The sequence below is a fragment of the Bactrocera oleae genome, chromosome 5, assembly GCF_042242935.1.
Source record: "Bactrocera oleae isolate idBacOlea1 chromosome 5, idBacOlea1, whole genome shotgun sequence".
Lineage (NCBI taxonomy): Eukaryota > Metazoa > Arthropoda > Insecta > Diptera > Tephritidae > Bactrocera > Bactrocera oleae.
The window spans coordinates 27,812,551-27,932,336 of record NC_091539.1 but is presented as its reverse complement, the minus strand read 5'-3'; the positions used below and the strand labels follow the sequence as shown (position 1 = coordinate 27,932,336).

The window sequence follows — 119,786 nt, the reverse complement described above, 5'->3', positions numbered from 1 at the left end:
AACAAAAGGGTTGCAAAATTTCAAATAACCAGTGTTACCTTATCGACATCTTTTGTAATTGAACTGAAAGAAATTAAAACAGATAATACCCCAAATGCAGGAATCCAAAACCTAGAGAAATAAACTATAACAAAGCATTGATGTTAAGTATTATGTTATACCCTCTATGACAATAATCCTTTTTTCTTGTAGAATTTCTTTTTGCGTTGGCGGCCTTCGGCCGCGCTTCAAAAAAAATAACCCTGGTCGGTCCAACACCGGGGTGTATCAAAATATTTTTCGTGCAGAACTTCTTTTTGCGTTGGCGGCCTTCGGCCGCGCTTCAAAAAAATAACCCTGGTCGGTCCAACACCGGGGTGTATCAAGGTTTTTTTGCGCAGAACTCCTTTTTGCGTTGGCGGCCTTCTGCCGCGCTTCAAAAAAATAACCCTGGTCGATCCAACACCGGGGTGTACCAAAGTTTTTTTGCGCAGAACTCCTTTTTGCGTTGGCGGCCTTCGGCCGCGCTTCAAAAAAATAACCCTGGTCGATCCAACACCGGGGTGTACCAAAGTTTTTACGCGCAGAAATTCTTTTTGCGTTGTTTCCTGTATCTAGGGCACAATCTCTGAGTTTATTTTATTTTTCTTCGTTTACAAAATATATTAGTATGGCAACACTGATGTTTTGACATTCACAACCATTTTGTTATTGTCAAAATTAATAAAACTGAAGAATGATTTAAATATTGAAATAAAGCTATTTTTGCAGCATCTAATATAAAAAAAATTTGTAAAAACGAATGAGTCAAGTGTTAGTGGATATAAAAGTGAAAAATATAAGTGTATAATTCATTTTAAATCGCAAAAATAAGTACTTTAAATAGTTGAAATTTTCAACTTTAAACGTAAATATCTCGAAAACTATAACTTTCCCGCGGCTATATCTATATATATTCTTGATCTGGAGGATCTCCTCTATCCGCCCATACCCATTTTATCCACGAAAGCGTGGGACGTTATTCTAAAGCCGACCCCTAACATTTATTAAACAAGACATTGCGGTGTAATGAGGCATGTGTAATGCTGTATATTAAAATGATAGGGCTTGATCCTGTCAAAACCAATTTTTGAGTAAAATGTTCACATTTTTAAAATGACACGAATTAAATTATATCACAACCACAGTGTGTCTACTAGTAGCTTATGCTTAACATATCTAAGAAGATTTCTGATCCTTCAGTTGCAATTTCAAATAAAACTCAAATATTTAAAGCTGTTGTGGAATCCAAGAAAGATTTGCGTAGGGATAGGAAAGTCGACTCTGACTTTGGTCAAGAATCGATCTTTAACTTAAAATAATCGACTTTTTAGAATCGAGTTTGAATGCTTCAAGTCGAATAAAATCGATTCTCACTCGATGACTTCGACTTTTCTGTCAACAGTTATAACATTCGATGGTAGTACAGTTTGTATCGTTTTCATGTACCGACTCTTTTCTATTTTTTTAAACCTTATCGTTAAACTAACCTCTGCTGTTTACTATTGAGACAAAACTTGCAAATGAATAAATTAGGAAGCGTTTTATAAATTTGAAATGCTGAATGAAGTCTACGAAAGTTAACAATGAGTTCCGCTATTTTAGCCTTTATTTGATTTGAAGAAAAAAAGCAACGAAAAAAATAAAAGGAAAATATTAAAAGATCACAGTAATCCACTTGATGCACCAGGGGAGACGCATGTGAAATTTGGCTTGCATGTTATATATTGTTGTATATGTGTTGTACACATGCTTACTTTACAGATTTATATCACATTATCGACTAAATAAAGACGCAATTGGGTGTTAAATTACGTTTGTTATGTTTTGTAAATTCTCTTTAAATATTTTGATTTTTTCCATAAACTCGATAATTATGAAATTTTTTGTTTTATTCTTATGTTTTCCCCTATAGAAATAACGATAAATTAAATCGTAACAATAAAAATTATTTTCTTAACTTACATTTCAAATCTGTCAGCTCATCTCATGCTTTGTTTCTGATAACAAAACCGATACAAATTCCTGTTTCGAACGTCAAACTAATAAAAATATCTGAATTCATGAAACCTACATTTTCTTATCGGTTTCAATTCTGATTCCGACAACTATTAAATTCTGCAACACCCCTGATTCTTTAATAGTTATTAAAGCAATTAATTTTTAATAAGCAGCTTAAATATTTGAAAACAAATATAACGCATAGGTCTTTATGTACATAGTAAAAGAAAAAATAAATAATTAATATAAATATAAAATTTAATATGAAAAAACGTTCCTTCGAAGCAAAACATTTGAATGGTGTTTTTAATGCAATTGTTAACAAAAATCATATGTTTATTCACTTTGCGTTTCACTTTTCCCGAAGTAAAGAACAAAACGCATGTTTAGGTTGAAATTAATTATTTGCTTAAAAATTACGTCAATATTGGCATTCACATAATTAGTGTATTATAAAAATATTTATGCAAATTATACTTTATTTGCTAAAAGTTGTGCAGCGATTGATTCGGCGTCATTCAAAGTGAGTTTGGAGGTCAATTTTGCTTTTTTAATAGATGGCTCGTCCAAGTCATCATTTAAACTCCTTTCAGATGGTTCAGTTTCTTTTGCCTTACGATTCGAATCATATATTTTATCAGGATCCGGCAACCAGGATATATCGACGTCGTCATCGCTTTCACTGTCAGCGGTATGGCTTTGTGAATTCTCATCTGTAAGTTTTTTCAACTTATCTTTTTGCAATTTGTGGCGTTGCTTAACAAGTTGCCTAAATCGTTCTTTGTCATATTTATCTTCTTGTAATATAACTTTTTTCGCTACCTCAATGTTTATGCCACTATCTTTGTTTTCATATTCTTCGGGAAGCTCAGACCGCAATTGTTTTACCTTATCAATTATGACGTTTCCGTCGTCATCGAAAATAATTTTTGCATTTGGTGTTATTTTTTTTCTTATGGTTTTTTTTGCAGCCGCAGCTTTTGTTAAGACTTTGTTTTTATTTGTCACTTCCAAAGTTACTACGTTCATGTTAATACCCAAATCATGGTCGACTCGTTTGACTTTGAGGAAGTCCTCATCGTTGTCCGAATCTTCGTGAACAAAGTCATTTGATTCAGTTACTATTTCCGTATCCGATCCTTTTTTCTGTAGCAAACGTTCCAAAAACCGAACACGCGGTGTAACAATTAGTCCAAGGGATTTGGAATAGTTTTCAAGATTTAACTTGAATACATTAAAAATGTGTTTGTTTTTCATTAGGAATATGGATTTAATATAAGACACAAAAGCACGCTGTGCTGACGCCTTTAATTCCGTATTTTGAGCTAGTGCCGCTTCTATCTTCAATCTGGGCGAAAACAGCTTTTTCGGATCAATATGTATTTTTTTAATATGTATATTCTTGTCCTCCAATTCTTTTATCATACCTTGTTCTTCAGACGGTGTTAGGACCAGGAGACTTTCTCCACGTGCCTTATTTCTAGCAGTTCTTCCCGCTCTATGAATATATTGAACTGCGTCCTCTGGACAATCCATTTGAACAACCCAATTTACTGTAGGAAAATCTAGTCCTCGCGACGCGATATCAGTCGCAAATAGCACAACATTGCTTTTTCGTGTAAAATCGTTATATATTGCAATCCTTCGGTCCTGATGTAGTGTTCCGTAAAGTGCGAGTAAGCTTGTACCTGGTCGAAGTTTACAAAAAATTTCGAAAACATATTTCACCTGTTTACAACTGGTAAAAAATACGATAATTTTTTGTTTAAGATGATTTTTTATAAATGACCATAACATTGTAATTTTATCCTGCAATTCCATTACAACGTAGTTTTGTTGTAGCAATTCTGGTATAATGTCATCTGATTTTGACTTTTCTCCAATAAAAATTGGTTCCACCAAATTGAGTCTTGCAATGTCTTTTAAGGAATTTGTTTGTGTGGCAGAAAATAATAATGTTTGACGATCGGTCGGAAAATGTTCGACAATAGCATTTATAGTTTCTTCAAATCCCATATCCAGGCACCTATCAGCTTCGTCTAATACTAACATTTCAATGGTACTTGCATTAAATAAGGGATTTTCATCCATATGCTGCAGCAGTCTACCAGGTGTACATATCAATATATTGCATTGATCCATCCTACTTCGCTCAAACTTCAAGTTCTTTCCACCAATTATCAATCCAGCTGAGAAATCGTGGTATCTTCCTATTCGTTTCAAAGTCTCAAATATTTGATAAGCTAGTTCACGCGTGGGAGAAATAACAATCGCGCATACTCCATCAGTACGTGACCATTTGTTCAGGTACAAATGTTCGATAACCTGAAGACTTAAAATTGTAATTAATGGAACTAAATATATATATATTTACATACTGGTATCAAGAAGGCAAGAGTCTTCCCACTTCCCGTAATCGCAGTTCCCATTACATCTTTTCCATCTAATGCCGTCAATATACTTTTTCTTTGAATCTCTGTCGGAACAAAATATTTGGAGTCCAATAAACCTTTTAATGTTTTTTGAGATAGAGGCATATCCACAAATTGTTTTATTTCATTTTCAAGAGGCATCGACTCATACTTTTGTTTCAGTTCTTGTATTTCTCTCTCAGTGCGAGCCATGCTGGTAGCACCATCATGCTTTTTAACTTTGACTTTCATTTTGTTTGACCAAAGAATTGAAATTAGAGTTATATATGAAATAAACAAAACACCAGAATTCAGTAAGAATATGTTAACCACATGTGTTTAATGATAACTTAAAACTTGTATCGATTGTAATATAGTACAATACTATCGACTTTTCACGATTTCAATATGCCATTAAGGGCCGATTTCTCAATATATTGTAACGGATTTCTCAATAAATCGTCTACCTGTAACTCACTCTTGAGTTCGATCACTGGATTGTTAAATAAAAGTCCCAATTTAATGGCTACACACTTATCTTTATTTCTAATTCCAACAACTTAACACTTACTGCTCGTTATTCGAGCTTACAACTTCTTGCTTATAGCTTAATTGCTCTTATCACGATAACACTCTAACTAGAACTGTGCCTGCTTCACGATCCGGCAGCCCTTATATAGTAAATCTGTAACAAAACATTGCTTCTAGAACATTCTGGCAACTACGAATTCGCTAACTAGTTGCTTCTGGCAGTTTATCGTTCATTCGATTTTGTTCTATTATCTATGTTCGTCACAATATGGCCAAGCGCTTAACAAGAACTTTTTCGGTAACAGGTTCAAAATGGTTTTCTCACTATCTGGTAAGCAACCATCTGATAACTAAGTTCTGTTAAACTTTACCGAAAGAAGGAGGGACAAATTTTAGGATAGCATCCTCCGGATTCGGGTTAAAATGGGTATGTGTGGTTAGAGGAGGTTCTCCAGATTATATACATTTAGTTGCCGCTGACTTATGGTTTTAGATGTTTGCATTTAATGTTTACAAAAAGTTAACTATTCAAAGTGCGTATTTCTTCGATTTATATTGAATTTTAAAAATATATTTTCAACTTTATATAACCATTAATACTTCACTAATACGTTTCTACTCATTTATTTTATATTAAATAATGCAAAGAAACTTTTGTTCAATTTTTTTTATTCACACTGTAGTTATGTAGATAGATTGAGTAGAGGTATGCACCGCGACCTATGGTCTATGGTCCCAACGTCTCATCTAGCCCTAGCCTATTGATGGACTCTAATATACTGCTAGGTGCTAGTGAAGCGATGCGATCCCTGTTTAGAAAAATGGATCCCAGGGCCTTATTCCTCCGTCTGCAGACCGCTGTGCAGCCCACTAGCGATGTTCTGGGGTTTCCGGCTCCATGTCACAGAACCGACAGTTTGCAGAAGAGACAAAGCCCATGTAGAATAGATGCTTATTGAGCCTGCAATGGTCGGTGTAGAACGCGACAAGCAGCCGGAATTTGCTCGTATCCTCGGGAGATAGATTACGGTTTTAAACGGTCTGAGGTCGTAACCCCCATTAGCAACATTCACACAGTAAGAAAAGGGTTACTTCTAACAAATAATCACTGTCACCTTATCTTCATATTTTACAAAGGAACTCAAGGAATAAAGAAAACAAATAATACCACAATGACAGGATATAACTAACAAATTATTAGTTTTTCGCGAAGAATTCCTATCTGTATTGGTGCTCTTCAGTCGCTCTTCAAAAAAATAACCCTGGTCGGTCCAACACCGGAGTATATTCAGTTCATTTGCGTAGAACTCCTTTTGGCGTAGGTGGCATTCGGCCGAGCTTAAAAAAATATTAAACCTTGTCGATCCAACATCGAGTTTTACCATGAGAATGGAAATTCTGAAAGATTTGGTGTTACTCATCACACGATTATGCATTTTGTGTTGACGGTATAATCCTTTCTTTTTATTTATTTTTATTTGTTTGCAAAATATCGTAACACCTATTTTTTCGCATGCAGTTATTTTGTTATTGTATGAATAACTTAACGGGACTTAAACCAAAGTTAAATATTGAATTAAAGTTAGTTTTGCACTATTTAATACAAAACAAATGTGTAAAAAATAATCAGTGAAGTGTTAGTGGATATAAAAGTTAAAAATATAAGTATAAAGTCCATTATAAATCAAAAGGAACACGCACTTTAAATAGATGAATTTTTGAAGTTTAAATGCAAACTCCTCAAAAATCATAAGCCACCGGTACCCGTATGTATAATTTCTTAATCTACAGAACCTCCTCCATCCGTTCATACCCATTTTCTTAGCCAGAAGGAGGATTATAATCTATAAGAAAAATCAGCTACATAGACGGTGTGTAGACAGGGCTTCTTCCCACAACAGCCGGTCCTGCGGTACCGGAATTGACCCGGATTTTATCCGGCCAAGGGCTGTTATTTCGGTGATCTAACCCTGTTTGGATCGGTGAGTTTTAGATTAAGTTTGTCGTCATTGGAGTAACGCCTAGCAGCAGGGTTGCTCCGTATCCTCCTGACCAGTTCTGACATCGAGTCCAACCCGGGCCCCGAGGAATTTTACTGCTGTGTTTGCGCTAAAACGCTCCATCCAAACTCCACCTCGGTTAGGTGCAATACATGCAATGGATGGAGCCATCTTAAGACCTGTTTAGGCCTTAAGACACATAGGGAGTGGACCACAAGTTACGTGGCCCTATGCTGTTAACGCAATAATGCGACATCTGCCTCAACGGGTGTGCAACCTGTACCATGTTCGCGCACTGCGCTGCGACTCCAGTCGAGTGGCCAAGATAGGACCTTCGCTCACATAGACAGCATGACTCCCAGTCTGACCAACCTCCCACCCCCCAACCTTCATCCAGCTCCAATCCTCGTACGAGAACCACCCAGCAACTCCTGGTTCCTCGCACAGTCTGTTCCGTGTGTCAGACCACAATACGCCGGAATGTCACATCAGTCAAGTGCAATTCTTGCACTGGCTGGTGTCACTTTCTGTCGTGTTCTGGTCTGTGCACCACACGAGAGTGGAGTGCGTCGTACGTTGCCCCATGCTGTAGAAGTCTGCCCCCGCAATCACATACAGTGGCGTCGCCAATCAACACCACAGTGCGACAACCGCCCATGCGGATAGTACAGCTGCAACAACCACCACCTACACGCACCCCTAGGATCACGACTGGACACCCGCGACAAACGCGACTCTTACAATTCAACTGCAACGGACTCCAGAGTAAGATCGAGGAGATAGTTGCATTCATGAGCCGGGAGCGCGTAACGATAGCTGCGGTCCAAGAAACCAAGCTAAACAGCCGCTCAGATCTTCTGAGTTGTGCAGGTTTCAACGTTTTACGTAAGGATCGCGAGCGAGATAATGGTGGAGGCCTAGCCTTCATATTGCACAACATCTTGCAGTATCGTCTTATCGATGTTGACATCGACCGTAGGGACACTACCCTAGAATGTCAGGGTATAGCTGTCCGGTCAGGCGATGTTGAGCTCGAAATATTTAACACATACATCCCCCCAGTTACATGTTGCCCAACAGGATATCACCCGAACATAGACGCACTACTTCGTGGTGAAAACCGTTTGGTGCTAGGCGACTATAACGCGCATCACGATGGGGATGGAGCTGGTGGAACAGATAGACGATTCGACATTCTGCACAATGAATGACGAAGCCCCCACCAGAATTATGGGCACCTGTAATAGCTAGCCAGATATTACCATCGCTAGCGGTGGTCTGATAAATAGTATAACCAGGCGACCTATGCCAACTCTCGCATCAGACCATCTGCCCATAATTATCTCGATCGAGAAACCTCCTGACTTTATTTTTGTGGACAACCGCACTTATGTTAACTTTAACAAAGCTAACTGGGTCGGCTTCACAGAATTTACTGAGAGCACCTTCAACGCACTATCCATTCCTACGGACGTCATCGTTGGCGAGCGTTAATTCCGCAAGGTGATCGCTGCTGCTACTGCTCGCTTCATACCGGCTGAAAGAATCGCGGAACTCCGCCCTAATTTCCCAGCCGAAGCAGCTGTATTAGCAAACGAGCGCGCACCTTACGCCATGCCGATCCCTGTGATCCCCGAATAAGAAATCTCAATTTGGAGGTTCGGCAAATGGTAAATCATCATAAGCGGACAAAATGGATAGAGCACCTGAAGTCCTGCAACCTCTCCACCGGTGTAGTAAAGTAAGCTTTGGACTACTGTCAAAGCCCTGTCAAATCCGAGAAGACATGACGATCGGGTTGAAATTCAATTCGGACCCGAAGAAGTGCGGGAGTTATTTCAGCCGACAATTTACACTGCACCCTTCGACTGACAAGGCCAAACGACGTGTTACCCTACGGCTGCGCAAAATGCCAAAAGACTGCGCACCACTTACTTTCACCGATGGGGAGGTTCAGAGTGTCATCAAAAAGGCGAAATCGTCTAAATCCATTGGCCCTGACGGAATAAGCATGCTGATGCTAAAACACCTAGGCCCAACGAGAGTAAATTATCTCACCAAGGTCCTCAACCTGTCGATATCCACTCTTCAAATACCCGATGTGAAACCTTTACCTACTAACTTTAGGTAATCACAGGTTAAGGATTATATTAGCCGGGTATTAAAAAAACGGCCCTGAAAGGTCATTAATCGAAAATTAAAATTTGTTAAATAAGTTAAGTTTTATTTCTAGCATTCTGGAAAAGAAACTGATGTTGTGTTTTTTGCAATAGTGAGCTAATTGTGTAATGCAATAGAAACTGCGAGATACGTGGAGTCTTATGATAGTAGATTTTGTATAGCAGATAAATATGTTTACAACTTCCAAATGAACGAAAGATATGAATACGATTAAGTTAAAACACTTTTGTTGTCAATTTTGGTACTGATTTGCTTAGTGTATTACAATGAAATACGCAAAAATAACGAGACTTCAGGTTCCATAAGTTCAAGAGGGAAAAAGGATATCAAAATAAATATAAAAAATGAACAATTTTGTATTTTATTTATAATGGCATTATGTCTGATAGCAGAAGTTTAAAATTACTTACGTAAAATTATGTTGTAAATCTAATCAAAAATAAACTAAATTTTGAATTTTTTGATAATATGTTATTTTGCCTCTTAAGCGGCCTTTACACGGTCATTTTTGTATGCAAACATGGCATGATGCAAAAAAAAATGGTTTTCGTTTAAACGGTCGAACATGCAATCATACTTTATTTCTCTGTTATTTGTGAACGAAGCAACATCAAGGATGAAATAACAAGGATGACATGAAGCGAGACTCTCTCATTTTCGCTGATTTTTCTGTTATTCTCTTTCCCTGATTATTAAAATCAGGGATTTCGAACAGCTGATGTCAAAAAAGGCGGGATGCCAGAAATAAACCCGCTAAAAATAGCTAACAAAAGCAGTGCGAAACGAAATTTTATTGGCTAATTTAATTTAAAACGTTCATCATAAAACCATGATATTTTATTATGACTTGTATTGTTTCTTTGTTATAATTTTTTTTTATTTATATGATTTTTTTAAAAATTTATAATCCAGCCATCCAGAACGCTTCGATAAATTTCAAAGCAGTCCTTCCACAGTTCTTCGTTTATCCGTGACGTCATTACGCTTCAATGTTTGCTAAGTGCCGTTTCACAAAGGGACTCAAAAGAGTCTCATACCAGTTTATTGTGGACGAGGGGACGACGAGGAAAGACGAAGGGACCGTGCCACTCGTGTTCGGGTGGCACGCTTTGTGTTCTTGTTCGTAACAGCTCGTTGCTACCCTTTTCAGCATTCCTTTTCACTTTAAAATTCTTTGAATGGTTGCAAGAGCGCTCGGTTTCAAATGAATTCGATCGCAAATTTGAGTTCTGTTATCTATTTTTGTATGTAATATGCAAATACGTATGCATAGAATAATAGAAATATTATGACAAATTGTAAATAAGGAGAAAATTAAGATATAGATTATGGAGTAAAGAAATTATGAGTTTTTAATACTTAAAGATTAGGAAATTCCTATTATAAATTTGGCCTTGAAAATATTAGTAGCGGATATTCAATACATTCTTGTGGATTAGGGAATTCCCGTCTTTAGTATTTCTTTGAAACTATTTAGCGGGTAGGTACTTGTATTATGCATATTGTTCTACCATATTCATGGTAATTAATTGCAAGCAAAATGTGTGACCATCATCTCAACATACAAATGAAATACGCAGCACGCAGTGTTGCGCAGTCGAACCGCACAAATATTTACGAAAATTTTGTGAAAAGGAATGCAGAAAAACTAGACTCGAGTTGCTGGACTCTTTTTGACCGTGTGAATGCCCAGAGCGACACCAAAAGAAAATTTGAAAAACATTAGACTCTTTTGAATCCCAATGTGAAACGGCACTTACGACTGAAAAAATATACTGCGTGCATGATGCAAGCGTTTACACCATAAAACATGTTCATAACAACATCATGTTTTTAAAAAATTTTAAAAACCATCGCACATGTATGACGAACACGAATTTATTATGTTTACACGCTCATTCTTTTCATCACGCCGCACATGCTTGCAAACATGAATGACCGTGTAAAGGCCGCTTTAGGTGCGATATGTTCTTTTGTGTGAACTAAACATTGCAATTTGTTATCTGAATACATAAAATGTGTATTTTTAATAGGAGTTGGTAACTCTGAAAGAGAATATAATTTGACATCATTTTGCAAAAATGGAAAACTTTTTTATTGAGAGTTGAATATGTGATTTATTCAAATAAATGCTTCACTTAAAGTTTAATATTCTCATAATAAACAAATGTGTTTACACCACCAAAAACCAATAATTTAAAACAAAACAAATAAGCGTGAAAACAAATTGTATATATGTTCAAAATAAAGAAATCTTTGCAAACAAGGTATTTGACAAGTTAATAAGTTATTAACGAAACGCAAAATATGATTTTATGTAAATGTTTCGAAATAATATTTATACACAACTTACCTGTTTAAACGTTACGCCAACGTAAGATTGAACTAAGTGAATAATAAAAAGGGGGTATACTTATTACGGTAAATGTATTGTTTAGGTCTCCCAACTAGGGAGGCCTCAAAAATTAATTTTTTTTTAAATCGTCTTATTTTTACGCGAAGATTACAAATCCGTGAGCGGAGAGTGAATTTTTCCAATAATTTATGTATATATTTACAAATATATTTGACGCACTTTGCACATATTTTTCGGTAAATGTATGGTTTAGGTCTCCCAACTAACGAGGCCTCAAAAATGAAAGTTTTTTTAAATCGTCTTATTTTGACGCGAATATTACAAATCCGTGAGCGGAAAGTGAGTTTTTTTCAAAAATTCTATTTTTTTTAATTTAAAAAAAAATATGTCAAAACATTTTTTTATAAATATAATAAATACGATTTAAAAACAAACATTGTGATACATTTAAATTAATTGTTTTTTTCCCCTGCTGAAAGGAGTTCGGTGCAAAAGAACTATGGACACACCGGTGTTGGACCAACCAGGGTTATTTGTTTGAAAAGTGCAGAAAGGATTTTGACGCGATTGAATTATGAACACCCCGGTTTTGGAGTGCGGAAAGGAGTTCGACGATCTCCGATATTCGTTTATACCATCAGATCGCGGCGCAAAAGAAATTGTGACTTACATTTCTTCTGTTTAATTCGCTAAATTTGTAATTCCAGCTAAGTGGTCTGGATTTTGCAGAATTTTGCCGCCACAACAACAACAAAAACTGACTTGAAATATATTATATGTGCAAAGTGCGTTACATATTATATATATGTAAATATATACATAAATTATTGAAAAAATTCACTTTCCGCTCACGGATTTGTAATCTTCGCGTAAAAATAATACGATTTAAAAAAAAATTTTTTTGAAGCCTCCTTAGTTAAGCGACCTAAACCATACATTTACCAAGGAAGGTTCTGCAGATTAAAAATATAGTATACCATATTATTTGCTTTTAAATTTCAACAATTTAATATATGTAATATTTCGATTTATAATGAATTTTAAATTTATGTTGTTCAGTTTTATATCTACTAGAACCGGACTCAATTGATTCTAATCATTTATTCCAAATTAATTTGTGCTCAAATATTGTAGCTTTAAATCAAAATTAGGCGAACTTTTACTCTGTGCTGAAAAGGGTTAAAAATTTGTTATGGTATAAACAAATTTTAGATTTGGCTGGGGCAGATAGAAAGTAAAATTTTGACGGCTTTTGTTACCATCCCACGATTTCCGCGTTAAATGGGGTAAGGTTGGATAAAGGAGATTCTCCAAATTATGAACATATATATATATAGTCACCGGAAACCTATAGTTTTCGAGATATTTACATTTTAAGTAGAAAATTTTACAAGTTTTATCTTGAAATTTCTCGATTTATAGTTAATATTTCTTTTATATTGTGTACTTATTATTCACTAACACTTCACTACATTGTTTCTACATATTTAATTTATATCAATTAATTTAATATTTGCTTTAAATAAGCATTTTATTTACTAGCTTACTACTACGCTACTTGATATACATACGAGTACACATATATGTATATTTCATATATGAATTTTTCGACGATCTAGCATGTCTTCACCTGATAATATCATCTGATCAATAACGTTGTGCCTATTTTTAAGACTCAAAACTCTACACTACACAAATTTTGTAAATTTTATCCATTCTGCAAAAATAAAGTTCAAACCTCTGGAATATTATAGTTTATTTTAATCAAATACTTGCGTAGAGATTACATTCTGTTTATTGATTTGAAGTTGTTTTTAACGTTCTTTTGTATAATAAATTACATCTATGATATCGTAATAGCCCATTAGCTTGGTAAAAGATGTAAGTAAGTTTTTAAGTATTCCAATTGTAACCCGATATTTCTATAGCGGTTCAATCTTCTATGAAGACTTGAAGCATATCCAATAATTCAATGAAAATTATTCTGGCACATATCTACAAAAATATACATAATTAATAATATTTTATTTTCTGACTTTAAATTTACAATTATTTTTACTTCATGTTGTTGGCGGTTCATTTAAATTCGATTAATCGTGAATGCATATCTGTGTTTACATTTATAAGTTGCCAAAATTTTACATAGCTCTTGATTTGGGTAAAATTGTGACCATTGGATTCACAAGTCCAACGCTACTAGAATGCTCTTCCGACAGGGTTGTTTTTGATTGAGGACATGCGTTCACCTGTTGTTTATGACGCTAAGTGTTATAGTAGAATTTACGGAAACCATGTTGGTGAATAGCTAGGTTGAGATGGTGGGTGAAGAGGTCGGGAGTAGCATCCCCTAAAATGTCTTCAGTACTGGGGAAAGGAGAGCTTTCGGGCGATGAGACTCCCTTAGGTGGCGGGTTTCCCAGGTTTCAATAGCGGAACCACTCTTCAGATTTTTCACATATCGGGTATGTGAAAAGTGGTCAGGGACAAGTTGAGCCCCTTGGTGAAGAACTTTACTGCCTTTGAGCCTAGGTGCTTGAACATCAACATGCTTATGCCGTTATTGATGGCACCTTGAACTTTTTTGAAATTATTTGGCATACAGCCGATGGAAAGTTTATCCCGCCTTCTAGCCCAGAACTTGTGCCTTCTCACTATCATTTATTTCGGTCGATGCAGAACGCCCTCACTGCAATACTTTTCATACTAGAACATCGGAACAAAAATTGGCTTAATTTATTCTTGGCCACCAAGCCGGCGCTGGAGTCAACAAATGCAGATAGACGGGAAAATGTTATAGCTTCAGGTGGGCAATACTTTGAATAATACTATTGTAGACTAGTATTAATTAAACGTTTTAATTAAAAAAAATGCACTATTGCAGTGGTAAAGTCGTTCATCATCCATTTTTTTTTCATCTATTCCTTTGATGCCCTTAAGCACCATCTTTGTTGTGGAATCTTATGCTTTTCAAAATAGCCATTATATGGCGAGTGGGAGTGGTTATCATCCGATTTTAAACGTTATCATACTATTTGAGGATGTGCCATAAGGAGCTTTAGTGGTTTGTGAGATATGCATATACAAGTTTTAGAAGATAAATATTGACACGGTTCGCTGCTCAAAAGACTAGGAAAATTGAGATCCCTTCTTATTGAGAGTCTCTGAAAATATGAATGCATTGAAAGTCAAGATAATCCCGCTTGATTTTATTTAGTTAATTAATATAATTTTGTTTGTTTTTTCCTGGAGAGATTTAACAAAATCAATATTATCACTCGTATGTGATCCTGAAAGTGATCCCCTACGAATTTTTAACTAGCCGTGAATAATACGCTGGCAGATGTATTATTTTACCAAATCTTTTAGGTAGAGGTTTAATGGCTGATTCACATACAGAAAGTTCGATGTATGCTTTTGAATGAGTTCGTTCACTCTAGGCGAACAAAGCAAATTGAAGCAAAATGTTGAACACAATCATTCATCTTTCTACGCTATGTCAAGCAACAGTAGCTATTTTTTATTAAAAAAAAGAACGAAAAGCAAAAAATTCATTCTGACTACTAAAATACTGTCTGTTTTTTCGCTTCGATGTTAAAGCAATAATTGTCAAGTAAAAAAAATTGAAATTATTTAAGTTAATAATACCGTGGTATGGTATACTCGTACATCAAATACTATTATAATAAAATATTGAATGTAGGGAAATATTATTTACGAATACATTTACAATTTTTAATCCCGAGATTAAAAAATTAAAATCTAATTTTTAGTCCCAACATCTCGGATTTTTTAAATTTAATCCCAACATCCGAAAAAAATCTAAATTTGATTTTTAATTTGTAATTGAAGATGTTTGGGTTTAAAATTTGAAAACTGAACATTTTACATTTTAATTTGAATGTGTATGTTTGCCAACCAGTGCTCTAGAGTATTAAAGATGATAGCTCTGTGCGAGCTCTAGTTTAAAATAGTAGAACACGTAGTACATAAATGCGCAAAAATGTTAATTCTAAAACAATTTCTTTTATAGTTCTTAATTATATGCTTGTGTTAAATTTTTTTTGTTTTTCATTTTTAAGTTATTTATTTTTAATTTTTAATCCGGTTTGTGGGCTTAAATTTTTTCTCAATCCGGTATTTAAAATTAAAAATTTGTTTGTAGTTTTTAATCCCGTATTTGGGCTTACAAAAAAACAAAAAAAAAAATCATTCAAATGTGAATTCAAGTATTTTATTGACTGCACTACGGTAAATTTTCTCAGAAAATGCCTCACTTAACAGCTGAAAAACGATTCAAAACTGCTTTTTTTTATTTCATATACTTATTATTTCGTAGTAGCAGCTGAAAAAAGCAGATTTGTATCGTTTAGTGAGGTATTTTTTCTTAATTTTCTGAGCAACTTTACCATTTTAAACCATCAAAAATTCAGCCATCCTCCCCTTCATTTTCCCGAATTTATATCGCCCATAAATTGTTTTTCCCTTTTTTATCTTTCGTTTACGATGAAATTCAGCCTACTAAGATTTTTTTGTTTTCTACCCTCGTCTAACAGTTTATTAGTGTTTTCTATATACTTTAGAATTTCAAAATTATTTTTATGATTGATTCTAAGATAATTCCAAAATTTTGTTTCAATATTTTCATAATTCCTTTTATTTGGAAATTATTATTTTTAAATTTTTTGCACTTTTCTTTTTTATTTAATATTTCTGACAAACACGTACTAGGTTAGGTTAGAGGGTCGATCCCAAGAAGGATCACACTTGGACAGCTTAAACGCCGGTCCGTTGTGGTACCCAAAACTCCTATAAGACAGATCAATAGACCCTTACATGCCGACGAAGCGCTTTGTGCCTATGACAAACTTGTTGAGACGGCCTATATCCGTTTCGGCTAAATCTTCTGGTTCGCCAAAGGTGTGATTGCCGAGATGTTTCATTCTCAGCCTAGCAAAAGCCGGACAGTGGAGGAGAAAGTGCCGGGATGTTTCCACTTCGCCCTCGACCATACAGCTTTGACAACTACCATCGGGTTGTATTCTAAGCCGCACCGCATGAGTTCCCATTGGACAGTGCCCAGTGAGAACTCCTACCATGGCGGCGAGGTGAACTTTGTTCAAGGCGAGAAGATCCCCCGGCCTCCTGCGGTCCACTCTCGGCCAGAAGGATCGCGCAGTCGCACAGGAGTTGGTCGTCGACCAGCGTCTGCTGAGCGCATGCGAGGTCCATTGGTCCAGAGCCAGAATACAAGACGTTAGCGGAGAACCAACTCGATCCCATTCCGATGTGAGCGGGGCAAGGGGTGGTAATTTTGTTTTCTTTATTGTCGGTAAATACATCGACTGGCTTGTAGAACTTTTTTGTTCCACAATATATTTTCGCAACCTGTTGCTACAGAGTATAATAGTTTTGTTCACCTAGCGGTTTTTTGTATCACCCAAAACTAATCGAGTTAGATATAGGGTTATATATATATAAATGATCAGGATGAAGAGACGAGTTGAAATCCGGGTGACTGTCTGTCCGTCCGTGCAAGCTCTAACTTGAGTAAAAATAGAGATATCTTTATGAAACTCGGTAGACATGTTTCTTGGTACCGGGAGACGATTGGTATTGCAGATGGGCGTAATCGGACCACTGCCACGCCCACAAAACGCCATTAATCAAAAACAAATAAATTGCCATAACTAAGCTCCGCAATAAGATACAAGACTGTTATTTGGTGCACAGGATCACATTAGGGAGGGGCGTCTGCAGTTAAATTTGTTTTTAAGTGGGCGTGGTCCCGTTCCTAATAGGATTAATGTGCATATCTCCTAAACCGCTAAAGCTCTAATTACAAAATTCACTGTAAGCAAATGTTTTTAGAACCTCTACCTACAGTGTGAAAATATTTGAAATCGGGTGGCAACTCCGCCCACTCCCCATACAACGGTACTGTTAAAAACTACTAAAAGCGCGATAAATCAAGTACGAAACACGCCAGAGACATTAAATTTTATCTCTGGGATGGTATGAGATAACTTTATAGGAACCGCGTTCAAAATTAGACAGTGGGCGTGGCACCATTTTAGGTGAAAACCCATATCTTGGGACCTGCTTAACCGATTTCAACCAAATTCGGTGTATAACGTTCTTTTTATATTTCTATGTCGTAGTGCAAAAATTGGCGAAAATCGGACTACAACCTATTTCCCATATAACACCATTTTAAATTCCATCTGATTCTTTCACTTTCCACTATGCATATCAAGCAACAATGATTATATCGGGGTAAAACTTTACTTGAATAATGCGTTTAAAATATGCCACCTTGTGACCAAAAATTATCTAAATCGAACCAAAACTGTTCAAGCCCCTAAGTACTAAATATGTGGACCCCAGTGCCTATAGTTGACCTTCTACCGAAAATATCAGTCTATCCACAAAGAAATCTGAAACGAGTATACCATTTGACTTTGTGAGAGTAAAAAATGTTCGATTACATCCGAACTTAGCCCTTCCTTACTTGTTTTTTTTTATTTTTGTTGCCGGTATTACCATAGGCTGGCGTTTTCGAACATTTTGGTTCCACAATATATTTTCTGTAATTATTATCTTTATTGCGCTGGTATAATTCTTCAGGTGGTCTTTAAAAAATCTTTGCTCCCAAAGTAATTTTGTCTTCTTTAAAATTTTTATCTTTTAAATTTTCTTTAGTCTCTTGATGCTCAGATTCACATCCTAAGTTAAATATATCTTCTCATTCATTATTTATTATCAACTTCTTTTTTTTCAAGTTGATCACTGCATAATAACGTATTATCGAAAATCCATTAACTGCTTTTACTCTTTTAAAAGTATATATCTAATTTGTTCTTATTTTTAAAAATTCCTGATTTAATATAGCAACTTTTTGCCCCCGTTTCTACAAATATTTTAAAATTTTGGCCTTCAACCCTGTAACGTAGAAAAATATATGATAGAACTAATTTTGGTCTAAAAAATTACCTTCCTTAATGTTGTTAATGCACTGTGTCTTTAGCGGTGGCTGCACATTCTGCTGTGTACTGTCATGTGTCCTTTTTATTATATTATTGTTTTAGTTAAATTGTATCAGCCTTTGCTGTATTCGGTTTCGTGTGTGCTGCTGAACTATCCTTTAATCATAACCTCTTTGAAGTTGACATTGTGGAAACCGTAAATTGTTATTAAAATTCCCGTTATTGCAGTTATTATTATTAAAACTATTACGCTGCCTATTATTGTTAAATGATTCGGATTTTCCCGAAATGTAATGCAAAAGTTGTTCGTATATTATTTGATTCCAATTTCTGTGCTTTTGTCAATGCATTTAGTAAATCGTTTGGCCGTAAGGTTAATTTTTTGTTATTAACCTTATTATAATATTCAATAATTGAATAATCGTCTTTGCGTAAAATACTCATTTCTTGCTCAGTAATATGAGCTGGTCGCTTGTTAGCGTAAGCGAAATCAAGTTGTGCCAAAAATGCATCAAAATAAAGTACCGTGCCATGTTTAGATAATATATCATTAGCATCGTGTGTAATTTTATTCTTCAATATTATTAATGCAGCAAAATATCTTCGGCTGTATCTTACATACATATAAACTCATTGCATTATTAACTGATTCTCTCCAGCTAACATATTTGTTCTGTTGCCACAAAATGCTGGTAATGATTTTATTATTATTCGTCACATCGAATTTCGGAATTAATCACTTCTGGTTTGTAATGAGAAATATAACACAATTTTAAATTCCATCTGATTCTTTTACATTCCAGTGTACAAATAATGCTCCAAAGGATATATCGAGATAAAACGAATAGGCCCTCTAAAGTGTGCTTATGACCAAAAAATGTCCAAATCGAACCAAAACTGTGTTTATAGTTGACTTTTTACCGAAAATATCGGTCAAGTGTGAGATGTATAATTGAAATTCGGAGAGAATGCTCTCCTGATGATAGTATGTCTGAGTGACAAAAATGGGTTGAATCGGGTCAATATTTTTCTTAGCCCCCATATACCTGATATAAAGGTTATTGAACTTCCGGGTGACTTTATATCGTATATATCAGCCAATATGCCTAAAATAAGCAAAATCAATTTCGTCCCTAAAATAATGAATTGCGATCATCTGGTTGACGTTTTCACATTAACTCATTAGAACCTTTGCTTTGATCCTTGCAAGTTGCAAGAGTATAAAATGTTCGGTTCCACCCGAACTTAGCCTTTCTTACTTGTTTAGTTTTACTTTTCTCTTATTTGCGATCGATAATCCTTTGGCTAGGGATACTTAGTAGTTTTCTCCCTTTGTCCTGCCAAGGATTTCAGTTGTGCCTAATCATTCACGAAACACACGCACTGCACTTCACGATTGATTATCCTTTGGCTAGGGATACTTTGTAGTTTTCTCCCTTTGTCTTGCCAAGGATATTGTTTTGACTTACACGTGGCCCACGTTGGGCGCCAATTAATTAATTCCCTTTACGAGGAAATTTTGAAAAAATATACTTTATATCTGCTAACGCACGAAAAAAATAAGAACACCTGTGGTTCTTTTGATTGACGGGAAAACAATCCCCTTTACTTTCAACTTTTTGTATTGCTTATACGTTTTAAATCTACTTCGCAATAATTATTGAATTCAGAACAAAGAAAGTGACAATTACAATTTTAGCTATTCAACATATTTCGGCATAAAGTTCGTTTTTGTTTACAATTATTATTGTTATACCTTCTTGTGAGGGCCACCACTAATGGTTTGATTAAAATTGATTATTCGATTCAGAATGAAAAATCATATCGAATTCTTAAATGAACAAAAACGTTAATACAAATTTTACTTATGCGACTACATATTTTCAAAAGTTAAGATACAATTTTATTTACAGTTACGGCAAAGCTACTGTGTGAAGGTGCCGTTAACTTGCATGGATGATAGTCAGTAAAATTTTATTTGTTAGATCATAAATTTCGAAATTGCATATTTTAAAAGTGTATACTGTTATTTCATAAACCACTTGGCCAATTTGGAATTTATAATTGATAAATTCTATAAGTTGCATTCATTCTTGGCAACTCTTTAATTCAACTTAAATTTCCGGATTTTAGATAATAATATTGTTTGTTTTAAAAAAATCATTTCTTACCATTCAATACCGAAATACAGTAATTTTATAAATAAAAGAAATCCCAAAAACATATTTAAACATGTATAAGTTCTCTAATTTTAATCTGCAATAAGCTTTTATTAACAGTAAGCACTAACATTTACTAGCGCAAGATGCACTAAAATTGCAAACAAAAATTCTCACAAAAGAAACCTAGATTTTGTTTATATAAATTCCCTATGCATGTAAGTAAGTATGTACATATTTTATTCAGCAATTCTGTATGACTTTGTTATATAGGAATAACGTTTGAGTTAAAATTCCATATGAAAGCCGAAATAATGCGTCGTAACATTTAGGAAAGCTTTCAGTATTATAAAATGTAAACGTGAATTGGTGGCGATGAAAACATTGATATACCCCGACAAAGCTATCATGTGACCATAAGCTTACACCACCATGCAAGCTTTTACTCTAAGTCTTGTTGTACATTATTCAACCCTGGACAGTGCCAAGTTGTAAACATGCGCATTCGCTAACACATTCAACTCCCGTTTGGCAATTGTCCTATAACAGACTTATCCACATTTTCCTACAAGAAGTGTTAATCTAAAAAAATGAAAAATATAGAATTAAATTATTATAACCCCTACAAATTATGATAGCATAATGTTAAAATTTAATGTAATGTATGTGCTTTTAAAAAAACCCAATTACTCACTAATATAGGAAAGTTCGGCCATTTTCGGAATTTTTTCAGTGCGACAAAAGATTGCAAGCTATATTTTTGTGGGGAAAAATCAATTGAGTTATTTGCAAATCTTCATTAACTTTAACCTTGTGCTGTAACTGAAGTAATGTTTAAAGTAGCATTTAAGTTTAAATTTTATTACACCGTTACCGGAATTAGTAATTAAAATCGTTGTGAAAAGTGTTAAGTTTCTTCAATATGTTGCGAAACGTAAGTGTTTAAGAATTTAAAACTTGTGTATATACCTAATTACATATTTATTTTTCTGCTAGGAATATGTTGATGTAGTTCTTCAGAATCTCTAAATATTTAAAAATATCAGTAGCTTACAAAAGTTAATTTCTTTTGATGATTTCTATGAATACATGGATGCTGGTCTTTGTAAATTTAGTTTTCAATTAAATCTGTTTACTTGTATTCTTAGCAGATTTGGCATCTTACGTCCAAATGTGTACAAAATCTGTAAAAAAAATCAATAAATTTAAACTAATATATAATGTGATGTGCACTTTAGCACTCTTTTGTACCTTTTCGCAAAAGCAGGTTGAGCAAAGCAATGTAAAGCTTTGTGCTATTTATATCAAAAATGTTTGCAGTTATAGTTATGTACTTTGTGTATATATATTAGGGTGTACATTTTTTTCGTAAGTTGTTTTTTTATTTGCAAACGCCCTAAAGTTTTAGCTTTTGCCCTAATAATGGATCCAACGTAAACTAATAACTTTTAAAGTAGTGATTTTATGAAGAAAATCATTAAAACCTTTTTCTACAATGAAGCATTTTGTAGTAGAATATAAGAAGATAATATATACAATAGAATATATTTTTTCAAGGTTGAAGGTTTATTTGTTTAATGGAAAATATCAGAAACTCCTATATTATATACATGGGAAAAGAAATAAGGTTTAATAAAGAACTTGTTTACGTTTTTTAGAGCAAAAACTGAAACTTCAGAAGACGGTTGCAAAAAAAAAATTAACTTGTGAAATAACGGACACCCTAATTTATATAATCACACAGGAAAATGTATGTGTGTTTGTGTGTGTATAACAATATCCTTACAGTATTCATCTCTATCTTCTTATCAAGACTGATATCGAATTGGAGAAGCAAATTGTAGTTTTTAGTGAACATACATAGTAGTTCAAAACACAGTAAATACTCTTTATATTTATGTATGTTCTGTGATAATTCCCGCCAAATAATATCTACTAGAATTTATACATTTATACAGAAAACAGAACAATATTAGGGTGTACAAACAGATGTACAATATAGACACAGGTTATATACATATACATACGTATAATAAAATACAAAGAAACCGTAATGTGCACTCTCTTACGATTGTAAAGATTTGGTGAACATTCACATGGACTCTTCTTGATTTTTATACTCTCGCAACTTAAAACAAATCGAGTTAGATATAGGGTTATATATATATAAATGATCAGGAGAAAGAGATGAGTTGAAATCCGGGTGACTGTCTGTGCGTCCGTCCGTCCGTCTGTGCAAGTTGTAACTTGAGTAAAAATTGAGATATCTTTATGAAACTTGCTACACATGTTTCTTGGTACCGTAAGGCGGTTCGTATTGCAGATGGGCGTAATCGGACTACTGCCACGCCCACAAAACTCCGTTAATCAAAAACAAATAAATTGCCATAACTAAGCTCCACAACAAGATACAAGACTCTTATTTGGTATACAGGATCACATTAGGGAGGGCCATCTGCAGTTAAAATTTTTTTTAAAGTGGGCGTGGTCCCTTATAAGTTAAATGTGCATATCTCCTATACCACTGAAGCTATAATAACAAAATTCACTGCGAACAAAAATCGGGTGCCAACCCCGCCCACTCCCCATATAACGGTACTGTTAAAAACTACTAAAAGCGCGATAAATCAAGCACTAAACAATCCAGAGACATTAAATAAACCCATACCTTAGGATCTGCTTAACTGATTTTAACCAAATTCAGTACACAATATTCTTTTCATATTTCTATCTTATAGTGCGAAAATGAACGAAATCGGATTACAACCACGCCTATTTCCCATATAAAACCATTTTAAATTTCATCTGATTTTTTCACTTTCCACTATGTAAATCAAGCAAAAATGATTATATCGGGGTAAAACTTTGCGTAAATAATGCGTTTAAGCCATTGTGCCACCTTGTGAGCAAAAATTATCTAAATTGAACCAAAACTGTTCAAGCCCCTAGGACTCCAATGCCTATAGTTGACTTTTTACCGAAAATATCGGTCAGCATACTTGTAGAACAAGGCGGCAAGATCCACAAAGAAATCTAAAACGAGTATACCATTTGACTTTGCGAGAGTATAAAATGTTCGGTTACATCCGAACTTAGCTCTTCCTTATTTGTTATCTAACCTGTTGTTCAGTTAGTTGAAGCTATAGTTTTTAATAGTACACCAACTCAAACCCTCTTTTCGTTAAAAATATTTCTATAATAATAGTGTTACATATGGGAAGTTGGAGCATTTCTGTATTTATGTACTTAAAAGCCGTTGCATATATACTGCTGGACAAAATTATAATAGAGAAGCTTTTCGATGGCTTCAGTTTGATTTTAAAAGATAAATATTACATTTGAAGTGTTGTGTAATCGGTAGTGTTAAAAATATGATAATGCACATAATTCCTGTTAAAAATTTACGATTATGAAAGCATTAACTATACGGTACGTTTCAGTGTCCAGCAACACATATTCAACAAAGATATTGCCAATAATTTTCTTTCTTAAAAAGCGACGCTAGAAAATTTTCGCATTTTTTAAATTCTAAGTTGCAAAATATGTATCTGTGTCGAAAACAATAGCTCATGTTAGTTATCACACGTAGATTTAAATTTAAAGTTATTTACAAAATATAGTTTCAGTTATTGGTTTAATGCCTGTAGATACATGTTAGTATAACAAAACTTATTGTTGGTAGAGTTGTCTTCATAAACATTTCGGATGTCGAATTCTCCTGCAAGAATTGATGCTTTCTCCCAAAATCAATATTTTGTTCAAAAAAATTTGCTGCAGCATTACCAGTCGAAACAATAGTTTTAATTTACATTTACTTTTAATTCCAGTTTCTAGAGCTTAGGCTTATTATTCTTATAAATGCTGGATTTGGGTATGGGAAGTTAATTCTTTTTAGTCAATTTGAAAGATACTCTTTATAGAAAGCAACTAGTATTATATCCCAAATAAGTGGAGAACTGTCCTACACGCTGATTAGCCTAACTTCTTCCCTACTTAATGACATGGAGAATCTTGTTGATAACGACATCAGAACAACTGGTAGCTACGTAGTTGCGCTAGAGTCTCTCTAGTTTCACTCGGAAACTCGAGCTCACGGAACATTCCAACAGAAACTGATTGGATGGAGGGTGCATTATGTTCCTCAACCAGAAGCAAGAGGGTCTCACTATGAAGGTGTTCGACGGGGCACATCAAGAGACATCCTGTGATATTCCGGAGTGTGGTGTTATGACTAGTCTGTATCTGTTTCAGCTACGACTTGCTGCATTCAGGCGACCATTTTGGGCCTGCGTAATTGTAGATCAGCCGGCCGATTGCCTTGTAAGTGGCCAGCGACATTTCTATGTCGTTTCGCCAGGTGCTGACGTCTATCGACTTGAGGATCGAAAACTTTTAAGATATAGAACTTATAAATAGATTTAAAATGCATAAATTTCCACAATTGAATAGGTCTCGATGGGAATTGTCTTTACCATATTAAGTTTTCATTCGATTAGTGACTTTTTCAATGTAGATATCTGAGCGATGAATTTTCACGAAACGTTTTCTTAAATAGGTAAAGAAGCATTCTTTATCTTTTGTCAAAAGAGCTGAAGTCATAAGTAATTTATTATTTTAGTTTACGAATGTTACAGTTCATTCGTTGACCCGTTTCTTTTCTTTTATCTAGACTTTTCAAAGAGTTCTTATGTTATCGCAAGTACCTCAAGAGATCGTAAAGGATAATATTCTTAAGTGTTAAAATATGTATGACTGCATGTATAGAATTTTGTCGAATTTGCAAAACAATTGTTTTTTATCTTCACTATTTATTTTTGAGTTATTAAAGACTTAAACTTGATATCTGTGTTTTTCTTGCAGAACTCGGGAATCAAACGGGTCGTTAAAGTTTCGAAGTAAAATTGTACTCACACGAAAATGAAAAAATTTACATTCAAGGGAGTCCTTGATGGTTTTCGACAAAGCGTGCAACCACAGGTTTACCGACAAGAGCAGGAAATTCCGGAACATTTAAAGGCGGAACATTTTTCACTTAAAAGGGTAATTAAAATTCTTATATCTTTTGTAAACATATTCTAAAACCTTGGACTTCTTTCGGAAAAAGAAAGAAATATATAATGAAATGTTGTAGCTGGCGTTTGTTTTATTTGGTAGCGGAAATTGAAACTATCATAAGACACACGCGGCTATTACATTTTTTTGTCATCAACGCAATTCTAGATTGATTGTGTTTGCATTCAAATTGTGATAATTTAATAAATAAATTAAATTATATATATTTTTAGGCAAATGGTTATTGAATATACATACATATGTATGCGTGTGTGAAAAGATAATGAATTTTAAAAGAAAAGTTTATCAATGTATCAGAAAAATTTTTTTCGGAAAAAGAAATATATAGCCAATAATGATATATTATATGTAACTTAATTTTATTGTTCTTTCGAGATTTACATACATATAGGTTACTTACAATAAAATAGAATCAACATTTTATTCACAACTATTTGTAAAAAAAGTGTTACCACAGTTCTTATTACTATTTATTTAAACATTTCTAAAGCAAAAATAACTTCATATAAATTTTAGTATTATCAGCAGACAACTTTTAAAGGAACTGTGAAGAACTTCAACTAACAATAAAATATAATGATGGAGCCAAAACTCGTATATAGTAGACTATTAAAACTATAAGTGAGAATTGCATATAAGTTAAGGATTTTGTTGGAAAATCTTAATTTGCGACTACGGCAGTGCACACCTTGGGCATTGATTTCACTAGAGCTTTACAGACTGAATTCAGTATTGAATACCACGCCTCTGGGACTTTTTCCCACAGTTCTTCCTTATTTTGTGGTTTAATGGCCAAGTCGTAATATCAATTCCTTGGCACAGTAGCCAAGTCTTGACCACACTTGAGGTATGCTTCGTGTCATTGTCATGCTGGAACTACCAAATTAAGGGCATATTCCATTCTGCATAAAGAGGCATTACATATTCTAGAATTCCAAGGTAGTGATAACGGTTCGTGGTTTCTCGAATCCAAAACCGCGGTCCAACTACGGACCACGAAAAACATCCCCATATCATAATATTACCACCACCGTGTTAGAAAGTTTTTGTCGTGTTACGGGGATTCATTTCAGCATTCTTTGGACATCGAACCCAAAATTTCCCTACGCTACTTACCATATTTATTTTAGATTCATCGGACCAAAGGATCTTGCATTTTTTTCACCGGTCCAATTGATATGGGCTGAAGCAAAACAATCGGATTTGTTCCGCTGTCCTTTTGTCAATATTGGGACTTTCCGGAACAACCTTCCGAAGAGTTTCTTTTTCAAAAGGCGACACACAACAATTCTCGAAAAAATTTCTATACCCAGTTCTTTTTGGATAGGTACAGAGCTTTTGGGATAGGTACAGAGGACTTCAAACGTTCGCGTTGTGATAAAATCTCTATGTAATTGTCATCCTGAGATGTCGTTTTCGTGGTTGTCCCCTCAATTAACATTCTTTCGGAGGTTTCAAAGCAGTAAACACACATTTTTGGAATCGCTTTTACAATTTCCCTTCGGGTATAACCGTTATTTTGCAAATTTTTTATGAGCTTACACTCTGCCGCTGTGCAATGCTTTCCTCGGCTCATTTCTTCTACAAATAATACTTAATTATAGCAAAATGTCAAGAACAAATATCCTACTGATTATATACTTACAATATAATTGTTAACTAATTGGTATTTTTATTCATTGATTCTATTTTTTTGGCACGACAACAAAAGCACACTTTTGTTTAATTTGAACACAAAGATAATAGTAAAATTTAACAGAGCTATCATCATGGTGTTTTAAAAAATAAATTTTGTAGGAATAGATTACAGGCAAAACGAATCGGAAACCTTTCCGACAATAATATAGATTGTTAATTATTAGGTACGCAACTAAGTTTTCGCAGTTTTTTTTTTTTTAGTAAAAATGCTATTATATTGTAAGGAAATGGTTACAAACGAGTTACTCGAAGTATTGCCCATCGCTAGTCACGACTTTTTCCCATCATTTTGGTAAAGCTCGAATACTATTACGGTAAATCTGTTCATCTTGTGATACTATCCAGATTCAAGCCATTTTTCGATGTCGTCTTGTTAGTGGAACTGCTTCTTAGCCAGACCATGTGCCGTCGAACGGAACGAATAATTATCAGCCGGTGCAATATCTGAGGAATATGGCGAATGGGGTAAGACTTCCCATTTAAGGGTTAAAACCTACCTCCAGGTAGGTTTTAACGGGTTTGACAACGTTAGGCCGAGCGTTGTCATGCAGCAAAATCACTTTTTCGTGCCTCTCCTGATATTGAGGCCGCTTTTTGAAATGAAATGGCTTGGCGGATGAGGCGGTGTGGGCAAGCCCTTCTTGCGTTTGACACTGATCCTCATCGATCAACGTCTCCAATTCAAATGACAATTATTTGACAAAAAATCGGACATATTCGCACAACCAATGACTTATAATTAAAGTCACTAATGTGGAAACGCAGTTTCTTTTTCAAATGACTAGGTTAAGTTTATAACGTTTTGGATACATCAAAATCTATCACCACGAACTGCTGGAGCAAGCTATTGACAAACAGCGGGAACTTGGTTGTGCCCCTAATATACAAATAAAAAGCTAGTATGTTGTTTATTTATTTATGGTAAAATAATTTTTATCTATAATATAATAATCTAAAGCTCATAATTGTCTTAAATCACATATGGCTTATGAATTTGACTGTTATTTCCTTGTTGTTACAGAGAAAATCTGAATATATGTAAACTACTTTAGATAACCCGCTGAAAATCAAGGCTGTTAACGTACACTTCCAACTTGAACTTCCAAATTTTTATGTATACAGGTTGGTTGAAAAGTTTTGGCGCTCGAAATGAAAAAATACTGTTTTTGGTACGAAATATTTTTTTTTGTGCAATATTATCTCCCTCAACTTCAATACACTTATTAAAATGATCCTCCAATAATTTTATGCCATCCCTGTAATGACTTTCCGGAAGCTCTGCAAAATACCCGTCTACGGCTGTAATAGCTTCTTCATTCGACGAAAAACGTTTTCCGCGAAGGAATTGTTTCAGATTTCTGAAGAGGTAGCAGTCACTGGGCGCCAAATCTGGTGAATACGGTGGATGCTCAAGCCATTCGTACTTTAGTTCGTTGAATTTTGTCATTGTTAAAAGACCTTTGTGAGCAGGGGTATTGTCTTGATGAAAAATTATTTTTTGTGCTGCAAACCAGGTGTTTTCTCACGAATTTTATCATCCAGCTGATCCAAAATGTTGCAATAATATTAAGAGTTGATTGTTTTACCTTTCTGCAGATAATCAATCAACAAATTTTTTTTTTTTGCATCCCAAAAAACTGGTGCCATAACCTTCTTTGCTGATCGTTATGACTTCACCTGCTTTGGAGCTGAACAACCAGCTTCAGTCCACTGTAAACGTTTTGGTTTCAATTTAGGATCATGGTTGTAGATCCAAGTCTCATCTATAGTTATAAAACGACACAATAGATTGGTTTTATTCTGCTTAAAACTATTCAAATTATGCTGAGAACTTTGTTTTCGATCCAGTTTTTGTTGAATTGTTAACGTGTGCCGGCACTAACTTTCCAAACAGCTTTTTCATATGTAATTCTCCTGATCTCTAGGCATTAGCAATTTCGTGCTGAGTCAAACTTGGATCTTCACTAACAATATTATGAACTTGCTCAGTGATTTCTGGTGTGGCTGCGACAGCCAACTTGAGGGGAAAAAAATGGAGCCAGTAGTGCTATTTCTTTGTGAAAATAGAAACTTTTCAACTAGCCTGTAATTTCTCTAGTCGAATGTAATTAAATAATCAGAACTAATTGATTTCAGACTTTTCGGCACGGATTTCCCTACTCACCAACTGCATTCGCTTTTGACCCCGTGCAAAGACTTCTAGCGATTGGCGATAAATCTGGGTTCATTCGAATGTATGTGGATTAGGTTAAGATTATGCAATGTACATTTCTTTAAATTATGTATTACTCAAAATAGACTTGGACGTCCAGGTGTAGATGCTCACGCGAAACACGAAGGCGAGTCGGACTGTGCAGTAATATTTTTAGAATTTCTGATCAATGAGGGAGCACTTGTAACGGTTACAGCGGATGACACATTACATTTGTGGAGTATACGGCAGAAAACACCGCAAGTAGTTCAGAGTCTCAAATTTCAAAGAGAGAGGTTTGATTACTAATTTATAATACAAAAAAGTTATTTTGATATATATTTTTTTAATTTTTAATATTTTCAGGATAACATGCCTTCACTTACCTGTTGGAAGCAAATGGCTATATGTTGGAACAGAAAGGGGCAATATTCATGTGGTACATGTGGAAACATTTAGCCTTAGTGGCTACATAATAAACTGGAACAAGGCTATTGAAGTGTAAGGCGTATTAAATTGTGTATATTATAAATTATTTTTGCACCTATTCAAAAATATTTGCATTTATAATAAACTAGGATAGGATGTTAGTTTACGGATTATGAATCGTTAAGAGCTACCTACGGTGATGCCGTTGTCTTAAGCTGTTGTAATTAACAAAAGTTTAATTTTTTTCATATTTCGATAGGCTTACTTAAGATACCTTTCAAAATAACATCCTAAAATTTTGAATTGAAATCTCAAATAGTTCTTGAGTAACAGTCTTCTCAAGTGTAGTCGCTTAGTTCAAACAACTGCATCAGTTTACACTTGAACGCGTTTTTCTCAAAACTAAAACATTTTTCAAATTTGTTTGGGTTATTACCCGGAGACAAATGATTCCATTACTACAAGCTCTACAAAAAAAGGTTTTTTTTGTTGCCCTGGACATCTTACCAAATAGATGCTTTCAATGAATTGAATGTGCTCTTGTTTTTCTGATTATTGCATATTTGCACATTTTGATCAACTATTGAAATATCAATTATCAATTATAGTTAGTAATACACTTTTTTTCCAGTTATGTTCAGGGTAGATATTTAGACTTACAGTCTACAAAATGTCTTTGTTTGACTCAATGCAAATTTTCGTTTGGATTTCAAAAGTCATCACAATATTGTTTTGAAAACATTTGTAACCGATTTCCGAAGCTTGGTAAGGAAAAGTCTACCTTTAAAATATTTAATTGTTCTCAAATACGGCAATTAATGAAAGATACTGATTTTATCAATGTTATGACTGTTAAGAGATTGTCAACTGGAAAATTATAAAAGAAATGCTCATAAAAAAAGTTTTGCTGAAATATAACATATGTTTTCGACATTTTTCATTCTGCTATATCGATGTATCCTCATTTTTCAAAACAAAACTGACATTATAAATATTTCTGTTATTTGGTGTCATGTTTTCAGATTTTTGCTTTATAAAATGGAAATGATGATTCAAAAATAAAAAAGTGATAGACAGTTTCGTGAGTTTTTAGAACAAATATATTCAAATCGATCATATATCTAGGGAAACAAAACCACTGTAGACCAGTGTTATCAAGTTTTTTCGACATGTTCTGCGTACAATAATTTTTAAACGGCGCCGTTTTGTAATTTTTTGAATTCTTTTCGACCGTAGGTCGGTACAATATCTTCTAGTTACGAATGAATTTGTAAAATTTTGTGTATTCGTAAAGTATGTACAAATATGTCTTTAAAATTTTAAAACAATTGGTTAGTTTTTTTTATGCCAAAAATCGCCTTCTGTTTTGCTATTTTTAAGTATGATAATATGAGCATTAGGAGATACTTAAGTAATTTTGGTTAGTTACAAATGAGTTTTTGAATTCATAAGCACTTTGTTGTGTGTTTATATGAACTTTTCTTTCTTATGAATAGTAACTGGAAGTTTTAAGTTTATATATCACTCTAAACATTTTTTGATAGGTGGTGTTAAATTAAATTTTGGTAGCAGCATGCAAAAAATGTAATTAAATAACCGTAATCTGTGTTTTTAGGGTTAGAACTAGTCATCCTGGTGCTGTGATTGCGTTATGTGATAATCCCATAGATGCAAACAAGGTGCGTTAAACAGATTTATATATGTATAAGTGAACACAATTTTTTGTAATATTGTTTGCAGCTACTTATTGCTTTTGAATGTGGTCTTCTTGTGCTGTGGGACTTAAAAAGTAAATGTGCGGAATTTCGTTGGCAAGCTACCGAACCAGTCAAATCGGTTGCTTGGCACTATGAAGGCAAATACTTTGTTTCCTCTCATACGGATGGTTCCATATGTACATGGCCAACCAAACCTGTAGTAAAACCTCAATCGGTTATTTGCCCTCACGGTAAGTTAAATTATTGTCCTATTCAAAATAATTCAAATATTCATTACATAATCCCAGAGTAACATACATCATGGAATTTTTGAACAATTTAAATCTGCGAGCAATTGCTAAGAAAATTGTGAAGTGTCAGCGCAATTCATATCTCTTCTAAGATTGAAATTTTAAATGTTTTTTGAATTTATAGAATTTATAGCAATTTTCAAGAACTACTACAACTTTCTGTTGTTACTGTTTTACGATTTGTTCAATAAATATTTTGTTCGATATGGTTATACATAAATTCGAAATAATTTTTGTTAAAATATCTTCATTTAAATGTTCCAAATTTCCAGAAACACTACTAAATAATTGGATGTCAAAAATGTAAATACAAATGTAAAGTCGACAAATATGATTACGCTTTTAATTTGCGGAAAACTAAAAGGAAACTTCAATTTTCTTATCATTTATAAGTGGATTTATGTTCAGGTTTTATATATTTGTTACAAATATAATTTTTTACACACAGCTAAAGTTTCTAAGGAAGGCACAATAGAAAAATGTAAACCTATTTATAAAGTTGATTTAAAAACTTCTCAAATGAGGTAAGTGATTTTAAATTAAGTACTTGATAATGTGTGATATACATTACATATGTACGTATGTATTTTTTAATTTCAGTGATACATTTACAATATTTTCTGGTGGAATGCCCACTGAGAAAAGTTCTAAATCAAACTGTATAACTGTTATGGTTGGGAAATCAACAACTGTCTTGGAAATGGAACACGCTGTCGTTGACTTTATTATTCTTTGCGAAAATCCTTGGTTCTGCGGTAAGTAATTGTTGTTTTGTTTCGCACAAAATGGTTTATATTAGTTTCTTGATTTAAAAGCTAAATGTGAGGAAGTCACTGGAGAAAGTACGGGATTAAAATTATAATAACCTTTATTAGTTCTAAATTTTTTAGTTATTATCGAATATTTCGAATTTATGTATATCACAATTTTTTGTGGTTTACTATAGAATATCAGTGATGATGATTCTTTTTCTTTTCTATCATCGCCATGTGTCCTTTCTATAAGTTAATAAGGGTACAGTTTTTGAAACAAAGAATTGTGGTACTATCTATCAGATACATTTTAATTCTTGTAGTATGTAGAATCCGAAATTTGTTGGATAAAAAAATTGTCTAAACATCTAGTTAACGACACGTGTTATATTTTTGATCATCAAATTTATAATATTTATAATATACATACCAAGAATATTTATGTATACAATTTATATATATATTTACATATGTATATCCTGATTGGTATTATTACGGGAATGGGAATATGAATGAATCATTGTGTTCCCTAACAGGTCGTTGTCTTCTTTCCCTAGTAGCATATATACTAGCAGCTATGAAGTTTATTTATATTATCTAAGTATTTAATTACAGCGAAGCACAAATAATATATTTTCTGACATTTAGAAAATTTATTAAATTTGTTTGGTTAATTATAGAATTATTGAAAATTATGTAAAACTAAATTGTATGCCTTTTTAATTGCTTGATTTCCTAGAAACCCAAGAGCCCTATGCGATAGCAGTACTTCTACAATATGACTTAGTTTTAATAGACTTACTCACGCCCGGTTTTCCATGTTTTGAATCGCCTTATCCTATGGACTTACATGAATCACCTGTTACATGTTGCACCTATTTAACTGATTGTCCTTCGGATTTGGTTCCTGCTTTTTACTCCGTAAGAATTTTTGCTGACGTTTACTGTACTAAGTAGATGGTGTACCAGTATTTATAAACGGCTTTTAGACAGCAAAGATACTGCAGAAAAGTGAAATTATGAAATGTAACAATATACTAAATATGTGTTGTTTATAGACAATTCTGACGAATTTGAACAAAAAAAGTCTCGTTGTTATACGCTGGTACATCTTGTGGTTTACACAATACCTTTTTCAGTGTTGGAGTATATATAACTAAGAAAAAATATTTCAATAGGTTGGTCGCACAACAACTAGTAAGAAAACTGGTTTTTCTGAACGAGAGTGGCCAATTAATGGCGGGGAATGGTTTCCCGCATCGTGCAGTTATTCGGAAATCGTAATCACTGGACATCAAGATGGCACATTAAAATTTTGGGATTCGGGAGCAGGAACTCTGCAGGTATGTATACAATTTTATTATTGTTTCTTTTAATTATAATTATATTCCAGATTCTGTATAAGTTGAAAACGGCAAAAGTTTTTGAAAAACCGAAAAATTCACACTCAGATAGTGGTAACGATAATCCATTTGCCATACATCATATATATCTTTGTTCCGAATCACGTCGATTATGTGTAGCTGGTGCCGTGGGACAAGTTATGTTGTTTAAATTTCGAAAAGTCGAATTAACGTCTGAGGTTATGGCGTTAGAGATTTCTATACTTTATGAAAACTTCGACGATATTTATGGTACGAGTCCAGAGTGTGATTTTATACCACATCAAGTTCAAAAAACCGAGTCAAGTGATTCTGATAAGGTAAATTTTTTATGAGTTAATTTTATATTATTATTTAAATTAAAAAGATATGCACGTTTGATAATCTTCGATACATTTAAATTTATAAATATATTTTATCATGATTCGAGGGGATCATTTTTGCTTCTGCAATATATATTTATTCCCTAAACCATGGTACTTAATATGCCACGAAGTTTGTAACACTCAGAAGGAAACGTCAAAGACCCTAGAAAGTATATATTTAAATGATCAGTGACGAGCTGAGCCAATTAAGTCATGCCCGTCCGTCCGTCTGTCTGTGTATACGCGAACTAGTCCCTTAGTTTTTGAGATATTGATCTGACTGTTTGCACACCTCCGATATCGGACTACTATAGCATATAGCTGCCATACAAACTAAATGATCAAAAATTAATTCTTGTATGGGTTTTGTTTTTATTTTACAAGATATTTTACCGAATATATCTTTCAAATCGATTATTGTGTAAAGTAATTTTTTTAGATATCATATAGCTGCCATACAAACTGACCGATCAAAATCAAGTTATAGTGTGGATTTTTTTGTATGTGTGAAGGGTGTTATAGCTTCGGTGCAACCGAAGTTAACGTATTCCCCCGTTTTTCTTTAAAGATGATATAGTGCAGGTTTCTATTAAACTTTTTGACAATTATATGGAATATCGTCAACAGTAAACCCCTTATTTTAGTTTTTTATAGTTCTCTTAGTTTTATCGTTCGTGCGAAAAATTTAATTATTGTTTTTTTAATCAAATTTTAGTAAATTGTAAGAAATAGAACAATATCAAAACATCACGTTTTAAATAAGTTGTTTTTAATTATAAATAAACTAAATTAACTAATTTTTATGTCTGTTTAATTTTTCCCAGGCCGACTGTTTGTTGAAAGTAAAAATGGGCTCACAACGAAAACCCCCCGGGTTTCAATCGCAATTAGTTTGTCTGACTACTGGCCCAAACAGAAGAAATGTCCAAGTCACATCCTTATGCATTAATTCCAGTTATGGACTGTAAGTGATGATTTTGAAATACAATACAATAATAATTGCGTAAATATAATACCGTGAGTATAGTTGCCGTTCGTCAAGTACGAGTAAATATAATAACAAAATATAAATTATGAGTGGACATCAGAGTTCTCTGAATCCTCAATGTATAAAATATTTTGGTCTCGGTACCACAAAATATATCTAAGATTAGCGGATTTTTGTAGAAATCAAGGCATTGTGCTCTACTTCTTTCAAATTTCTCTATTAAAATAATGTTACATGTTATATGCGTAAATAATAAAGATAGGTTGTAAGGATATGGATGCGAGCTTATTCTGTTAGCATTTCAATATATAAGACGGAAAGTAAAAATATACTTTGACTTCATCATCTGAAAGGCTATTTGCATTTGAATGTAGTACTTGTATTATCGATGTATATCGATTTTTCAAAGTTGCCTAGGGTAAAAAAAATTAAAAAGACTTTATTGTTTTCTCTTAATAAATGAAAATGTAACAATTTATTATATTGTAACTTTAGATCTTAGCTGTTGAAATTTTTGTTTCTGTAGCTAAGCAGTTTTAGATCTCAACACTTAAAAAACTCTCTTGCCTTTTCTGACTCGGCTAATTCCGCACGTATGCGGATTGCGCCCCTCGCGTCGGTTGGGCGGGAGGAGGGTAATCGTTGGGTTATTATTATTATTAAAATAGTATTGCAAAGGCGGCCACTGCTCTAGAACTCTGTTGACTACCATCTAAAAATATTTATACACATACAGGTGCACAATAATATTACACCGAATATCAGTACAAATTTTACCTGTCGAGAAATCCATCGTGGTGGACTATACCATAAAATGATATAACTTCGCTTCCAAAGTTTTTACAAATTTAGCTCTTCTGCTGGCGCTGTGGCAGGAGTGGTAATTTATATAACGAAATAGGTTGTCTATGTTATGGTTTTTAGTTCATATATACATCTGTGCTTTAGTCTATTACCAATGATTAATATCTGAAATATGTTTGCAATTTTCAGGCCCAGTTAACGACGTTATGATCTTCTGACCCTTGTGCCTGTTTAAGGACTGCTTAGAGATGGTTTTCGAATGCTACGCGTTACAGCATTTACATCTTATAAGTGCATATAATTTTTAACATGACGTTGTAAGTGAAACAGGTGGCCAATGATTGTAACGCCACGAATATTTTTACCTTGTCTAAGATCAGAATCTATGTCTAACCAAGGATGTTTCTCTTTCCAGTCATTTCTGAAATGGCTTTTGGTTTTTTATTGTCGCTTTTACAACCTCGATTGCTAAAAATATTTTAAATCCTACAAATGCACAGCAGCAAATACATTGATAAATATTAACTTAGCGTAAGAGTATTATTTGTCAAGACAAAAAAAAAACGTACTCTTCAACTGTTATTGCGTAAGAGTTAAATAAAACTCACCGCATAACTATTATTCTGTGAGCAATAAAAAAAAATTAAGAAATAACTCTTGTTTGGTAAGCGAAAAATAAAAATAAAAATATAACGATTATTTTGTGAGGAAAAATAATGTAAATTTACAAGTTTTTGACATATTTGTGACGTCCTCACAAAAACAAAAATTTTCTATTTCTTCATTATACAAGTATATATCCGACCGTTCCCTCATAATGAATTTTTTTTGTCAAAAATTAAACAATAACTGTTCTTTTATGTCCCTGGTTTAAAGAGAAACAATATTTGAAGATTAATTTTGGTAAATTATTCAGTTAGAAACGTTCGTAAATGAATAAAAAACAAAGTCACATGTTTTCTTTAAAGATATTAAATGTATTCAAACTCTAAAATTCACAAAAATTCAAATCTACCAAGCACTACATATTCTATTTTAAATTGTAATGAACGTCATTGTTTTCCTTTTGATTATGTTTCACATAAATCACGTAAGAAGGACAGGAAGAAGTCACTAGAGGTCAGATTCGGAGAATGAGGAAGTAGTTCGATACGAATTTGAATCAATTAGCAGCGTTTGTTTTAATATATACTGCTTCATCAAAAAACAAAAGTGGTTTTTATCCATGTTTTTTTTAAATACCAAAACTTGACTCAAAATGCTATATATATCTTACGAGCCAATTGTCCAACTGTATTTTTCAATACTTATTGAATTTGAATATAATTATTAAAAACATAACATAGACAATTTTAAAATAAAATATTAATGGTATTTTGTCTATTAATTAAAATTACAAGAGAACTTTTATTTGCTTGCCATTACATTGAAGAATATTAATTGTATTTTGTTTAGTAATTAAAAGTACAAAATCATTATTAAAATGTCTAATTTGTGGTTGGATATTCATAGTCCGGTAATTTGCATTTTTTGGGAATATTTTATTAAGAAAACATAAAATTCAATCAGTTTCATTTGGTAAAATATTATTAAAAGTATCTCAGAGTGTACAAAAAAATTATTTTTGTCTTTTTTTTTTTAATTTATTGTTTTGTAGCACTGAAGTGAGCGTCTCAAAACAAAGGAGGTGTTTTGGTCGCTTGAGGACATCTGAAATATAAAAGGTCAAGGGAATTATTGTTATGTGAGCTTGTCATTCTAGTTGGAAATAGGATTAAACAATTTCGTTGATAAATAAAAAACTGGTTGATTTCGAAAAAAAGTGATAATTTTTTAAGTAGAAATCGGGCTGTTAAATCGAAAGTTAGCGATAAAATAATCCTAGTTCCTAAGAGAGCTATTGATGAGTAAAAACATATTAAAGTTTCAGTCCAATCGGTTGGATAGAAAATATTTTATCATCCTTAATATATAGTATAGAAAAATTAAAGCTCGATTTTTTCAAACCAAGTTACCAGACTACATTACCTTCAAACACAAGCAATAAAATTATACGGCAAAATCGACTTTTTTTTGGGTATCAAACTAATTTTTTCGCGAGATTGAGTTATAAGTAAAAAAGAAATTTCTCCGTTTATCGAAGTTCGAAATTGAGCTAATTTTAAACAACAGAATTAATTATAGTATGTAAGTTACTAAAAACATATAAATTCAGGAATAATCTAGCTTTTCCTTTTATTTCAATAGTATATAAAGTTTTTATTTCTATCGAAGATCCAGCTTTGACCTCTTAAAGCAGCTTCCATATAAATTCGACCGAATAATGTTATATACCATTGAAATAAGATCAAAAGGTAAATTAGGTCCATATTTTTACTTTATAGTAAAATACGTACTATAATTATAAAGTGTTTTTTAAAGAAGCTTAATTTCAAACTTCGAAGGCAAATACTATATCGAATTTAGAGGCGAACTTTAAAAAACGTAGAAATTACTCTTTCACTTATGACTCAATCTCTCTAAAAAAATTGGTTTGGTCCACACCCAGTCGAGAGTTGTATAGTGTAATATATACAATTGTAAAAACATGCAATAAAATATGTACATATAATATATGGTACATACGTGTGTTTACTCAATTTCAGTATGGCATATGGAACTGAATATGGGCTTGTTGTTATTGACATTGTACAAAAAATTTGTTTGTTGAGTGTGGCGTGTCCTGACCTGTATGGCGCTAATGATCCTTACTCCAGAAATCCTAAAAGTCCAAAGAAAATTGAAAATAAGGAAGAACAAAGTCGGTCGCCCAGTTCGGATCAGGTAAGTGATGTCCGCTTCTCTATTTGATCATAAATTACAAAGTTTTATTCTGTTTCCTAGTAAAATGGTATAATTTTATATATTATTTTTATTTTTTATTTCCACATAACCTGCTTATTAACGCGCAGTTAACGTATTTGTAGTTTAATATTATATGTTTTTTGTTATTATTTGTTCGCAAATGATAATTTAAAGGAAGAGTGTTGTACCCCTGATACATTTTTGAATGTAAGATTGTTTAGTGAATGTGGGAACGTATAAATCATAATTTCAGTCATTTAATAGTTGGTCGCATGCACAGAGAGAATCGTACAGTATTTACTCATAGCATTGATGTAATAGGTAGGATGGAGACGTCTTCTTGGCGTAATTAGACAAGTGAAATGATTTTAATAAATGTCTAATAATTTAACCCAATTCATTACAAGTAAAAAATACATATACAATATGCGTAATTGATACACCGATTTCAGGAAAATTAAATACATTTTATTTGCTTGCTGGTCAGTAATTTGAATAGATACAACAACGAAATCAGTTCGATTTCAGAACCAAAGGAAAACGAATAAAAACACTTGATGTTTCTTTATATTATTTAGTTGCCATAACATTGAAGAAACCAAACGAAACCTAAAGTAAATTATATTTTTCATGCAAAGACAATGGTTTATTTTTGCATTTTAATGAGGAAACAAAAATGATGAAACTAATTAATTGGAGCGTCTATTGATTCCGAAAAGAAATTCAACCTTTTCCTTGGGGCAAAATTCAGGAAAGTATATTATGTTCACAATGTATCAGTTTTAAAGGCGTAATTTTTTTAAGCTAATTTTGTTTTTTGTAATAATCATTTAACCAGTGTTGTAAACTGGCGCAAGTATCTGAATGATTTTATACCACTGGAATCCTTGAGGAAATTGCAGTCGAAACTGTATGCATATTCCATTATTATAAAGTCTATGGATCGAGCCTTTGTAATTAAATTCACCAGATTTTGTGGTAAACAATATTATATAAGAACCATAAATGACTTAAAGCTTATCAAATATTGACTAAATATTTGAATCAGAGATGTTATATTTTAGTATTCTAAAACCTCTTAAATTTGACGACAAATTTCTTTCTTCTTTCCGTGTGGGGTAGGATAAAATTGTTCTAAGTATATAATGATAAGTTTGTTATTATACGAAAAAATGCTTATGATATATCAATACAATTTTTCGATATTACGAAAATTCATGCTTAAAATTTCTCATTAGAAAGATTAGAATGTTTCTTTAACTCAACTGGATTAATACCTTCTATTGATTTCATTGCACTCTCATTTGTATGTGTGCGCCATTTTTCATCAGTAGGAATGATCGAATAAATGGATTTCTGAAATCGAAAGAAAATATTGTGGATTATTAGTATTATTGCTTTAAGGTTGTGACCACTTTATTTTAATATTGTGATGTTTCCATTTCTTTGGAACTACGATCTGTAAAGACGTAAAAAATATTAAATATAATTTGGGGGTTTTTATTTCATATTAGAAATAAAAGAAATTTGTATTTGCTTTGGTCTTTAAAATATTGTGTAATTATTTTATTATTATGGCCCCCTTAATTTTGATTGATATTTGCTTTCTCTCACTGTTTTACATTTAACCGATTAATTTAAAAAGGATGGAATAATACGCAAGTCCTGCTCTCCATACAACTCACCCATTCATGTCGTGACAAAGAAAGGTACCGAAGAGAATGGAAAGCAGAAGTTGCGAATGGTAATTAATTTTAGAAAACTCAACGAGAAAACAATCCCTGCTCGATACCCTATATCTGACACTACTGTCATACTAGCGAATTTAGGCAAGTCACGCTACTTCACTACCCTAGACTTAAAATCGGGCTTTCATCAAATTAACATGCGCGAAAGAGATAGGCAAAAGACAGCATTCAATATGAATATTGGCAAATACGAATTGTGTCGATTGCCATTCGGCTTAAGGAATGCGCCAAGTATAACGCGCAATAGATGATGTTCTGCGAGAAAATATTGGCAAAACGTGTCATCTTTATATCGATGACATTATTATTTTTTCTGCCGATGCGAATTCACATTTAGTCCATGTCAATACCATATTAAAAAAACTAGAAGCGTCAAGAATGAGGTACATCAAAAAAAAATTAAAATCACTCTAGATCCAGAAGCTTTGTCTGCATTTGTTAAAATCAAGAAAATCCTTTCATCGGAAGACGTCCTCTTACAATATCCTGACTATAATCAGCCATTTGAATTAACGACCGATGCTTTGTCTAACACTTTGGGTGCAGTGTTATCCCAAAATAATCAAACCATAACAATGATTTCGCGGACTCTTTCCGTAACTGAACAAAATTTTGCTACAAATGAACGCGAAGTGCTAGCTGTAGTTTGAATTTTAAAAACTCTCCGTCAGTATCTATATGGTATTAAAAACATACATATTTTTACCGATCATCAACCACTTACGTTTTCAATTTCCAATAATCCAAATACTAAAATGAAGAGATGACGTGCCTTTTCACCAACCTTACATTATAAGCCGGGAAGGGAAAACATAGTGGCTGATGCCCTCTCTAGGCAATTCATTAACAATCTTAGTGAATTGAGCGAAAGAGTACATAGCGAACAATCTCTCAGTTACGTAGTTAAAACAATAAAGGTCGCAGTAAATCAATTTAAAATCCAGCTGATTTTGTAAAAGGCGCAACTGTAAACAAACGTACAAAAATTCTTTTCCAAAAAATTTTCCGCCACACAATTAGTTTCGACACTATAGAAAACTTGTTATTATGTTTAAAAGATGTGATAAATCCAAATACGACTTACGCAATACACTGTGACCTCTAAACATTAGCAAAAATTCATAATCCTTTGGTATCGTCTTATTCTGGAGCTAAATTTTTACATACGGAACTACTGGTAATAGATTTAACGAACCAAAACTAGAAACGGTTGCCACTGTGCATAACCGCGCTCATCGTTCATTGCAAGAGTATTTCAAGCAAATTTCTAGCAAGTATTACTTTCCCCACATTAAAAAGCTTTTAAAATCTATAATTGTTAATCGTAAAATATGCTTGGAGAACAAGTATCAGCGTAAACCAATCAATTTAGCAATAGGAAAAACACCAATTCCCAATTATCCTGGTGAAATTTTACATCTCGACATTTTTATAACAGATAAACAGCATTTTCTAAAATGCATCGATGTCCCGATCTTCATTAGATATTAAGGATGCACTACTCGAAATGCTGTTAATATTCCAAAACACAAAGTTAATTGTTTCAGATAATGAAAAATCTTTCCAATCCAATTTAATAAAACCATCTTAAGAGATAATTTCTCAATTACGCAATTTTTTGTATCAACATTGCATAATGAAACCAACGGGCAAATCGAAAGGTTTCACACAACTCTTATGGAGAGCCCGTTGCATTAAAGAACAGCAACAGCTGAACGAAACTGTAGATCTCCTTCTTTTAGCGACACATAAATACAACCATACCATTCGCTCTACAACAAATGCCAGGCCCATTGATATTTTTTATAACTGTTCACCTGAAAAGCTATTCGAAGTCCACGAAAGATTGGTTAAAACACAGGAAAATACCCTAGAGCGGTATAATCAAAATAAAGGAATGAAAACTTATGAGCCTGGAGACAAGGTTTTCTTGAAAAGAAACAAAAGATTGAGAAATAAATTTAGTAAAATTTTTAGTGAAAAAACGACCGAAGGAGATTTAGGTACTATGATTTTAATAGACGGGAAAAAAGTTCATAAAAGTAATCTCAGATGAGTATTTTAATTTTCCTTATATGTCTAACAGTAACATAAATTAACACACATGCAAATAAAGTCACAAGAACAATTAATAATTTTTTTTCTTTTCATCAAATTTGAATTATTACAACAACAAAAAATAAAACCTGTAATAAATTAAGATAACGCTTTGTCCTAAACTATTCTAGTTACATATAAAAAGAAAAAAAAAACCAAATTGTATTATTGCATCGTTAAGTATTCAAATCGTAAAGCAATCTAAAATTAAACCTTAAGTAGAAATTGTAACAAAGTAACGCTTTGTACTAAGCTATTTGAATTACACATAGATTTAAAATGAATTGTTATATTGTTAAGATATTTAACTTGTAAAACCATGTAAATTATGCTCAATCGTGCTAAACAAGCCGCCAAAGTTGCAAACAATTATGATAATCAAAATTTGTGAACATTTCTACCCAATACCATCAGTTGCCGAACTTAAAAGTGGATAAATAGACTCATGCAACAGGGACGTTCCGGACTTAACGAGCAGAGTAGTTATGGTGATATGCGAAATTCTCTGTCTACTATGAGTGTCTTACTTTGCGCTTAATAAGATATACAGGGGTGTTGTGGAATCCAAGACAGATTTACGTAGTTGTCAGAATTGCAAACCAATTCTGATTTTGAATGGCGTCACAGAATCCTATTGGATTTGCGTCTTTTAGAACATATGCAAAACCAATACTCGAATCAGCTGTTTACTAATGTGACAAAATTTGCAAATGAATAAATTAGGAAGCGTTTTATATATTTGAAATGCTGAATGAAGTCTACGAAAGTTAACAATGAGTAATAAAAGGAAAATATTAAAAGATCACAGTAATCCACATGACGCACCGGGGGAGTCGCATGCGAAATTTGGCTTGCATTTACTTGTATGTTTGTATACATGCTTACTTTACAGATTATTTAACAATAGCGAATAAAATCATAGCATAAAACCTGTTTTGGTTGGAGTATTATCAGTCAGTTAACAACACTATGGTGTAGCATTGAGTCATTAATTAAAGTGTATTGCGGTTCCGACAAGTGAGCAGCTTCTTGGAGAGAAAAGGACGTGTGCAAATTTCAGATTGTCTCAAAAACTGATAGACTAGTTCGCGTATATTCAGACAGACGGATATGGCTAAAACGACTCAGCTCGTCATACTGATCATTTATGTATGTATATATTTTATAGGGTCTCCGACGTTTTCTTCTGTGTGCTAAAAACTTCGTGCCAAACTTAATATACCCTGTTCAAGGTATAAAAATAATTAAATTTATTCACCTAGTTTGCGCCATATATTACAGCATGGCCTTAGGTTTGAAAGGCACACGGTCAATCGACCGTTTTAGACAAATGCTGTTCATTTCATTTATGCACATTAAAATATGACTAAACAGGTTTAGTTCGTCATCTTTATTTACATTTTTGAAGTGGTACACTTATTTCAATAATTAACTGAATTAGAAAAAAATTATGACACTAGTCTTCGACTGTAGTAGATAATTAGCCTCTAGACCGTTCAAAAAATAGTGGTGTTAAGTTATTGTATAACAAATAAATTCCATAAATAACACATAAAAAAAAACGAAATTATTGCCCAGGATATGTTAACAAATTTTGATGTTTTCAAATGTCCAGATTACGCATTCTTTCATGAGTATTGAATGTGCTTTAAAAATTTTGTAAGCTTGTAAGCGATTGCTCAATTTGTATGGCAGCTATATGATAATGATCTGATCTGAATAATTTTTGCGAAGAATACATTGTTGCCTTAAACAATAACTCATGCCAAATTTCGTGAAGATATAACGTCAAATGAAAGAGTTTTCCATACGAGCACTTGATTCCGATCGTTCAGTTTGTATGGCAGCTATATGCTATAGTCATCCGATCTATACAATTTCTTCGGATATTGCATTATTGCCCTAAGTAATAATCCATGCCAAATTTCGTGAAGATACCGCGTCAAATAAAAAAATTCCCATACAAGCACTTGATTCCGATTGTTCAGTTTGTAAGGCAGCTATATGCTATAGTGGTCCAATATCGGCCGTTCCAAATGAGTAGCTTCTTAATAAGAAAAAAGCAGGTGCAAAATTTCAAATCGATAGCTTAAAAACTATGATATATACAGACAGACGGACATGGCTAAATCAACTCAGACAAGTTCGCGTATATTTAGACAGACGAATATGGCTAAAACGACTCAGCTCGTCACGCGGATCATTTATGTATGTATATATTTTATAGGGTTTCCGATGTTTCCTTCTTGGTGTTACAAACTTCGTGGCAAACTTATCATACACTGTTCAGGGTATAATTATGCGGAAGGCTTAAAGGTTTGAATAAAAATCAGGCGTGGTGATATTTAGACTTACAGTCTACAAATTGTCCTGATTTATTTCCATGATAATCTCGCTTTTGTTTCATAATTAATTCGCTTGTTCTCAGAAACAATGTTGTCGCCCAATTTGCAGAAATCGGTACAGCCTACCAGTAAAAATAAATGTGAGGGTAAAAAATCTACGCCAAATTTATTTTTCTCAAAATGGACTAAGTGTTTTAATACGTAATCAAGTTAGGAATTATAAATCAATTTGTCAAACCGTTGAGGTGGAGGGATATTAATTTAATTACATTTGTAGAAAATTTCCGTAGCTTAGTATAATTATAAATTAAAATCTGGAATACTTGATGATCGTCAAATATAGCAATTAATGAAAAATACAGATTTTATCAAAGATATGACTGTTCTGGAAAGTGAATCTTGGAAAAGTTTCGTGTTGATACAAAGTTCAAAATTTCTTAGCTAACCATATAAATTTTGAAAAAATCGTTCAAAATATGCGAAATATTTTGAGATTCTGGGAGCAAATGTGAGTATCAATTTAGATTATTTCCGCAATTTTAGAAATTATAGTGAGTAACAGAGAGAGCGGTTCCACCAGGATATAAAGGTTATGGAAAAAAGTTTCGAGGTTAATGGAATCGTGATATGATGGCAGATTACTGCTGGTTATTAAAAAGAAATTGCCAACTGAAAAATTATAAACAAAATGCTCATAAAAGGAGTTTTATTGAAGTTTTCACAATTTTCGTTCTGTTAATCTTGATGTATCCTTATTTTCTGATTTTTGTAATGTAAACAATTTAATAATAAACAAGAGCAAATCTTAAAAAATCATTGATAGTTTCATGAATTGTGATACAAATATATCTTATATCGATCCTACATCCAGGGCAACAAAACCAGTGTAATGTTTATTTATTGTGGCACATAGCAAGTAGTTTTTCAATCACTTTATCAAAATAATCATATAAAAAGCTATTTTTTAGCGATACCATAAAATGATTACACGCAATTGTTGTAGAACAAGAAAAGAAAAACGTTAACTTCGTTATAATATCCTTCAGAAATAAAAAAATGTTTCAATACAAAAACTTAATTTTAATCGGTCAGTTTGAATGGCAGCTGTATGTTATAATAATCCGATCTAAACAATTTGTGCGATGACTGTTCCATTTCCTTGGAAAATAATCCATGCCAAATTTTGTAAAGATATCTCGTCAAATAAAGATGGGTTCCGTATAAGAACTTGATTCCGTTCTTTCAGTTTGTATGGCAGCTATAAACTATAGTGCGCTGATATCGGCAACTCCGACAAGTCAGCAGCTTCTTTGGGAGAAAAGGACATGTGTAAAATTTCAGATCGATATCTCAAAAACTGAGCTAGTCCCTCAGTTCCCCTCGCGTATATACAAACAATCGAACGGACATGCCTAAATCGCCTCAGCTTATCACGCTGATAATTTATAAATATATTTGATTGTGTATTCGAATTTTCCTTCAGAGTGTTACAAACTACGTGGTAACTTAATAAACCCCGTTCAGGGGTTCAAAATTATGTGGTTATTTACTGAAATTATTCTTTTGTTGTTTGATAATGTCCATCGATTTAAGTTATATTTCGAAGAAAGACGATAAACCTAAATCTAAATTATTAATTTAATATTAAAGTGATTAAAGATGGATGACGGATTTGACTAGTAGTTTTAGCTTATTATTAAATTTAATATAAATTAGAAATTTACATTGATTGAGCTGAAGAATATTGACGCGGATGAGTATAGTTTCTCTTCAGTATATTGCCATTTGAATTCTTGAATTTTTCTCCCGTTAATTTTTTCAGAACCGAAGAAATGTGCGTTGAGTCAGAACGTGAAATATTGGTTTTCAAAACTTTGCGGTTTTGCTGACTATTAATTTGTTTACTGTTTACTATGTAAAAATCTTTTAGTTACAAGGTCTTCCATTTGCTTTGAGAAAATTTAATTTTTATTTGTTTTTTCGCCATAACATATGGAACGCAACCTCAATGAGGCCTCTATCTCAAATTTATTGTTCATATTTTCTTTTCCTTCTTAGGTAGTACTGAGAAGTCAATACTGTAATATTATATAAATATTCATATGAAGATTATTATTCGAGAATCAATGATTTGTTAACGTGGCTAATGAAATAATTTGGAGACTCAAATATGCAAGTATTTCGGAAACCTTACTGAACAACAAACTATCATCATTTCCAATATCTTCCACTGGAGCATAGTACCCCCTAAGACTATGGTTAGATATAATTGCAGTTCTTTTTTTTTTAAACTGGGTTCCGTGGAAATGTGCAGCAAATACTTCTCAGTATTTTGCAAGTTAAGTGATATTTTTAGTTTCACTGAAATACGATATTTTCGGTCTAAATATCCAGTAGGAAATGTTGCCATATTCTAAATTTCCATTCTTTAAAAATCCTCTGTTTATTTACATATAATTCAGATTATTACACCTAAAGATTAGACCATGTATTAACCATTAAGAACATTCAACTAACTGATGTTTTTCCACATTTTTTTTTATTTGTTTACCAAAACTTTTATTGAATGCATGCACTGGTTATAATGAAACTAATGCAAAGATGTGGTGCACATTATTTAGTTGTAATCTGCCACTTACAAAGAATTTAGTTTTTAATTTATAAATATTACTTTTAATTCCAACAATAAAACGTTCGTTGTTCATCGCTTTTCTTTTGGAAAACTGAGCGTGTACTCTTCAAATTCAGATAACTTACGCGTTCCGGTCATCTTTGTCAAAGTCCGCTGCCAGCTAGCCTCCATTAAGCTTAGCACAATATTCTGCTCTTATTTATTGATAGTTTTTGACCTAAAACCAATAAATATTTTTTAACTTACATTTTATAAAAATTCGTTAAATGTTTCAAACACGTTTCTTGAATTTTGTTGTTGCAAATGCTAGTAACGACTCAACTTGTTTATGGACTTGGGTACGTTTAGTTTAAAATTACAATACAAGTTGGACTGTTCGTATCATTTATGACGTAGGGCATTGCAATATTGTTTCTATCATTCTTAAACTGTATCATTATCAATTGACAACACAAATAGCATGAAAGAAGGTTGGAAATAATGTTGTATGAAGTAAGTTGTGGTCCTAAAGATTTATCTAGTGCTCATTCATAATAATTCAATTGTTTTACTTTGCAACAATCACTCAAGTCAGATATTCTTTTACCCACCCAGGCTGAATTAAAATATTGATCAGCTGCTGTTATTTTCTGACTACCGCAATATTACCGGTTCGATAATAATAATATTTTAAGCATATATGTATGTATGTAAATGTGGTTTCGTATGGATTTTGGACTACTACTACTTGGATACTAAAATATTATGTTTATGTAGCAAAAAGCATGTATTATATTTTGAGCACTTTCTTGAATAAAGTCTTAGTAGTTTTCCAACTCCTTCGTCTTATATTATAATATAAATTACAATGCTTTAATGACCCTAATACACGATTACAAATTACCTAGCAGGATAATAGTTACTGCCAAAGTCGGTATAAAGTGTAAAGAAATAAGTCTATTTTTTGTTTATTATTTTTCATATGAATTTCTAAATGAGCTATATAATTATATGTGTTGTAATTTTGTATATAGAATTTGTTACTGAATGTCCTTGCAGTAAACCTTTGCTAATAATATACTAATATTTATAGTTACTTTTTTTCGGGGTTTAATGTTGTCAAACATCTCTGCATAAAAAACGAACCTTAAATCTCATCTCCCTAACGCTTATGTTTTAAATATGTCCAACTTGTACCGCACTAAACTACATGAAATGGACACAATACTCTTCACAAACGCTATATGTTCGTTGTTGAATGCAAAGTATGCAAAATTATCCTCATTTTTTGCTTAAATTATTATAAATTACTATAGCTGAACGACACCACTAGTCCTGACAGCCCATCCATTGAATTTATTCCCGAAACAAATGAGCCTTTTTCATCTTACCAAAATCAGTCAAATTCATCGCGACCCACATCTCCGGAAAATGAAGGTATATCGATGAATGTTGTGTCGAAAAGTCCACTTCGTGAGGAAACAACCGTAGCGCCAAAAGAATTGCAGGACAGAAGAAAGTCGATGTCATGGAAAACTTTTAATCTTAAACGTCAATTATCTAAAGTCAATATGAAAATTGGAATCAATGTGAATACAGAAATCGATTCCTTGAAAAACAATTCAGTGTTTTACATGCAAAAAGAATCATCGCCAATTGAAAGTAGTGGTGAAAGTGTATCGCCAAAAGACAAAAACATTAGAAGTGAGAGTAAAGAATATACCTGTGATTTTGGCAGCGAAGCTGATTCCGAACAACGTGATTGTGATGTTCAACAAATAAGTACTTTCGCTACAAAAAGTGACATTCATACAAATTCACATCCAAATGATGTTGCGACAGATGACGGTGATATTTTTGACATTACAAATGAATTTCAAACAAACATGAAAAAAGTTGAGTTCGAAAAAGAGACAACTGAGAATTCCCAAACTTCACGACCTAGTGACTTGCCTCTCTGTGCGACAGGTGATACTAATCAGGGAGATACCATGTGCGCTAAAACAGCGCGACAAAATTTTAAAGAGAAGCAAAGGGATCAGCGTCTACTATCAGTTCCGAATATTAAATATCAAACCAGAGATATTCGAGCAAGGACAAATAAAATTGATTCCTCGCCGTCTCTAAGCGGAAATGTTTCAAAAAAGATATGTAAGTACTTTGCTACCTAAGAAAACCAAACAACACAATTGTACATTTTCACATCTTGAAAATATAAGATTTGTATGTATGTATATGTAAATAGTAATAAGCTTAAGTAATCTACAGGATTTTAAAAATTTGTTACCCAAACTCAATTAAAATAAATACTTGAATTTTGGCATATTTTGAAATAAAAAATATAGTGTCGTCCCAGTACTTAAGCTTGATGTCTAAGATGCGTGCGCCTTAGCACATGAGTGGTTTGAATTGCAATTTTTGTTTCTGCTCCAACAATGAAAAATTAATTTTGGTGGTTGAAACATTTTATTGATTTTCTAAGTAGTTTCTATGTCAATCAATATACCAATTGAGAAAATTCGAAATAACCGATTAATTTCATGTTTCGGTCGGCCTAAAATGATATTGTCAGTGTTTGAATTGTCTTGGTGAAGGATCATTAATTTTTTTTTTGTTCACACATAATTGACAGGTTAAACGTTCCTACAATTTATACGAATAAAAATAGACAATATTTTGATTAAACGTGCTTCGCTAATAAACAGCCGATGGCCTGTTCTTGGGTTTGTTGTTTAACGTCGTCAATACGTCGGGGAACATTTATAATAATGTATGTATTTTGAAATCAAAGGGAGCCCTAGAATCTACGTACATATTGTTGTCAAAACCGTTACTTCAAATTGCTTAACCTTAGTAGCGCATATCATGAAGAATGTGCGGCCGAAACGTATACAGTAATTGAGGTAAACGCAAGCTACAAACATTAATATTTAACTGATGCTTCCATTAGGAGAGGGCGTACGCTGTAATCGTCGTGTTTGATGTATTTCGATTATTAAATTGCCAACAAAATGGGTTTAAAATACACAAAAGCATTGTTATTTTTATCTTCTGGGGGTTTACAATAGTATTTGTAAGCTTGGGGACATAAATTTGTTTTACTGTATAATAGCCGGAAATTTAATTACTTAAGGGTCGAGTAGGGTTAATTCGTGTGAAAAAAAGTCTATTTTTATGATATTTTTTTGATGAAATAGTTAAAATCTATTTTGAAAAAACGAATGGTACATTATAGTAGGACAAAGGAAGAATATTATGTTAAATTTTCATGGCGAAATATTAAAAAATGCGGTAATGGCTGCAATAACTCTGGAGCGTCTCCGAAAGATGTTGAATTGCGGCGCCCCTCATAAATTGGTGCTGGATCGTCCGGATTTAAAATCTCAATATTCATTCGTTAGACAATAGTTTTTCCTAGATAAGACCGAAAGGGTTTTTGAAATTTAAATTTATAATTTTTTATAGAACCTTGAAGGAAAATATCAGTTGCGAGGAAACCGCTTTAGTGTTTTGAAATCTGATTTTAAAAAAGGGTTCTTAAGTTTCGAAAAACGCTTTGATTAAAAGTATGTATCTCTCATATAATAAAGGTTAATGTTGTCAATTACCCATAAAAATAATAATAAACCGACCAAAGTTCATTTGCGTTACAACAAAAAGCGATTTCGCAAGTTCCCCAAAAGAAAAATGACACAGTACTCGTAGGAGTTTATTATGAGCAAGTGGATTTAATATAATTATGAATAAGGTATACAAGAAAATATATAGGCACTGGGGTCCACATATTCAGTACCTAGGGGCTTGAACAGTTTCGGTATAGACAATTTTTGGTGCCAAGGAGGCATACTTTAAACGTATTATTCACGCAAAGTTTTACCACGAAATAATCATTGTTGCTTGATTCGCATACTGGATAGTGAAAAAATCAGATGAAATTTAAAATGGTGTTATATGGGAAATAAGCGTGGTTGTAATCCGATTTCGCCCATTTTCGCACTATAACATAGAAATACGAAAATAATGTTATGTACCGAATTTGGTTGAAATCGGTTAAGCAGATCCCAAGATATGGGCTTTCACCTAAAAGTGGGCGGTGCCACGCCCGCCGACTAATTTTAAACGCGGTTCCTATAAAGTCTAGTGCTTGATTTATCGCGCTTTTAGTAGTTTTTAACAGTACCGTTATATGGGGAGTGGCGGGGTTGTCAGCCGATTTCACCCATTTTTACACTGTAGGTAGAGGTGCTAAAAACATTTATCGATTACGCCCATCTGCAATACCAACCGTCTTACGGTACCAAGAAATATGTGTACCAAGTTCATAAAGATATCTCAATTTTTACTCAAGTTACAGCTTGCACAGACGGACGGACGTCTCTTCATCCTGATCATTTATATATACATAACCCTATATCTAACTCGATTAGTTTTAAGTGATACAAAAAACCGTTAGGTGAACAAAACTATTTTACTTTGTAATTATGTATAATTAGATTTGATATAGTGTTACTTAATAAGAAAAAATATCTTTTATGAAGTTTTAATCGTTCAGTTTGTATGAACAATAATCCGTGCCAATTTTCGTTAAAATACTTCATAAAATAAAAAAAGTCTTCCGTACAAGAACTTGATACCGATCGTTCAGTTTGTATGACAGCTACATACTATAGTGGTTCCTTCAATTGAGCAACATCTTGGGGGGAAAAGGACGTGTGGAAAATTTCAAATCGATATCTCAAAAACTGAAGGACAGACAGGTGGACATGGTTAAATTGACGCAGCTGGTCACGCTGATGATTTTCTATATACTGGGTGCTTGGCTCTAAGTTTGCTTCGTGGTAAACTTAGTGTACTTTGTTCGGGAGGATCTTGAGTTCCAATTAATAAAGGCTTGGTTAAATTTTTTGGTACTTTATTACAATATTTCTTATTACCTTCTACCTGAGGATTTGTAAATGAAGTTTTTATGGTTAAAAAATACTTTAATTTGAGAAGAATTAATTTTTAAAACCTTTATTGGGTAAAATATTTGTAAAAATAATAAAATTTATAAATTTAAATGCAATTAAAACCAACAGAGTCAACACTGAGTATTCCCGGATTAAAATACATTTAAATTGGACGTGGGAGAAAACTTTTGTCATTCTTGTATGCCATAGTCTGTCCACCATTTTTTCTGTTTATGAATTATGGCATGTTTCCGGTCGAGCTTGTATAATATTTCAAAAAATATGGTGCGCATATTAAAAAATTAATATTTTAACAAATTTTCATTTGCTCCTGGCCAAAATTATAGTTCTTTCAAACATTTTCCATTTTTTGCAATTTCTTTTACTTCTTAGCGAACGACACAATCAATGCCGAAGTATTCGAACGAAAATGAGTTTCCTCAATTTTGGTATAATTTTATGAAAGTTGATTTTTTAACTAGTCTTTGCAGTTTTTTTTTGTGCCTAAGTTCAAAAAAAATGTAAAAATATTTAAGTCGAATGCTTTTACAACAATTGCTTAATTAGTAAATGAAGCTCATAATACATACATAATGTGATTAAATGTAATTTAGACAGTAGTGTTATTCGCACTTACCTTCACACCAGCATACATCTGCATACAATTCTAACGCTACATAGAGAAACTTTTTCTAATCTGAAACTCTTCTGCTTTCTCTTTCTGGACTAGGATTCTGATGCAGATCAGTTCAACTGTCTTTATGTCATTGTGTGGAGGCTGTTTGGTAATTGATATATTTTTTTCTAATTTTAGAAGATTAGCGCTAATTGAATGGTCTATAAACAAAATACCTTATGCACAATGCAAAGATTTATTGTATAAGAATTTGTTAATTTCGTAGTTGTCAATTCACTTTAATACTCGTAGAAATGCAAACACCTTTTAGCAGATGTATTATTACATAAGTTTTCCACATATCCCGCTTTAAACCCATACAAATCCGTCTTTTGTTTTGCCATATTCTTAAAGGATATGTGTGTATGTGTTTATGTATGTATGTATGTATATAAATGTTACGTTGCACTCTCCTTGAAACGCGGTAAGAGAAATGACAACCAACTTAAAATATTCATATTGTGTTGGAATCAACACAGGAAATAGATAAAACAAGAACATTTTTAAAATAAAAATATTTATTCTCAATATGACTTGATATAACAGAAATATACAGGGACGATTTCAACCTGGAGCGTTTTCGGAAATAATTATTTTTATTAACGCCTAATTTTATTTTCTTTTGTAATATTAAAACATACTAATTATATAATTTATAATTAATATACTGCTTGTTTAGAAATATACTTTTATCATTTTACGCATTTACTCAATTCTATTCGAATGCAAACTACAATAACACCAATTTGGATTTATTAAATAAAAAAATTATTTTTAAACACACATGTAAAATATATTTATCCAAAAATATATCCATACGAAATATATCGAAGAAATAAAAAGATTTTAAAATCAAAGAGCTCTTAACTAGTTAAAAAACTATGCGTAACTTAACTCCTTCAAGTTTTTAATATTAGTAGTATATGGCTGAGCTTAGTAACTTCACGTAATTTCTTTTTTTAATAACATTATTTTATGGGCGATATCTATGGTAGAGTGATGTTCACATGAAAATCATTGAAGCTCATTAACAGAATAAAAAAAAAACAATAAATATGGTAGGTTGCAATTTTATTTATGTGGTTATTCCGTAATTTCTAATTGACCTTGCACTTCTGGTGATCAAATTATTAAGGAAATATCCAGAAATATGCATGTAAAGTCCTGTTATTTAAAAAAATAATTCCGTGTAAAGTAGAAATGAAAAGAAAGTATAACAATACTGGCTTCATTCGCCAGTGACCGCCAAAGTACAAATTATTAATATGAATTGTGTAGCGTATTGCCACATACCTAGTGACACTTGGGGACCTATCCTCCCGATAGTAGAAGCTACTAAGCTACCCGAAGCGTTCTAATAGAATATAGACCGCTAAGCTTATCAGTGAAAGAGCAATACAATGGTTTCGGGTCCATGGAATTGGGATAATAGGGAGATCGGTTCAGTTGTAGGAACTTAATCACATGTAAAATCTAAAAAAGCTGAACATAGAGCAATCTTAACGATTTATGGGATGCAGTTAATAATGAATAAACGAAATGTTGTAGAATTCTTGTCAAATCATTGCTACAAATTGCGATAGCAGGAATAGTAGTAGTAGCTAATTCTTAAATTAATACATAAACAATTTATGAGTGATCGTTAACCTAGGGCTTTACCTTATTCAGCAACTCAGTAGATTTAATAAAATTCCTGGGCATTCGCATACTCTTTATTCCGCCCATTATACTTATCTAAGATTCTGAAAGAGATATGAGTAAAAACACGTCAAGTGGACCCCCCATTTTCCACTTGATCATCGAATTTGAATGTAAGTATTTTTTCATAAAGTAGTCATCATGAGCAAGTAATCCCCCGCTCAGTTTTTTTAAATTTTAATTTTAACAATTTTTTTTTAATTGAAAATTTTTACTACTTTTAGTTAAAAAATTAATAATTAGAAAACCATTGGTGATTTTTTAATGAAATTTTCAGGAGTTATAGTTCAAAACTTGTATTTTGAGAAAGTATGTATGAATTTGAATAATTTTTTTTTTCAAATTGTTAATTAACTTAACTTTTTTTTTCAAATTGTTAAGTTAAGAAATGAAAGTTTTAATGACTTCTCCCTCAAAAAATTTAAAAATATGCAATAAACATTAAAGTAACGAAATCCGCAAAAAAATTTGACTAATCGCGATTAGATTAAGCAAAAAAAAATTTTTATGACGGGCGGTCAGCGCTGCCGGCATAGCGGTTTATGTTTGTGCGGTCTGACTGTGGTAGAACAATATGCCTAATACCTGCCTAGTTTCAAAGAAATACTTAAGACGGGAATTCCCTAATCCACCAGAATGTATTGAATACCCGCTATTAATATTTCAAGGCCAAATTTTTAACTGGAATTTCCTATTCTTTAAGTATTAAAAATCCATAATTTCTTTAAATTGAATATTTTTGAGTATCTTAGTCATTGACTTATCTTTAGAGTTACTTGGTAATTATAAATAAGGAATAATACTTCATGTTTTAATTATGAATGATTTTATTTCAACAAATGAAAGATAATAAATTAAATATTTTTTCATAAATAAAAAAAACAAAGAAGTTAAATAATTGTTAAATTAATTCTTATAACTTATACGTATTGCTTTATTTCTTTTTTTAACTTTATTGGTAACGATTTTAATGTCTTTGGCGAAAACTTTGCGCTCGAGTGATGTATTATTAAGAGCTCTGTATTGATGATATTGACGTGTATTTTTTATGGTTACACATCGGTCATAACGTAATTTAAACTTCTTCTCATGGGAGTCATAATCTTCTTGAGAGCAAAAACCAAAGTTAATTTTTTTAAATGCATTCTTACCCCATTCAAATAATGAAGTTGCATTGGTTATGTGCTTATCGCTTTCCCGTTGAAGACTTGCACGAAAAGCTTGCCTCTTAAAACTTCCTGCCAAACCATCACATGCTCCTTTCCCATGAGAAGTAGCAAAAAAATTCCATTCCGCGTCCACGTTGAAATCTTTTTTATGATTTATTAAATTCACAAAATTATACTTATCTTTGTACTGAGAAGCAGCTCCGTCCGAAAAATAGGAAATCTTTTTTATTTTATCCGCTCCAAACTTATTTTTTAGAAATTTTATCAATTTAAAATTAAAAAGGTGAACTGAGCTCGCGTCGTGACTAACTTTTTCTGATATTACAATGTAGTTTATATGTTTAATTTCTTCATTTTCTCTATAGTACACAACGTAAGGGTGAATTGTAGCCTGACTGGTATTCCAATGATGAGATTGGATGGCATTTTGAACAGTAAACAGTATAATTTTCAGAAAAATCAAGGCAAACGATAAATTTTCCATCCTCAACAGATGGATCTTGTCAGTAAAATATGACGCTTGAGATCGTGCAAGAAAATCATGTCTCAACAATTCAGGCCATTTTTGTCTTAAATCATTAAGAAAATCTTCTTTTGTCTTCGTTTCTTCAATGATTTCAGTTCTAAAAAATTAACTGAATTAAATAATAATAAAAAAATGGATAATCAAAAGAATTAACAATTTAAACATACAAAATCTAATAATTTCGATATTAATATGTAGATTGCGTACCAAAATATAAAGAATATTAATTACTCAGTGGCGGAAATATAAAAATTATTTGATGACAATAATTACAAAAATTTTAAAAGAAAAGAAGAAGATTTGAGAGTAAATTTCTTTACCTATCAGTACTTTTCCATTGGCTGTATGCAATTTCATTTATTTCATGGTTATTAAGCAATAGTTCCAATTTGTTTATAATACTATCACTTCCTGGACACTTAGTACACTTAGAAAAGTAACACAATGATGCAGACTCTTGGCAAACAGAGCTTTTAATTAAATCATTTGAGCTTTCTGAAATAATTGTCCCCTCTTATTTTAAATTCATTTTTAAATCCAGCTAATTGCAATTCGAAATTTTGATGGATTTTACACACACACACATTATGAGTTCCACTTTTGTAAGCAGATATACATTCCCGAGGTCGGAGTTTTTGAAATTTGGATAGTCCAATCTTTTCGTCAGCATAAGCTTCTTTAAATTTTTTTTGTATTTCGTGAACATTATATAATCGTTTTTGTTTTTTGATTTTCTTTCCATTTTCAATCACCGAAACATAATCTTTCATACCAGGCATTACTCGGCTACCATCATCGGATAGATAGAAAGCTTCAATATGATCGAGGGTTTCAATGTTTAGAGATTTTCCTCTCTTAATCATAGGTTGCGATGCGAATCCTCGTTCTTGTCGTATTTTTTTTTTGCAGTTGTCACCATTCGTTTGGAAACTTTAAACTCTTTCCTTATCATTTTAATCGACCAATCTGTAGAAAGCGTAGTCAAAACCTGAATTTTATCAGCTCTACTAGTTTTATCATTGAAAGCAGATTTAAAGTTATTAAGTAAAAACTCTTTTAGATCAATTTCACTATTTACATTGCTAATATTATACGTAAATTTACTCACAACATTTGTTAAAACGTTTTGACATTCTTTATTACTTGAGACTCTCTTGATTTTTATTGGAGGTTCACCAATTTCCGTTAAAAATTTATTAACCTTATAAATTTTTTCCACTTGACGTGTTTTTACTCATATCTTAAAGAGAGATACCCTTTGATGACCTCTATAACGTTAATTAGACCTCCTTACCTAAGAGTAGAAGCTTTGGGGTCTGTTCGCCATCAACACTACCCGAGTAGCCTATCGAGTATAATACCACGTACGTTTTTTGGTTAATGGTAATAAAAAGCGGAACATATAAATACTGTATAAGATAATTAAAAAACTACTGAGAGGAGTTCAGATCTTCATCGCACTTTGCACTATATAACTGTCGATATATCAAGCATAAAAATTGTAATCAATGTCTTAAAAATCGGAATTTTTTTAATGAATTTGTTATTTCTATAAAATTAAACGATAGGAAGGAGCCGTCAGATATCGCAATTACTCTCATTTCTAAATTTGTGTGTGGTAATTTTTGCAACTTAACTTCGTCTATATGAATTATATTATTTTCATCATTCACGTTAATCAAAATATTAGGTAAAAAATTAAAAACAAAACAGCTTAAAAGAGTTTGTTCTGTGTTTTTGCAAAGCTATTAAATCAATGGGTTCGAGAAACCGATAAGAAATCTTACTTTCTAATATGATCTGATTATGATAGATTGACTAGTGTACAGAAACCGAACGAAAAAGACTTCCATTACAAGTTTCAGTTACTATCTGAGAGATTTGCGACCTCAGTAGAATTGACTATATTATATTTTTTGAAGAATTTCCGATTTATATGGTAGTGTTTTCGCTAGATTTATAAAATAGAAAGTTACGCCACTCGCCATTTTGGAAGTCGGGACAGTACCGATTTAAGAAAATAAAAAATGTGTAAAAATTCTATAAAACTATTTTGATTCTAATTAATTAATTTTTTAATTAGTACCAAAACGTGGTAGATAGCAACTATAGATAGATACTATTTTATGTTTTTGCATCTATTCTACAGGACTGTGCTTAATTGGACCCAGTTCGAAAATAAGTTTTGACATTTAGGTGGCGGTAATTCTTTGCTATTTAGTATTTCGATTCTGTTCAATCGATTTTTAAAGGGCAAACGATTCTTCAATGATTGAAAGAGTGACACAAAGAAGCGATACGCGCTTCCCACGAAGAACAAATGATACATTCAGTACTGACGCTATAGTATATTCATTACGTCATTATATCACACATTGCATAAATAGACTTATAATCATCGAAAACAGATTGTGCTGTATTGTCTTCGTAAAATCATGTTATATAAAATAAAGTCCATCGTTGTTAAAATATTATTGTCGCATTTTGTGCTTAATAAACGAGAATTCGTGGATAATAAAACAGTCAAATAAAAACATAATTAGTTCAAGCTTTTTTCCTTAAAGATTTAAACTATTTGTTATATTATTGACTTGCTGAAACAAAATGATTTCTGAACTGACTTTCTTCAAAACGTAATTATCATGAAAATTTGGTTATATTTGATTTTATTCAATATCATTCAGATATCATCAATGGTTGCCACAGTGCCGAGTAGTTTTTTGGATATGTTGTAGTCCAATATCTGTTATCTAAGTTTTTATCTTTGTTAGTCTGGTAGGCTAATGAGTCACGCATATACCAGAGGAAGATCCGTAACGAAGTCTATGAGGACCGAGAGACTGTGACCAGTGAGTATGCCAACCATGTTCATACAGTCCCTTCTATCGAGTACCAGTTGGAACTTTGTATATTTCCGAACTACCGTTTTACACATGACTTTTGCAGTTTTGCATCAGGACAGATTATTCCATCGAGTTTTAACCTACCATGCCCTGCTCTTGTCCAGATCGTCAAACAATCGGCACAAAATTTGAAAATACAGTTAAAATGCAGTTTAATTATGCAGTGCAATTTATTGCCTGATAGATTTTTCATTGCCTTATGGGAGTTATATTAGAGAGTAACTTCCCTGATGACCTTTTTCAAAATTATTTAAAAATTAAACTAAAGCAAGGGGTTTTCCTGCAGAGTAGTTCCCCTCCATGTACTTATCTTGTCAAATAAAATTATCATGCACCTTTACCGAATTAATACTCAATGTTTACCAAAATTTATGACTCATCAAGTGACAAAAAAAATTATTTAATATTTATTCAAATAATTTATTTTCAACTGAATTTTAATCTCGAACAATAATGAACACTTTGTCGCAACAAATGTTTTTTTTTTCAATTACTTTAACTCTGCCATTATTGATTGTATTTGGTTGGCTGGAAGATTACTGTATGTATGTTTTTATTCTCTGACAATTTATTTCACATGGTATAATAATTTGGTTCACATCACAGTTGTTTGTAACACACACATTAAAACGATGAGACTGATTAAAATGATGGGATCAAGTAATCTATTCATGATGGTCCGTCCATTCGATCATCTGTCCACACAAACGATAACTAGAGTAAACATTGAGTTACATCCATGAACTATGGCAATAATTCTATTATAATTGACACTCTGTGTATTAGTTATAATATGTAAAAGCATTATAACTCATTAACCGAGTATGCTTCTACAATTCGTTCTAGCACAGAGGTTAATGGAGTAAGGAAACATGTATAACATTTCCATATATCTATTGAGTTATCTATCATTTGGCAACGTTACGATCCAGGCATACATCTCATATAACTGGCGTCTTAAAAAAAATGGCAGAAAGGTTTACCTAATTAATAACAAATCGCCACTAGAATTGACCCCATACGTCTTTTAGATATTCCTAATATTATATTTGAAATACACGTATACATTATCAAATCTTAGTTCGCGAGAACAGTGTTATCCGGGATATATTTCGAAAAGTGAGACCTGTTTCATAGTAGTGATTTCGTACCCAAAATAAAATATATTTGTCTATACATATCCTCCATGATAACTTCAGTCTTTCCGGTTAATTTAAGAATGATCAGTGTGTGAGATCTATAATTAAATTGTTGTTGGTCATTTAGGTCCCTATATGCAAACGTAAGGCGATTTCCCAATATTTATTAAGTACCAAATTTTTTTGAGATGCATCATTTTTAACAAGATTTCGCAGAAATCTCTTTATTTTCGAATGGAATCGACTTCAAAAGAACTTTCTTACCTGTTTTATTTTAATTGCGGCGCTACTGCACCAAGAGGCATCGCAATTTTTGCAATAATCATTAAATTTCGTGGAATTGTCTGCAGAATTTGAGACAATATGTCTCTCGAAATAAAAAATGAAAATGAAATGAAAACAAGAAAAAAACGTAAACTTCGGTTGCACCGAAGCTATAATACCCTTCACAAATACCGAATATTCCTTACAGGAACATGATTTTGATCGGTTAGTTTGTATGTATGACAGCTATATGCTATAGTGATCCGATCTGAAAAATTTCTTCGGAGATTTCCCGTTGCCTTGGACAATACCCCATGCCAAATTTGAAGATATATGAAGATATATCGTCAAATACAAAAGAATGGCAGCTATGTGCTATAGTGGTCATAGTAGTTACAACAATTTCTTCGGACATTGCACCGTTGCCTTGGACAATATCCCATGTATATTTCGTGACGATACCTCGTCAAATAGAAGTTTTCCATATAATAATAATTCTGATCGTTTAATTTGTATGGCAGCTATATGCTATCGTCGGTTCGACAAATGAGCAGCTTCTTGGAAAGTAAAAAACGTTTGCAAAATTTCAGATCAATATCTCAAAAAACTGAAGGACTAGTTTGCGTATCTACAGACAGACAGATGAACATGGTTAAATCGACTCAGCTGATCAAGCTGCTCATTTATATACACATTTTATAGGGTCTTTGACTTTTCTTTCTGGGTGTTATAAACATAATATAAAATCAATAAAAATTAATTAGGAATTTTTTAATTGGATGTAATGTTATAGCAGATTGTCCCTTGTCTGCTGGCTCTTATGATGCTTCTTTTATATATTTGCCTCTTGCGACATTTTTGTAATTAATGTACGATATTTACTTGCAACTAAACTAGTTAATAATTAATTGAAAGTCGCAATTATAAAGTTGATGTGCTGCAATTAAATACTTGCGTTTAAAGTTATAATTATTATATATTGAGTTTTTAGTTTTAAAAATGTGCGTGTTATTTTTATTTGTAAAGCGACAACTTTGAGGCACTTTATTGTTGAAAAAATGAAATCAATTTAAGAATTTTTTATTTAGGCTTTGACATTCTGTCTTCGAAGTGACAAAATTAAGATTTTCACGCTCAGTATTTGTGGAATGTCTTGATTAAATATACCTAAAAAATTTTAAATTTGAATTAGTATACTTAATTTTGTTATTTAGAAAAATATTAATATCAAAAGTTTTTTATCAAGATAGTAAAATGTTCATTAGTTTTAACTGTCAGGTTGTGCGGTCGAAATAACTGTAGGGTTTGTTCTCTTTTACATATGTTTATTTTTTATAATTATTTATATGATATTAATTCGTTACGAGTATATTACATTTTTTTATTTTATGTTTTGCATCAATTCAAAATGTATCTTAAATAAAGGCCAGCCCATTGTCATATCCATTTATTGTTACCTTCATATTTACCCCAGATAAACGGAGCAGCTGCATCTGTAGCCGGAACTTCGGCATCGTGTCCATCGAGTTATGGTAGCAAATTTGTTGTTTCAGGTAGTTCAAGTGAACGCCGTGCTAACGATGCCTCTGAAGCGGGACCAATCAGTAATATTGATGGCACATGTTTTGGTGATGGGATTGGCAATACTGTCGCTTCCAAATCATCTATTCAAGAACAAATACCATCATCATTACCTGCTGAAAATACTGAAGCAGCTGCTACACAGGGTTGCAGCGAAGTTGGAGCCTCTGCACAACCATCACTTCAGCAACCTGTTCAGCAACAAGTATCAATTCAATTTGAAACTTTAAGAAAGTCAAGATCGCAAGGTGGGACATCTTTAATTGCCTTTTACCATTCACAAATCATAAATCTAAATAAATCGAGGTTCTGGAGATACAAACAAATTCAAGGATATTTTATTACACTTAAGAAACTATTTATGCCACCGCATTTAACTCATCTTTAATTCATTTTGCTAATTACTCTGTGTCATGTAACATGTATACATATGTATATATTCGTTTTGAAATTCAGTTGAATATCCTCAAAGTTTTAAATGTTAAACATGATATTGAAAGGCTCTGGAACTCTTGGTCGTTCAAATTAAGAGTTTCAAATTAGGGCGCAATAATTATCATAAGGAGAATAATGTCAATGGTCATATTCGTATAAATCTAAGGAAAAACCAGTAAGGAGGATTCAACTTCGAGTATACCTAACAATTTATACTCTCGCAATTTGCAAGGTTCAAAGGCGAAAATTTTCAGGTGTTGGCAAAACTTTATAAACATATTTGTTAGAATTCAAAATTCATTATTCAACGAAATTATTAGATGACAATAATAATAAAAATATACTAGAATTCGAAAAAAGTCTTCGATTAAGCTCTAGTTTTCTAAAGCTGTATAAATTTCATTGCAACCTACCTAGCGGTTTTCAAGCTACAGTAGTTATCAGTTCAAAAATATAGTTTTGAGAAAAATGCATTTGTAGTTTTACACTCAATTTACGTAAATTTGCGTCTGCTGCTAGCCTCCTGCTCGCAAACGTTCCAGAGCACCCGAGAACTCTTTGTTAATTATCAAATAACTCGAAAAGTATTTGTCGGATTTATTTCAAATTTTCAGAAAATATTTCTAAGATATTATATTAAAAAATTTAAATTGTGACTACCTCTAATTATGATGAATGTGGCGAGTAGTTGCTGGAAAATAGAGTTTCACTTACCAATCTATTGTAAATTTCTTTGATCGATTCACATGAAATATTGTGAAATTCCAGTTCTTTTCAATATAACCTTCGTATGAAGCTATGTGGTTCTCATCTGATTGCACGCTTTAGTAGTTTAGTAGCTTTAGTATTACAAGAAGGAATTTTATGGGAGTGGTATTCGATTTCGACCACTTGCATTACCATCCTCCTCAGAATACAGAGGAACACGTATACCAATTCATCAAGATATATCAACTTTTAATCAAGTTATCACTGACACGGATGAATGAATGGACGCACATACTGATATCTGGAACTTAACTTGTCTCTTCATCTTGATTATTTTTGTATATACATATGTTTCGGTTAGTTTTAGGTGTTGCAAACAACTGTTAGATGAAAAAACTATTATACTCTGCAACATATTGCGAGAGTATAAATAGATGCAGGGAAAACTTCAATTTAGAAAAAAAAATATTACAGTAGGTTTTAATTTGAAAATATTTTTGCTGTAACCACAACCACCTATATAAAAATGTGAGCATATATAATACTAAGTATTAACAAGGCAACCAATTACAATTAAAAGAAAAAGTGTTTGAAAGATGATAAAATATGAATGCTTTATGAAGTTTTAAATATTTTCTAAATTGCGAAAAAATCCACAATACTCTAACTCAAACACAATAAATTTGTGTCCAAAGAAAAAATGGATTTTTGAAATCATTATTTTATCTGTGAAGTTATTTAAATCCAGTTATTATGATTATATTCAGCAAAATCCTGATCATTTTATTCTTTTAATGCCCTCATTTAATTTTTCCCTTGGAGGCAGAGACTTTTATCTATTCTTTAATTATTCGAATCATTTGTTATGAATCCGTTGACGCTTAGTAGACATACCTACTTCGTTTTTAAGCTCCATTCTACAGTGGATCACTTCTTGCATGAAAGATCTCACAGCGTAAGATTTAACCTTTTATGGTGCCATTGATACTTTATCAGGAATACTTCAAGCCCACCTCACTCCAGTTTTAGTCTCGTTTTATAAATAATATTTCCATTGTAATAATATGTTTTAAAATAGTCTACATAAAACTTTATAAATTGTACTTTCAAAGGCTTTTGACTACCTCAATTACAATGTTTATTCGCATAAAGTTGATATATTTAATGCCTCTGACTTTATTTAAATGTAAATTTTGTCGAATTTATCGTTACAATAATTTTAGCCTTCATATTGACGTGGAAGGCGAAAGATGTTTTGGTGTTTGTGAAGTTAAATTAAATAGTTTCAAATTTACTTAAAAGGTTAAAATCTGTTAAAAATGTTTGTATTCTTTTGTGTTTATAAATTTATTTCGGTATTCTCTTTATAATCTTTATCCTTATTAAATGTGATCCGTTGCTCAATATTAAGAAAACAGCAGTCTTTGTTATTTATTTTCTTAGCTGAAAACTTTAGATTTCGATACTTAACATACTACAAGGGTTGAAAAAAATCTTTGGTTTAACAAATTTTGCTTTTAAAGTATAATCGATTCAATAACTCACAGTAATGCTGTTTATTATTTGGTGTATCAACGTTCGATGCATATAATTCCATGTGTTCCCAAAAAAATATGGCTAAAACATTATCGGTCGACTCTCGATTAGATTTAGTTGAATACTGATGATTTTATGCCTCATCCATTGTCAGGAATCGGCGCAGAAACTCACCCTGGAAATTATGTTATCAATATAGCTTTTTGGTAAATACCTATGTATCAGTTTATATGGAATACAACTTCGGACATTTGAATAGCGATAAGGATACCATCCCTCGTCAATTTCCACAAATTTCGTTACAGATATTTTATTTGTATAATATAATACATATTAGGAACATTACAGATTCTTAATATTAGGTAAAGTAAAAAGTTCGTTCGGTTTTTTATTGATTTTTCAAAAGATGATAACTTTGTGTGCATTTGTCCGATTTAAGCCAAATATGTGCCGTTTTATTCATAAACTTGTTGCCAACGGGATTCCAACTTCATTATACCCCTCCCGTAGAAGGCTGCGTCCCTATTGGCAAAAAACTCGGAGACCCAATTTTCACAGGCCTCTCTTGAGGCTAACTTCTCGCCATTAAGCGCGTTCGCCATGGACAGGAAAAGATGGTAATCACTTGGTGCCAAGGCCAAACTATAAGGTGGGTTCATTAGGACCTCCCATCCGAGCTCCCGGAACTTCTGGCGCGTCACCAAAAACGTGTGTGACCTGGCGTTGTCCTGATGGAACACAATTCGGCTTCTGTTGATCAAAGATGGCCTCTTTTGGATGAGTGCTGCCTTCAAGCGGTTCATTTGTTGGCAGTAGAGGGCCGAATTGAGCGTTTGGCCATAGGGGAGCAGCTCGAAGTAGATGATTCCTTGCCAATCCCACCAAACACACAGCACATTTTTCATCGCCAGTCACAATCCGCTTCTGAAACGGGTCGATTTTGTTGCAATTCAGCAGCGATTCGCAGATGGAAATTCGGTCCATCATGGACTTTTCTGGCTTATCTTTAGTTCCTCAGCAATTAAATAAGTGCTCACGTCACGGTCTGTTTCCACTATTTTCATGATTTTATCGCAATTTTCGACGACAGGCCTCCCGACGCGTGGTGCATCTTTGACATCGAAATTACCGGAACGGAACCCAGCAAACCACTTTTGTGCTACACGTTCGTTTACAGTATCGGGCCCATAAACTATTTTCTCTTTGCTGGTGTCCATCTTTGACGAGCGCTCACAACGTACTGAGTCAATCAATCGAAACCTGTCGAAGACAAACTTTTTGCGCGAATAAACACGTTTTCAGCGCCGTATAGTATGACATGATGCGACACGTAACACTAGTACTATAGACAATAACGCCATCTCTTAGATAAAAACCGAACGAACTTTTTACTTTACCTAATATGTTTAAATTTATTCTTACAATATGGTCAGCTCTGATCGAACAAAAAATATTGTTTAAAATAAATTTTGTTATGATTCTAACAAAATTTCGATTTTTTAAGCTATAGTTGAAAATAATTCTAAATTTTAACCAATTATGTAGATTTAAAAAAAAACAAAGATTATTGCTACAATTAGTGTGCTATGTACTATGTATTAACAACTTTTTATTATTGTTAGAGCAACGATATTTTCACACCAATATTTATAAGCAAAATATTACTTAACATTTTACATTGTATGTAAGGAAATTGTTAACGTCAATTTATGTTTCGCAGATAAATTGGACGGCTCCTTTTCAAGATCCAGATCATCATCTATGTCGAGCATTGATATGTCTTCCTCTGAATCTGTTACAAGTTTAGCTTTTATTGAAAGTTATGGAAAGAAAAGTGGTATGTAATGTTTCTTACTTTAATATATTTACACTTACACTTATATCCCGAACGTCAAGATCAATATGTTCATAGAAATTTTAAAGAAAAGTTAAGATTTAATATTTGTGTTACGTTAAGCCAATAAGAAGATGAACTAATGTAAACAATTCAAATGAATACAATTTCCCAACTTTTTCAAAATGCGTTCTACATCTTGAACCGTTTTTGAACACTTTAAGGCATGTGGAATAATATTTAAGGGCAACACTTTAAATACCTATGTTTACTAAAAATGTATTCTATTTGTGCAGTTCCATTATTATGTGCCATTGTGTCATCAAGTTTGACACTTATTTTAACTGTGTTGTTTTGTTTATATGTATATAGCTGTTATATATACTTTTTCAGTACTTTTTTTAGGGTTTATAGAAATAAATATAATTTTTAATTTAACAGATAATTTAACACTCGTTCCTACACTTTGGATCGGAACTAGTTTCGGTTCTATTTTAACTCTTCTGATATCTCTACCTGAGAGAGAGTCACGAAAAACACAACCTGTGTTAGTGACAATTAATGGTAAGTTAGCCTTGTACATTTAATATAACTTTTGTGAGTTGATATCGTATTACATTTCTTGAAGGAGGCCCGCTGGTGCGATTAAAGGGTTCAATTACATCAATGTCATTTTTAGACTCATTTGGTTCTTTAATTCCTTATTCATTTGAAGCTTGGCGTGATGATGGAAAAAAGGACCGTAAGTATTAGTTCTAGTAGTACGGGCTTAATAATTAATGTATAAAATAAAAAAAATTCGTGAACTATTATGGTATAAAGAATGAGACATTGCAATAAAACCGATTACTTACTTATGTTTACCCTACTTCAAAAATGTAGAAATTTGTACTTTTTGTATTCACATATTTTATTTCCACGTGTGGTAACGATTTTTGCACTCTTTTTAGTTTAAACCGTTCGAATTTTACACGAAGAACTCAAAACCTTTATTCAAATTGGTTTAGTCTTCATTATGGTCCGGCTGTGCACAGCACGAACGAAACGCAACCAAACGTTCGTTTGATATTTCGTCGTATGATATTTATAATACTATGATAAAATACATAAATATATACTTATTCAAATTTATTCACATATTTTTAAGGCACCCCAACAAAAAGTAGTAATAAAACGAGCCCAACTTTTACACCAACAACTGCCAACACAATATCAAATACTCCGGGTGGAAATGTTTATAGCAGCAGCAGTAATGCCAGCAGTAGCGGAATAAGTGGAAGCCTTAGCACTGGGCTAGATTCTTTAACAGATAGACAATATATAGTAATCACAAGTGAAAAGCAAACAAAAGTCTTCGATATTGCAAATCAAAGTTGTATTTATCGCATTAATTTATCAGAAATGGATTTTGCAGTCAAAGCGGAAACTATTTCAATGAAAGGTAATTGAAAAGCTTAAATTACTGGTATTATTTGAATATTCGTTTTGAAAAGTGATCTACAATATTTTAACTTAATTAAATATTCAAAATTACATTAAATATTTTTGAAATTATCATTTACAATTTAATATATTTTTCCAGATGGTTCTTGCTTAGCGACGTATCTATCCAATGGACATTTGATGGTTCATAGTCTTCCTAGTCTAAGATTACTAATGGATACCGATTTTTTACCCTTGATGGAATTAAGGTATATACATGTGTAAATAGTTAGTAATAATATAATATTACTAATAATCTATGTTATTCTCACAAACCCAATAATCAGGAAAATAATTTAAAATGAAATACAATTTATGTTATTATAACATTTATGTTATCAGAAAGTAATATCTGTAAAAAAACTTATATTAAAATTTATTTAATTACAATCACATCTTTGTCATGTTATGTCTAGTTTTCAAACAAAGTGCAAGCAAGGAATTGTGGATCCAATGCTGTCTATTTGGGGTCAGCAAATCATTGTACACGAAGACACAACTCAGTAAGTAACGGAAAAACTAATTTTTATTTAAACGTGAAATATACATTTTTCTTATTTGGATAACACATCCTAATAGTTTTGTGAATGTTGTTATATTCTCAGACCCGAATATTGTATTTATCTTTATAGAAAATTCAAGGGGAAGCCCAAAGGCCTGATAATTTACGATTCAAAATAGAAATACAAGAAGTGTTATCAAATGCCAAATTATTTGTGTAACAAATCAAACATATTATATCACTCATATTATAATATATCAGTTAAAACATACTGGTTTTCCATACAAGGCATGCTTTTGATCGCTCAGTTTGTATGGCAGCTATACGCTATAGTAGTCCGATATCGGCAGTTCCGACAAATGAGCAGCTTCTTGAGGAGAGAAAAGAATGTGTGAAAAATTTCAGATCGATATTTCTAAAACTGAGGGACTAGTTCCCGTATTGCATATATTATATATGACAGAAATGGCTAAATCGACTCAGCTCGTCATGCTGATCATTTACAAATGTCTCCGACATTTCCTTCTTGGTGTTACAAACTAATTTATTTTGTGTAATAAAATAATTTTTTTTCCTCTGTAATTTAAAAATTTAATGTTTTTTTGATAGATAAATTTTGTCAAGGTGTGGTGGAGCAAAACTTCTTATGACGCTAATATCCTCATATATTTTGTAATCATATTTTTTAATTACAGAATTTCAAAGATATTTTGCTTTAGTCACAAAGGGCATGGATTGTACATGGCAACACCCACCGAAATTCAGAAATTCACAATATCATCAGAATTCTGGTACAATCTAATAATATATATTTTTTTCATTATCAAATTTTTTATAGTTGTTTATAATTGTAGTCAATTTATTTTGGAGATGATGGGTGAATTATACACGTCGCATGAAATGCCTGAGCAACCGAAGGAGAGCTTTTTTAAAGGCTTATTTGGAGGAGGAGCGAAAAGTTTGGATAGAGAAGAACTTTGTAAGTGTAGTCTAATTAATTCAGCAAAATGTTATATTATAATTTTTAGCTTAATCCATACTTGTGTTCCTTTTAATTTTAATGGTATAATTTTAGTTGGCGAACAAAGTGGGAAAGCAAATAGATCAGTTGCCAAACATATACCTGGTCCAAATTTGGATCAATTAGGACAGCGAGCTTCTACTGCAGCCTCTGAGATAAGTAGAGCGCATCAGTTGGCAATGGAAAGAGGCGAGAAGCTGAACTTACTGGAGGAGAGGGCGGAACGCATGGCCAACACAGCTCAAGACTTCAGTGGAACAGCACATCAATTAATGCTTAAATATAAAGATAAAAAATGGTATCAGTTGTAAAAATCTATTTTAAGATCTAATTCTACCACAGTTATTGTAATATTGCTTTTATAACACTTTCTACTACATCATGTACACTTATTTAATTTCTGTTTTCAAATAGTAATGTTATTTATAAACTGTTTTTAATAAAAATTTAGACAAACATTTGCTTTTCCCAATTGGATAATGCTATTCCAGACCCCATTTTCGAACAATGTTCCCTTTTGATTTAATTACAGATAGTTATTTACAGCATTCTATCGGTAAATTTAGTGAAAGTTTTTGGTAAATTTAATTTTGGTGAATTCGGATGTTTTATGTCTTTGTTCATGCGCTGCTCGGACTAGAATCCTATGTTATGTGCTTCCTCAGTTATAAAATCATGAAATCAACGATAGAAAATTTACCATTTACTAAATTTAAGTTGAATAAGAATTTCTTCGACAGTGTGCACTTTTCGATCACTTACATAACACCTTTTGATTACCACTGAAATAAACATTAAGTCGAAATTACAAAAATAAGAGATTAGTTTCCAAACTGTTTAAACATGGGAATTTTGCAAAATGCATATCTACTGATATCACCCGGGATCGATCCAAATATTATGTAGATCTGCGACTGCGAGCTCTTTTTGCACAGAGCGACCCATAAGAGATCCTCCCAACTACTTGCTCTTAGCAAAGTACCACAATTGTAGGTGTTCTGACTGGTCATCGCCCAATAGGTGCACACACGGTGCGATTAAAAATTTTGTCGGGCGCTTTTTACCAAAGCTGTATGGAGGAAGGCTCATGGTGTCATCTTGTCAACCATTATGTAGAAATATATATTTCAGAAAAATAGCGAAAACATATAATAATTCTTTAGAATTTTCCAAATATATTAGTTTTGTAAATATATTTAGAAATCCTTAATGACAAACATAGATTATGAAACCACACTTTTTTTGCCGCTAAACTTAAGGCTCATTCACGCTCATCAACGGTGAAACTTGTACCTCTTGAAAACGTAGTAAAGCTTAATGAAATCTGTTTCTTATTGGATCACATTAACTCAGTCGCTGAACAAGATCTATTGATGTAAGCACATCTGTAATTCTTGCACCCTAATTACATTTTTAATATTGTAGAGTTGTGGAAGTCCAAATCAATTTTGTTATAGTTTGTACTTTTCAGCTATGTAAATTGAAACAAATGTGTATGGCTGAACGACGTAATTCAGCGGGATTAATATTACTTTCATAAAATTATTTTAAGTAGAAGTTATTTCTCAATAAATTCATAGGAAAGAATAACTATTGTGATTAATACTTTGAGCCCCAAGAAAATTTTTTCCAGAAAGAGAGTTAAAGGTAGTGATTGACTGTCTGTACAGGATGTCTACTGTCTATTTTTATAGCCCCTATAATGGGTTTCAGCTCAACTGCATTTTGGTTGAAGTTTTGAAATTCGGTATTATCAGTATCAAGTTAATCTGTCAAAGTTGTAGTTGTCAAAGTTGTAGTTGTCAAACATCAACTCTTTCGTGGTATTACGGATTTCACCTCTGTTCCGTGGGGTTGACTAGAACATCAAAAAACTACAACTGCTACAAAGCAGTTGCGGAACGAGTTGAACATTACTGCGTTTATCTAGGACAAATATTAATAGAATATGGAAAAGGGTAAATAAACTAAGTTATATATAATTTTATATTATATTATTCACGAAGTGGAGCAACAGTAAAAATAGAATTATGGATTGTGGCAAGTGTTTCGAACATAACGAGTCGATACAATCTACTCAAATTTATTCGGAAATAACTCCTAATATTCTCTGGTGTAAATTGGTTTGAAGCAAGTATAACAAGACATTGGGCGTTTTCGGCAATGCAAACTGTGCCTTATGCATGATGCAACCAGTTCGAAAAAGCAAACCTGGCATCTTAGGACAAAACTTGCAATATTTGAGAAGTAGTTGCACAAAAAATTATGACAAAACCAACTGGTAGTTAAAATGTCAATGTAAGATATTTATATTAAATATTGTTTAAATGAGTTTAAACTCCCTCCTTCAAGTGCACCACTCTACTCGGGAAAAACTGACACACCCTAGTGAAACACACCACACCTGTGAACACTCAAGGAATTTCACCCCACACCTGTGAACACTCAAGGAATTTCACCCCACACCAGATGACACCACACAGGACAACACAACATACCACTTCTTTCTCTTATCGTCTACGGGCCTGAGCGCCACATCAACATCATTCGATACAGCATTCCACCGCACGCGTCTAACTAGAGCAGGCATCCGATACACCGGCAGCGTTTCCAGATACACCGGCGATTGGACCGACACGTCACATCGTTTCGTAAAAGCAATCCCGGATATTTTTCGACATCAAGTTTATAATAATTGTGTTACTGAATAATATTATATTGTAATTATGTGAAAATACATATAAATAATAATATAAATACTTGGAGATTTTCCCTAACATATTCAGTGCGATAGTGAGTGGAATAGAACATTTGAAATATATTGAGAAGTTTTCCAATAAATTGGGTCCCCAATTATTCAAATATAATCAAATTTTATAGGATATAGTTGAAAGAGATTAATTGTCTCACTCACACTAAAGCTATAACTTTTGGAATAATTCGTTTGACTTACAAGCAATTCGCAATTAATAAATTTCTTTTTCCATACGATTCATTCTCTTCTACCTTCTTTCTAATAGAAATCGATAATCTTATTATATTTTATATTTGAAGATGTGCAGTTTTTAGCCGTTTCATGTAAGGGTATCAGCCAGCATAAAATAGCAGGGCAAACTGCGCAGTGTTGCCAGTATTTACTGTATTACCGAAAAACCTCATTATCTAAGGTTCTCTATAGAAGCAGTACCCCAGATTCTAAACTGTTTTGCTAGTTCTCGATTTGAATGATTTTGAAAATCATGATCAGTTTGCTACCATAATCCTTCTCCATTTTAGTAGGGTTTCAATATTCAAATTAAATTGACTGTTCCTTCTTTCTTTTAAGATTAAATGGAGTAATTACAGATTAATCCTCCTCTTACAATGAGTTCCGCTATATTAGCTTTTATTTTATTGGAAGAAAAAAGCAACGAAACAAGAAAACACGTTAACTTCGGTTGCACCGAAGCTTTAATACCCTTCAGAGACACAAAGGTTTCTTTACAATATTTTGATTCCGATCTAATTTCGTGAGGATGCCTCGCCAAAAAGTCAAATGAAAGAGTTTTCCATTCAAGCACTTAATTCCGATCGTTCAGTTTGTATGGCAGCTTTATACTAAAGTGATCCATTTCTTCGGAAATTACATTGCTGCTTTAGAAAACAACTCATGCCAAATTTTGTGAAGAAACCTCGCCAAATAAAAATGTTTCCCATACAAGGACTTGCTTCATTTATGTATGTATGTAGGATTTTATTCAATATAATAGCGAACACACACGTCCGCTCGCTTTCGCGGTTACAATGCTTCTCCTTTAAAACTATAAGTATCGACCGTTACTATCCTATGATGGACGCTTCGTTCAGTCAGTAGTGCCAATAGTCAGTAGTGCCAATAGTCTTTGTCGAGCTACCGTATTGTTAGTACAATCGGCCGTTATGACCTATTATTCGACCTCGAATAATTAAGTCTACTTCTTTATATTTTCCGCAACTGTCAACGTTTTCTTTGGTCATTCCGTATTCCCTACCTTTTCGACCTCGTATCTGTCATGGTTTAGTTTAGCGACTATCTTGTACGGTTCCAAATACTTCGGTCTCAATTTTGTAGATACTCCAAACTGAGTTTTCTTAATAGCTACAATATCCCCTATGCTGTATTCAAATCCTTGTTTCCGTGTTCGATTAAATGTCTTACAATTTTCTTTCTGAATTTTCTCTATATTTTCGTGAGCACTTTGTCGTATTGAGTCGCGTTCTACATTTAACTCTTCTATTTCAAGGTCTCTTATAATTTCTTGTAAATCTGGGTAGTCTGTCACACGCATGTTCAATCCTGTGAGAATTCTAAAGGGTGTCATTTTGGTGCTGCGAGGTGCAGTGTTGTTTAAAATCAGTTGTACTTTTGCGACGTGGTTATACCACTGAGTCGGGTTACTTTGACATTTATTAGATAGCATTGGAACCACGGTCCTATGAACGCGTTCCACCTGTCCATTACCTCGTGGGACACTGGTTGCAATCAACAGGTGTTGTATTCCCTCTTTGGTGCAGTACTCGTTGAAAACGTTTGATGTGAAAGCCGCCCCTCTATCCGTTACGATTCTTTTCGGGTTGCCGAAAACTGTCGATTGTTTCTCTAATTTATCAATTACCTCTCCCACCCCGGTTGATTTCGTTGGGTACAGCCAAACGAATTTCGAAAACGCGTCTATAATAACTAAAATATGGTTATACCTTTTACATGTTTCAGTTAAAGGACCCACATGGTCGATATGGTAAGTCCCTAATGATTTACAGGTTTTGTCGATTGGCGTCAACAAGCCCTCTTTCTTACCCCTCTTCGAATCTACAATTATGCACTCCACACATGAACTTACTACATTTTGCACCTTTTTGTTCAAGTTTGGTATGTAATAATTTCTTTCCACCAGTTCCTGTGTCTTTTTTGCTGCAAAATGACCCTGGCTATGTGCTAGCTTAATAATTTCGTCTTCCATACTGGCCGGTACTACTAACAATTCCTTAACAGGGTCACTGTACAGTAACTCATTCCTCAAAAAAAACTTCTCGTATGGTCCTACTTCCATAACTTTCCTTACCGCTCTTATCCAGTTATCCTGCATTTGCGCATCCCTTATCCTATACTTTAACGAGTTTTCTACTAACAAACAGTATGCGCGACTAAGAGCATCTACGTGTCTCATGCGAGTTCCTGACCTATGTTCAACTACATAATTGTATTCTTGCAGGTACATTGCCCACCTCATAATTCTGTCAGGTACGTCTTGTTTCTTGACCGTCATAGTGAAAGCGTTACAATCGCTTACTATTTTGAACCTAATATCTTTTAAGTACATCCGCCATTTTTTAAGGGCTTTCATAGCTGCCAGAACCTCAAGTTCAAACGCACTGTACTTTTCTTCTGTCCTCAATGTTTTACGACTCATATATTCAATGGGGTGCAATAGATTGTCTTCTGGGTCCATTTGCAATAACACTGCGCCATACCCGAATTTTGACGCATCCGAATGTACTTCTGTTTCTGCATTTGGATCGAAAAGTTTCAAAGTGGGCGCGTTCACCAACGCCCAGTGGTGAACATGCATGCTTTAGCACTTTTCCTAATTTCTCTCGACCTTCTATCTCATCCTTGGCGGGAATGATGATATCGTCCATGTATATTATAACGGTTCCATCCGCAAGCATGCGTCCTGGAATATCGCTCGTATGTAGCGACAAAATACCGCCGGTGAATTATTGATGCCAAAAGGCACAAAGCAAAACTCATATTGGCCGTTTTGGGTTACGAAAGACGTGTACTTTCGGGAACCCGGTTCTATTGGCACATGATAAAATCCGTTCTTCAAATCCAATGTAGTGAAGACATTTGCACCCTGCAATCTGTCTAACGCTTCCTCCACGACTATCATTGGAAAATTGTCTCTTATTATTTGTTCGTTAATTTTACGAAAATCACAACAAAACCGTTTTGTTCCGTTTTTCTTTGTAACTAACACAACTGGCGATGCGTATTCCGACACACTATTCTGTATAATACCCTCCTTAAGCATCCGTGCGACCTCTTCGTCAATACGTTGCTGATCCGCCTGCGACACCCTACGTGGTCGCTGAAATACCGGTTTTTCGTTTTTCAATATTAACTTCATCTCTACTGGCCTATGACTAGGCTTCTTAGGGCAGTAACTATGAATCCAACCGCTTACTACTTTAGCATCGTGCGCTGACAGATGCGATAGATCCACTCGATCTGTCTCCTCGCATATTCCAGTTTCAATTGAACACAGTACTTCAAACTCTTCAATTAACCTTTTGTCACCCATGACTTCAGGTCCTGTTTCTACTACGGATTTAGTAATGTCCTTTTGTTCCCTGAAAACCTTACCCTGACTATCCCCGTAGTCTCTTAACTCACGGTGAGTTGACACAACCCCTTCAACACCACCATACACACCCTCAGAAGCCATCCCAGCTCCGGTGTGCCTCGCTGCTATCCCAGCCTTCATAGGTTTTCTGAACTCAACACTACCTTTCCTAAAAACTAACTCAACCTCCTGAAGTTCGTCATTTCCGATCATTGCTGCATACGGAATATCACGTTCCCTAACCACGTGAAATGTTACGTTCCATGACAGTCCCTCTACTGTCATTTCGGCCGTAAAGCTGCCTAATGTCGTAAGCACGCCTTTGCCAATACCAAACAATCTCTGTTTTTTCCCAGTTAGATCTATCTCTCCTAACATCAATAGGGTATCATACCTCATGATACACGCAATGCATCCTATATCTACTAATGCATTAAAGGTAAAGCCATTGATAGTGGCATCAACGAAAATCATTTCACCTTTACTGGCAGACGTTTCCACTTTGCTATCAACCGTATTTACCCGCTCACTTTTAATCATTCGGTCTCTCTGCTCTTTACACTGCTGCGCATAATGCCCCTTTTTATTACACTTAAAACAAATAATCTTACTCGATCCGGCTTCCGGACAGACCCTCGCTATATGACCTTCTTTGTCACATTTAAAACACTTCTTTTTCATCAACCCTTTACTTTCGGTCGCAATCTGTCCCCCGTATCCTTTGGTTGCAGCAATTTGTACACCCCTAACTTTCTCGTATATGCGAATTTGTTCCTTCAATTCGCCCACTGTCTTTGCTTGATATAAAATTCCCTTGTTTGTTTTAGCGTCAGGTATACCATCTACAAAATATTCTATTATACTCTTTTCATCGAGCGATATTGGCTTACCGATTTCGATGATTGAGTATAAATATTCTTGTAAACTTTCTTTTGTTTGTTTACGTTTATTTCTTAATACCCGATGCACTTCGGACGCACATATTTTTTCCCCAAACTCATTAAGAGAGCGCTTCAAACTACTCCAGTCTCTTACACCCACCAACCCACGCACAAACCATTTCGCTGCCCCCTTGAGCAACTGCTTCGCATATACAAACCGTTGTAGATTATTCCACCCTACCGTGTCAGCTATCTCGTCAAATTCTACAACCCAGTGGTGAACGTCACAAGTATCATTTCCATAAAAATCTGAAACGCTGTCTTGAACGTCGCCTAGTGTAAACAACATCTTTTGCGCATTAGATGAAGCAGCTACGGCGTCCGCGTAAGATGAATTTGTCGATTCATTCTCGCTTTCGTCCTCAGCTTGCTCGTCCCCAAAAACTAAATGTTGTAGCAGGCGCAATTGCAACTCTTTTTTTCTGCCTGTAACGTTCAACCCTAGCTCTCTTAACTTTTCTTTCAGTGTCTCTACTGTCATTGCCCTAATCGTCTCAGCGTCCATCTTACAATTGTTATAAATCGGCGATTTACACTTCAATTTTATATCCGAACAACCGTATCTTTTAGGTATATACTTTTACAAATTCAAATTAGCATTTCTCATTCCATCTAAACAATTAATCAAAACTTAAATAATTTAAAATAAGTGATACTAATCTGCAGTTACTGCTATCGGCTATTCCACCGCTGCCACCACTATCGGTTGTTGACTGTACTCGTTGCTGATGCCACTTGCTCGTCACCTCTGCTTTTCAGCGATATAACCGTTGCTTTACTGTTGGTCTGCGCGTCGCTTATAGTGCGCAGCGTCGTAACTGTTGCTTTACTGTTGGTCTGCGCGTCGCTTATAGTGCGCAGCGTCGTAACCGTTACTTTACTGTTGATCTGCGCGTCGCTTATAGTGCGCAGCGTCGTAACCGTTGCTTTACTGCTGGTCTGCGCGTCGCTTATAGTGCGCAGCGTCGTAACCGTTGCTTTACTGCTGGTCTGCGCGTCGCTTATAGTGCGCAGCGTCGTAACTGTTGCTTTACCACTGGTCTGCGCGTCGCTTATAGTTATTATTTCGACTTTTTAATAATTTTGGTCGTTTCTCATCTTTAAACACTTTCTTTAGTTTTTCATGCACTCAATTTTTATTTGTTACACCTTCGTTTTTTACTTCGTATTCCGCTTTTCATTTTTAACACTATAACCAGTGTGCATTTAGTACATTGACAAACACTCACAACTCTGTCGACGTTTACGATCGATAGAAAGAACAGCGGCGCGCGCGAGTATGAACACTTTTATTATTTTTTGTTGTTTATTAAATTTTCCACTGCTTGCTCAAATGTTTTGTGTAGACACTTTTCTTTTCATCCCGGTTGAGCCCCCAAATTTGTAGGATTTTATTCAATATAATAGCGAACACACACGTCCGCTCGCTTTCGCGGTTACAATGCTTCTCCTTTAAAACTATAAGTATCGACCGTTACTATCCTATGATGGACGCTTCGTTCAGTCAGTAGTGCCAATAGTCTTTGTCGAGCTACCGTATTGTTCCTACATGTATATATTTTATAGGGTCTCTGACGTTTCCTTCTTGGTGTTATAAATTTCGTGCAAACTTAATATACCCTGTTCAGGGTATAAAAATTAAAAGGAAGATAATAAAAGATCGCAATAATCCACTTGACGCACCAGGGGAGTGGCATGTGAAATTTGGCTTGCATTTACTTGTATTTTTTGTATACATGCTTACTTTACAGATTTATATCACATTATCGACTGAATAAAGATGCATTTGGGTGTTAAATAACGATTTTGTAAATACTAAAATATTTGGATTTTTTCCATGTCATAAATATTGAACATTTTGTGTTTTATTCTTACGTTTTCCCCTATTTATAAGGATATTTTCTTAAATCATAAATGAAATGAAGGAGTCTTCAGCTCTAACTTTTTTTTGCTTTCTTCTTACCTTTTTAAATTATATCCGCAATTTAACCACTGAAAATAAGCATCGAGTTTGTTTGGAATTATTTTATTTGTTTTTATAATATTTGTGCATTTGGATTATGACGTATATCCGTATGGAATTCCGTAAATATTATAATTTTAAAAAATATAATTACACCAAATCGCTGATTGATTACGAATGCATACTTTTATAAGGTATATCATGAAATAGACACACATTTATACAAATCTTTTCATTATCATTATCATTATTTTTACTTTTTATCTATTTTTTTAGGTATGTAAATGAATGTATTCTGTTTTTTTCATTCACATTAATTTTCCATTTCAGAAGTGTTCCTCTGATAAAGTTTTTTCAGCTCAATTTATAAGAACAACATCTACAATAATAATACACCCAAATTAAAAAAAAAAATATATATATATAAGCATACATACACATGGCATAGATATCACTACACAACTCGTTAAACATACATACAAGACATTTAAAACATTTATAGCTTAAATATAATTTAACACATAATATAAATTATTATTTTAGACGCATATTCGAATATTCTTAATTAAACATCATTTCACACAACAAATCCATTAAAACACAGTTTATATTCTTCCACATAATAACATCTAAAATTAAGCTTTTACGCTGGAATATATGAGTATTTAAACCATAACAAAAGCATCTTTTCCGCAAAACAAATAGGGAAACTGGTCAATCATCGTCTGCACAATATCTTCTAAATATGGCCGCAATTGCTCAAAATGGCTCATATCCGTAAAGTCAATAGGAATCAGTGTTGGCCACCAGCAAATTGCCAAATTTTTGCTATCCATACTATTTAGTTTTGAATTCTCGGATACACTATAATAATTAACCAACATTACCTTCTGTAATTCAATTTGATTGGATACTTTTATACTTACTGAACGAAGTGCTCGAATATGTACTTCAGGATCATAAAATTCATGGGCGGTAATTTCTGTAATAAAGTCTTCAATAATATCAAACGGCAACTCCTATCCGTTTTTACTTCCACATTAATTTTGGATGAACCAATGCCTCGAGAACCTTTTTAATGAAAAGTAAAAGTAAATTTGTTAAACTCTACAAATAAAGAATACGTCAATACATATTACCTGCAATATCTTCAAGTTCCTTGATAATATCTTTACTAAACAAAGGAGGCAATCGCTTGGAAAAAAAGTCTTTTAACGCTGTTGCTACGGCATTTACTGGAATATCAAGCACATCAATTACAGTGTGTGGATCTGAAAGACATGAAAACACAGTTGACAAGAACGTGATTGAATAAAGTTTTACAAATTAATATAATTTTAATAACTAAACTTTTAGTTTGAAACAGTAAGAGTTCTATGACTTTCACTTCCGAAATCTTCTTTCAAGAAGAAATCAAAATATTAGTATATGGGTGTAGGAGTAAATTTGCACCATCAAACGTAATTAAAATTTTACGAAATTACAAAGCATAATTAAAATTTAACATTTCTAATATAAAACTCAACTTTAGACAGTGATCAATAGATGGACATATATAATATTATAACTTCATTAATTCACTTCTTCCTGGTATATTTGAGTTCTGCTATCTGGATGAAATTATTTGTACTAGTTACTTATTTTTCTTTTACCTTGACAGACTAATTTATTTTCGCTAGTAGCATATTCGATTCACCACTCTCCAAACTAAATGCGCGAAAATGTATGGTATTCTATAGTAACCTAGTCTCATCTAGAGGTAAACGGTGAAATTTGACTGAGAGTAGAATGCTATATAATCATGATTCTTAAATTATAAACATTTCTGGAGCTGCTAAACAAAAGTGAACATATGTTCTCATTGAAATTCAAAAATTAAAACAAATCTAGTACGAAAGGGCTATGTCGCATTTCACAAAGCGCAAAGGTAGGGAAATATTTTCAGGCGTTGGCAAAACTCGATGTGTAAAAAAAATATTTAACTCATTTTTACAGTACATAAAGAAATGGCCACATGACTTCTTTTCTGCAAGTTTGGTTGAATTAGCTCCAGTGGCTTGTGAGATATGCTCATCAACCCACAAACGCACCTTTCCACTGCGATACCTTGTATGAAATTACGGTTTTTTAACTTATGGTAATATGGGCATTTTGTCAATAGTCCGATACCGCCCAACTGCAATACCAATTGGGTTCCAAGAAATACGTGTACAAGTTTCATCAACTTATCTCAACTTTTACACAAGTTAACGCTTGCACGGACGGGCCGACGGACAGAGAGTCACTCGGCATTCAACTCGTCTCAATATCCTGACCTCATTTATCATCATTTATATATACATACATAACTTTTAATCTATCTCGATTAGTTTTAGGTGTTGCAAACAACCGTTAGGTGAACAAAACTATTTTACTTTGTAGCAACATGTTGAGAGAGTATAAAAATTACCCATTCAAATAGTTAATTTATTAGAAAAAAACCTTAATGGATAGCCTCTTTGTAAACATTTTGATGTTATGTACGCTTTTAAACTACCGAAGTATATTAAGCTATAATAGGCAAGAACTTCTGTAGGAATTAGAAGTTAACTTTTATTTTATACTTTAGTGAAAAACAATGAACATTTGCGATTTTAGAAATTTATTCGTGATTTGAAGTTGCTGCAGTTGTATGAATAACCTTTAATAACAGAGGAGATTTGTTCTTTGTCGAATCCACTCTCCTGTAAGATGACTACAGTTTAAAGGCGATGGCTATGGTATAACTTCGTTTATTTCAGAAACAAACTGGAAAGAGTCCTTTAACATAGAAGTACCTACTTAATCGAAGCATCTCTAATTGCAAAAATACCTGCAGGTCAACAAAAACAGAATTGACATTAACAGACCACATCGCAGTTCATACTTTCTTCTTTGTTCTTAAATGAATTATCGATGCGCATACATTTGCGCATACGATGCGACTTACATTTGCATATTACCAAAAAATCATAATTTTTGTAGTTACAAATAATCTTTTGAATTAAACAAGTAAAAAAGGGCAAAGTTCGGGTGTAACCGAACATTTTATACTCTTGCAACTTGCCAGGATCAAAGCAGGGAAAATACTTTCAGATGTAAAATGTAGCGAAACAATTCAACATTCATTATTAAATGAAATTGCAAATGGATTACAATCAAATTTGGCATTTTATTGAATTGTATTATAGGTCATAGACTCACTTAGTTTTATTACTATATTTTACTTTCCGTCAGCTAAAAATGTATCAAATTCATTTTCAAATTTGTGCATTTAATTTTGTTAAAGTATCACACGTTTTGTCAGGTGGAAGATCGGAAATTATTATACAGGTTATATTGGGGTCAGAGAAAGAGATGGATTGAGTGAATTTTGACATTGCTGAGGTATACTTGAGATCATATTTTCAAGCAATTTTATAAATATACCTTCTGCTCAAATATAAACGAGACTGGCTCAAACAAGAAAAACGGTTAACTATTCTTCAATATTTATTTTATCCCCTTCAAAATAGTCACCATTAGAGGCGATACACATATGCCACCTTTTTTTCCAATCTTCCTAACACTTCTGGTAGGCCGCTTTAGGTATGGCTTTCAGTTCCTTTTTCGAATTCTCTTTTATGACTTCAATCGACTGAAAATGCTTTCCACGAAGCGGCAATTTGAGTTTAGGGAAAATAAAAAAGTCACACGGTGCCATATCGGGTGAATACGGTGCTTGCGGAACAATATTTACGTTGTTTTTGGTCAAATAATCGCGTACAAGACGAGACGTATGAGCTGGATTTTGGAACAAGTCGAGCAGACACACGTCTCATGCCCAAAACATCGTGAATAATGCTATGAGCGGATCCATTTGATATGTTGAGCTATCTCTCTTTCAGTCACACGACGATTTTCCAACACAATTTTCTTTACTTTTTCGACGTTTTCTTCGTTTATTGATGTTGCTGGACGACGATCATGGGGCAAGTTCTCCAGCGATGTACGGCCGTCCTTGAACGACTTATACCAATAAAAAATACGTGCACGTGATAGGCAAGACTCCCCATATGCCTTCTGCAACATTTTCATTGCAACCGTCGCACTTATTTCATTGGAATAACAAAATTTTAAACAAACACTTTTGGCTCAACGTTAATTTCCATAGTAAAATTCGAAAAACACACTCGAGGTTGACTTGTTTATAGTGCTTTAAAAAAAAAACTATGTGACAGATTGCGCTCAAATTTGACATGTAAACATATAACAGTCCTGCCCACCTAAGCAAAAAAAAGTATGGCCATGTCATGTCCTTGTCGAGTTATGGATAAAGTCTCGTTTTGCGTTGAGCAGAAGGTATAACTCATACATTGAACGTCATGTTCGGCATAAGGTTTGATAAAATAACGGAAATCAATATAAATATGTGGTATTTGGGAGTTGGGGTAATTCGTAGACTAAATTCACATTTTTGCGGCATTAAAATATAGTATATTCAATATTATATGTTGAACTATAGTATATCAAATATTAATCAGTTAATTTTACTAAGATATCTTACATATTGACTGATATATGTATATGACATAAGGCCAACCGGAAGTTTGAGAATATTATGTTAGGTATATGAGAGATAGGGGTAGTATTGACCCAATTCTATCTATTTTGACATACTATTAACATAATTAAATTCTCCCTGAGTCTCATTAAAGTACCTCACATACCGTACCAACATATATGGAGTAAAATCAACCGGATGTTTGAAAATTCTGTAATTAGTTATATGGGGGCTAGGCCAAGATTTCACCCGATTTTACTTATTTTAGGTACACTGTTATTAGGAAAATACGCTCTCAACGCGTGATAACTCAAATATTGGCTGATTATGCAGTATAAAGTCACCCGGAAGTTCGAAAATCTTTATATTAGGTATATGGGGGCTTAGGCAAGTATTGACCCGATTCAATACATTTTTGACATACAGGCATGGTGTTATCAGAAAGAGATTCTCGTCGAATTTCAATTATACTCGTATATCTCACACATTGACTGAAATTTTCGGTACAAAGTCAACTATAGGCACTGGGGTCCAGATATTCGGTACCTAGGGGCTTGAACAGTTTTTGTTCGAATTGGACAATTTTGATTATAAGGTGGCACACTTTAGAGGGACTATTCGTTCCTGATATATTAATTGGTGCTTAATTTGTATAATGGAATGTTTAAAATTGTGTTATATGGGAAGTAGGCGTGGTTGTGATCCAATTTCCTCCATTTTAAGCACTGTAACATGGGAATATTGTATGAATGTTGTACAATGAATTTGGTTGTAATCGGTCGAAGAGGTTCCGAGATATGTGATTTTACCTAATAACCTAATTTTGATACCGGCTCCTATAAAGCACTAGTGTGCTATCCTGGGTGTAAAATTTAATGTCTCTGACGTATTTTCTTATTGACTTACCACACTGTTAGTAGTTTTTAAAAAAACCGTTATATGGGGAGTAAGCGATGTTATTATCCGATTTCACATATTTTCACACTATCATAAGAAGGGTGTAAAATATTTGTTGTGTGCAAAATTGGGTGATATAGCATTATTGGTTTGGTTTGGCAGATATCAACATTAAACTTATTAGGGTGCGGAGCCACGCCCACTTTTTCAAGATTTTTAAACCAGAGATGCCGCTCCTTATTTAGAATTGTTGTGTTAAATTTGAGTTCTGTATCTTAATTTACGGCTTAGTTCTAGCACTTTATACGTTTTCGATTAATGGCGTTTGTGGGCGTGGCAGTGGTCTGATTACGCCCATCTATCAACTCTTCCTTACTTGCCAAGGAATATATGCACCTAGTTTCATCAAGATATCTTAATTTTTACTCAAGTTGCAGCTTGCACAGACAGACGGACGGACAGACAGACATCCGGATTTCAACTCGTCTCATCATCCAGATCTTTTATATATATATAGACCTATATCTATCTTGATTAGTTTTAGGTGATACAAACAACGGTTAGGTAAACAAAACTATTATATTCTGTAGCAAGACTATAAAAAAAGGATTATTAGTAAAAATCTAAAAATTTATATTAAAATAAAAATGTAAAGATAAATCTGTCAACTCATTTATGGGCGTAGCGTGAACAATATCTAACAGGCAAAGGATAACAATAAACCAGTGGCTAAAGCGACCGCGTTCGCACTTTTCAGGTGGCTTAAGTTGTAAGGAGTTTAGCTCAATGCGAATAGGAGTCAATATATAATATTGTACATACTTGTATTCAATACAATAGAATACAATCAAATCCTGAACATCATGAATTTTAAATTTTATTTTTCCTTTTATTTTATTAATTTGAATCTTAGTAGATTTCAATTCAATTACTCTAATAGCATTTTTAACTTATTGAGATAAAAATAATATGCTCATAATATATTTATTAAATGTTCTCTTATTTATGCGTATGTACACAAATTTGACAAACACCGATATATTCATAAATACACGTACGCTGATGCTTACTTCTTTTTGCCCCGCGCAAACAATGTTCCAAGCCCTTCACTTCTGCTTTTAACGGCTATAACGAAGCAAGTTGAACGATCAAAGGCATGGAGGGGTGAGGGGGCGCACTGCCACATAATTATATTAGCTGTTCTTTTATCAAGGGAATTTTACTTCAAAAAGTTTAAAATTAAAATGAATTATGGTGCATTTATATTATATTATTACGTAGATATTATTATATTACGAAAACAACTTAACTTCAATCATAATTTTACAATTTGTATTCCTCCATACAAATCAGTCGCTGTCATTAATAGTATAGCATCAGCTAAAACGCCTCTGTGTATGGTGACATGGCATGGAAGCAAGTTTTACGGGTGCGAGCAAGGCAAACAGTCAGGTAAAACGTATAATGAACACGATTAAGATGTCGTGGCAAGATGCTTTAACCGAAGTACAGTTGGCAATAAATTGCACAACCAATCGAGTCACCGAGGTCAGCCCATTAGAATTTCTAATCGGTAGAGAAGCTTTCGGCCTATTGCCGATAGGTGAAGAAGATAATATAACGAAGGAAACCATGTGTTGATAAAAAACTAAGTGCTTCACCAAACAAAGCTTAACCCCAAAATGTAAAGGGCTAAATAGACAAATAAAAAAGTTAAGATAAGATAAGGATGGCACAGTAGGTGTCTTTGATTCCCAAGTGGGGAATGAAAATATGGATGGCACGATAGGTGCCTTGGAATCCCAAGAGCGGATATAATGACCGCACTTTAACAGATGGACATGTTATGGCGGGGGTCAGTAATTAGATGTAAAAGGAAATACACCAGAGTAATGAAGTTTAATGTAAAAATTAATAAGATGAGCGGTTAAAGGAAATACACCATATAAGAAAATAAATTGAACAGATTGATAATTTAATACTGAACAACAATAATGAAAAAAAAGTCGCGTGCAGTACATGATAGAAGTGAATATTTCTGTACCGATTCTCTGAGAGTGAGAGTAAGAGAAAGAAAGAGAGAGAGAGTGTTTTTATAAGATGTATAATATTATACAAACTTAATATTGAATTTATTTCTTCAATTTGTACATCATTTTCAGTCGGAGCAGGTATAGGTACAGCGGATATTATGGCCTTGGAGAATAGAGGAATAGTGGTTGTTCCTGATTTAGTCGTGGCAATTTTTCACGAAGAAAGTGAAGTAGTGGCAAGGACGCATCCTCCGCAAAACTAATATTAAAATCTCCACCGATAATCAATGGTATGTGATCATCACCCTTCCAAAGGAGAGCAACACCACCAGAGTGTACATTTTGTATGAAATACATGATATCCAAAATTTTTTTTTTCTAACCAAGTTTCAGTTAATAGCACAATGTTTGCTTTTTGTATCATTGACTCGAAGAATTTGGCCATTGAGGGTGTATATTGATAATCCTTTCCTTTAGCAAATAAAATTAAGCATTTGTGTATCAACAGCTTCCAAAAAATCCACCGAAAGTCTTTGGAGTTCATCTTGTAAATATGTCATTGCGGTTGCAGCTCTCCGGCCATGATAAAAACGTAAATAGTTTTAATCCCTTTTAATTATGCACTTCATTGCCAATTATGTTGTCAATAGATAAAAGTATTTATTAAAAAATTACCAAAATATTTTCCAGCAACATTATTCTATTAATTTCTCTAAAAATTTCTCGAGATCTATGTTTCTTCTTCTTAACTCAAAAGATTTACGTCACAAGAGGACGGTTGGCGGTTGAACACTCACCAACGCTTCTACCCTTCGTAACGTGGGATATCCTCGAAAATTGTTTTTTTTCCGTAGAAACGAGTAGCTTCCGGAAGAGGCGACTAAAATCACAAATAGTGCTATAATACTCAGCTTAAACTTATATTATAGACTTTGAATGAGATTCCTTCTAACAAAAAACACATTTGAAGTTCAAGCGACAAATGTCGACAGTCATTGAGTTTGATGGATGCTTTAGGGGCAGTAGTTTCGGCTACAAGGTCTTTTAAACACCGTGAGGTTAGGCCGTCGCCGGCAGGTATTCACGTAAATCACAACGACATATGTTGTCGGAGGGTTGCCAGTCTCGATATTATGTGGTAATTAAAAAATAAACATGAATATATTTGAAATATTCTTTAACTAACTCATACTCGACTATGAATATAATTATTTATAAATATGTAGACTACTTTTAGCCCTTTTAGTGCCGGGAGCCGATATATCTTGCTTGTACTTGCGAAAAGTGTCAGGGCCGATATAGCGGTCCGCGTCTTGTAGCGGTTTACTACTCGCATTGCGGGAGAACTCTATGTCAAAATAAGTATAAAAATGAAACCCATTTCCCGTTTGGCTGTTTTTTTGTAGTTTCCTAATACTCTGTAGAAGGTTCTTACGAAAAAAAATATTAAGAAAATGTCTCATAAAGATTGAAAAAATACATTTATTTTTGCATATTTTAAAAAACGCGCGTAACGAATGTCATCGTCATTCACAGCCATAGACTATATTGAAAGATCATCGTTTGTTCAGAAATGTGGTTACTTAATTAAATTCTATCGCACTAATTTACTAATTTTTGAAAATTACTCGCCACAATTAAATGTACCGACTTTGACGGTAATATTAATAATACCAGTGATGATTTCATTTATATGTAAGTATTTAATAATAATATAATATGTATACTAAGAGTTAGATTTCAGAATAGAAGTTAGATTTCATATACTAACTGCAACCAAATACGAAATGCCCTAAACTTCCAGCCAATTTCAGCATTATTGTACACGGACAAAATTTATTAATTGCCCGTATTTTGCCAGTCGCACAAATTAATTATTTAAATCATAACTGGTTCGGTAATCGAGCTATATAGACAGAAAAAATGCTGAAATTAGTTTTGATAATAACATTTTGCTAAATTAAACTGCTTACTCAATATAATTTAATTATACCTTAGCCACAGCAAGGCGTGCCCATGGTCTTCTAGTGCATTATAAATGATCTAATTTTATTACAAGATAATTTAAAAAAATATTTTTTTGTTTCAACTCTTTGTGGACGACGTTTTTCCTATCGCTTGAAGGTACTGAAATCTAACAAAAACACCGTACCTTTAAGTTATATATTGTTTTTGTTATGTAATATTGTTTATCTTGTTACAATATATATATTGAAAATACGAAGTATATACTTTATAATAATTGACCCTTATAAAATTATGATTAAAAGAAGACTGTTTGTATGTGCGAATACGTTTTCTACAAGAGATCTCAAATTCATTTCATTTACAAATGTTTATACCTTTGTTTTTTCTATAATTTTCAATTGAGTTCGAAAAAACTAGTCTTATTGTTTAATTCTGTATTTCATCCACAATACGCAGCTTTTTGAATCTTGCATGCACCTCGTATTTTCCCGCACTAAAAGGGTCAATAGTTGGATTTTAGCTTTGATTTTTTACGTTAAGAAAAATTTTAACTGAAAACCTAAATATGTGCAAAACCATTTATATAAATTGAGCAGTGGTAAGATTGCTCAAATGAAAACAAAAGAGAACAACTGATTTCTACGTTGTCAGTACTTTTGACAAATTTCATTTGATACGGACGTTAGTACGCTAATTAAACCATAATGATTTGAACATATAGACGACTGCACGACTGCGAAATTTTCTTGTCGGCAAATGTCGTCTTGAAGTCAAATTCTTGAACATTTTGAAGACGGCAGCAATTTATCAAACAGCTGATTTCGTTGTTGCCGTACTAAACCTTTGAAATTTAAATATTTTGTTCGAAGCGAAATTTTTTGTGCAAAAAAATAAGTAAATAAGTTTTAAGTTATCAATTAATATGATAACGTTAGACTTGTTAGAGCTTTGAATAATTTTACATTTCACATACTTGTTAGTGGCAATACTACAGCTGCCCATTGTCGTCGGGAAAATTAGAAATGGTTTTAATTTAGCGACAGCGACAACTGCAAGCCTGCTGCCGTGAAGTCGTGCTGTTGTCTAAATAACTGTGCCCATAAAAACATGTGTATGTTAGATTATCTTCGTAATTTATCAAATGCTGCCTGTCGCTTGTCGTCGTCTATGTGTTCCGCGTTTGAGAACCGAACGACTCCGAAATGATGTACATAAGTATCTATGTATGTGCCAATGTGCAGCTAGAAGCCTGCGAAATGAATCGAACACGCATACGTATCAAAATGTACGACACTGGGCAGAAAAAGTCTGCGTACAAGGTACAAATAGAAATAAACTGTTAGAAAAAATTACTTTATATACTTTTTATAAAACCCAATTTATTTGATTTTAATTAAATTCCATTAACACTAGGTTAACGGGCGTTTGTTATGTACCTATCTCTACGAGCATCCGTCAAATTGACGGGTGGACGAAAATACGTATTTATTTAAAAATAATTCAATTTATTCAAACTAAATCTGAGTTTAACAATGCAAGGCTTCACGTAAAAATAAAATATTAATAATATAAAGGCAACATAATCATATTTATCGAGGACATTTTTTACATACGTATTGAATTTCTTTTGTGCATTTTCCGCAAACGATATTTTTACAATACATACAGCAATTACTGCTTTTATTTTTATTACAATAGCCCACTTGACAACTTGTTCGCACTCCTGATGTTGAATGTGCCTGATCTGAAACGTCTGAACTGTGACGAATGTTCTCTTTGTTTTCTCCAGCTAATTCATCGGCTAAAGAAAATATAAATTCCTTTATGGATATTTTTGATCCGGTACACTCTTTGTACAATATCCACGCGTTTATCGCTGTCAAATCTAAAATATTATAAAAAACTTGGAGAGACCATCGAAAACACCCTGCCATTTTTTGGACCACAGATAAGATACTTTCAATGATCTAACTTCGTAAGCGTAGGGCATGCCAGAAAACTACGTAATTCGGAAACTGTAATTTTCCAGTCGTTTTTCAAAACTCGACGTGCCTCGGTTTCGGTGCAATCTTTTATATGTTTCATAATATGGGCGTCAATTATCAATTCAAAAGCACTAGTTACACAACCCGACATAATATTTCTTTTTGCGTAACCAGTAGGCCCTGCGATATCCTTGAATATAGTATGCACGGACGGCCTACCCATAGATTTCCCTGCTTTCAGTCTCACCCACCCGTCAACTGCAATTTCAATTCCCATTACATCTCGGGTTGTACTTGGAATACTCGTCCTCTCATCCTCGGTGTCAGAACTAGAAATAATCCGTGCCCTTTTCTTGTTACGACGTATATTGAAGAAGTTTTCCTCTTCACTACACAAAGAGTAATCAGTGAAAGTAAAAAATACTTTGCCCAAATCCAATTTCCCAATTGTAAATACTTACCGCTCACTACAATAACAAAAACTTTTGCACACTGTCTTCGAAAAATGTTCTTACCACTGTCACTGCAGCAACCATACTGAAGACCGGGTCGTTCCTTAGAGATATTTTCAGAGATTATCGCAGCCTAACGTCTATTACGCTATTGAGATAATGAGTTGGGGGTCTATGACCTTTCTTTCAGTCTTATATTTGCTATTGGAGATAAAATTTTACAAGCGAAGCAAATATATAAGGATTGTTTACGTAATCAGCTAACCCGTCAATTTGACGGGTCCCGTAGAGATAGGTATACCACGTATGAATCTCAAAAAGTAGAAGGTTTAGAAGGAGGAAGCTTTGTGTATAAATTCTTTAGAAGAAATGATTAATTTACAATGCAAAACGGTTGAAATCGATTGAGCATACGGACAAATAGAAAATCCATTAGAAAAAATCTGTGTACAAGGTACATAAGTCGAATTAAGTTATTCTTCCTAAAATTTAATAGAAAGCTAGATATCCCCAACGTTTTAAAATTTCCGCTAAGTGTTTTGGCATGGAATATACAAACTTAGAGGTTTCTGTCGAAGGGATTTGAGCTCATTCCTCTTGCAGCACATCCTTGAGCATATCCCTTGAGGTAATTGTGCGTTGGCGGATTTTACGTACCAGTGAATCTCATAGGCGCTATTTAGGATTAAAATCTGGCGACTTATATCATTGCTTTTTCACCGCCATTCTTCACAGTATGCATTAAGATTTCCTTATCGAGTACCGTGCCCGTTTTCCGCTACAACTAAGTGCTCTTTCCCGCCAACATTATGCACTTACCTATTGACTAGCGATATGAATGAGTTCTTGTGTGCGACTTGACCATAAAAACCTGTTTTTTTTCCGTCATTTTACGAATGGTGTCAGTTTAGAGTGATTTCTTAATTTTTTTTTTAACATTTTGATCGATTTTGGATGCAGTAAATCGAAGGTTTTGCTTCACATGTTGCAAAACGTTACGAGTTTCACGATGTGCTAGTATTTTTGGCCGCCCTGAACGCCCCGAGATAATAAAAACGCCGGTATGTTTGTAATTATACTCTCGCAACATGTTGATATAGAGTATAATAGTTTTGTTCACCTAACGGTTGTTTGTAACTTGACTAAAAACTGAGATATCTTTATGAAACTTGGTACACATATTTCTTGGTACCGTAAGACGGTCAGTATTGCAGATGGGCGTAATCGGACCACTGCCACGCCCACGCCATTAATCAAAAACAAATTAATTTCCATAGCTACAATAAACTCCAAAATAAGATACAAGACTGTTATTTGGTATACTGGATCACATTAGGAAGCGGCATATGCAATTCATAAGTTTCATAAAAAGTGGTCGTGGTCCCGCCCCTAATAGATTTAATATGCATATCTCCTAAACTACTAAAGCTATAATAACACAATTCACTAAAAACAAATGTTTTTAGCACCTCTATCGACAGTATGAAAATTGGTAAAATCGGGTGACAACCCCGCCCACTCCCCATATATACATACTCCCCATACATACAGTTAAAAACTATTAAAAGCACTATAGATCAAGCACTAAACACGCCAGAGACATTCAATTTTGACTCCGGGATGGTATGAGATGACTTTATAGGAACCGCGTTCAAAATTAGACAATGGGCGTGGCACCGCCCCCTTTTTAGGTGAAAACTCATACCTTGGGATCTGCTTAACCGATTTTAACCAAATTCGGTACATAACATTCTTCTCATATTTCTATGTTTATAGTGCGATATCAGATTACAACCACGCCATATAACACCATTTTAAATTCTTTCTGATTCCTTCACTTTCCACTATGCAAATCAAGCTACAATGATTGTATCGGGGTAAAACTTTGCTCGAATAATGCGTTTAAAGTATGCCACATTGTGATCAAAAATTGTCTAAATCGAACCAAAACTCTTTAAGCCCTTAGGTACTTAATATGTGGACCCCAGTGCCAATAGTTGACTTTTTACCGAAAATATCGGTCAATGTGTAAGATATATAATTGAAATTCATATAATAAAATAAATAAATTAAACTCTCGACAATAGTATGTCTTTGTGTCAAAAATGGGATGAATTGGATCAATACTTTCTTTAATATACAATTTTGCCAGCACCTGAAGTAATATCTCGGGCTTTGATCCTTGCAAGTTGCGAGAGTATAAAATGTTCGGTTACACCCGAACTTAGAGTTTCCTTACTTGTTTTTTTATTACTCTATGCATGAAAGAGTGTGTTCTTTCAACAGTTAGACCGAGTTTAGGGTATGTTTTTCCTTCTTCGAAAAGTTTAACCATTATTTCCTTTTCAGAGGGGCTTATCTTTTCTTTTCTTTTAGGCCAGATTCGATATTCTAAATTTAATAACAAATTGAATAAAACAAAAATCTTTTAAAATTGCTACTTTTACGAAATCAAGTAAAACTATAACCTTTCGACACTTTTAAATTTGGTTATTCGGAGCCAAAACAACCACACTTGCATTAGTACAATGTGTTTATGGCTACACACAAGCACACGTAAGCTGCTTATAGCAAACAAAAGCGAGACGGAAATTTGAAAGTGTCGTGACGCGACCTTGAAAAATCTCTCTGATGGGGCCAAAGAAGTATTCACTTCAAAAATGGATATGATCTCTGAATATAAGATTTGAATTATAATGTTTTCAGAAACTTTGACTTTTTAATAAGATCAAAAGTATTTCAAATGCAACACACAAGGACGTGTGATTTGTCAGGAAGGCCGTGTGGCAGTTTCACATGAATTTCTGTGGCAACGGTTCGGATCACCGTTCCAGATGAATTTCTGTGTAGGAACAGTGTTGCCGTTTCGATTCAAAATTCGTAGTTTGGCTGGTAGGCAAAGGCTTTTTGTAAGCAATATTTTTTATCAGATGTATGAACTTATGTACAACGAATTGCAATTCATACTAACTAAAAAATAACAATGACTCGCAGCCATGTGCTTAATGTGGGGAAAATGAGAGATCCAACGTTAATTGAAACTGTGAAATAAAGATGAAAAGCGTCAAAAATTTGATATTTGCGAGCTTTTATTCAACTTTATAGCCATCGACGGAAAGAAAAATAAGATTAATGGATAGGTAAATACTTTTGTTTTATTTTTAATAATTGATAATATTGAACTTTTTAAACGTATAGATATGGCAATAAAGTACCTTAAACTTCCGCAGAAAGCGTTCAAAATGATATCATTAACACATTTTTGGTAGTGTGAAAGCTCGCCTATACCGAACTTCAGAACAGATGCGATGACAATTTTTAATTTTAATAAAGACTTTTAACTCGATTAAATCCAAATATATTCCGTTAAAAAATTTAATCGGGATAGCAACAGATGATGCAAGTGTTATGGCAGGCAATATACGGGGACTGAAAGCCTTGTTGAAAACAGAAACGGATGTTTTTCATATAACATGCACGTGCCATTCGTTGCATTTGTGTTGCAGTTACGCTTGCAAATAACAACCATGCAGTATAGAAGTTTTATGTAGAAACATTTATTCTTTTTTTCTCATAGCCGCAAGCGCATCTATGAATTACGAGAATTTTAAGATTATTTTCAGTAAAACCGCACAAAATTCTAAGTATTTCCTAAATCAGATGGCTAAGTCTAGAGGGTGTAATTTGCAGGATTATCGAACAATGGGAAAGTGTGAGGTTATGTTTTTTTTACAAATTATCTTGAATTGAGCAACATGCGACATATTTTCTAAATATTTCATATTACGACAACAAAGTCATTAATTGCGTTCGTTCATAACTCTGTGTCGCGTTCTTTTTACTGTGCGCCTGGTCAACTTCTCGCAAAAGCGTGAGGATGACAAAAATGAAGTTTAAATAAATGAAATTGAATGATTTCAGTAAGTTTGAACAAAGCCGGCCAAAATTTAATTTTAGTAGTTGAAGAATTTGTCTGATGTTCGGTTATATCGGTTATCGCATTAATTCAAAAACAGCATAAATAATTTTTCACTAGCAAAGCACTGCCAAAGACAAATGTGACAACGAGGCCGACATTGTCGCAAAATTGTCGATTCAAACAAATTTTGTCAACTTTGCGAACAGTTCGGCGTCAATATGTATGCGAGCTCGTATGTAGGTAGGTTGACAAAGTTGTCATTTCGTTGTTTTCAACGTTTTGTCAGAACTCAACCCTTTTACCAGCAACACAATATTACTCCTTGCTGTTACTTCCATGGCATGCCAGCATGCACAGAGGCGTTTTATCTGAGGCTGTACTATTAATGATAGCGATTGATTTGTAATTAAGGTTGAGGTTAAGTTGTTTTCCTAATATAATAATATTTATTATTAATTTTAAAATTTTGGAAATAAAATTCCCTTATTAAAAAAACAGATAATATAATTAAGTGGCAGCGCGGCCTTTGACCCCTCCATACTTCGATTGTTCAACTTGCTTCGTTCTAACCGTTGAAAGCAAAAGTGAAGAGCTTGGAACATTTCCACAACAGAACCGGCTTCTTCTTTGATACTGGAATTGACCCAGATTTTATCCGGGAAGAGCTGTTATTTCGATGATGTAACCCTTTAACTTTCATCCCCCTCCAATTCCCGTGTGTGGGCCACAAGCCAACACTTGGTTCCTTGCACTATATGTTCCGTGTGTTAGACCGTAATACGTCGGAACATCACATCAGTAAGATGCAAATCTTGCACTGGCTAGTGTCATTTTCCGATGTGTTCCGGCCTGCGCACCACACGTGAGTGAAATGTGTCATACCAACACCTCCCAGGATCACTACTACTTTACTGCGACAAACCCGACTTTCCCAATTAAACTGCAACGGACTAACGAGCAAGATCGAAGAGGTAGTTGATTTTATGAGCCGGGAGGTAGCTACGGTCCAAAAAACCAAGCTGAACAGCCGCTCAGATCTGCGAAGATGCGCAGGTTTCAACGTATTACGTAAAGATCGCGAGCGAGGTAGTGGTGGTGGCCTAGCCTTCATTTTGCACCACACAATTATTAGTATAAACATCTCCCCAGTTACTTGTTGCCCAACAGCATACCGCTCGAACATAGGTTTGTTGCTTCATAGCGACAACCGATTGGTACTTGGCGGCTTTAACGCACACAACGATCATTGGCATTCCTCCCTGTCAAACGATCGTAGGGGGAAGAAGCTGGCGGAACAGATAGACAATTCGACATTCTACACCCCAACAGAATTATGGGCAACTGTAGCAGCTCGCCTGACATCACCATCGCTAGTGGTGGTCTGATAAACAGCATAACCTTTGGACCTATGCTAATTCTAGCAACGGTCCTGTCCATAATAATCTCGATCGCAAAACACACTGACTTTATTTCTGTGGACAACCGCACCTACGTTAACTTTAACAAAGCGAACTGTGTGGGCTTCACAGAATTCACAGAGAGCACCTTCAACGCACTATCCATTCCTACGGACGTATTCGTTGACGAACGGCAATTTCGCAAGGTAATCGATGCTGCTACTGCTCACTTCATTCCAGTTGGTAGAATCCAAGAACTACGAACTAATTTCCCATCTGAAGTAGCAGCCTTAACAAATGAGCGCGACACCTTACGCCAGGCCGATACCTGTGATCCCCGTATCAGGGTTCTCAATTTGGAGATTCGAAAACTGGTAGGTCAACATAAGCGGATGAAATGGGTGGACCACCTGAATTCATGGAACCTCTCCGCCGGAGTGGGCAAGCTTTGAACTACTGTCAAATCGCTGTCCAACTCGAAGAGACACAACGATGATCATCCAATTCGACAGTCTTGCCTCTTCGGACCCGAAGAAGTGTGTAAGCTATTTTAGCCGACAATTTATACCGCACCCTTCGATGGATTAGGCGAAAAAATATGCTACCCGATGGTTGCGCAGCACCACAACAGCACTTATCGTCATAAACGCCCAGATAGCTCGTGGCCACAACCAGAAACCACCCTGCGAGAGTACTGTCTTTGTAGTGTAGGACCTGTCAAAAGCGTTTGACACCGTCAATCACACAACGCTACTTGAGGTCATTGAATAAACCCCGCTCCCTCCAGGACTAAGCGGTCGTCAATCATCGGTATTCTTTAGAGGTAAACAATCAAAATTAAGGAGAATTAAATAGGGGGTTCCGCAGGGTGGTGCCCTCTCCCCGTTATTGTTTAATCACTACAACCACCAGAAGGAGTCTCAATTACCTCATACGCAGGGGATTGCACGAAAACGACGTCGGACAATGAAATCAATGGCATGTGTTCAAAAGTGAACGTCTAAGTCTAAGAACTTTCTCGCTTCTTCACTGCTAGAAACCTAAATCTTTCCCTGCCAAATCAACGGCCACCCTATTTACTCACTGGACAAAGAAATACAGATTGGACCTCAACATTTTCGTCGATGACGTCAAAATTCTTACGACAAATAATCCTAAAATGTAATATGTCAGTCTGTGTCTGTCAGAAAAGTACAGAGCTGCAACAAGTTCATCAAACCGCTTGCCCGCTGCAATTGGGACACAGACAAAGAGACGTTGTTGTCAACATACAAGGCAATCGGCCGGCCGGTTATCAACCCCCGCCCCAATATGGTCGCCTGGATGCCTCAGAACGCAGATGGAGAAGATTCAGACCTGCCAGAACACCGCACTCCGGACTGCAACAGGATGTCTCCTGATATCTCCTATCGAACATCTACACAGTGAGGCCCGCATGCTTCCTATAAAGGAGCATAACACACATCTCTCCAAGCAGTCATCTGCCTGAAGCGGAGGCGCCTCCCAGGAAAATCAGGAGAACATTCCTCCAACAAGTTGACGAACTAGCACCATATACCGACCGACCGTTTCGGACGCGACTAACTTTCGACAGGCACTGAACGCCATTCACAGTGGAACTATAAACACCTTCTTTAACTCCCTTCCAGTGAATGGCATACTTGGAGTCCAAACACCATACCGACATACAAAATTCATATCCTGCATGTACCGGGTCCCCGCACGACACTAATCCCCTCTATGGATGTCTAATGAAACCTGCTCACTTAACCCCCCTCTTCATATGCTCCAAGCCCGTCGAAGCAGCGAGTTTCCTGTGCCTACCGTTAAGTGATTTCGATGACAGCTAACTTATTACTTTCCCTCTAACAGGGTCTGGATAATCATTACAACAACAACAACAAGATTGGAACATTGTTTGCGCGGGGCAAAGAGAAGTAATTATTAACATACGTGTATTTATGAATGTATGGTATATGTGTTTGTCAAATTTGCATACACAATAAGAGAACATTTAATAAATATATGAGCAAAATTTCCTGAAATATATTGTAATATCTCAATAAGTAAAATATGCTATTAGAGTAACTGAATTGAGATCTGCTAAGACTGCTATTAATAAAATAAAAGGGAATATTTGCATTCAGCTTAACTCCTTCACGCTTACGAACCCTAACTCTTAAGCCACCTCAAAAGTGGGAACAGCGACCGCGTTCCACTGTTTTATTGTTATTGTAGACGCAACGCACATGACTGTGTTGACAAATTTGTCTTTAAATGTTTATTTTATTTTAAATTCTTAGACTTTTACTAATAATTTCAAAAGATTATTTATAATTGTAAAAATTATGGTTTTTTGGTAATATTCAAATGCAAATCGGCACGCGATTTAACATTTGCTCCTTCTCTATTTATTAACATTCTCTGCTGTTGCTAGGAGATGCTTACTGTACTATAAAAATGTATTACAAAATCGTTGAAATACGACAAAAATTAAGTTGAGAGGTGAGTTGTTATTGCAAATACTGAATTTTTAAATTTCAAATGAGATGGAGTTCAGTTGTAATAGGGGCAGAACATTAGGTTGACAAGCCTTAATACAATGACTCTTTACAAAACACCATAAGCACGCTTGATTTAGATCTGAAAAGATCAAGTTCTCTCTTAAAAGTCTCGTAGAACTAGTATAGCTATTAATCATTTAAATTATATGTCAAAAACAACAAGAAAAAATATAAATATATGTTAATCCACAACATTAAAATTGTTTGTGTTTTGTCCATATAAACTTACCTTCTTCGAATTTTTGGAAAAGCAAGTCAACATGACCTCGACTACCTGGTACTCTATATATTCCTTCGGAGTCAAGACCCTCTTTCTCAATAAATTCTACACATCTTATAAGGAATGTTGGAATTTCATCTTTGTCTGAGATTAGTAATTTTCCAAAATGAGATTCAGTATTGTCTGTTAAACCTTTGCAAGCTTGTTTCAACTTTCGCTTGTGTTTTTTCTCTTGTTCCTTTTCCTTTTCTTGCAGTTTACGTAGCCTTGCATTGTCTTCTTTCAACCGACGTTTTTCCGTCTTTTCGAACTCCTTCAGAGATTTCGGATTTATATTAAATTCTGTCAAATTGTCTGTTCCAAACAAATTGATACTTTCAGGAACCATGGAATACTATAAAACCGAACTTAATTAATTATAAACTACGAAAGAAATTAATATATGCTTACATCTGGTGATTTATCGTTCTTTACAAGCTCATTGGTGCAATGTTCGGCTGACTTTTCTATAGAAAAGTAATATAATAAGAGTTTTGTAAATTTATGCATAAATAACTAATAAAACTTTGCCTTACTAGCGTCTGACACAGCTCTATGATAGTGTTGAGGAATCTCTGGTGGGCTTACATAGGAGCCAAAGAGCGGAACTCTCGGTGTTTGTACGGGTATCGCAACTTTCTTTTTCTTAGTTTTCTTGTTGATCGGAGGTTTCTTATTAATCTTGTAGTATGAGCTATTCTGTTGGCGCACTTTACGTTCGGTTGAACTTGCACAGCTATCCGACTCGGTACAGTCTTAAAAAACACACATATAATAAACGTTCATAGACTCTTCGGAGTCGTAGATCATACCTTCATTTTCATAAATCTGTTCGTATTCAGCCAATTCCTCTGAATCATCTTCGTCACAATCAAGTTGAGTATGATCAAAATGCGTATAACGTTTTGAGCATTTATCAGCATCAGAAACTGGCAAAAATGTGTCACCGCCAAAATTCATTTTGGCTACTGCTTCACTTACGAGTTGAAAGTTTTTCATATTTAATTTACCAGGTTGCTATATTTCAAAATTAGAAGCAGAGTAATTATTATTATTTTTTATATACTCGTATATGAAAACACTGCACCTTTAATGTTTGACTGGGGCCTTTTGGACGAATTTTATTTAAATTTGAATCAATGTGACGACGACCAGTTGTATAAGCATGGGTGGAACCACTAAAGTTGTTCCAAATGGAATTTTTGTTTAAATTTCTACGTGGTTCATTTTTATCCTCCAACCACTCTGCAAAAAAAAAGGTAAATTGATAATATCTCAAAATTAGAACTACAATAACGAGAGTCAGTTTTAATACTTTGAAAAAAATTTAATATTAAAATAAAAAAATTAAAACGAACTAAAAAACTAAGGAAGGACAACATGGTAATGTCAAAGAAATACCGAAATTATTTGCATATAAATTGTACATTTTTATATTTCATTGCTGCTATTCTGATATCGTATATGTCAAAACGTTTCAAGTGAAATTGATACATTTTAATGAAATGCAATCTTATACAATACATAAAGGAGGCAGAGTTTGCAGTACGTGATTGAAGCGAAAATCATTTTTTCATAAATATATGTTAAAAAATATTGGCCCATATTTTGTCAAAAATATCATAATGTATTCAGTTTAAATTAATGTTGTTGCGTTACTTTTATTCTACATTCGTAGTGCGCATTGTAGCATATATAATATTTGTTTATAAAAACTTATATAGAGAAAGTGTCCGTCCTTGATCGGATGTAAATACAGGTCCATTTTTGCTTATGTCAATCAAGGACAAATCTTTTAGAGCAAGCATTTCTAAAAATTCCTCCCTCTAATTAACTGATTCATTCATTCATTCATTCAAAAGAAATATGAATAATTTTAGGTATTTTATAAACCACAACATTTTTTTAGTCTTTTTTTAGAAAAATTGTAAACTCGTTTTAGTTTTTATGCCGGCTTTGATTTATAGCGGAGGATCTCCAGATTAAAAAACTATATACAATTAGTTACCTCTGATTTATGGTTTTTGAGATATTTTCATTTAAAGTTCAAAAATTCAACTATTTGAGGTACGTATTTTTTCGATTTAAAATGAATTTTACATTTATATTTATAACTTTTATAACAACTAACACTTCACTTTTGATAAATCCCGGTGGACCAGGGATTTTTTTTTTTGAAGCGGGGCCGAAGGCCGCCCACGCAACAAGGAGTTCTAAGCAAAAGAACTGAGGACACCCCTGTGTTGAACCGACCAAGGTTAATTTTTTGAAGCGTGGCCGAAGGCCGCCAACGCAGAATGGAATTCTACGCGAAAAAATAATAATGTGCTATTTATTTCCTGTCATTGGGGTATCATCCGTTTTCTTTATTCCTTTTGGTTCCTTATAGATAAGGTAAAACTGATCATTTATAAGAGTGCAACCCTTTTGTTATTGTGTGAATAAAAAGAACTGAACAAAAGTTAAATATTGAATTGAAGTTATTTATGCACTTTTTAATATAAAATACATGTGTAGAAACGAATTCGTGAAGTGTTAGAGGATATAGAAGTTAAAAATATAAGAGTAGAATTTATTATAAATTAAGGAAACACGTACGTTAAATAGTTGCATTTTTTGAACTTTAATGCAAATATCTCAAAAACCATACTTCAGCGGCACCTAAATGTGTATATTTTCTAAATCTGGAAAACCTCCTCTATTCGTAAATACCCACGAATTCAGTTACGCTTTTCTAAAATTTAACCTTTATGCCTATGTTGCAAAAGATAATCTAACTTTATTTTACAAATTGAACATATGTTTTTTAAATGAAAATTTAATGTTTATTGTATTACATAACAGTTGGACGATATGAGTTTCACAAAAATGGCATTGCGACAAATTTGTATGCTATTATATTTAGTTTTACATTAAAAATTAACTATTTTGTAGTGGAAAATAGGATGTTTAAAATAAAATGAATTAAGTAAATTTGCTTAGCGATCCTCCGCGAAGTCGAATTTCAGGCACGAAATATTAGTTTATCTAGCATATGGAAATTCTATTTTATCTATTACAAGATCATATATTTTGTGATATACTCGTTTATATGATTGTGTATCAAGGAAAAATATTTGAACAGTAAAAAAATAAAATGAATAAATAAAAAATAATATGAAAACCGGTGAAAAGAAAACTATTTAAAATTCGCAAATCATAACAATCATTACAACAATGTACAATTAAACAAGCTTAAATCAACCTGCTTCATGTGTGGCCAATGAATCCTTTGATCCACTTACATCAGCTGCTTAATGAAGGCATGAAAAAATAATTAAGAGCATTAAATTTGCACAACTTTCAAATAAATAAAATAGATTACATGTTATTTCTTCCAAACTAGACTCGGAAGCCGATACGAATTGACTCTTATATGTACACGTTATGAGTTGATGATCAGGTGGAGCTGGCTCTGGAGGAGTTGTTGGAGGTGGGAAAATCTGAAACCCTTAATAGCAATTTAATAGTTTACTGAGTTTTCTAAATTACTCGTTTTGAGCTTAAATAAAACAACTGAAACATATAACTCATATTAACTAATAGAGACTTCGAGATAAACATACATATTTAAATTGTTTCATTTGCATAAGTAAAGTTAGCCACAAATCACAATATCAACAATCAATATGCATCATAATCATTTGTTTATGTAAACGAAGTTATATATTAATATCCCTATACTATTAATATCAGAATAAAGTGGGATATTTCTTGTGGTTTAGAAAATATCTTCTTATCAACTTAAAAATCCTGCTGATGGCGAAATAAAATTGGAAATTTAAAGCATTTAATTAAATTAATTAATTAGATTCTTGGAATCAAGAAGCCCGTATACGTTTTCACTACATGATCTTATACACAATATAAAGAACTGAATACGTATATTAACAATACAAAAAATTTAACAATCTCATCAGTATGAATATTCAGTAGAGCAGTGTTCCTTGATGGTAGGAAGACAATATTATGTAAGATCTATTAAGCTGACCGAAAGGTGGAATATTTAAGGGTCCTCGAATACACAATGTGTTTATAGTCAAAAATTTCCTAGCTACCGATAAAGCACCAAATTACGAAGAAATTAAGCAAAATATGCTGACAAATTTTCAGACTCCAATATGGAGAAGCCAATATGAGTATTAACGTAGACTATCGTCTGAATTACTTTTCGCAAAATTTGGGAATAATGGTAAAGAACAAAGAGAGCGGTTCCACCAGGATCTAAAAGTGATGGAAAAAGGTATCAAAGGTGAAGGGATCGTAGTACGAGGGCTGCTATATATATTTCTGGCCTAGGCAACACTAAGTGTTGCCAGGTGCAATCTGACATTTCCATTGGAAAGTTTGACATAACATCACTCAGATAACATCACTCAGAACGTTTTGTCATTTAATCGTGAATTGTTTTATTTACAGGGAATTAAAAAATTCATCTCGGCCATAAAATGGAATTAACTCGTGAACATTTTCGTGCGATCATTTTTCACAACTTTCGACGTGGATTATCACGACAAGAGTGCATCGATGAACTAAAATCTAAGTATCTTGTATGGCTATAAAGTACCATCCTATAGCACTGTGAAAAACTGGTACAACGAATTCAATCGTGGCCGACGCTCGCTCAAAGACGAATTCTGTGAAGGTCGTCCAGCCGTTGCGCCAGAAAACATCGATGCCGTACGTGAACTGATAATGCAAGACCGTCATGTAACATACCTTCAGATAGAGGCATGCCTATGCATTTCTCCCACCAGCATACATTCGATATTGCATGAACACCTGGCCGGATCTCGTTGGATCCCGCACAATTTGACAATCGCTCAAAAAAAGGCTCGTGTGGATTGGTGTGAAGAAATGCTGAAAAAATACGATCGCGGTGCTTCACAAGACGTTTATAAGATCGTCATAGGTGACGAATCATGGATCTATGCGTATGAGTCCGAAACAAAACAGCAATCGCCCGTGTGGGTCTTCCAAGACGAGCCAAATTTAACGAAAGTTGTTCGTGGAAGAAGCACTTCGAAGCAAATGGTCGCCTGTTTCTTCACAAAACTGGACATGTGGCGACTATTCCGCTTGAGCAACGTGGGACGGTCAATTCTGAGTGGTACACCACCATTTGTTTGCCTGAAGTCTTGGGCTCTTGTTCGAAAAACGAACAAGAGAAGACGAATCATTGTGCACCATGACAATGCGAGCTCTCACACATCGGCTCAAACCAGCGCCTTTTTGACCGGCCAAAACGTCGAATTGATGGGTCATCCGCCGTACAGCCCTGACTTGGCACCCAATGACTTCTTTTTATTCCCACACATCAAGAAAATAATGCGTGGTCAACGATTTTCGTCGCCAGAAGATGCTGTTGAAGCATTCGAAAACCATGTTTTGGAGGTTGCTCAATCGGAGTGGAAAAAGTGCTTCGAAAATTGGTTTGAGCGCATGCAAAAGTGTATAAATCTTGATGGAGAATATTTTGAAAAACAATAAAACCATTTTCGTTGATAAATATTCGTATTTTCGTTATTAGGCCAGAAATATATATAGCAGCCCTCATATGATGGTTATTAAAAAGAAATTGTCAACTGAAAAATTATAAAAGAAGTGCTCATAAAAGAAAAATTTTATTTTAATAAAACATATGTTTTCGCCGTTTTTTCTTTGCTTACTTCTATGTATTCTTATTTTTCATAACATTACCATTATAAAGATATATGATATTTTGTTCATGTTTTCTGATTTTATCTATGGCAACAAAACCACTGTAGTCCAGTGTAATCTGTGTGAAATTTCTTCAAGATACCTCGTCTAAAGAAAAAGTTTTCCACACAAGCTTTTGATTTTTATCGTTTAGTTTGTATGGCAGCTATATGCTATAGTTGTCCGATATCGGCGATACTTGATAGTAAAAGGACGTGTGCAAAATTTCGAAAATTAAGAAATGAGTTCGCGTATTTACAGACGGTCATGGCTAAATCGACTCAGCTCGTCATGCTGATAATTTATGTATATAATTTAAGGTTTCCTTTCGGGTGTTACAAACATCGTGGCAAACTTAACATACCCTCTTTATGATATAACGAACCGGTAAGAGAATATATTAAAAATGGTATTTGGGAGTTTCTTGACATATAGGCACAACTAAAAATTAGTGTAAATATTGAATCTTACTTTTGTATAAATTGGCCATAATCAATAACAACAAACAAAATAAAAAATATTAAATGTAAATTATTTGTATTTTATATATCGGTGCATATATGTCCCATATATTCATTGAGTTCGATAAGAGGTCGATAGTTTTGTGGTGAGCTTTTACTTATACAAATTAGTCATATATATATTCTCAACATCACTTACTTTGGTGATGGTGTTTCGGCTTTTCGTTGTCGTCGTAAATTTCATCTAAAGATATGTCCCTTTCCTCTGTATTTGTAAAAAGATATATGCAGTATATTATGTGCATGTTACATAATGCTTAAAAAGGGATGTTCATTTATATATGTATATGTATACAGATCAGTTTGATATTTATTTATTGGGCTAAACTTAATTATTTTATAAAATTCGGTGTAACCGGACATTTTATACTCTCGCAACTTGCAAGGATTAAAGCCTGGGAAATTACACCCCATATAACGGTACTGTTAAAAAATACTAAAAGCGCGATAAACCAAGCAGTAAACACACCAGAGACATTAAAGTTTATCTCTAGGATGGTATGAGATGACTTTATAGGAACCGCGTTCAAAATTAGACAGTGGGCGTGGCACCGTCCACTTTTAGGTGAAAACCCATACCTTGGGATCTGCTTAACCGATTTCAACCAAATTCAGTACATAAGATTATTTTCATATTTCTATGTTATAGTGCGAAAATGAGCGAAATCGGATTACAACCACGCCTATTTCCCATATAACACCATTTTAAATTTCATCTGATTTTTTCACTTTGCACTATGCAAATCAAGCAATGATTATATCGGGGTAAAACTTTGCGTGAATAATACGTTTAAAGTATGCCACCTTGTGACCAAAAATTGTCTAAATCGAACCAAAACTGTTCAAGCCCCTAGGTACTGAATATGTGGACCCCAGTGCACAAAGAAATCTCAAACAAGTATACCATTTGACTTTGCGGGGCTATAAAATGTTCGGTTACATCGAACTTAGCCCTTCCTTTTTTGTTCTATTATATTTTCTATTAAATATTTAATTTTTATAGTTTGATTAACTTGAATTATAAGTACATATGTATATGTACATAAGATTTTTCCCAAAAATAAACGAACTTTATATTTAAATCATACAACAGCATTAAAAAGATGCATTCATCTTCTTTCAAACGCACCTAACTTCATGTAAATCGGATGCAAGACGTTAAAGTTACAGCCATTTCAATTAAAGATTGAATTGTATCGTACTTAAGTTTATACGTGGTTTACACCTTTTAGTGTGTAAACTGAGGATTTAAATGACGACCAAAAGCCAAGTCGTCTAGAAGCTAGTAAGCATGTTCAATTTATTGGAAAAAGTCCGTTAAATTATTGGTATCGATGCAAATTTTACTACGTGAATGTTAGTTGAGGGATTACGAGTAAAAGCACTTTTTGGAGAATTTTAACTGAAGATTTCGGCAAATGGTTTCTGCGGTTTTGTTCCACATGAACAACATTTCTATAAATGACATACAAAATCTATGCATGCGCTGGTTGATCTTTCCAAACGTTGTATTGAGTCTAATGGAACCTATTTTGAATAAATAATAACTTCAAAATGTGCACTTTTTCTATATCCACAAAGTTCGGTTATTTTTTGGAAAAACCATACATAACTAGCGGAGCTTTACTCAATTTGATATGAACTTTAACTTATGTCTTTATTACGATTTGTAGATTTGACAAATAATTAAACAGCTGAAATTTTGTATACGAAAAGTCAAAACAATTAATTTCAGTTATTACTCACAAAAGGGTGAACAATTATTAAAATGGATTAGTTTTGATTCATATTACGATGTCGAAAATGTTGGGGACAAAACCGATGTGCTGTCCATACAAAAAAAGCCTTCCTGATTGCTTAAATACATTTGGCCAAAGACAGTTATAAATACTGTTTGTTGCAAACACGTAAGTTATTTTCGTTTAAATAAGGAATATAAATAATGAATGACGGTAGTTATCAAAAATGCAGTGGAAATGATTTTAACTTTGAGCTGGCGCAATCATATGTGTAGTCGTTAAGGAAATTCTAAATATTATTGAAATCACTTAATTTTATTTTCTACTTTCCCTCGTTTTTTTTTTCAAAATAACTATTTTAAATAGTTGATTTACCCATTTTAAATTTTCTATTAATTTTTTCCCGAAATAAACTGCACGAATTTTAACTACAACCGCTACGAAGTGTCAAACCCACTGGCACAATATTGAAAAGCGTAATATTAATATCGATGATACCAAATTTCAAAACTTGCATTAAACTGCAATTGAGTTGAAAACGGGAATAAGGGCTCAATTGTCCGACAAATTCAGGGACTTACAAGTTTATAATGCGAAGCCGAACAGCTAATAAATTATTGAGAAGCTCTTTTCTGACAGCAAAATAGTGGGGTTGACCACTTCAGAAAAACAAATATTTTTATTTGGGTCGGAATAGATAACAAATTCTAGTTCAGCGTCAAAGCGGACACCATTTATTATATATAATTCGGGATAATTAAATTGCATCATTTATCAAGGCTGTGATAACAAATTTATTTTCAAAATGGTTTCCTGCTGATTATTTAAATAATGAAGAACAAAAATAAACGAACATAATTTGGCAAGTTAATTTAAATACATAAATAATCCAGCTTTTCACTATATATGTTATACATAGTAAATTACTTTAGTCGTATGATTAATTAATATAATTCGTTTTTTTTTCATTATCTTCGATTTTAGATTTTCGATAAAGCTTGTTTATGACACAATTTTTATGTCACATTCAGAAAAGAAAAGGCTTACCGTTTAGTGAATTCAAAGATCTAGTTGGTAACATTTCATAGTTTTCACTTCCAGATCCATCAGTACCCATAGTACTAGATAACATATAGCTTTCATGTCGTGGTGGTGGTCGTGGAAGCTGATTAACTGAATTCTCTAGTGTGCCTTCTCCAGAATCCAATGTTATTGACTCTTCCACATGCAAGTTTTCAACTTCATATTTATTTTCCCAAACATTTTTCAAAAATGGAGTATAGAAAGCGACTAAAATAGTAAATCAATTATTATTGAATAATGCACACAATCTATAACAGATCATAATACACTTACACTTAACATATTGATCGGCAGAAAATGTCATGAAATTGCCCTTACACCTGTCAGCCAATGAATTTCCTTCCGTTATCAGAAATTGACAAATTTCACTATTGAAAAATGCATTTGCGCCTCCACTCTCAGTTACAGCAATTATTTGTAATGGAATATTCGAGTTTTGTACAGCTAAAACACTGAAAATGCATACAAATGTGTTAAAAATAATAGTAAATATTAAATACGAAAGATTTGTAGTTGAAAAAGTGTAATTCAAATATTGTTTATATAAAAGCATGAAAATTATCACTCACAAAGACTAGACTTGCTCATATAAGCACATTTTGTTTGTATTTTTTTTTTCATTTGTGTGAACTATTATTGAGAATTTTTTTTAAGTTTACAACATCCCTTTTATTAATTTCAAATAACATAAAAAGTACCTTAAATTTGAAAATGATGATCGACGTTTTCCAGAATAAAAATAAATATATCCATGAATTAATTCCTCACGATACTGGTTTATTCCGTGATAAGATGATAGGATGAATTCAATTCGCTTTTTTGAATCTCCTATGAATACGTCAATCAAAATGGAATGTTCTGACGATTTACAGTTTGTCGATTCAGCTATTAGTGGGTTTATAATATTTTCTATATCATATTGATCCCCACAAAACATACAAACAAGTATTCGTAAATCAATATGATTTGAAGAATAAGAATCAAAATTTTTCATTTCTGAGAGTCTTAAGGACAGAATAACAATGTTAAGAATATCGTAGACATATTTTTGTTGATTTTGTTGATGATCAATAAAATCGCAGTGTAGCATTTCAGATAATCGTAATCCTTCATTACGCAGGTACTCAACTTCGTTTTCTTTCAGATCCTGAGGTTGATACACCAAAACGATAGGCAAGTTCTCAAATTTGTCCTCTAATTCCAAATTACATAGCAAAGTGCGCTCTAAGTTATCCTTTAGCGTTTCAAACGACTGTTGATTTGAGTACACACAAATTAACCCTAAAATCAAGAATAATACGTGTACATACTCGTATATATACTTTACATGAAAATATAAATTTGCTTAAGAATACTTACCACTCGAATGCACATCAATTGACTTAAATGCTTCCATATCTCCATTGGCAATGCGATAATTTAGGTAATAGGTTTGGTTCTCATAAACATATTCCCCTTTTGATCCTGTGCACATTCGAATATCATTGAGCAAATCACTTGCAAGATGTTCGGATCCGACTATTAATAAATTTAAAGTTCTGTCGGAGCTCGAAGACTTCCAGTTGCTGGAATTCTTCAGATTCGGTGACTTATCTACCAAGAACTCATCTACCAAACTGTCAACGCAATTATGGAAGAAAGGACAATGCTCGCGTATGGGACAGTGTATAAAACCCAAATGTTGAAATAGAATCACCCGTCTCTCCTGATCAAGTCTGTCTAATATTTTATACCTGAAAAATATGTATATTAAGTCAATTGAGTATTTGCAATTCTAATTTATATATGGTCTTAAATGAATATAATAAAGTGTTAGTAATGATACGCAGATCTATCTCGTAATAAAATTAAAATCTAAATCAATATTGTTAACTGATTTCAAGCCGAGATTATATGTACATATGTGTAATAATAAAAATATATATTATAGAATATGCGATATTTCTCAACGAATAACATTCCAAGCAAATCCGGAAATATTTTTATTTTTTTATTTTTTCGTCTTGCAATTTTCTTTATTTGGTTCGAAAACAAAATCGTAACAACTAAACATTCATACACACTTACATATTTTTATTTTTTATAATAGTTTTAAAAATGTATTTAATAAAATGAAATACATTAGTTTAACAGTGGTCTTAATATGTAATTGGGGTCATATATTTCGCATTCCTAACCATTAATTACAATTTCTACAACAACTAGTTCTATGGTACCGGAATGATTCGGAATTTATCAGGCCAAGAACTGTTATTTTGAAGGTCTAACCCTACTTGGATCGGTAAATAATAAATTAAAATTGTACCCATCAGAGAAACATATTAACAGGGCTGCTTTATATCCTTCTTATCCGATCTGGTATTGATACCAATCCGGACCCGGAGGAATTTTTCTGCAATACATGCAATGGATGGAGCCATCTTAAGACCTGTTCAGGCCGTAAGACACATAACATAGGGTGTGGACCACAAGTTATGTGGTGTGTGCACCTAGCAGTGAAAATCCTAAGCCCTCCGTAAGGTGACTTCGTTGACAGTTAATTTTGCACCTTCCCCCAAGAAGTGCCTAGACTTTCGGAAACCACAAAAACAACATTGATCTTTAGCCAAGTAATGCGGCTGTTCTTTATAATTTAAATACGAATTTACTTCGGTTATGCGGTCTGCATGCCCAGATTTGATGAATACTAAGAGAATAAGACGAAGCAAGAAAATATGATACAAAAAAACCATAAAAGTCACAATTCCAATTAGTTTAATATTATGATATGCAGACTTTGGTTTATATTTGCTACACAGGATAGCTTGTCATTCCAAGTTAGATATTTATAAGTAATATTAATTAAATATATTTATTACAAATGTCCAAATTTAGAAGCTGCTAGATCAATGGGCAGGGATGGGTAAAATCTTAGCATGTCCTAAAAGAGCGTAAGTGATCGTAAACGTATCTACACGTATTATCACTAATGCGCACAAATGAAAAGCGTAAAACGAATACTTATGCTTCAGTTAAAAGTTCAAAACTAAAATTCAATCCTATAAGAGAGCAATCAGCTAACTCGTGAGAGCAGTGAGAGCAATCAACTAACTCGTTTCTACGGTAAAAATCTAATTCTCGCGGATATCCCTCGAATACACTTATTTATAAATAGGTAAACTATTTTTAATAGATTGATTTTAGTTTTGAGCTTTTACATTATGAAAAATTATAACTAAAAAACTAAATGTGTGAGAAATCGTGTATACAAATAGAACAATGGCAACATTGGTGAAATGAAAACAAAAGAGAAGAACTGATTTCTGCGTTTGATACGGGCGGTAAATAAGGAAGGGAGGAATGTCGGTGACTGTTTGGGCACTAAAACGACGATAAAGTCAGTCGGCAATCAGCAGTTGACCGAACGGGTTGGCGCGGACGGAAGTAAATATTTTACGTATGAAATCAAACTAATTCTTACTCGATAAAATATCATATAGTCCTTTTTTTAATGCCAAATTGTTCAGCTATAATCTTATTGTCACTCAACCTGAAACAATATTAATTTTTATACATTCATTTGCACGTGCTAATTCGTTTGGTCACACAGTAAACTAACACTATGTCATTTTATGAAGGTCGTTTGGTTGGGTTGGTTGTTGTTGTTGTTGTTGTAGCGACAGAATTCTGCCGAGTTGACAGTCCTTGGCCGGAATAAATCCGGGTCCGTTCCGGTTACGTAGACCCGACTGTCGTGGGAACGGGGTTGGGTTGGTCATACCCATCCTTGTCCATGAGTAAAGCTGCAGACGATATTAAATTTTGATTCAATAGCAACTCATGATTAATACATACGGCTACGAGTATGATCAACAAGCAGTAGTTAAGCATTAATGAATTTATTTAGGAAAAATATTAATAGAAAATGGAAAATGAGTAAAAAAAAACTACTTTATTTATAATTTCAAACAGATTTAATCAGTTATCTTTCACAAATCCATAGAAAAGTGAAACATTTGTTGAGGAAGTAGAGTAAAATCCCGAAACTGGACGAGACAAGCTACAATTTGGAAACATTAAAATAAAATAAAGGGATCGTGGGAAGTGTTTCGATCATTAAGAGTCGATACAATCTACTACTCCTAGAAATATACTTTTTGAGTAAAATTAAAATTTTTTTTTTGCGTTTTGCACCTCTTGAGTCATTGGTGTTTTATCCACAGCGCACAAATATGGTGTTCATAATATTTAAAAACAGGTTTTGTAACAACCATAGATATCTTAGGTTTCTGCAGCCCAAAGTTCAAATCATTTAAAATGCATTCTTGATTACTACCGGCAGCAAGGAAATGGAGAGTTTGTGATAACGTTCCTTCCTCTCATTTAGTAAAAAACAAAATGATTCCTTATTTATAACTTATGTTTTTTCTTATGCGCAGCACATCAGTTTTGGCCCGAACATTTTTGTTATCGTAATATAAATCAAAACTAATGTCCATTTCAATAATTATTCACCTTTTCTAACTAAATTAATCTGTTTTGATTTTTCGTTTAAAAATGTTCAGCTGTTTAATTATCTGTCAAATCTTATTTTTTTAAGTTGGCAACACCAATCAAACTTCGACTGAAAACCGTAATGCCAAAAAAGAGTTGGGTTGATCTGAAGTTGAATTGCTTCAACTTCAATTCAACCGAGTGGAGTTGAAAACCGTAATAGGGGTATTAATACCATCAACATCTCCCGACAACCATTTTTTAAGTAACGGGACTTTACAAAACTGTGAGAAAATTTGTGTGAACAGTATTGTTCGCTATAAACTTTTTTTCTAGAAAAATAAGTAAAAACTATCTTTTTAGCTGTTTTAAAGAAAATACATATTAATTTCAAATTTTTTAGTTACTTTGGAAAAAGCTATAAAATCTTCTCTGAAGAAAAAGACCTGATAGGAGAAATAGAGAATGGTCTTTCTTATAAAAACTTGTAGGAAATTGCACAAAATATCCCTTGGCTTCATTTTCAAAATCAAAAAACAATATCATTTTTTGGTTACCCAGAAGACTGGCGGTCATTCAAAAAAGTAATATCCGACACTAGCATCAGCCAGGCGCTTAATTGTTTCAGGTGCTACAGGCACCGCGGTGGAAATTGATAAAGTTATTAGGAAGGTCCATTGAGTTTGTCACAAAACAATTAGGAAATCCCAAAATAAACGAAGGTCTGAAGGCCAGAGCGTTACTTAAGGATATATTTTTAAGTCAAAAATATCGTAAGGCTAGTTTAAAATTCGTTAATAATTATGAACATTTTAACGTTGATGGCTGGATGAAAGTGACTTGGTACGAATCGCAACATATGTTCACGATGAAATTTGGTGGAGGATCACTCAAGGCGTTTGGATGTTTCGTAGCAATGAGCTAGGTCTACTTCGACGCATTGATGGTATTATACGTAAAAGTGATTATATTACCAATCCCAGAGGACTCATGTTTTCCTGGTCTTGGCATATTTGGGCTGGAGCGTCGGCAAAGCGATATACTAGTGTAGGAAAATGACCCAAAGCATACCGCACAAACAAAAACAGAATGATTTTATGCAATGGGATTAAAACTCATTAACTGGCCTCCAGAGACCTCAGACTTAAGCCCGATAGAGAATTTTTTGTGAACGATTTAGTCCCCTATTGTATTCTTATAGATATACTATAACTAAAAATAATATTTCTATTTTACCTGGAATCGTCCTGTATAAGATCTGTAATTGCCCGAACATCTTCTTGAGTAATAATATCAACATTTTTGAACTGCTGGAAGAATTGTGCGTTTTCTAACAATAGTTCGATAAAGTTTTGCTTGCTTTTCTCAATAATTTCATCTTGATGAATGTCATAAATTTGTTGACAATCATGTTCTGATAAAGCTTCAAAGCATTCACGACCCATGAAAAGCACGCGTACCTCTGATAGCTGTTTACCCGGAGTCACAAAGCCAGATTCCTCCAATAATAGTTTAAATTGATGCTTCCATCTAGCACAATAAAAGTAAAAGGTTAATATTCAATTAATATATATTTAATATTATTTATAATAATTAGGCTCAATAGACTTACCCAATTTTCTTCTTATCTTGCTGTACCGCATTAACATAATTTCGAAATATTGTTTCCGCTTCGGGAGTATCCAATACATCGAATGGAATACGAACTTCATCTTCGGTTTCTTCCATATCAACTAATTCAGTCCATGAAGCTTGAGGGCACTCAAAAAAATGCCGATCAAAATCAAGATGGCTTCTCAATATGCCTTTGGCATTTCCCCATATATTTTCATCTACTGTACCCAAAGTACTTATGTCGGGTAAAAGATACTCCAATACATTGGCAAACTTATCAACATACTGATTGAGTTTTTTATTTAAATGATCATCACGTAGCTTTTTCATATGACGTCTAAAGAGTTTTTGACCAGCTTCTACACCAAAAATATTTAAGAACTCTGTCCATTCTCTGTACTGTGCTAATATTTTGGATCCCTGTGACCAAAGCACATGGTAATCAATTATCTGGTTACGAATTAGTCTCGTGACAGCTTCTGAACGTGTGTCCAATAGTTCCTTACGTGATTTTGCAGCCTCATAGTATGAAGTAATTTTTACACGACTTTTTACTTTATCTATAGTTTGAGCAAGAAGTAAAAATGCTAAATCTATATTTATAGATTCATGTGAGGATGTTTCGACCAATTGAACCAAACCCTTATATTCCTTACGCTGGCATATTTTTTCGGCCTCTCGTATATAAATTTCATTTGAATCGTCGTTTTTAGTTGTAACGAGTAAAACTGGTTTTTTATTTTTCAATATATTTACTATAACATTGTGAACAAAGTCAACTTGCTTTTCAACGGGGCGATTTGGCACAGGACTCACATCAAATACCACAATGAAACCATCTATACTCAGTCGGCCTTCGGGCATTATTTTTTGTTCATACTCCTTTTCGATTCCCAATTGATTTTTACATATGTACATAAGCTTTTCCGCTGAAAACACCTTAGTGGCAATACAACGCTTGTAATATGGTTCCATTTTCCCAACCTTAAACGGTTGAAATGTGGAATCATCCATAAATTCCGTCTGTTCAATTATTTGAAAATTGTAATCCACTCCGTCTTCAGTGGTTTTTCGTACATCACCCCAATATAAGAAGTGATCATTGTTAACAATTCGTCCACTAAAGTCACTCTACAAATAAGCACATTTTATATCATATTTTTGTGTTTTTCTTTGATTAAACTACCTGGCTCAACACTGATATGTGATCAATAAAGTAATCATCGGCCATCGGACGAATGAATCTGTTGCATAGACATGATTTTCCAACACCAACTTGACCCCTATCCTTTTCGGTCCCCGAAAGACCTATTACGGACACATTGATCTGCTTCATGATTCACCTGTTTAAGAATTATACAACAAATCAATTCAAAAATTAATGAATAAGCTTCAAATAATTTCTAATATGAACATATTAATTACACATATTGTGTAACAATTTGATTGAGTGATTACAGGAACATTTGCTACCCTCTTCTTCCTCAATAACAAGGATTGCAGTAGATAGCTCTCAATACAACGAGTCTCTTAGCTCAAGAAATTAGTCGAAACGGGTTTCTTAACTATGAATATAATATTTTATAAGCGATCAAAAAATATATCAACTTATAAATACCAGTTACAGAACAGCACAAACATGAGAGTTTATCTTTTCCATTATTTGTCAAAATTTGTTTTAAATAAAATATGAAAAGAATAAGTACTTCAGTGCACAATTAAATTGCTTCTATTGAGCCAAATTTTTAATTATGGAAATGATTTTCGTACAATGGAAATGTATTAATATAAATACATATATATATTTGCCCGTTCACAAAAACAGCCGGATCTATGTAGCCGGAACGAAACCGGATTTTGTCCGAGCCTTCAATTCGACAGCATTCCACAAAATTATACAGGAAACGTTTTTGATGGTGCAATAACAACAAAATTTGGTCAGATCTAGGTATCTTGCACATTAGCGACATGTATGGGATGTTTGTACCAATCCTGGTCATTTTTTATATGTTATATGTTTTGGCTTCTACGCCCGCTTCGGTTCTGGCACCAGTAATCATATGTCCGTTTGTCGGGGAATGTTTCATCGATTTATTTTCGATAACAATGTATGATAAAAGTTTTTCGCCAACCAGTTATATATTTTTAAAGGTTTTAAAATACATCAATGTTTAGATGTGAATAAAATAGAGGCATATGTTTTGCTTTGGTATTAATTTAATTTTCACTGCCTTACCAATATACATATAAATATATCGGTAATAAAGCAATAATGCCGTCACCTAAAATTTTGTTGTTTTAGGGTAAACATTTTACATTATTGAAACTATAAGTGGTTGTATTATTTTTATACTTTTGGTATATAGGAGCAAATTAGGAGCCTAGGCTTTAAGTGGCTGATAATCGCTAGCGGTATTTGGAGTCTTTGAGTGTAATAAGTAGGAAAAAACTAACATAATTGTACATGTGGCAAAATTGATTTACAACTTTTGAAAATAATAAAGGATATAATACAAAAAATTTGCAAAAAACCCGGTGTAAACTGCAAGAGCATTTCATTCATAAAATTTTCCTAATGTAGAACAATAACAAAGTAAGAAAAGTTTTTAAATTTGTCATATTTGAACATTTAAAATTTGTATACATGTAGTTTAATATAATGTCGTACTTCATGTATTTAAACTAAAGAAAACAATTGTTGAAGTGTAAGAATTGAGTACTTCCGTACTCTAGAATGAATCAATTCAGCATCCAATTTTTAATACAAACATATATAAGTACTTCACATATGATAGTGAAAAAGGAGGCTAGGAGGGTTGGACAGAAAAAATTGTAGTCGCATAAATAGAAATGCGATTAATTTCATAAGTATCACAAATTATTGAATTGAAAAGGAGTTTTAGATAACAGCAAATGCCACTCGTAGTTGATTCTGTAAGAAATTTAATTTATTGAAAAAAAATCTTAATTTAATAAATATACATCCGTTGTGTACATAAAGCTCGGTAATTATTTGCCTGAAATACGATATTTTTTATACTTGTATGAATAATCATTTATTTTCTAACTATTCAACAAAAATGGCAAAAGGAAGTATGCTACAGGTAAATTTATTAAGAGTACATACAAACGAGACTAAATGTGACACCACAGGACAGCCTTTAGCTCAAAATGAACAATGCATTTTTTTACAAACCCGTTCTTGCGCACAAGTCACTGGTCTTGAACATCCAGACACGAATTTTTTTTTGCAAATACTTTCCAACTCTTTTTTAACTAAATTTCTTTGGCTTTCTCAAAGATATAAAATTATTCTAATTCTTAACATTTATAGACATAGATATAAGTATTACTGCTTACACTTATTGGAAATTAAATTGCACTATTTAAGACTGCTCTCCTTGGACACAGCCTGTATAAATACTAATACTTAACACCGCCACTTTAACAATATTATTTATAGTAAAATAGACTTTGAGAAAACTTTCGTAAAATTCTATAAAACCTTCTCCCGAATTAATACCCAATTGATGGCATTACAGAATTTTTCACTCTTCATCACATTTACGCCGCCCAGTGAAAACAAATAAGTCCGAATTTAATCCGAATAAAAGTACCTGTAAGAGGCTTGCCACATTTTTCAAGCAATACAGTTTTTATTAGATCTCCAAATTGAGATGGCGCTGTGGTAGATAAGTTAAGGAAAGAATGTTATTGAATAGAGAACAGATAGAGAATGTTACAGATAAAGAAAAAAGTGAGAGACCCGTGGTCCATTGTTTACTCAGAACATTTATTTTTTACTGTTCTCTATATATGGCATTATATTTTACAATTTCTGTACTATTACCATTCATTTATTGCTTTAATTACTTCTATAATTTTTAAGCACACTCTTAATTGCGCTTTTATCCGTGTAGAACTGGGACTTAGGCTGCTTTTGAGGAAATGCGTTGACCTATTGGTCTGAATTTTCATACCTTCCAATTTAGATAATGGGCTAAATTGAAAAATTATGAAATAATTATATTAAGTAACCATATGGTCTCACATTACTAATATTTTCAAGGATAAATTTATAACAGGAGTTTCTTAACCTTCTGGAAGTATTAAAAACATATAATAATTTTAGTTCATATTTTTTTATATTTATTGTAAAACATTCATGAATTAATTACAATTCTTGTTTTAAATAAAATGATATTCGAGCTAAATCCTTTGCGGTCAAAATATATAAATATGAAAGCACCTTATAATTTTATGTAAATATAAAAACATAAAATGTTCTTAAAAAATTTGAATTAAATAGTTTTGAGTATCTTAATTTTCTCCTAATTCACAATTTTTAAAATATTTTTATTATTCTATACATATTTTCATATCACATACAAAAAATTTATTGAATCGAAATTCAGATTTCCTAACATATCGTACATAATCATTTGAAACTGAGTGCTATTCCAACCATGAAAAGAATTTTAAAATGAAAAGGAATGCTGAATTGCGTAGCAGCGAACTGTTACGAATAAGAACACAAAGCATACCACCTCGTCGTCTCTTCGCCCACAAAAAACCGGTTTGGGCGACAAAAGCGTCTGTGTGAATTGGCCGCAAGATTGTCGATTCAAAAAAATTTTGTCAACTCCGCGACGATTCTCACATTCGGCGTCAATATGTATTCGAGTTCATATGTATGTATGTGTTATTGTTATTCTTTGCCTTTAGATATTGCTTACGCAGCGGACATAAATATGTCGAAGAATTTTTCTTAAATGTTTATTTTATCATATTATAAATTCTGGAGTTTTTAATATTATCCTTTTTAATTCAAAATTCAAATTTAATTTAATTTATTCAGACACAAATCGAAATAGCTATGCGCATCGATAACACAAGTATGCAAAAAAAAAATGTA

General features: G+C 33.4%; 4 protein-coding genes across 11 annotated transcripts; 1 reads left to right on the top strand and 3 right to left on the bottom strand.

Moving 5' to 3' along the window:
- Positions 1-2,317: 2,317 nt before the first annotated feature.
- LOC106620019 (probable ATP-dependent RNA helicase DDX10) lies at positions 2,318-4,798 on the bottom strand. The gene is made up of 2 exons (XM_014238393.3): positions 4,398-4,798; positions 2,318-4,344 (listed from the first exon to the last, which is right to left on the bottom strand). Exons 1-2 carry the CDS (start codon positions 4,680-4,682, stop codon positions 2,491-2,493), a joined length of 2,139 nt encoding a protein of 712 aa, XP_014093868.2. The 5' UTR covers positions 4,683-4,798; the 3' UTR covers positions 2,318-2,490.
- A 6,408-nt stretch (positions 4,799-11,206) lies between these two features.
- On the top strand, positions 11,207-70,854 carry Tomosyn (syntaxin-binding protein tomosyn). Of its 6 annotated transcripts, none has more exons than XM_070109568.1 (24): positions 11,211-11,409; positions 25,501-25,680; positions 29,548-29,645; positions 29,710-29,898; positions 29,969-30,103; positions 31,647-31,710; positions 31,772-31,979; positions 32,488-32,563; positions 32,640-32,794; positions 33,531-33,712; positions 33,970-34,134; positions 34,185-34,493; positions 35,363-35,502; positions 38,976-39,153; positions 49,292-50,126; positions 67,280-67,396; positions 67,835-67,957; positions 68,025-68,135; positions 68,541-68,834; positions 68,976-69,084; positions 69,292-69,378; positions 70,073-70,168; positions 70,232-70,356; positions 70,453-70,854. In XM_070109568.1, the coding sequence occupies exons 2-24, from the start codon at positions 25,558-25,560 to the stop codon at positions 70,707-70,709; spliced, it is 4,176 nt and encodes a 1,391-aa protein (XP_069965669.1). In that variant the 5' UTR covers positions 11,211-11,409; positions 25,501-25,557; the 3' UTR covers positions 70,710-70,854. The 6 variants fall into 6 exon arrangements, with proteins under 6 accessions (XP_069965670.1, XP_069965669.1, XP_036232557.2 ...); XM_036376664.2 differs by having other exon boundaries at positions 11,212-11,409; positions 68,022-68,135; XM_036376670.2 differs by lacking the exon at positions 49,292-50,126 and adding an exon at positions 62,774-63,128 and having other exon boundaries at positions 11,214-11,409; positions 68,022-68,135.
- A 3,221-nt stretch (positions 70,855-74,075) lies between these two features.
- LOC118683567 (uncharacterized) lies at positions 74,076-79,242 on the bottom strand. Its single transcript, XM_036376674.2, has one exon. The coding sequence runs from the start codon at positions 78,207-78,209 to the stop codon at positions 76,062-76,064; it is 2,148 nt and encodes a 715-aa protein (XP_036232567.2). The 5' UTR covers positions 78,210-79,242; the 3' UTR covers positions 74,076-76,061.
- Positions 79,243-79,714: 472 nt separating this feature from the next.
- Positions 79,715-118,462, bottom strand: RhoGAPp190 (Rho GTPase-activating protein 190). 3 transcript variants are annotated; one of them, XM_070109377.1, is made up of 19 exons: positions 118,232-118,462; positions 116,058-116,214; positions 114,870-116,002; positions 114,494-114,787; positions 110,144-110,517; positions 109,483-110,065; positions 109,058-109,236; positions 108,749-108,991; positions 106,102-106,167; positions 103,067-103,192; positions 102,947-102,994; positions 100,790-100,947; positions 100,515-100,719; positions 100,239-100,457; positions 100,114-100,169; positions 99,673-100,057; positions 80,807-80,938; positions 80,594-80,738; positions 79,715-80,531 (listed from the first exon to the last, which is right to left on the bottom strand). In XM_070109377.1, exons 2-19 carry the CDS (start codon positions 116,205-116,207, stop codon positions 80,333-80,335), a joined length of 4,695 nt encoding a protein of 1,564 aa, XP_069965478.1. In that variant the 5' UTR covers positions 116,208-116,214; positions 118,232-118,462; the 3' UTR covers positions 79,715-80,332. The 3 variants fall into 3 exon arrangements, with proteins under 3 accessions (XP_069965478.1, XP_014093859.2, XP_014093861.2); XM_014238384.3 differs by having other exon boundaries at positions 102,947-102,991; XM_014238386.3 differs by lacking the exons at positions 102,947-102,994; positions 103,067-103,192; positions 106,102-106,167 and having other exon boundaries at positions 118,232-118,461.
- Between the last annotated feature and the right edge of the window lie 1,324 nt (positions 118,463-119,786).

What these genes read in the sequence shown, in the direction of transcription:
- Tomosyn (XM_036376664.2), top strand. Translation starts at nt 25,558, where the DNA reads ATGAAAAAATTTACATTCAAGGGAGTCCTTGATGGTTTTCGACAAAGC. An exon ending in TTACCCTTGATGGAATTAAG is followed by an intron (nt 69,085 to 69,291) that starts GTATATACATGT and finishes TGTTATGTCTAG; the next exon opens with TTTTCAAACAAAGTGCAAGC. An exon ending in TTTGGATAGAGAAGAACTTT is followed by an intron (nt 70,357 to 70,452) that starts GTAAGTGTAGTC and finishes GTATAATTTTAG; the next exon opens with TTGGCGAACAAAGTGGGAAA.
- LOC118683567 (XM_036376674.2), bottom strand. Translation starts at nt 78,209, where the DNA reads ATGGACGCTGAGACGATTAGGGCAATGACAGTAGAGACACTGAAAGAA.
- LOC106620019 (XM_014238393.3), bottom strand. Translation starts at nt 4,682, where the DNA reads ATGAAAGTCAAAGTTAAAAAGCATGATGGTGCTACCAGCATGGCTCGC. An exon ending in CTCTTGCCTTCTTGATACCA is followed by an intron (nt 4,345 to 4,397) that starts GTATGTAAATAT and finishes TTAAGTCTTCAG; the next exon opens with GTTATCGAACATTTGTACCT.
- RhoGAPp190 (XM_070109377.1), bottom strand. Translation starts at nt 116,207, where the DNA reads ATGAAGCAGATCAATGTGTCCGTAATAGGTCTTTCGGGGACCGAAAAG. An exon ending in CTTATACAGGACGATTCCAG is followed by an intron (nt 110,518 to 114,493) that starts GTAAAATAGAAA and finishes CATATTTTTCAG; the next exon opens with GTATAAAATATTAGACAGAC. An exon ending in TAGTTTGGAAGAAATAACAT is followed by an intron (nt 102,995 to 103,066) that starts GTAATCTATTTT and finishes GCCTTCATTAAG; the next exon opens with CAGCTGATGTAAGTGGATCA.